Source organism: Genypterus blacodes, unplaced genomic scaffold (genome assembly GCF_046128005.1).
Source record: "Genypterus blacodes isolate CSIRO-AG114 ecotype Tasmania unplaced genomic scaffold, CSIRO-AGI_Gbla_v1 ptg000058l_1, whole genome shotgun sequence".
NCBI lineage: Eukaryota > Metazoa > Chordata > Actinopteri > Ophidiiformes > Ophidiidae > Genypterus > Genypterus blacodes.
In genome coordinates, this window is record NW_027466870.1 from 2,689,165 (window position 1) to 2,827,381 (window position 138,217).

The 138,217-nt window shown below is 44.5% G+C and overlaps 12 protein-coding genes, 2 long non-coding RNA genes and 1 pseudogene across 19 annotated transcripts in view; 13 read left to right on the plus strand and 2 right to left on the minus strand.

Annotated features, from left to right (window-relative positions):
- Positions 1–57, minus strand: part of lsm4 (LSM4 homolog, U6 small nuclear RNA and mRNA degradation associated) — a 2,176-nt gene extending 2,119 nt beyond the window's left edge. Inside the window, exon 1 of the mRNA XM_076153154.1 lies at positions 1–57. This exon is cut by the window's left edge and continues 60 nt beyond it. The gene's annotated coding sequence lies outside the window, so the exon portion shown is untranslated.
- Positions 58–228: 171 nt separating this feature from the next.
- Positions 229–1,721, plus strand: ndufa7 (NADH:ubiquinone oxidoreductase subunit A7). Its single transcript, XM_076153155.1, has 4 exons — positions 229–366; positions 553–602; positions 697–834; positions 1,520–1,721. Exons 1-4 carry the CDS (start codon positions 316–318, stop codon positions 1,608–1,610), a joined length of 330 nt encoding a protein of 109 aa, XP_076009270.1. The 5' UTR covers positions 229–315; the 3' UTR covers positions 1,611–1,721.
- Positions 1,722–2,496: 775 nt separating this feature from the next.
- Positions 2,497–9,397, plus strand: LOC143002764 (low-density lipoprotein receptor-like). The gene is made up of 13 exons (XM_076153108.1): positions 2,497–2,588; positions 3,559–3,693; positions 4,189–4,446; positions 5,013–5,132; positions 5,809–5,934; positions 6,690–6,861; positions 7,097–7,312; positions 8,125–8,243; positions 8,414–8,553; positions 8,639–8,780; positions 8,865–8,960; positions 9,071–9,228; positions 9,323–9,397. The coding sequence occupies exons 1-13, from the start codon at positions 2,528–2,530 to the stop codon at positions 9,395–9,397; spliced, it is 1,818 nt and encodes a 605-aa protein (XP_076009223.1). The 5' UTR covers positions 2,497–2,527.
- Positions 9,398–11,295: 1,898 nt separating this feature from the next.
- On the plus strand, positions 11,296–14,555 carry LOC143003061 (N-acetyllactosaminide beta-1,3-N-acetylglucosaminyltransferase 3-like). Its single transcript, XM_076153537.1, has 2 exons — positions 11,296–11,372; positions 12,177–14,555. The coding sequence occupies exon 2, from the start codon at positions 12,178–12,180 to the stop codon at positions 13,303–13,305; it is 1,128 nt and encodes a 375-aa protein (XP_076009652.1). The 5' UTR covers positions 11,296–11,372; position 12,177; the 3' UTR covers positions 13,306–14,555.
- Positions 14,556–19,498: 4,943 nt separating this feature from the next.
- LOC143002975 (N-acetyllactosaminide beta-1,3-N-acetylglucosaminyltransferase 3 pseudogene) lies at positions 19,499–24,838 on the plus strand (annotated as a pseudogene).
- A 10-nt stretch (positions 24,839–24,848) lies between these two features.
- LOC143002976 (uncharacterized) lies at positions 24,849–25,673 on the plus strand. The gene is made up of 2 exons (XR_012963827.1): positions 24,849–25,302; positions 25,596–25,673. It is a non-coding gene; the product is annotated as an uncharacterized LOC143002976 (long non-coding RNA).
- Positions 25,674–28,338: 2,665 nt separating this feature from the next.
- On the plus strand, positions 28,339–31,487 carry LOC143002617 (N-acetyllactosaminide beta-1,3-N-acetylglucosaminyltransferase 3-like). Of its 2 annotated transcripts, none has more exons than XM_076152801.1 (2): positions 28,339–28,464; positions 29,631–31,487. In XM_076152801.1, exon 2 carries the CDS (start codon positions 29,638–29,640, stop codon positions 30,781–30,783), a length of 1,146 nt encoding a protein of 381 aa, XP_076008916.1. In that variant the 5' UTR covers positions 28,339–28,464; positions 29,631–29,637; the 3' UTR covers positions 30,784–31,487. The 2 variants fall into 2 exon arrangements, with proteins under 2 accessions (XP_076008916.1, XP_076008915.1); XM_076152800.1 differs by lacking the exon at positions 28,339–28,464 and adding an exon at positions 28,471–28,979.
- Positions 31,488–32,527: 1,040 nt separating this feature from the next.
- On the minus strand, positions 32,528–40,321 carry jak3 (Janus kinase 3 (a protein tyrosine kinase, leukocyte)). The gene is made up of 24 exons (XM_076153059.1): positions 40,255–40,321; positions 39,670–39,951; positions 39,452–39,569; positions 39,165–39,282; positions 38,825–38,970; positions 38,416–38,725; positions 38,192–38,314; positions 37,942–38,099; positions 37,739–37,850; positions 37,437–37,617; positions 37,213–37,340; positions 36,906–37,037; positions 36,710–36,797; positions 36,426–36,550; positions 36,194–36,332; positions 35,857–36,008; positions 35,559–35,709; positions 35,319–35,449; positions 34,503–34,692; positions 34,194–34,318; positions 33,902–34,074; positions 33,343–33,460; positions 33,078–33,191; positions 32,528–32,987 (listed from the first exon to the last, which is right to left on the minus strand). The coding sequence occupies exons 2-24, from the start codon at positions 39,866–39,868 to the stop codon at positions 32,865–32,867; spliced, it is 3,354 nt and encodes a 1,117-aa protein (XP_076009174.1). The 5' UTR covers positions 39,869–39,951; positions 40,255–40,321; the 3' UTR covers positions 32,528–32,864.
- Positions 40,322–41,357: 1,036 nt separating this feature from the next.
- slc5a5 (solute carrier family 5 member 5) lies at positions 41,358–46,711 on the plus strand. Of its 2 annotated transcripts, XM_076153060.1 has the most exons (16): positions 41,358–41,453; positions 41,960–42,379; positions 42,912–42,977; positions 43,078–43,129; positions 43,280–43,347; positions 43,574–43,728; positions 43,961–44,101; positions 44,186–44,315; positions 44,469–44,557; positions 44,729–44,841; positions 45,011–45,081; positions 45,270–45,356; positions 45,496–45,692; positions 45,821–45,918; positions 46,077–46,162; positions 46,391–46,711. In XM_076153060.1, exons 2-16 carry the CDS (start codon positions 42,014–42,016, stop codon positions 46,496–46,498), a joined length of 1,827 nt encoding a protein of 608 aa, XP_076009175.1. In that variant the 5' UTR covers positions 41,358–41,453; positions 41,960–42,013; the 3' UTR covers positions 46,499–46,711. The 2 variants fall into 2 exon arrangements, with proteins under 2 accessions (XP_076009175.1, XP_076009178.1); XM_076153063.1 differs by lacking the exon at positions 45,270–45,356.
- A 1,556-nt stretch (positions 46,712–48,267) lies between these two features.
- cluap1 (clusterin associated protein 1) lies at positions 48,268–52,003 on the plus strand. The gene is made up of 13 exons (XM_076152814.1): positions 48,268–48,556; positions 48,843–48,897; positions 48,987–49,098; positions 49,190–49,274; positions 49,361–49,540; positions 49,678–49,773; positions 49,974–50,057; positions 50,172–50,305; positions 50,407–50,548; positions 50,722–50,794; positions 50,897–51,007; positions 51,113–51,162; positions 51,744–52,003. The coding sequence occupies exons 2-13, from the start codon at positions 48,876–48,878 to the stop codon at positions 51,921–51,923; spliced, it is 1,269 nt and encodes a 422-aa protein (XP_076008929.1). The 5' UTR covers positions 48,268–48,556; positions 48,843–48,875; the 3' UTR covers positions 51,924–52,003.
- Positions 52,004–52,475: 472 nt separating this feature from the next.
- ccdc124 (coiled-coil domain containing 124) lies at positions 52,476–54,469 on the plus strand. The gene is made up of 5 exons (XM_076153603.1): positions 52,476–52,570; positions 53,062–53,240; positions 53,321–53,534; positions 53,626–53,731; positions 53,979–54,469. Exons 2-5 carry the CDS (start codon positions 53,082–53,084, stop codon positions 54,181–54,183), a joined length of 684 nt encoding a protein of 227 aa, XP_076009718.1. The 5' UTR covers positions 52,476–52,570; positions 53,062–53,081; the 3' UTR covers positions 54,184–54,469.
- Positions 54,470–56,600: 2,131 nt separating this feature from the next.
- On the plus strand, positions 56,601–60,758 carry kcnn1b (potassium intermediate/small conductance calcium-activated channel, subfamily N, member 1b). The gene is made up of 10 exons (XM_076153110.1): positions 56,601–56,876; positions 57,405–57,722; positions 57,933–58,370; positions 58,443–58,538; positions 58,636–59,054; positions 59,218–59,359; positions 59,532–59,642; positions 59,797–59,924; positions 60,107–60,176; positions 60,305–60,758. Exons 1-10 carry the CDS (start codon positions 56,601–56,603, stop codon positions 60,581–60,583), a joined length of 2,277 nt encoding a protein of 758 aa, XP_076009225.1. The 3' UTR covers positions 60,584–60,758.
- Positions 60,759–62,791: 2,033 nt separating this feature from the next.
- LOC143002673 (uncharacterized) lies at positions 62,792–63,529 on the plus strand. The gene is made up of 3 exons (XR_012963812.1): positions 62,792–62,873; positions 62,971–63,031; positions 63,226–63,529. It is a non-coding gene; the product is annotated as an uncharacterized LOC143002673 (long non-coding RNA).
- Positions 63,530–64,921: 1,392 nt separating this feature from the next.
- uhrf1 (ubiquitin-like with PHD and ring finger domains 1) lies at positions 64,922–72,573 on the plus strand. Of its 2 annotated transcripts, none has more exons than XM_076153053.1 (17): positions 64,922–65,069; positions 66,276–66,438; positions 66,598–66,861; positions 67,021–67,175; positions 67,649–67,864; positions 67,978–68,093; positions 68,170–68,356; positions 68,746–68,869; positions 68,966–69,073; positions 69,213–69,317; positions 69,430–69,536; positions 69,730–69,892; positions 69,988–70,125; positions 70,247–70,370; positions 70,465–70,616; positions 70,883–70,981; positions 71,302–72,573. In XM_076153053.1, the coding sequence occupies exons 2-17, from the start codon at positions 66,286–66,288 to the stop codon at positions 71,446–71,448; spliced, it is 2,358 nt and encodes a 785-aa protein (XP_076009168.1). In that variant the 5' UTR covers positions 64,922–65,069; positions 66,276–66,285; the 3' UTR covers positions 71,449–72,573. The 2 variants fall into 2 exon arrangements, with proteins under 2 accessions (XP_076009168.1, XP_076009169.1); XM_076153054.1 differs by lacking the exon at positions 64,922–65,069 and adding an exon at positions 65,966–66,053.
- Positions 72,574–73,862: 1,289 nt separating this feature from the next.
- On the plus strand, positions 73,863–102,033 carry kdm4b (lysine (K)-specific demethylase 4B). Of its 3 annotated transcripts, none has more exons than XM_076153050.1 (22): positions 73,863–73,981; positions 76,433–76,861; positions 76,954–77,129; positions 77,266–77,380; positions 78,220–78,413; positions 82,032–82,081; positions 84,514–84,617; positions 85,573–85,710; positions 90,843–91,039; positions 91,258–91,496; positions 91,804–92,048; positions 92,174–92,285; positions 93,091–93,254; positions 93,402–93,606; positions 95,059–95,135; positions 95,360–95,415; positions 95,792–95,900; positions 97,517–97,705; positions 97,871–98,047; positions 98,250–98,369; positions 99,655–99,747; positions 99,986–102,033. In XM_076153050.1, exons 2-22 carry the CDS (start codon positions 76,463–76,465, stop codon positions 100,502–100,504), a joined length of 3,678 nt encoding a protein of 1,225 aa, XP_076009165.1. In that variant the 5' UTR covers positions 73,863–73,981; positions 76,433–76,462; the 3' UTR covers positions 100,505–102,033. The 3 variants fall into 3 exon arrangements, with proteins under 3 accessions (XP_076009165.1, XP_076009166.1, XP_076009167.1); XM_076153051.1 differs by having other exon boundaries at positions 93,094–93,254; XM_076153052.1 differs by having other exon boundaries at positions 91,807–92,048.
- The last annotated feature ends 36,184 nt before the right edge of the window (positions 102,034–138,217 follow it).

The following is a 138,217-nucleotide window of genomic DNA, read 5'->3' on the forward strand; positions in this document are numbered from 1 at the left end:
TACCTTCCCTGGTCAACTCACTGAACCAATCAAATGTTGCGTTTTAATGACGTTACGGTTCTGTCCAATCACCGCTCTAGTTGTTCTTTTTCGTCCCTAAATGTACGGGAGCGTTTAACATAGCGGTGCTTTACCGCCACCCGCTGGACCAGGGTTGAAATCGATTCAGGAATAGGGCAAACAAACACAGGGCAGACTTCAATTTACCGCCGCCACTTACCGACAGAGGCGCTGCTGCACATGTAACAATGGTGGCTAACCGGCATCGGAAGCTCAGAAGAAGAAGGAGCGCAGTCGTCCTTCATAATAGCAAACATGGCTACCGCTACCAAGATCATACAGAGGCTCAGGAATTATTTATCCGGGGTAAGCAACACAAATACAGACAAACTTTACACGTTGGGAGCTTGGAGAGTTGAGAACGAGTAAGAACATAGACAGTTCAGTGCGTAAATTACCCCCATTGAAGCGATTGGATAGGAGCGGGTTAGCTTGGTAGCTTCGTGTGGAGTTTGTGTTTTGACATTTGTGTTTGTGTTTGTTCTTTTCCAGCAAGACCTGCAAGCCAAACTGCAGCTACGTTATGGGGAGATCGCAAAAAGGTCAGAGGTCATCCACTGATTTCACCTCCATTAAGCCACAGCACGTCACCACGCACAGGTTCGTTCACTTTGTTCTTCGCTGTTTCTCTTTCAGAACGCAGCCGCCCGCTAAACTGCCCGTGGGGCCGAGCCACAAGTTGGCCGACAACTATTACTTCAGCAGAGATGGACGCAGGGAGTCTGTCCGAGCCACAGTCGTGATGTCCTCACAGAAGGCTCTCACCGCGGGCAGGTAAAGGCCCAAAGCTCAGTGTGTAGTTTCATATGCTGCTGTCATGGTAACACAGTCAAGAAAGAAAAGAGAGAAGAAACGTTATTGAGTCAAATCACAAGTAAACACGTCGTCATGCAAACACGACACACCTGGAGCAGTTTGGGTGGTTCGGTGCCTTGCTCAAGGGCATGTCGGCAGTTCCCTGGAGGAAAACCGACAGCTCTCCAATCCACTTTCTTAGTTGTTAACAAACAAGTAGAATACATGTAGCCTAAGCATACATCATGTGACCCTTTCACTTCATACTTACCAGAATGTTTATTTCCCTGAACCCAAGTATCTGGTGAGGTTTCCTGACTGTATGAGCGGATGAGGATCACCTGAATGCAACATTAATCCTCCGTGTTTTTGCCCCGTCAGCCTGTATGGACACATTGAGTGCAGAATTAAAAATCAGAACAAAAATCGCTTCAGGCTGAACGTTTGGCAGTCAGATGACCTTAATATCTGATGCCGTAACCAAATAAATCAGATTTCAGCTTCAATCCGTCTAAGAATGTTCTACCTCATGCTGTTGATTATGTTGCAGTCTGACCCACCAAACCTGTTTTGTCACTGAGAATTGCGATTCTGCGTAAGTGTTTTCTGCCGAGTGTGTGACTCCCTGTAAGTGTTTTTCTTATGACCCTTTGACCTCTTTCAGCCAAGCTGCTGACCTCCCGGTGAAGAGTCCCGTGACCCCCGGCGCCGTTTATAAGGATCCACTGCTGTCCACTGACCAGCCGTACCTCTGAGCGTCGGTACACACCAACATTCAAGTCTCACCTTCCCAACACAGCTGTAGAGGCCCGACCACATATATGTTGTACAATAGAAAATGTGAATAAAATGTGTTCAGTAATTTACTACTGATTCTTGTTGTGTTTTCTCATTTCTCTCTACATGATGGGGCGTGTTGGCAAGTGTAAGATTCAAAACATAGATGCCTGTTTTTATTGCTGCTCCAGAGTTGTGGATGTCTTGCAAAACGCACACACTGCAGGCTGAGGCACAACGGCTCAGGGGATAACGGTGGGTCTCTGCAAACAAACTCCGGCCTCCAGCAGCCCACCAGATCTTAAACACACATTAACCCAACTGGCTGCATGACTAATTGAAGTCCAACAGGAAACCCGAGAAGACTTTTAACTGAGCAAGGTAACTTAATGAGAAAACTAATGCAACGTGAGCTTTTTATTTTTATACTCAACTTTTACCAAATATACACACACGTTTGTTTCCACACTGGGAGACTAAGCAATTTCGAAATCAACTTTGTTTACCTTTATTACAATATAAACACACTAACGTTACGCTCCATGACTGACAGCTGTGTGTGTTTTATTTCAAGGTCACGTGACTCATAAAGCAGCCAAAGAGCCGAGTCACGTGTGTAACTCGTTTCCTGTGTTCATGTATGTAATGTATAGCAAGGTCGTTATATACGTTATAAACAAACTTAACTATTTGCTAATTTCTTCTAATACCGGGAAGAAAGCTTCACACCACAGCGGGAGCGTTATTTAAATGTAATCACATTTCAAAAGTCACAAACTCTTTATCTTCATATCTCTCGATCTTCATCCATATATCGCGCGTGCTTGTCGTGTACATGTTGCGTCATTACCCCGCGCCGATCGCTCGAGCGCCAGTAAGAGCGAGAGCACCGAGCATGGGACACCTTGGACGCCCGCTGCTGCTGACTGCGCCGCTTATCTACCACCTGATTTGGGGTAAAAACACCGGAATGAGTCGTGCGTGTGTGTGCCGCTGTGGAGCTCCACGCGTGTTTGCTCAGTAGAAAGAATGCGAGAGTATGAATGGAGGCTGTGTGTCAATGTTACTGTCTGAACCCAATGTGAGGCTGGATTATCTTTAAAGCTGTAATGTGAAAATAATGAGATGTTCCAGAATGAAGTTTCTTGGTCAATGCATCTCATCTGTTGTGAGGCAGAATCGAATATGTGGAAATGTGCATTGACATACGTATGTCACATTTATGTGTCCTCTTGCACTACATTCAAATAGTGCTATGTTCAGATTCCAAGAGCTCCAAACTGGTCATTAAACTGCAATTATTCCGTTATTAAGTATAAAAAGCTTTATAATTGGATTACGACGAATGATATCAAAGTGTCAGCATGCAGAGGACCATTGCCACAGATGGAGTTTTGCGCTCATGGTGATTAAAATAGACCCAACATGAAAAGAAATCATATATAAAATGATAAAAAAAAACTCCAGTTCCTATAAATTTTACAGAGAAGTACAACAAGCAAAGGAAAAGCTGAACCCAACTACATCACCCATCCCTGTACACTAGGTGGCGCCACTGATCAACTAGAGGTGGAAGAAATGTAAACAAAACCCGACAGAAAAGGCCAGTAACAGTAAAGTCAACTAAGTAAACAGTAAACTATGTTGACAGTTATCCATGCCACAATTCAACAGTAACTTGACGTTTTTTTAAGCACCTTCTTCTTAATTCACCTTGTTCTTGTTCGAGATTTTAACGTAACAGCTGCTTAATGACATTTTCATTCAATTCAAACCTCTGACGATCAATAAAAAGTAAACATGAGCTTTGTAGAGTTTATGTTGTCTTTCCAGAGTGATGCCTCTTTGACTAGTTCATGAGTTGACGTGCACATTTTGTTTATGTTTGTGTGTGTGCGTGTGTGTGTGTGTGTGTGTGTGTGTCAGGTGCTACGGGTCACTTCTTGTCAGTGTGTAAGCAGCAGCTGGAGTTCAGGTGCAGCGACGGCCGGTGCATCCCGACCAACAGCGTGTGTGACGGACGGGCAGACTGTAAGGACGGATCAGACGAACTCCACTGTGGTGAGTACAGCACCAACACCGCTCACACACACATACTGCACTCATGTTGTTTACTAAGAGCTGGTACAGTTGGCTTCAATGTAGAGATGAGACAGCAAAAAAACAACTGTGGAAACAGAAAAATGGATGATGGGTGGAGGGTGGAGAGGATTTGATACCTGATCACCTGCTGTTCCGCGTGTTTGGAAAGCTGAGCAGAACAAAATGAAGCAAGATCAAACCGTGATTCGAGGTTTACTCAAAGAAAAGAAGCGCAAGCATCGATGGCACTCCTGAGGTTGATTCTAGGGATCATCAGAGGACGCTTGTGGGATTTTCCTGTTTCCCACAGTATCACTGCTGTCATCAGATAGAGTCAAAGTCTAACTGTTGTCTTGCATTTCACTGCATTGCACCTCACACACTGCATGAGCCGTTGACTCTGACATCAAGCACAGCACACTTGTCTATTGTTCCCTGTCACCATTCTGCCTCTCACTCATCTGTGTTTCTCAGGCCAGGTGTGGTGTGAGAAGGATGAGTTTGCCTGCCACAGCAGACGCTGCATAGCTCACCGTTTGCGTTGCAACGGCGTGGACGACTGCGGCGACGGCAGCGATGAGGTCGCCCGCCTGTGCCGCCCGCCTCACCCTCAGACATCTCCCGAGTGCGCAGCGTCTGATTTCCGGTGTGTTGACGGGCATTGCATCCCCCAGTCCTGGAGGTGTGACCATTCACCTGACTGCTCTGATGGCAGCGATGAAGAGAACTGTGGTCAGTCTGCAGCCCTCAGTGTCCCACAATACTTTGTGTACAATCAGTCATGAAAAGGCAGTGTGTTAAAGTTCTTATTATGCATTTGTAATAGTACAACATTACAGGAAAATGGAAGGTAACTGTACTGGAGCCGTCTTGTTGTTTTTTTGCTCACCAGCCAGCAGAGGGCGGCAGAGTGATGCTTCACAGAAAGCCCCTCTGATACTGAGCGTCAGGTTACTGGATAACCTGCGACCTCTGTGGAGCTATATGAGCACAACTACAGCCACTGTTAATCATTATGTGATTTGGGGGCATTTATTTGTTTTTGACGCAGTAAGTGATGCAACCAAAGGTTTCAGCCGGTCAAGTAATGTGTAAGAAAGGAGCCATTTCATGTTTCGCAATTGAGAGATTGAGAACATGGAGGAGTTTTGTTTTGAGAAGAATGTTCTGTTTATCAATTTGCCTTGCATATTTTGCTAATTTCTTCATTTCAACTATGCACTTAATGTGATCCATCCTTGTCCTTCCTGATGTCCTCGTGTGAATCCACTGACGTGCTGCCATGTCTGTTGTCCCAGATCAAAACGAGTGTGCGGTGAATAATGGAGGCTGCTCCCATGATTGCGTGGACCATGACATGGGCTTCCACTGTGACTGCCCCAGCAACATGAGGCTGGTCGGGGACAGCCACTGTGAGGGTGAGCGGCCACCTGATGAAACCATGGCAACATCTGTTCAACAACAAAAATCCTGTTGACTGATTGATCATATCATCTACACCGTAATGCAAATACTGGATCTTACCTTCGTCACTCCAGAAGTCATCGGTGAATTGTGCCGAGACGCGCTCACGTAATGATTTTGACACTTTCAGTTGCGTCATATTCTGTAAGCCACGCCCCTTCCAGGAGCCGACACGCATTTATCCTTGAATTGACAATTGTGTAACTTATTTGATTTAGCTGTGACAAATTGCCTGCTGCACAAGAAGGAAGAAGAAGGAGTGTCAGGATCACAGTTTTCCTTTTCTCCCCACTGGCGCCTGATGACTTATCGCTCAGTTCCACTTATCTGTTGTTGTTGTTGGCGCCGTTTAGCGGTTTGGTATTTGACAAAAAAAACTCAATCATTCTAAATTAAACAACAGCTTTTTTTGCTTTGTTGTGCCTTCAGACCCAACAAATCATTAGAGGTCCAACTTACAATCGAAGCAGTGATTCCCTTTGTTGTGTGTAAATGTTGGTATTTTGGGATCTCAATGTAAAAGAAAATAACAATCAGATTGAAACGTTACCTAACCTCATTTGTAAGTCCTACTAGGCAAAATGCATGCAAATGGAACTCGTAACATCACCGTTCTTCCATCCCATCCAGAGATCGACATGTGTCTGGAGAGGGATGTGTGCGACCAGCTGTGTGTCCGCGGCAACGGCAGCTTCACCTGCGCCTGCCAGAAGGGCTACAGGAGCAGCCCGGTGAACGGGGAGTGCAAGGTCAAAGGTGAGCAAACCTGTGAAACGCCCCAGAGGCTTTCAACTATCCACACGTGTCCAACCACGCGTTTCAACAGAGAAGCGAGATGACATCTCTCCTCGGTCATCTGCCTCTGCTTCTGTCCTGTCTGTCAAACGTCAGGGAATTTGTGATGACAAACAGTTGCTACAGTCCCATTCATCCAAGACCAGTGGATTTTTCCAAGGCTTGTTATATTGGTTTTCAAACACACACACAGACACACACACCCATGCTACAGGTCACAGATTACAGGTCAAGGTGGCATTGTTTGCGTTTTTGGCACACAACCCTGATGGCTGTTAAGAAGCTTCAGATGAAAGGTCCACACGTCTCTGCCTCCTTAATAAACGTTGACACATTCATATGAATGGTATGGCTGTCCAATTAATTATTTCCTCTTACATCAGCTTAGAAAAAAAGCCTTTAAATGTTAAAGGCTTATGCCGATGTAAGAGGAAATAATTAATTGGAATCACAAGTGTGTTGAGAACAAAGATCCTTTTAAAGTGTGTGTCACCGGTGCGTCAGAAATAGGCCTGGGGATTGTTTGTTAATAAGAGCTTTGTTCCTCCTCCATGGTGATAATAAAACACTTAAGTGGCTGTCGGGTGTAATGATGATATACTACTGAAGGTTTAGACAGATAGTACTTTTGGCAAACAATTTCTTTGTAATGAGTTTGTGCGTGGTGCAGCCGTATGAAGCACCTGAACGCAGCTTCTTGCTCTTGGTCCCTCCAGGTGAGGTGGCTCAGCTGGTGTTCAGCTCTTCTGAAGGGTTGCAGCGGGTGAGCGTGGCTGGTGCAGACTCCCGGGACTTGACCCCACACTTCTCAGGCCCGGGGCCCGTGGCCACCTGGACCTCGAACCATACATCGTACTGGGCCCCTCAGGGACGAGGCTCCATATACAGGTAAACACCCGGAGTGGATCAGTGAGGCTGCAGACAGACAGACAGATGGGATGACATCACTACCAAATTTCAGAACGCAGGATTGATAAATGGGCAATGAAATCTGTACTTGTTTATCAATCCAGACAGAGAGACAGGTTTACTGCCAAAGCCAGGATTTATTTACCTGAATGGAACCGGACTCGTTTTGTTTAATGGGCTGTATCTGTCCAACTCGCCCCTGGTTGTGTCTCAGATGTTCCACGGAGGAGAAGCCCCAAGATGCTGTGTTGGTACTGAAAGTCCAAGGTCCAGTGTCGGGCCTGGCTGTGGACTGGATCCATCGGCTGCTCTACTGGACCAGTATGGAGGGCGGCTCTGTTCACGTTGGCCTGCTGGACGGCTCAGCGCAGCGTCTCCTCATCAGAGGCCTGGATAAGCCCTCTGCTGTGGCTGTGGATCCTCTGCTCAGGTCGGTGGCGTCACGCAAGAAGAGAAGTGGTTGTTTTGAACTTGAAATGGATAATCCTCAGTTTAGCACCTTTTGTGTTTCACAACTGGCACTGGTACTGGTACTTCTCACTGTATGTTAACCTAAACCCCCTAAAGAATTCAATTTACAACCACTATAAAAGCAAACTCTATGTAGTTATGTGGTCCGGACATGCATTTATGATGATAATGACTTAACAGATAAGATGAGCGGCTTGAAACTGGGGAGGAAGGTGGAAGGTTGAGGCCCGATGGTTGGCTGATGTTTACACACTCATACTCAGATCTGGGTGTGTGTTCTGAAAGCTCCCTTGTTTTTCTATCATCTGTGTCATCATGTTCCCTTTGTCTTGACAGGGCTTATCCAATATCATCTTGCAAACAAACTCCTTTATTTGTCAAGGGAAGAGTGCATAATGGATTTGTTTGTATTTCATCCCTGAATGCATCTCTTGAGTCAGTGCTGATGTAGAGAAGTGTTTTATGAACTTACTACATGGAAATATTTGCAGCCATTCCAGGAATTCCACCTTAAAACACAATGCCGCCTTTGTGTTTGTCTTGTTTTTGGATTTCCATAAATGTTACTGACGGATAGCCTGAATGTCCGACCCTGTTTTCTTAAAGTCCAGTTTTTCAAAATGAAAGTTGTTTTGGATCAGATCATAATGAACATCTGGATTTTGAACATTTGCTGCGATGGAACAAACAAGCTTTTCCTCCTCTACTCTTACGAAATCCCAAACCTTTTCTAGCTGCGTGTTTTCACTCTGTGTGCTTTTATTCTCTCAGGCTGCTCTTCTGGGCCGAGGCTGGCAGCGCCCCAAAGATTGAGAGGGCCAACTCAGACGGTCAGAGCAGGATAGCACTGGTAACATCCGCAATACGCAACCCTGTGGCCCTCTCTCTTGGTATGCACTCACACTCCTCTGTGCTCAGTTTGGGAATTCTGCTTAAAACTCCAATGCAGATTTACAAAACCAATTTAAAGTAGAGCTTCCGTACGCATAGGCCACACTGAAAGCAGCTGAGTCGCTGTTCCATTGGCTTCTCATGCACTGATGTGAATTCTGTTTTGTAGACATGCCTCGTCAGCTGCTCTACTGGGCCGACCAAGGGACGCGAACCATCTCCAGAGTGACTCTAGAGGGCCGCCACCGGAAAACAGTGGTCGAGTCCAACGGTTATCTGGACCGACCCTTTGGACTGGCCGTGTTTGAGGTACACGGTGTTGCACGGGCTTTTAGTTTGGTTTCATTTATCTTCGCAAACTCCCTTCATTCTGTCTCCTTTCATTCTGCTCCAGGGTTTTGTGTATTGGAGCGAAGGCGTCACTCGCTCCCTGTGCCGAGCCAACAAGCACAGCGGTGACCACTTCCACGTCCTGCTGAGGAACGTCACCTCACCGGGGGGCGTGGCCGTGGTTCACCAGGCTCTCCAACCCAACGGTTAGTTGTCTTAGGGGATAACTCATTTTTGGGAAGCTGCTGACCTTTGCCCTCGGAGTAACCACCATCTTTTCCGCGGAACAGGACACGACGGCGTTCCAGAAACTCCACCCATTTCACACGGAATTCCCACCTCTGTATTATCTGATTCAACCTCTGCTGGAGTCCTTTCTGTCATCGGTCAGTTTCTTTCATATTTTTATCACGGCAAACAAAACACACACATCTGGCAGGTCAAACAGAGCGTTGACATGGTGTGTGTTGTGTTGTGCGTGTGTGTGTGTCTGCAGTGGTGCTCAGTGTGCTGGTGGTGGGAATGGTGATGTGGGGGTGCAGACACGAGCTCAGGCCCTCCGGGAGTCTCACCTCGCAGCACCTCTCCCTCAAAGAGTCCCAGGACCCGCTCATCCAGGGGCCGCCCAAGGGCCCACACACACGTTCCATCACGGCAAGCCACCTTTTTAGTTTTTCTACACCTTTCTGGCACATAAATGTTTGTAATTAATGTGATTAACTAAGCCGTGTGCGCTCTCTGCCAGCAGGTGACGCTCCTGAGCACGACCTGGGCGGTGAACGACGACACGTGTCACCGGTCCGAGACATCCGCCGCCGTCTGAACCAAACAAATTCCGAGCTGAAGCATTTGGACGAGTCGGTGTCGCACAGAGACGTGTCTGTATTTAAGAAGTCATTAGTTTCATTCTCCAAACACAAAACGCCGGGGAGCGAGGAGCCTTATCAGTTTGCATCAGGCGTGGTGGTGGTGCAGCCTTTACACTTCAGAAACAATCTGTCAAAGTCTGAATTATTTATGTTTGGGATTGTATTTACTTAGAAACTTGAATCCATAATGGGGGCTGTTTGCAATACTTCTGCGGCCTTTAGTCGCTGAACTGTAATCTTTGGACATCGTCTCAGAAATGCCGGGTGTTGAATTTGAACCTGTTGAACCTTTGATTTGCCTGATAACTAATGAGAGATGCACTTCAGTAATAGCCATCCTGCAGGTTAATGTGAGGTGATGTCATCCAGCAATACAATACGTGATCAATACTTGCGAGAAATAATAAATGGCATGTTAAGAGCTGATGTGGCCGATCCTGCACAAACGGCACCGCAACGACTCGGTCATGAACGCTCACATTTGTCCTGGGGACCCACAGCACCGTCACCCAGTTAGCTGAACCAGATTTGCTGCGTCCCTGGTTTTACACAGCCTGATCTGGTGTGTGTGTGTGCACTTGTGTGTGTGTGTGGGTTTGTGACTGTGGACCTGTGGTGTAAGCTGTGCCTGTGAGAGGTTCAGTGGATTTGATTGGCTGCAGTTTGTTTCAGTGCCCTCTTGAGTTTTGGTGGGAACAACTGTGGGAAGATTTCTGTTTGTTGTTGTGTTTTGCCTTTTGTGTAGTTTTGATTGTATGTTGGGTTGATCGTCTCAAAGGTATTTAGAGATCTGCTATAATGTGAAACATCTTTAGGTGCTAACCTGCTGAGAAACGGTTTGTATTTATTTCTGAGTGAACAATGTATTTATTTTGGGTTAGGGTTATATATCAGCTTTAGTAGAGTAGACCCACAGATCAAAGATGCTGCTAGATGCTCTACATGTTACCAAGAGAAATAACGCTAATATAATGAATAAAATGCTTTTTGTTTTGCAAAAATTGACACACGTGTCCCACACATATTGTTTTCCTGTGTGTGTGTGTGTGTGTGTGTGTGTGTGTGTGTGTGTGTGTGTGTGTGTGTGTGTGTGTGTGTGTGTGTGTGTGTGTGTGTGTGTGTGTGTGTGTGTGTGTGTGTGTGTGTGTGTGTGTGTGTGTGTGTGTGTGTGTGTGTGTGTGTGTGTGTGTGTGTGTGTGTGTGTGTGTGTGTGTGTGTGGGCTTCCGTGTGGCAGATGATTGAACGTCTTTATAACCGTGGGGAATGTTCTGACAAAAGTTAATCGTGCACTTTTTTAGTCTTTCATTTGCTTTATTGTGTGTGTGTGTGAGAGAGAGAGAGATGTATAGATACTTTTTATTTGAACAGTTCTGACTCTTGTACTTTTCATTTTCATTCTCCTTTATCTGTACCTTTAATGTCTTTAAAGGTCTTTGTAAAGAACTTTGCATTTGTGTCTCGATTATATGCTTCCAACTATGTGCCAACAGTGTGTGAGCCATTGTGAGACGTCTAAATGGGAGTTTTTCCTTGCTGCTGTCACCAAGTGCTTGCTCATGGGCGCATGTTGGGTTTCTTCAGAGATGCTCAATGTGAAAATTGCCTTGAGATCACTTCTGTTGTGATTTGGTGCAATAGAAATAAAGTTTAATTGAAGGGCGGGGTCCATAATAATACATTTATATAAATGATAGCTTTATCAATGTCCCTGGTTTTGGAAAGGGATGTCCAACAAGCTCCAGTAGCAATGACGGTCAGGTGTCCACATACTTAAGTCCAGGCGTCACACAGTTTAGCCCCGCCCACAGGCAGCTCAGCCCCGCCCCCCCACCACACTGCCCTTAGTGATGCTGCTGCTCATACAAGACTTCTGTGCTTAAGGACCTCAGGCACAGACACACGACACAACCAGACACTCTTAACGGTAAGTAAATGACTATGGGGTGAAGCAAAGTAATGCACAAGTCTTTTTGTTAGCTGTCACTGGGTGTCACTTCTTTACTGGGATGTGATGAGGTCTGATTCTGTCAGCTGATGCTTTATTGCTTGCTTGGGTCTGTGGAAGTCATAGAGGTAATAACGTAGTAATAATAGTAACAGTTCCTGACTTTTGCAAAACATTGATTGAACATTAGTATATGAACACCGTCGGGAGGCAGTGGCTCAGTGGGTAGTGCTTCTGCTTGGGAACCGATGGGTCGCCGGTTCGAGCCCCTGCCGAGGTGCCCCTGAGCAAGGCACCGAACCCTCAATTGCTGTGAAGGGTGGTAAATATAATGTAAGTCGCTTTGGATAAAAGCGTCTGCCAAATGATCGTAATGTAATGTAATGTAATGAACTATCCCTGCATCGTCACTGTTCTGTAGCTGTAACAAACCTCAGTTATGTGTGTGTGTGGAGAAAAGAAGCAAACGGCATCAAAGCTTCTTCAAGGGGCAGTATTACATTTTCCAGTTTCTCTTTAAAAGCAAATAACTAGAAAAATGGGTAATTAATATGAATATTAGTATTTCTAGCACAGTGATAGAATCCCTGTCCGTGTCTTACTGCAATGCCGTCACACTCCTGAATTAAACACACATACACTCATACTAAATTATACCTTATTACATTTCATCATCTAACTCATCTTTGGCTCTTGCATTTCTTAATTTACCATTGTGCTCATCTTTGTGCCAGACTGAGACCAATTGATACTTAAGCAATGTTTTGTTTTGTCTCTGCAGACTGAGGATGAAGAAAATCGGAGCAATATGTGTCCTGCTGATCGGATCTCTTTTGCTCTTGTTCAGTTATCACGTTACAGACTTCCCTAAATTCAAAACCAAGAGTCTTCCGCCAATAGTGACAAAAGTGACCGTGGAGAGCAGTCGACCTGTCACCAGGACACCATATACATATTCCTGGCCAGTTTGTCAACAAAACAAGTCCGTTGCCAACATCGCCGACTTCAAGTCTCTTCCTCAAAGCATTCAAGACTTCCTCTACCATCGTCACTGTCGACATTTCCCCATGATACTGGATCTTCCTGACAAATGTGGAGGAGCAGACAAATCTGCAGATGTCTTCCTTTTTCTGGTTATTAAAAGTTCTCCTGAAAACTACGACCGTCGAGAGGTCCTGCGCAAAACCTGGGCTGAAGAGAGATTACACAATGGCAAGTGGATCCGAAGGGTTTTTATCTCCGGAACGACAAATACAGGACTCGAAAAGGAGAGATTGAACGATCTGCTCAAGCTGGAGCAACGTGACTACAATGACATTCTTCAGTGGGACTTCAACGACTCTTTCTTCAACCTCACCTTGAAGCAGGTTCTGTTCCTGGAATGGATGGAGAGGAACTGTCCGTACGCTGGCTTCCTGTTGAACGGTGACGACGATGTCTTTGCACACACAGACAACATGGTCGCGTATCTCCAAGGCCTCAAAGACAATAACGGAAGTAAACACCTCTTCACTGGCCACCTGATCGCGGGCGTGGGACCAATCAGACACCCAGGAAGCAAGTACTATGTCCCAGAACAGGTGTATGAGTCAGAATCATACCCGCCATACTGTGGAGGTGGAGGCTTCCTCCTGTCTGGCTATACTGCCATGGTTATATACAACATGTCTCACTCCATAACCATTGTTCCCATTGACGATGCCTACATGGGGATGTGTCTCACCAAAGCAGGACTCTCTCCTTCTTCCCATATGGGTGTGAAGACAGGAGGACTTTACATTCCCTCCGACAAAGTAGATAGATATAACCCCTGCTATTATAAAGAACTCCTGTTGGTGCACAGATTCCTGCCGCCTCAGATATATCTCACATGGCATCGAGTACACAACCCCAACCTGAAATGTGGGGCTTCATAGACTTCCTACAGTCTAAACCTGATTCTAAGTTAGTGAACTCTAACCACCCTAACAGCTTCACTTCTACAGAATATAAATCTAGGGAGGGATTTGAATCAAGCTGATGCTGCTAAGCCATTGTAGGACCCATGTGACGTTGAGCTAAACGTTCACTTGATTTTTTAATGTCACTTTCCGATGCTTACGATACGATACTTCTTTTGTTTGACAAGATCTGTCCTGACTTAGGCAACTAATTCACTGGCTTCTTAATTAACAGGTAATGATAATTTAACTAAGAAAAGCTTAATCTTGCAGAAGCCCATTTTATTTATGATTATTTTGCCACTGCAGAATTTTCACCAATTTCACAATATTTTGAGATGCTGCTGATTTGCCCCACCACCAGGAGGCGCTCCAAGCACCACTGCTGCTACATGCGCTACAGTTTGAGTACTGATACCTGGTGGTCAAAATGAGGTTTCAGATGTGATGAGCTGTGCTGTGGTCTCCACGTTCCTCAGGGTTGAATGCTCATGAACTGCTCCTGAAATCAATGTTTTTTTGTTAATTTATTTGACTTTGTTCAGTGAAAATTGTTTGCCATTTCTGTTTGTTGTATTGGGATGATGTTGTGTACAGAAAGGATTGTGTTCTTGTGCCTTACTGTCTTGGAGGCTGAATGATGTAACGGAAGGAGTTGAGATAAAAAAGACCAATCTGAGCCCATGACTGTTTTGCACTTCTGGTTGGATGCTAACTGCATTTCATTGGCTTGTACCTGTACTTTGCTCAATGACAATACAGTAGAATCTAATCTGATTTCATCTAGTGGATGAAAGATATAATTTAGGAGTTATTGGAAAAACAGCATAACAGAAAATAACAAGACAATATAAAAAAAAATATTTTGACACAGCTAGCAGGATGCCGAAATGTGTGTGAAAACAAACTCAATACCTGGTAAAGTTCTTGAAGTGTAAACAGACAGAATGCTGGTGTGCCGGGACAGAAGCTTGAACAACTTTTCTGCTAGTATTCTGCAATCTCTGTGTGAAAGCGGTGATAGAAAAACAGCAATTATGTCAAAACTCAATCATCCAACAATTCTTCACACTTCTACAATGAGAGACGTGCTACTAGTTTATTAACATGCTTATTTTCACGAGAGCCAAACTGCTTCTTTGGCCTCTGCTGTCATGATTGTATGTATGGATTGATAAGTATTTGAGGAACTGGGAATAATTAAACAAACGGAAGCTTCTCTAGTATTTGTCTCTCTTCCTTTCTCTCAGAATCAAACATATCTATGATCATTTATCTTGTCCAACAGATTTGTCAGAATGGAAAGCTGCGTGCTAAACGAGACTCCCTCTACCGTCGTCACTGTCGACATTTCCCCATCATAGTGGATCTTCCTGACAAATGTGGGGCAGCAGAAAAATCTGTAGATATCATCCATTTTCTTGTTATTAAAAGCTGACAGTGGTTTTAGCAGGTTGTGTGTATAAGTATTTATACAGATTTAGAGCACCGACCCCCTTCTATCAATAATGGATGCGATCACACCAGCAACTAATTCTTCCAACAAATGAACACAACTCTTTTCACAACTGAAAATCATTGCACCTTGAACAGTGGACCAGCAGATGGCAGCGTAGCCGATCCAGAGCCCAGCCCTGCAGGTTTCCCACACTGTGGCACCAAAGTTCCACTTATCACACTCCAGCGTCAGTCTGTCAGGGGCCCCCAGCACCTCAGGGGCCACCCAGGGGATCCTGTCTAGAACCACTGAACACACACAGACAAATGCAGGTACAACGTCTGTTTACTTCTGAGCCTGACAATGATGTTATATTTGTTATGTACTATTCACTTCATTTGCCCCCATCAGACCTTCACTTCACTTCATTTACATCTGAACTACTCGCAGCAAGAACCAGAACCGGAATTACTTGTATGTTATATTGCATTACATCATCAAAAACCACAACAATAAAGACAAACATACTAAGTGTCCTGGCTGTACAGATTTTGTCTTCCAACAAAACTCCATTGTTGTTTTTAAATGATGTGATGTAATTTGATCCAGGTGTGAAATACAACACGCAGCTACCAGCTAACCACCACAGAAACAACAAAACCAGATGAGGTGAGGCCTACGATTAATCCAGTTCCCATCCTGCCCTCTCTATTTAACCCTTTCCTCATAAATGCCAGAGAAGTATGTTCAGGTTACCATGGAGAAGGCTGGGTGAAACAGATTTGTCCAAACAAAGATGTAATTATTTTGCCATTGTTGTAGTGGTCTGTGGTTGTGGAGTTTCTGTCGGGGGAGCGGACAGCAGCAAAAGGTGTTATCGAGCTGCATCTAATTGTTAACTCAACACGAACCTGTTTTCTCTCTGTGTAAAAAGCACTGTGATCTGACAGGAAGGCAATAGGACAACAGGACCCGAGAAAGAAAACAACACAAGAAGTTTCTCTTTTGCTCTGGGAAATCTCTTCCTGCATGACTTTGAGGAACCTTTCAGATTCAGCAATAAAAAAATGACAAAAAAAATCGATTTCCTGGAGTCCTTCCTCTTTTGCAAACCTCTTTTGTTCCATGCACTTCTTGCTTTGAATAACGGTCGCAGAGAATGCCTAGCTGCACAGATGTTTGCAAAAGTGTTGCTCTGCTTTTAACTGTCGGGCCGCCAGCTCATCACGAGCACATCACCGTGCGCAGGATAACGGAATGTTCCCATTGTCCCAAAAGGGCAAGCTGTGCAAAAGTACTTTTTTATCTCCATTCAGTCAGCCATTATGTATCCTTGCTCTGATTGGCTCCCTGGTCTCGTGCAGGGAGTCGAGCAAAACTTCTCACATTGTGCAATGACTTTGATTGAAACATTCGTCTTTGAGAGGTGATGGAATGAAACAATAAGAGACTAGTTTATCAACATGAAAACTTGTTTCCATGAATGCTAAACTTCTTCCCAGCACCTGTGCTGTCATTAATGCTATGAGGAAGTATTTGGGGCGAAAAACACATCAAAGCTTCTTAAGTAACATTTCTATCATCATAGCTATGTCCTGTTGAACAGCTTTGCTCAGAATGGAGATGTGTGTGATAAACTGCCACTCCTCTCCCTCATGACCGGCGAAGCATGTTCGCAATGTTAGACTCCACATAGAGACGAGGATAACAAAAATGAGAGTGCTTGCATTAGAAAAGGATGGAAAGAAGTAAAACTAACCAAGTGAGAAGAATTGAAGAGAGGATGTGGCTGTCAGAGAGCAGGAAAGGGGGGGGGGGGGGGGGGGGGGGTGTTCCTGCTTCCTGTCAGATGGAAACAGCGTCATCAGTGCAGCACAGCCAGGCAGCGTGGCTTCAGTCAGTCTTGTGAGGCTTTTTACACAGCAGATGCTTCAGCCAGTGACTAAGCTAGATTTTTTTTATTTGCACATTCTTCTTTCACTTACTGTAAACGGCCAGAAGTCCGTCTGAGACATGAGACATAACTAAGACATGTCCATATCAAATATCAGATCATATCAGATACAGGATGTCCATATTTAATGTGTCCATGGCCAGTGTGTGTAAGCAAACGACTTTTATTGGAAATGAATTCTTCTCTTTCATTAGATTGTATACATATCATTTCAGAAATGAACTCTTAAATTGTTCACCCTGAACATTGTGACAGAGAGGTTCTTCTGTGAATGTATTCTGGTGGCGGTTAGCGAGCGTTTCCCCTCAGAATCGAGAAAAGCATTTCCTGACAGACACACACACACACACACACACACTGAGTTCTTGCCTCTGTTTAAGCTGCTTTGAATTACAAGGAAACACAAGACCAGAAGATGTCGTGTATGCACGTGAGAGGCTGAACTGGGCCAGCCTGCTGATCCGCTTCATTTGCTCATTTATTATTGAAATCCCCAGTTACAAGAAATGAAGTCCAACAGGTCGTCTGTCTCTGTCAGTTCCAATTGTTTATCAGTGTTTACCTAATGCCGTGCCGCCCAACCCTGTGTTGACTTTGAACCAGGCTCCTTTACAATTACTAATATAATTAGGCAACGCAGTGCAAATATAAGGCAAATAGAGAGATTAAGACTGGCATTTGTTTGTACATTCTAACTGGCAGGATGACATTTATTACTGTGTGAGTGTGTGTGAGCTAGGCAGAGAGGGGTGAAATCAGCTGTGCAACATAAAGTGCTACATTTTCCCATGTTGACGCTTGTTTTGGAGCTTTTTCTCCACCCAAACAAACCCCTCTCCTGCTCACGTTCGGCTGAGATTTCTTCTAATGCTTTGAAACTGCCACATCGCCGCTCAGCTACGCCCTGTAGACTCCAACACAGCTCATCGCTTTTTCCTGTAGATTTGTTTCCATTACTGGAAAGCTGTGAGATGATGTCACCCACTCTCAGCTCTCGTGAGAATTGTGGCTTCAAACAGCTGGATGCCTTCTCACCGCTTGGCTCCTTCAACAGCTTCACTTCATTTCTGTTTCCATTGGATTTGAGCTGATCATTCAGCCACACATTTCTGAATTGACACAGAATTTATTGAAACAAACAGATACACAACTAACTCACAGCTTTGCTTTTGACCCCCAATTTATAAAACAGCCGCCTAACAACACACCGATTCATTTTGGTCTGTAGATGATTATTTATTCCTGCTTGTTTTTTAGCTAACAATTAACTTATTCATTACCCTGAATTCCCATCATCTGCGTGTGTGTGCGTGTGTGTATCTGTGGCTGTGTGAGACTGTGACTGTGATCAAGTTCAAAAAGCTGTTTGTGTTGTTTTTCTTTTCTTTGTGCCACTACTGTATGTGTGGGCAGGTAGCAGAGAGTACTTTGCTCAAGGGCAACTCAGGGGTGGTAACCAAGGAATGCTGGTTACTCACAACCCTTGCCCAGGGTCATTCTGCTCGTCTGGGCAGCCGGGCTGGAGAGAGAGTTTGTCAAACAATGACATCACCGCACTGTGACTGCTGCAGTGGAATCATGGGACTTGTTGTTTGCCAGCCTGCTGTTATTACTCTATCATACTGCTGATATTACTCTATCCTACTGCTGTTATTACTCTATTATACTGCTGTTATTAATCTATCATACTGCTGATATTACTCTATCCTACTGCTGTTATTACTCTATTATACTGCTGTTATTACTCTATCATACTGCTGTAAGATGTCAGCTGCAAGAAGGAAAAATGCAAAACTATGGGTATTCCGTCTCAGGGCAAACTTTCATATTTTTGTGTGCCAGAATAAACTTATTTACAATTTCATAATCTGAGTAAGCACAATTTGGTTCATGCTAATTTCTCTCACTGACATTAGCGTATGTCATTACAAACAGTAACAAACAGTGGTGGATAAAGATCATCAAAGTTGGCCTTCATTACATTCAAATAGAAAAAGTAGTCGCGTAAGAGTAATTAAGCTCTTAAAACCTGCATTGTTCTCAATATCATCCATGAAAGAAAGTGACGAGGGCAAACACAAGATGACAACGAGAACAAGAGTGGGGTTGCAACATCGAGTCTCCTCTGGTGTTCCCTTTTACAGAGAACATTAAGACTCGTGTACAGTGTAGTGTAAGATATAAACACCGGGGTTCAGAGCAGCAGGAGTCTTGTTCCAGCGTTCCAGCATCCGTTCCAAAATGTGTTTTGAACAAATCAGTGCTGGATGGATGTGCCTGAACAGCTGTAATGACACAAAGATAAAGCAGAAATTAGTGTTTGCAGCCCAAAAGAAAAAAAAACTAAACCTCAGGGCTCATCTTTTGTATCCACGCCTGAACTCTTTCATCTGTACCTTAAATGCTTTTTAAAGGTCTTTGTAAAGCACCTTGAATTCCATTTGTGTCTGAATTCTGTGCGTCCAACTATGCCATTACCAGTTTGTTGTCCCAGCATGAGCCTGAGCACAAAGCCGGGCGATTGTGAGCCAGGACTTCTCATCCAACATCAGAGTGGAGGCGGGTATAGCCACAAGTGCTGCTTGGAACTCCTATTAAAGCCATTAGTCATACCTCTATAACTATCAAATAAACTCTCTCTCTCTCTCTTTCTCTCTCTCTCTCTCTCTCTCTCTCTCTCTCTCTCTCTCTCTCTCTCTCATAAACTGGTTCCGCTTCTGCTTGAGTGTCCTCATACCTTCACGATCCATCCCGTGAGGCGTTTGGGTGCCGTTGACGCCACACTCACACTAGCCCCGCCCACCCGCCCACCCGCCAACCCGCCGCACTCCCCTCCGTCACGCCGCTGCTCATATCTGACTGCTCGGCTTGGGACCACAGACCTCAACGGTAAGTTCAGCCGCTTCTCTCTCACTGCTGTTGCTGTTGTTGTTGTTGTTGTTGTTTGTATTGAGTGTACAGAAACTTTTTCTTTTTTTTTCGTTTTTGTGATTGAAGATAGAGGATTGCAATGAATTTCCGCTTTTTAAGTATCGACAATACTGCGCATCCTAGGACATCTTCCATTTGTGTCTCTGTTTTCAAGGATGAATAGATAAACAGGATGTGAACTCACCGGATTGTGGAAGTGAGATACTGCGTGGATGAATCATAGTTTATTAATGTTGATTCACTGGATTTTACTAACACCGCGTCAGAAATAAATAAATGCGCTTTGCTTCGTTTTATAATAGCGGTTATTTTCCCTTTCCTCTCCTTGCCTGCTGTAGTTGATACATTTTTTATGAATATTATTATTGAAGAAAGAATCTGACACAACAACGAGCATCCAGTTATGGGACTATGTTGGAGATGTTGTTTTCTTTCTTTTTTATATGATATGACAATGGTGGAGATAAGAAGAGGGGAATCCCCCCCAAAGACCCAACACACCCCAACAGTCTCACAAAACCACCCTGGCCCGCCTGCATTAAAGAAGCTGTTTGGTGTTCAGGAGTTCAATGTTCAGGTCTTGCTGAATATTTTTTATTTGAAGAGCATCTAGCTTTATAGCTTCCAGCTATGGGACAATTTATGACATCCTTTTGTACCTTTGTACATACAGAAGGGAATAAAGAGCAAGAGACAAAAGAAAAAGGAGAGAACTAAAACAATGTAGAGAGCAGGCATGTGTGATGGACATGTACAATGGACAATGAAGGCGAAGGGATGAAGCAACACAGCCAGCACAGATATGTTCAAATGACAAGACAAGGTATCCGTTGTGACTCATCACATAGAACGAGGTAGTACAGAAAGGAAACACGCGGTTCAATGTCTCCCACCGCTTACAGGAAGTCATGATGATGCTGTTCAGCTATAAGCTCCTTTCAAAAGCAGAAATAATGGAAAACTTTAGAGTGGTATTTACATTATGGGGGTGAAGCAAAGGATCAAGAACAGTATACATGAGTCTCTTTGTTAGCTGCCATACATGTACAGAACTGAAGTAAATATGTGAAAGCTTGGATATTTGCAGTAGGCTTCCCTTCTTCACTGTGATGTGACTTATCAATCAACTAATGCAAACATAAAGGGAAAGCGATTGATCTTATAAGTTATAATCGGATTGACCACCGTCATTTTAGCTGTAAGGTAAAGAGGTTTGATTCCACACATGGTTACTTCTTAATAACTTTGATGAAATCATAAAAATTTAAATGAATGTCCAATATTCTATTTAGCATCTTAAGGTGACTGCTGAGGCTCTGTACTTGCTGCATCATCGTTTTTCAGCCATAATCCTACACCATATCTTGAGGTTTCCCTGTGTCGGACATTCCAACAAGTAAGGGAGCAGCCGGGCCTCAACAGGTCCAATAAAAATTGTCATTGGATTTAAACAAACAACATAAAGAGCAGAGAGGAGGGAGGGACAGGTGAGTGGAAACAGCACGTATGCACCAGGGAGCGTTACTCAACGGCTTAATGAGGCTGCCAGGGAGAGAGGAGAGAGACAAATAGACCAACTGGACTCCTGAACCTCCTCCACAACCCGCCTGTGTCCCTGCAAAGACGGACGGGCCTCTGTTAAAGCTCACACGTACTGACTAATGAGTGCGCTTGCTTTTGTCCTTTTTATAGTAGTTTGCTGTGTGTGTGTTAGGTGACAATGCATACAGAACAAGAGCAGCGGCGGCTACAAAGACGCAGTATGGAATATTTGTATTGGTACAAAAAAGAAAAAAGGAACATACCCGTATTTGCCGGAGTTGCTTTATGTGTGTTTTCTAACAGGGTGAGACTCTAGGCTGGGTCTTTAGGTGTCAGTGAGTGTTTGTCTGTTCTGGGTTTGGTAATGTGTGTGTGACGTCTTGTCCACCCATGTTGAGAAGACGTAACACCATGTCTAACTCTTGCCTGTTTAGTGTTTGATGAAGTCACCTCATGTCTGCTCACTGGTTTTTTGGCTTGTTGTTTTTCAGAGTAGTAATGCCACGGTGTGTGTGTGTGTGTGTTGCTCCCTGTGAGAATGTATAATAAAGTTGTTGACTACATTGCAAGTTGCTGTGGAAAAGAAGCACACTGCACCAAAACTACTTCAAGGGACAATATGACATCTTTTTACGGTTTTACTTTCAAGGCTAGTAACTACAAAAATGTGGAAATACACCTTTTATACACCTACACCTTTTTATATACCTGTTATACCTCATTGGCTTGCGCAATACTTATCATCTACACTCTAAAAACAAAAGCATTGGCTCAACAAAAAAAATTAACGCAACAGTTTGCATCAATCTTTTTGAGTTACTACAACTTCTAATGAAATTATGTTTAACCAACAAACTACATTGAGTTAGGGGAATTAGCATTTCCGCTACAATCAAACGTATTTTAATTACCGCTTACTTAATAATTGGTAGCATTAACACAAGTTTTAAAGTTGATTACTCAAAAAATGTAGTTGCATCAACTAGTTTTTCCAAACTGTAAGTTGTATCACAATAGTAACCAAAGTCCAATTTACAATACAAATATCTCACCTAACATAGACATAAAAGCAACATTGGATGAAATGAGCAAATGAATTTGGATTACACAATGTAGTTGACAGTTACACAAATAAGCAATTAATCATGATTTTCCTCCCCACAGCACAAATGAAAAGCCCTCTCTAGCTGAGCAGATTTGTCAAATGAAACTTTATCATTCTTCACTGTTATGCTAAAATAAAGGGTTGGATGGCCAAATTACACTGCTAAATATGACTAGCGTTAGCTACATATAGTAGTACAACATATTCAATCAACTGTATTAGCAGGTGTAGCCTAACGTCTGTGCATGGGTCCACTATTGTTCATATTACAATTGAGAATATGCCCAAATACATTGCTTTAGTAGAATTTATTTGTAGGTTGAAATTATAGTCACCTTGAAAATTTCCTTTGTTACTTATTTCTTTAGCTACAGGTCCTCTAACACACAGTCTTAACTGTCTGAATCTCCAGGCATGTTACGTGGGGGGGAGGGGACTTGAACTCAAGGTGGAGAAAAATTAAGTTACCAAGCCAATTTCATTAAGTTACTACAACTTCAATTTTGTTTTGAATCAATTAACGCAGAAATTTGAGTCTAAATTACACACAATATTAAGTTGATGTAATTACCAACATTATTATGTAAACACAACTCATCAAAATAATGTTTACAACTTAAAAAATTGATCTAAATCAATAAATTAGAATTTTTATCTTGCAACCATGCATCTAATTAATTGGTGGTAAAAGGTCCCCTGAATTACTTTTTAGAGTTATAACTCTTGCATTGAATGATTTATTTGCAATTTGTTTTTATTGAAGCAGATATTGTACATGACAATAATCGCATCATAGGTTGTGATAGAGAGCATTGAATGATTTGTGATTGTGCTCGTCTTTGTGCCAGACTGATGCATTGATACTAAAGCATTGTTTTGTTTCGTCTCTGCAGAGTGAGGATGAAGAAAATCAGAACGATGTGTGTCCTGCTGATGGCATCTCTTTGTCTGTTGGTCCTTCATCTTTGCAAAGATTTGATTGACAACCAAACCAAAAGTCCTCAAGTAATTCTGAGAAAAGTGACCATGAGTAACAGTCGACCTCTCAGCAGGACACCATATACATATTCCTGGCCAGTTTGTCAACAAAACAAGTCCGTTGCCAACATCGCCGACTTCAAGTCTCTTCCTCAAAGCATTCAAGACTTCCTCTACCATCGTCACTGTCGACATTTCCCCATGATACTGGATCTTCCAGACAAATGTGGAGGAGCAGACAAATCTGCAGATGTCTTCCTTTTTCTGGTTATTAAAAGTTCTCCTGAAAACTACGACCGTCGAGAGGTCCTGCGCAAAACCTGGGCTGAAGAGAGATTACACAATGGCAAGTGGATCCGAAGGGTTTTTATCTCCGGAACGACAAATACAGGACTCGAAAAGGAGAGATTGAACGATCTGCTCAAGCTGGAGCAACGTGACTACAATGACATTCTTCAGTGGGACTTCAACGACTCTTTCTTCAACCTCACCTTGAAGCAGGTTCTGTTCCTGGAATGGATGGAGAGGAACTGTCCGCACGCTGGCTTCCTGTTGAACGGTGACGACGATGTCTTTGCACACACAGACAACATGGTCGCGTATCTCCAAGGCCTCAAAGACAATAACGGAAGTAAACACCTCTTCACTGGCCACCTGATCGCGGGCGTGGGACCAATCAGACACCCAGGAAGCAAGTACTATGTCCCAGTACAGGTGTATGAGTCAGAATCATACCCGCCATACTGTGGAGGTGGAGGTTTCCTCCTGTCGGGCTATACTGCCATGGTTATATATAACATGTCTCACTCCATTACTATTCTTCCCATTGACGATGTCTACATGGGGATGTGTCTCGCCAAAGCAGGACTCTCTCCTTCTCCCCATATAGGTGTGAAGACAGCAGGGCTATCCATTCCCTCCAAAAAATATGAGGGATATCACCCCTGCTATTACAAAGAGATGTTGTTGGTGCACAGATTCCTGCCGGCTCAGATTTATCTCACATGGCACCAAGTGCTTAACCCCAACCTGAAATGTGGGCATTCTTAACCTGATTGCAGATAGTGACCTGCACAACTTCACTTAAATGTTGACAGAATATAAATCTAAGGACATATATGAATCAAGACGCTGCTACTAAGCCATTTGACGTTGAGCAAAACTTTCCTTTGATTCTTTGCCATCACTTTTCAGTTTTCGACCTAATACACTGAAACTTGGGAGGCAGATTGGATGCGATCCATGAAGAACTCATTCATTGTTGGTTCTAGTCAGCCTGATGGTGGTGCTGTAATAACCATGTTATTCATTTACATTTTGGCCTATAACTTTTGAACTGTGAGTCAAAGGACCACATTATCCCTCGGGAGCCCTTGGGTGTGTCTGCATCCATCCATATAGGCCACGCCCCTTTTGTGCTTCATTAGATTTTGCACCATTTTGCACCAGTTTCCCCAAAAAAGTGTTTTTGTCCTGATGGTGGCACTACATCAGCAACATATACACGTTAGTAACTTTCTAGCAGGACATGGTACAATCAAAACTTTGTTTGTCAATAGGGCTGGGGGGTGGGGGGGGAGAGAGATGAATGGAGGATGACTCAGCCTTGACAGAGGTATGAGCTCTCTGTGCCTTCTAGAAGATCTCTATGTGAGATCGCCTTACAGGTTGTTTTTTTAATGGTCAATATTGGTTGATGATTCATCGCCACTGTGCCTTTATGGATTACCTCAGTCCTTTGTCCCTGTTTGTGGAGGGTGGTGATGGCAGCTGAGAGTTCTGTCAGTCTGGTACTGTGTTTTTATTCGAGTCAGAGGAATAAGAGATCATTTTAACTATACAAAATGCGTTCGGCGACTCCCTATGTGGTGAATGAGAGCGCGAATCGTTTTTATTAAGAGAGAGAAACTCCTCAATAGAGAGATAGAGATCTTGTTGGAGAATGTTTTAACTGCCAGCAATAATGAGCTACATCTCCAGAGAGGAGGAGAAGATGTGTGTGTGTGTGTGTGTGCGTGCGTGCGTGTGTGTGTGTGGATAGTTGTCCATGTCAGCATTCACACACACTTCTCACAGATCTCTCTCTCCATTATGACTTCCCATATTGATTGTATTTTTCTGATGAAGTCATTTGAGAAAAAGGTCATTTTATTCAGGATTAAATGGTTTTCTTATTGGGTTCGTGTACAATGTTCCCTCTAATTTTTCATGTGTCTGGGCATACACACAAGCTCCTTGAGCACACTGAGGACCACTGTGAGCAACATCTGGGGGGGGGGGGGGGGTACAGAACAGTACAAAATGGTACAGAAAAAAAGGTTATTGTTCTAATTAATTTACAGTTTATGTTGAATTTTATTTTATTCGCAGCATAGATTTTCTTGTGCGCTGAGAATGTGCGAGATTGCACAGCTTAGAGGGAACATTCTTCGTGTATTGAATATATTACATTACAAGCGTTTGGCAGACTCTTTTATCCAAAGCGACTTACATTACCACCCTTCGCAGAGGGGGGAGCAATTGAGGGTTCAGTGCCTTGCTCAGGGGCACCTCGGCAGAGACTCGAACTGGCGACCCTCCGTTTCCCAAGCGGAAGCTCCACCCACTGAGCTACTGCCTCCCTTAATAGCTGAACAGCTCTGACACTTTGACGTAAACTTTGGAACAACCGCTGTCATATCACATGCCAGGGGAGACAACACCCTGCCGAATGTTAAAGAATTATCGATTGTTTCCGGGTCTGTACTTTGCATCACGTTGTTGCTGGAACATATTTAATAATGTTGGTACGTGGGAGAGTGTGTTTAGTTTTTTTCTTTCTGAGTATTTAACCCTATGCATCTTTATTTGATAAGATATGTCCTGGCATGTACCAGCAAAGGGTTGCCATAGTGATGTTCCCACTGAGAGTTATCACTTAACCCAGCACTGCTTTAATCTCATTAGACTTCAGTCTTCAGTACTCATCTGTCTCTGATATGAAAGCACAAGCAACCATTACCTCCAAACTAAATCAACGTCAGAAGAAAGGTTATCAGACATCTAGCAAGCAACAGAGCTGAGAGATTCCTCAGGAGTTGGTGGAGAACTGAAAGGAGAGTGAATACTTGGGTTAACAATTTAGGATTTAAATGCAGGATTATAGGTATTAGTACACAAACAATAAAAGATCGGCTGCTTCGAAATCTAATTCTTAATTAAAAGTCAATGATAATTCAACTTTGAAAGCTAAATCTTTCAGAAACCCACAACAGAGTTTTAATTTTTTTTGAGTTGCTGCACAAGGAGTAATTTGCCCCACCACCAGGAGGCGCTCCAAGTACCCCTGCTGCTACATGCGCCACAGTTTGAGCACTGATACCTGGTGGTCAGAGTTCTTGTTTTACATTAAAGTGAGGTTTCAGAAGTTTGGCCTACAGGGTGACGAGCTGTGCTGTTTCCTCCACTGCCTTCACGTTTCTCAGGGTTGAATGTAGTAATGTTATAAAATATATGTATATATTGTTTTTTATTCACTCTTTGGATTTGTTGAGTGAAAATTGTTGTCTGTTTTTGTTTGATGTATTGGGATGAGGTCGTGCACAGACGGGATCGGGTTCTTGTGCCTTACAAAAGTGCTGGAATCCCTGCTGGGCCACGGGAAAAGATGCTTATGATACAAAACGTTTTTCAACATTTGAAACTTCTTGACAATCACAGAAGCTGATGGTGGAGGTGATTGATGATAACATAGCAGGATTTCCTCAGCTTGTTAATTACTGACTCTGCAGAACTATAGAAACAATCAAACATGGTCAGATGTTCATGTCATCACTCATTGTTGAATAAAAAGGCTTCAGAGATGACTTGTAATCGTGTCCTGATGTATCTGAGCCAGCTGCTTGTTAGTCATGTCAGATAGCTCACTAGATTAGATCACATGTTAATATGTTTAGCATACCTGTGTTACATTACATTACGATCATTTGGCAGACGCTTTTATCCAAAGCGACTTACAATACATTACCACCCTTCGCAGAGGGGGGAGCAATTGAGTTCGGGTTCGGTGTCTTGCTCAGGGGCACCTCGGCAGGGGCTCGAACCAGAGACCCTCCGGTTCCAAAGCGGAAGCACTACCCACTGAGCCACTGCCTCCCTAGTGTCAATACTCACACTCATTTACAATTTCATAATCTGAGTAAGCACAATGTGGTTCATGCTAATTTCTCTCACTGACATTACCCTATGTCATTACAAATAAACAGTGGTGGATAAAGATCATCAAAGCTGGCCCTCATTACATTCAAATAGAAAAAATAATCGCGCAAAAGTAATTTAGCTCTTCAAACCTGTATGGTTCTCAATATCATCCGTGAAAGAAAGTGAAGAGGGCAAACACAAGATGAAAATGAGAACAAGAGTGGGGTTGCAACATCAAGTCTCCTCTAGTGTTCCCTTTACACATTTACACAGAACAGAACATTTAGACTCGTGTACAGTTTAGTGTAAGATATAAAGACGGCGGTTCAGAGCAGCAGGAGTCTTGTTCCAGCGTTCCAACACCAGCATCCGTTCCAAAATGTAAGTGTTTTGAACAAATCAGTGCTGGATGGATGTGCGATGGAGCGTTTGTAGCCGAAAGAACAGAAAAAAAGACTAAACCTGAGGGCTCATCTTGAATACCACGCCTGAACTCTTTGATCTGTGCCTTTAATGCCTTTTAAAGGTCTTTGTAAAGCACCTTGAATTCCATTTGTGTCTGAATTCTGTGCTTCCAACTATGTGGCAGCAGTTTGTTGTCCCAGCATGAGCCTGAGCACAAAGCCGGGCGATTGTGAGCCAGGACTTCTCATCCAACATCAGAGTGGAGGCCGGTATAGCCACAAGTGCTGCTTGGAACTCCTATTAATGCCATTAGTCATACCTCAATTACTTTAATGGGTGTGGTTGCTCTCTCTCTCGCGCTCTCTCTCTCTCTCTCTCTCTCTCTCTCTCTCTCTCTCATTCTCAAACTGGTTCTGCTTCTGTTTTTAGTGTCAACATACCATGGAAATTTTGAGGTGTTTCGGTGAAGTTGACGCAACACTTCCACTTCCACTAGCCCCGCCCACCCGCCCACCTGCAGCACTCACCTGCTGCTCATATCTGACTGCCCGGCTTCAGGTCCACAGACACACACCACTACCACTAACAATTCTACACTCAGCGGTAAGTTCAGCCGTTTTTCTTCTCTGCGTTTTTGTGATTGAAGATAGAGGATTGCAATGAATTTCCGCTTTTTAAGTATCGACAATACTGCGCATCCCAGGACATCTTCCGGTTGTATCTCTGTCTTCAAGGATGAATAGATAAAGAGGATGTGAACTCACCGGATTGTGGATGACGTGAAATACTGCTTGACTCACCGGATTTTACTAAAGCGCGTCATAAATAAATAAATGCGCTTTGCTTCGTTTTATAATAGCGGTTATTTTCCTTTTACTCTCCTTGCCTGCTGTAGTTGATACATTTTTTATGAATATTATTATTGAAGAAAGAATCTGACATAACAACGAGCATCCAGTTATGGGACTATGTTGGAGATGTTGTTTTCTTTCTTTTTTATATGATATGACAATGGTGGAGGAAAGAAGAGGGGAATCCCCCCCAAAGACCCAACACACCCCAACAGTCTCACAAAACCACCCTGGCCCGCCTTTGGTGTTCAAGATTTCAAAGTTCAGGTCTTGCTGAATATTTTTTATTGAAGAGCATCTAGCTTTACAATGAGCTTCCAGTCATTGGACAATTTACGAGATCCCTTTGTACATACAGGAGAGAATAAATGAGAGCAAGAGACAAAAGAAAAAGGAGAGAACTAAAACAATGTAGAGAGCAGTGATGTGTTAGGCAAATGTGAATGAAGGCGAAGGGACAAAGCAACACAGCCAGCACAGATATATTTAAATGACAAGACAATGGAACCGTTGTGACTCAAATGGCAAAACAGGTAGTGTAGAAAGATGACACGAGGTTCAACGTCGCCTACAGCTTACAGGAAGGGTGTGTGTGGGTCCCTGTGAGAATGTATAATAAAGTTGTTGACTACATTGCAAGTTGCTGTGGAAAAGAAGCAAACTGCATCAAAACTACTTCAAGGGACAATATTACATCTTTTTACAGTTTTACTTTCAAGGCTAGTAACTACAAAAATGTGGAAATACACCTTTTATACACCTACACCTTTTTATATACCTGTTATACCACATTGGCTTGCGCAATACTTATCATCTGACTCATCTTTGGTTCTTGCATTGAATGATTTGTGATTGTGCTCGTCTTTGTGCCAGACTGATGCATTGATACTGAAGCATTGTTTTGTTTTGTCTCTGCAGAGTGAGGATGAAGAAAATCAGAACGATGTGTGTCCTGCTGATGGCATCACTTTGTCTGTTGGTCCTTCATCTCTGCAAAGATTTGTTTGACAGCAAAACCAAAAGTCCTCAAGTAATTCTGAGAAAAGTGACCATGAGTAACAGTCGACCTCTCAGCAGGACACCATATACATATTCCTGGCCAGTTTGTAAACAAAACAAGTCCGTTGCCAACATCGCCGACTTCAAGTCTCTTTCTGAAATAGTTCAAGATTTCCTCTACCATCGTCACTGTCGACATTTCCCCATGATACTGGATCTTCCAGACAAATGTGGAGGAGCAGACAAATCTGCAGATGTCTTCCTTTTTCTGGTTATTAAAAGTTCTCCTGAAAACTACGACCGTCGAGAGGTCCTGCGCAAAACCTGGGCTGAAGAGAGATTACACAATGGCAAGTGGCTCCGAAGGGTTTTTATCTCCGGAACGACAAATACAGGACTCGAAAAGGAGAGATTGAACGATCTGCTCAAGCTGGAGCAACGTGACTACAATGACATTCTTCAGTGGGACTTCAACGACTCTTTCTTCAACCTCACCTTGAAGCAGGTTCTGTTCCTGGAATGGATGGAAAGGAACTGTCCGCACGCTCGCTTCCTGTTGAACGGTGACGACGATGTCTTTGCACACACAGACAACATGGTCACGTATCTCCAAGGCCTCAAAGACAATGACGGAAGTAAACACCTCTTCACTGGCCAATTGTTCGCGGGCACGGGGCCAGTCAGATACAAGCCAAGCAAGTACTATGTCCCAGAACAGGTGTATGAGTCAGAATCATACCCGCCATACTGTGGAGGTGGAGGCTTCCTCCTGTCTGGCTATACTGCCATGGTTATATACAACATGTCTCACTCCATAACCATTGTTCCCATTGACGATGCCTACATGGGGATGTGTCTCACCAAAGCAGGACTCTCTCCTTCTTCCCATATAGGTGTGAAGACAGGAGGACTATCCATTCCCTCCAAAAAAAACGAGGGATATCACCCCTGCTATTATAAAGAGATGTTGTTGGTGCACGGATTCGTGCCGGTTCAGATTTATCTCACATGGCACCAAGTGCACGACCCCAACCTGAAATGTGGGCATTCTAAACCTGATTGCAGATGTTGACTCAGCCTTGACAGAGGTATGAGCTCTCTGTGCCTTCTCGAACAGTGTTTTTAAACCTTTTTTCAGCCCAAGGCACCTTTTTTATTCTCATTATTCTTCAGTCTTCAGTACTCATCTGTCTCTGATATGAAAGCACAAGCAACCATTACCTCCAAACTAAATCGACATCAGAAGAAAAGTTATCTGACCTCTGGCAAGCAACAGAGCTGAGAGATTCCTCAGGTGGTCAAAGTTCTTTTTTTTACATTAAAGTGAGTTTTCAGAAGTGTGGCCTACAGGGTGACGAGCTGTGCTGTTGCATGCCGTGCCTTAACATTTCTCAGGGTTGAATGTGGTAATGTCATGGAATATATGTATATATTGTTTTAAATCACTCTTTGGATTTGTTGAGTGAAAATTGTTGTCTGTTTTTGTTTGATGTATTGGGATGAGGTCGTGCACAGACCGGATCGGGTTCTTGTGCCGTATAGAAGTGTTGGAATCCCTGCTGGGCCACGGGAAAAGATGCTTATGATACAAAACGTTTTTCAACATTTGCAACTTCTTGACAATCACAGAAGCTGATGGTGGAGGTGATGGAACATAACATAGCAGGATGTCCTCAGCTTGTTAATTACTGACTCTGCAGCACTATAGAAACATTCAAACATGGTCAGATGTTCATGTCATCACTCATTGTTGAATAAAAATAGCTTCAGAGATGACTTGTAATCGTGTCCTGATGTATCTGACAGAACTTTTATCTGAGCCAGCTGCTTGTTAGTCATGTCAGATAGCTCACTAGATTAGATCACATGTTCATGTGATTAACGCACAACCCTCGACTTCTTCTTCTTCTCTGTTTCATCCGTTCATGCTGGCAATCCCCTGCTTTGTGTTTTCATTGTCAGCTGACCCACATTCATGTGATTTTGATAGTGTGAGAACAATACACTAACCCATATCAGAAAACAAATCTCTCTCTCTCTGTCTGCCTCGCTCAGGGCAGCGAGCAGGCTTTTAGCCATTGTGAGATAATTGTACTAAGTATGAACAGACGCACCAACAGGCTGTGGTAGCCAAGCCTCCTTTGCCAACCAGACATTTGATCTGGTTTGACAACAAGCATGGTGGAGACATCATGTGTCAGTCAGCTAATGAGTTCTTCCATGCAGACCTTAAGCGTCTTTTCAGTTGGTTAAAATGTCAAACTTTTACCCATTAGTTTGAGGAAATGGAGATATTAGGTTTCAAATCAAACCTAATGTATAACCTGGCCATCGCTCTGGGGATGCTGGACGTTAAGCTTCAGATGCTCTGTAAAAGGTCAGAGGGAAAGTCAACGCTGATCGCTTTCTCCTATATGATGAATTATTGAACAAACTGAAGAATTGCCAGTTGTGGACACTTTGACCTACAAGTTAACAAATACAGAAACACTCTCTATACTACTACAGTAGAAGGAGAAGTGGACAGATGCAGAAGTGAAACTTGACAAAGCTCTCACTCGACTCACTAAATAGAAGGCTTAAGAACGCTTTACAAAGTTAGAAAAGAGAAATGAGAGCACATTTTAAATAATGACACCAGCATTTTCAAAATATGAGAGGTTTCAACCACAGTGCAGCTCAAAGAGGAAGTGGAGTCGTCGGTCACAGGCGCAGCCGGACTCACAACTCACTGACAGGAGGAATATAACACAGGACGTGCAAAAGTGTGTGAAGCCTTTGTGTTAATCCTGAAATGAAGACAAATCATTTCTGACTTTGTTTTTATACCTTTATTGTAACTTACAAAACTATGAAAACATGATTAAAAAAACGGGCAAATTGCAATCAGCTGCCATCAATGAAAGAAATCATGATTAACCACATGTTAATCAGCTGTTATACACACAACATCCACACTGAGCACACAAAGTGGAGCTGCCTGTCATTGTGTGTGCAAAAATGTGGGCTGGAGGAAGGAAAAGAAGCCGAGAAGTGTAACATCATCGCCTTTACCTCCTCTTACACACGTTCTAAGGACTCATTGGTGATCTGCTTGACCGAGTGCCAAACTCTCAGATTTGAAGCAAGCTCATCACCGCTGTGAGTTCAGATTCAGTTGTTCTCGCCTCTCTTTCTTTCCTCTTGGATCATCTTCTCTATTTCATCCCTGAGACTTGAGAAACTAGGCCGCTCCTCGTAGCCGTAGGCCCAGCACTGCCTCATCACATCGTATACCTGGGAAGGACACACAGACTTGTTGAGAGGAGAGCGGCACCCTTCTTTTATCAGAGATTCAAGCTGTTAAAATAATGGGAGTGGACATACCTGGGGGGGACAATTTGGGGGAGCAGGCAGCCTCCAGTTGTCCTTCAGGACAGTTGCCAGATGCATTGAAATGGAAGGACCCTGGATGTTGTTTCCAATCTCCTGCATGTAGAGCTTCAACAATGAAACGCAAATGAAAAATGTTAACGGAAAAAAATCAGAAACTTCAACACTAATGCATTTTGTTGATCACTGTCAAGGCGTGTGTGTGTGTGTGTGTGTGTGTGTGTGTGTGTGTGTGTGTGTGGACAGAACAACGTCTCACTCGTTTTGGGTTGCAGTTCATCTCACAGTAGGAGAAGAGTTCGTGAAGAACAATACCGAAACTCCAGACGTCGGATTTGTGGGAGAACCTGGACTCATTGATGGATTCTGGAGCATACCTGGATGTGACAATGAGACCAGACAGGAATGAATGGGAAATGTGTGTTTGGCACCAATGCAAAACCTGGCAACATGGCAACCTGCCAACTGGATTGAGAGACATGCAGTCTGTAGAGCATCTTTACATATCTGATTTCAGTGTAGTCAATAGTTGAATGAGTACATATTAGCTTTAAAGCTGAACCTGACAGGACTCCAGACAGAACCACATATTACTGAGGTTGTAGTTTGGGTTAAGACAGGAGCACGAGTATCCAACAGGAGTAAGGCGGTGACAGACTTTAACTGTCTTGGATGCTGAATGATGCAACTGAAGGAGGTCTTGAATGAGTTGAGATAAGACAAATCTGAACACATGACAAGTGGATGAAAGATATAACTTCTGCTCTGAGTTATAGGAATAGTTATAGGAATATAACAAAAGGGGGAGTGAGTTGTACCAGAAGATTGGACTCTCTCCAGGCTGAGTGACTCTGTAATACTCTTTGTCAATTGGAATTATCTTGGTCAGACCAAAATCAGCAATCTTCACCAGGGATTCGCTGGCCACTAAGATATTTCTGGCTGCGAGGTCTCGATGGACGTAATGCATGCTCTGCAGGTACTCCATCCCCTGGGGAAAGACACAAGCAGAAACACAATACCTGGTAAAGTTCTGTCAGTGTTGATAGACAAAATGCTGTTCTGCTGGGACAGAAACCCTCACAACTTTTCTGCCAGTATGACTCCTACCCTACAGATCTGAGAGGCAAAAAGCAGCATCCATCTGGCGTTGACTTTATGTCTGTTACTCTCCAGGTAGCCAATGAGGCTTCCGTAGGGCAGGTACTCCATCACCAAGCTCATACTGAGGCGACCTGCAGGAAGGACCAGCTTTAAGGTCAGAGGAGGAAAACTCACATCTGATCCTCTGTCATACTTCATATGTGGCTCAGTGGCAGCAAAAACTATCAATTTCATGCACATTTTGGAATACAAGTGGTCCAAAAGCGGGCCCTTGTGGAACACTGCATGCTTCAAATGGGTGTATGAATTGGTTACCGGTGCTGTAGCAGATTCCTCTGTATTTAACAATGTAGTCGTTGTGCAAAATGCTGAGTGTTTGGATCTCCTTCTGGAAGTCGTTCAGCGATGACTGCTTGTTGGGCTGCAGCTTCTTGACGGCGATCAGCTCACCCGTGTGGTCGCCCAGCGGGTCGTAGCGACAAAGCTCAACACTGCCAAAGTTTCCCTTGGGGAAAAAAAAGAAGCCTAATTAAAAGCAGCACTGATTTGTTTATTTAAAGTGCAATTGACATGGATGGCTCAATATGATTTACATAGGAGCATGACAAATAGGACAATACACACACACTCGCTCCCTCTGATGCAAAGTGTGATGGTGGCCTTATTGGGTACTCTGATTGTGTCCTTGTTGCCCTTTGTGTCCTGACTTGTTTCCTGTTCAGTTTTCCTGTCTTCTTGTTCATCTTGTCAGTTAGTTTCCTGTTGTGTGTGTGTGTGTGTGTGTGTGTGTGTGTGTGTGTTTGTGTATCCTGCTCTTTTCTGGACTTGGGGGGCTTTTTCTGTTCGCTGTTTTGAACAATGAGGTGCTGCGTTCAGGCGGTATGGGAAATCGGTAAACTCTAAATGTAGAAAAAGTCGTAAACTTTGAATTGTAGATGCAACACCAGTTAAACAGTGAAGTAGAAACCTTGTACATCCTTGAAATGCATAATCTGAACCACAGGGGGGCAGCATTGAGTGTAGTTTGGGCATTCGGTTTGAATGGGTGAATCTGCTCTGCTCCCAAAAATGTCATGATTATTTTGATTTGAACCTAAGACACAGAGACCTTCCTCTTCTCTGCTCTCTCACTTTTCCCAATGGGCAGATGTAGCGTAAGTGTCTCTCCTCGAACACCGTCTGCTCCTGTTGCGCAGGGCCGATGCTGCTCCATAGGCCGTCCCTTCGTGCGACAGGCTCAGCAGCATGCAGGATCACATAGTCTGCATGAGAACAGAGATAAAGGTGTGTCCACCTACATTAAGTACATCACAGGGATCATAAAAGCTTCACTTGGGCTGGAGTTCTGGTTTTAACTGGCCACGTTCTAACCTGAAGTGATGAGACTGTTGAGCTGACGGATGATACTGCGACAGGACGGTCTGTAGGCCGCCTGGTAGTCCATACACTGACCGATCAGATCAGCCAGCTCTGTCCACTGGGAAGATGGAAGCTGCTGGAAGCTTTTGTAAAACTGTCGCTTCTGCACAAAACAAATCAGAGGCAACACATCAGTAAGGGCAAGAAAGCTGAATGTGAAATGCAACTGACTAAAGCTGAAATTCACAACTTTTCTGTGCGATACATTGATAATGTAATAAGCCTTAAAAGCCAGCAGGTAGCAGCGTACCCGGTCCAGAGCCCAGCCCTGCAGAGGAACACACTCATCGTTGAATATTTCCCACACTGTGGCACCAAAGCTCCACTTATCACACTCCAGCGTCAGTCTGTCAGGAGCCGCCAGCACCTCAGGGGCCACCCAGGGGATCCTGTCTAGAACCACTGAACACACACACACACACACGCACACGCACGCGCACACACAGGTACAAAGTCTAGATTAGTTCTGAGTCTGACATACATTAAAAGGACTGTTGCCTCAGAAAGTGACATGTTATTTGGAGATACATGCAGTAGGTTAGTGGACTGTGCAGTAGAATGTTATGTAACTGTTATCTTTGCTTTACCATCCTTGCCCAGCATGGCCACATTGATGCCCGGGTCACTCAGCTTGATAAACGGAGAGCAGCCCTTGGATGGGTCGCCCTCTCTGGCCAGCAGCAGGTTTTTGGCACAGATGTTTCCATGGACAATGTTCTTCTCTTCCTGCAGCAAGAATGTCACATGGAGAAAGGAAATCATTGACATTGTTTAGGTTGGTTAATTAACCTCAGGTCATTTTTGAAGCGTTCATCCTACCAGAAAGTTGAGGGCCAAGGCGAGCTGCTTGGCTACGTCAAGTTTCCAGCTCACTGACACGGATCTGCCTCTCTTCAAGTAAAGGTCGAGGGCCCCGAACTTGACATACTCCTGCACCATGATGTCTGCACAGAACACAGAGGCTCTTCTTGAAACTAAACTGTGAGAAAACAAAGACTGACAGAATAGACTCATCTCTCAGAGGAGGCCCCCATGTTGCCAGCATCTGAGGATGACCTGAGATCAGAGCAGCGTCTCTACACGTCAACACATGTTCATCTTACTTTTCGCTCCGTGGATGCTCACGCCATAGACCAGGAGCAGGTGTTTGTGGGAAATCTGACTCATTAAGCTGGCAGCTTCAAAGAATAACTGAGGGAGAGAAATCATGCATTACTCCTCTCTCCACTTTCTTGCCTTTCAATATACCAGGAAACAAATCTTTCCATTTATTAAACAAGGGACGAATCTTGCACCAACCTCCCAGCAGTTCTTGTGAAGGGCGTCCAGCTCTTTCAGCAGGACTTCTGTCACCTGTCTCTCGCCATCACGATAGTCTGTCTTGTAGCCTTTGAAAATTCGTGTGAAGGATCCCTGTCCGAGGCATTCGTCCTTCAATGAAAACCAGACAAACCAATTCCATCTTTAAAGACAATGTCCAGACGTAATTATGAACACGAGTAGAAATAAAAGTTTACGTAGAGAGGAGAGATAATAATACTTGTGATATTAGTTCTACCAGCAGGAGTATAGATATTAATAGTGGGAGTCACATGTTTACACTCACCCACTTCAGGTCCTCATATTTGATCATCTGGAAATGAATATTACAGAATTTGTTCCTTTCAGTTGAGGGCGACCCCTGATCCTCCACCGAGCTGCTGCTGCCACGAATGATGATCAGGTTTGTGAGCTCTGCAGAAAGAGCAACAAGGCATTTACTGTACCAACTCATGAATACGTTCTCTAGAAACAATGCGAAGGCTCAGTTCAGCAGTGTAACTAACAGACCTTTGGGTCGGGGCGGACAGCAGATTCCCAGTTGGACAGGAATTTCAGCGAGGAGCACTTTGTTGTGCTGGTAAAAGCTGCTGAGCTCTCTCAAGCTAAGGAATGACTTCTGAACACCGGGTAGACTGTAGTGTTCAGTCTTTATGATGAGACAGTCTTTGTAATCGAGTCCAAGAGGCGTCTGTAGGTGGAGAAGATGAAGAACAACGCTCAGGAGTAAACATATCAAACTGGCAAAAGAAAAGAGATAAGATGACATCATAAGACAGCATTCATGTCTCCTGAAGTGGTTCATTCTTTACCTGAACGCAGACGGTGAGATAGAAGTTGTCATAGTTCTTTGGACTCTGCCGTAGAAGGAATGAACTCTCTTTCAATCGTGACCTTTTCAGCTTGTGGACCGCAAACTCTGATCTGATCCAACAAGAATGAACAGATTCTGGATGTAACACAGACTCATATGAACGATGAGGACATATTGGGATTCACCGTCAAATGAGCTCACGTGATCGGGCCGTGACAGTGGTTCTTGATGCCCTGGAGAAGACTGGGCGGGGCGATGTCCTGACAGAAGTAGTGGCTGGAGTCTGTGGTGAGTCTGAAGTAACCATCAACAAGCGACACAAAGGAAAGAGCTTCTTTAAGACTCTGGAACTTGAATTCCTGTCGTGCGGAAAAACATAAATAAATGTTTGCCTGCCCCTGAATGAAGCAGTGCATTATGGGGGGTGAATGTGCTTTGAATGTTGCTTCACCTGGCATCTGTCGTCTTTGCGGCATACTGTCACCATCCTGCTGTCCTGAGGAACCTGCTCATGGCTCAACCTCTTTATGCTGATGTCAATGATTTCTTGAAAATCACAGAAAGTCTGCCACTCCTACAAAAGAACAGTTAGTCAATCACCTGTCAGTAGTAAAATCTTTCTCTCTCTCTCTCTCTCTCTCTCTCTCTCTCTCTCTCTCTCTCCCTCTCTCTCACCAGTGCACCATCGGAATGAGACCCTCCACTGGTCTGGATTCCCGTCTCCCCGGAGACTCTCACAGCACTCAAAGTGGACTTCTTGGGTGACTGGGGAGGGAAATCGTTCACTTGGAAAGTTTCCCTTCCCAGTGAAGGCTCAATGGCTGCCAGTTCAATCAGGTACTTGAGTCTCAGGCTGCACTCGTCCACTGAGCAGGAACCAAGCTTCTTCAAAAAACACTTCAGGGTGTTTCTGATTCGATATCGGTCCAGGCGGTTTCGCTTCTGGATGTCATGACGATGTGACTTAGGAAGGCAGGACTTGTAGCTGTGAGCAAGAGAAGGAGATGATTTGGACTGCAAAGTGGAACAAATGTACTTGGGTGCAAAAAGCTTTATAGAAATTTGGAATACAATGTCTGAATACCTGACAGTCTTGCAGAGCTCTCTCACATTCTGCTGACGTTCTTTAGCCATTCTCCACAAATCCAGCACAGCCAGGCCCAGACAGTCCCCCTGAGCACTCAAGGGTGGAGACACTCCGGCCTCGCTGGCCACAAAGTCATTACGCAACTATGGAAGGAAAAGGATGGAAAAGTGAAGATCAGGGTGGGTTTCTTATTGCTGATGTCTCTGATTGGGAAAATATGTATAAATATTGTTTAATCGAATTTCGGTGAAGTTCTTTATGTCACCATGTTTGTATCTCTACATGTGTATACATTATACCTTCATTGATCAAATGTTGCATGATATTTGTACATTACCTGCGCAAAGAGATAATCAATCACGCAGTAGTCGAGCACTGGACTGATGATGTCCCTGGTCAGACTGTAGCGGTACGATGTTCTGGATCCTTGTCCAAACCAGTTTCCAAAGAAAAACCTTCACACAACAACAAATCCACTATGTAAAGCGATATGCGTTTATGTTTACATTTACAGCTCAAATTATCCAGCTGACTCCCTGTTTAAAGCCTGATTAAGGTCTTGCACGCAATCATATGATCATATCTTGGCCCTAAATATGGGTTGAGTGCTGTGATGTCACTGACCGGACCCTGAAGTGGACTTGAACGTTCTCCTCAGTGTTGAACATGTGAGATGGAGGATACCAAAATGAGAGATCGTCAGATGCCAAAGCAAAGAGGCTTTGGTACACTGGCATGATTTCTGAGGAAACAAATAGTCAAATCATCATCAATCATTATAGATATAGATATTATCAGCTTTATTCAAGGCTTTTACATTGTGGTGAAAAGTGAAAACTTACCACATTTCTTGGCTGCTTGGATGCAAACACTTTCAGCAGAAATGTATCCAGACGTCATGTTTATTGTTATTGCCTCCTTTGTGGCAGGAAAGAAGTAGAGGTGCACTTGTAAACATGACCCAGCACTAGAGCTGGACCTCTGGCTTCCTTCCCGGGCCCTGTCCACCAGAGGGGCCGACTCCTCCTCACTGACATCCATGCTGAGGACAAGAACCGCAGACACGGGGTTCCAATGCAGATGAATTCAGATCAACCAGCCAATCAAATCCCAGTATTCTGATTCTGTCACATTTAATGAAAACAAACATGGCAACTATGTCAAGCAGGAGATGACATTTTCTATATTCTCATGTTTTGATATTAAATTACATTACAATTAAATCACAATGATCAGCAGTATAATCTACAGTATCGTCAATAACAACTCAGCTTGTTATTGTGAATCAGATGTTGAACATAAATGAAAACAAACAAGTCTTCTTAAACTTAATATAGTAGTAAATCCTGAAATATTCATATACTCCACAATTTATTGCGTATTTTAACGTAGAAAAAAGCCAAATAAAAACGCTGTTTAGATGTTACCTTTACATTTGTCTGCCAGCCGTCATCTTGTTCTAGTTCCTGTAAACGAGCTCTTTGAATGGCCAGGAAGTGATGGTGGTGATTTCCTGTTTCAGTCGAGCAGAGCGACACTTTCAGCACTTCCCTCAAAAAATGATCTTCCTCTACAAAAGTTTTGTTTGTGATACGTATATAAGTATTTGGAAAACAGTTCTCTTTGTGTTTTCATGCTCCCCAGAGGATGATTCTAATGTTTTTAATGAGTCCCCCCAATTAGAAAATGGAATTTTTCGCAGGAAATTGACACATTAAACATTTGAATTTGCCAGATTTTCCAGCAGTTACATGATGTCATCCATCCAACACAGTGTGCAGAAACATTACAGCCTCTAGGCCTGCGTCACACTTTTTTACTGAAACTGATATAATTTCAGTCACTTGGTGAAAGCAGTGAAGCTATTTGTGTGTCATGTGACTTTACACGGAAAGAGAAACAGCTGACACTGTGGTTTCCCGTATTCAGGAGTGAGGTTTCCTGTTCTAACTGTGTAAAACTACGCTGATAAATGTGTAATATTTTGATTGAATTTTTCTTATGTTGTCACTTGTGGCATCTGTATTTTGTTTAGTTAGAAAAGTATAAAGTTTTTTATATTTTATTTATTTATTTTTTTTTTTACATCATATTGACATTAAAGGATACATGTCATGATCCACTGTGTGTGTGTGTGTGTGTGTGTGTGTGTGTGTGTGTATGAAAGAGGCAACAACGTTTGGTTTAATGCTTTGATGAGTGTTTGTGCATTAAACTGAGTGCTGTGTTTCATGGACAGTGACTTGAGCTTAAAAGACTTCTTATCTTTCATGCTGTTTAAGATAGCAGCTACTCATCCAATGAGCGCTGCGTTCGCCCTACCTGTGCGCTTCCACTTGTGTGTGTGTGGGTGTGTGTGAGCGCTCTTACCAGTATGTGTGTGCGCAATTTCACCAGGTTTCTCAGGTGTGCGCGTGTGTTCATATGTGCATGTGTGTGGTTTCACCGGTGTGCGTGTGTGTTAGTGTGACATGGATTTTGTCCTGCAGGGCCTCTGGCGATCACCTGTGTCACATGATGCAGAGGAGCAGGTGTATGGCTCCAGAGCAGCTGCAGAGGACTGGAGACTGTCAGCACATTCCTCCCTCTGTGCTGAAGGACTTGACTGAAGGCAGCAGCGTCAGTGGTGAGTCCACTTTGAAATATTGATTTGAACATTTTTTAGGGGGCCAAGGGATGAAGAAATGAAATGAAAAAAATTATTTTTGTTATTTTACATTTGACATTTGAAGTTCAGCTTTCTGGACCACTAGTTAAGTCTCTTAGATTCTTAACTGTTTTTTGTGCAAATGACTAACTGACCCTCAACCAACACAGGGACATACTTAACCTCTTTTTAAGCATTTCATTATTAACATATTTACTTTTACCTACTTACCTTTAAAGCAATATTTTAAAAAACAATATTTAAATGTATCTTCAGTAGTTTATCGGATCTAATGTCTACGCCTGAGGGACTATCTTCTCACCAAACTTAAGTCAGGTTATCTTCTTACTTTTACCCTTTCCAGCATTTCAGACCGTGTTCAATTCAGCTGCTACTTAGTAACAACACAATCAGCTTTTTAATTATCCTACAGATACTGAAAGAAATGTCAAATATCTCCATCTGACATCGGTCTCCTCTGACAGATTCACCACCCACCCAGATTCACTGGGCTTGCTGAGCTTCACCACAATTCAAGAATGGATCAGGGGTCTGCCAGTGAAGTATCGGCTCCGGTCTTTTCCGCGGCCGACTACATAGTCTTTGCTGCAATGTTGTTGATCTCCATGGTCATCGGACTCTTTCAGGCCCTGAAGAAGACGAAGAAAGAAGCCAGCACTGATGATTTCTTCACCGGGGGTCGGAACATGCCGGCTGTGCCCGTCGGCCTGTCCCTCTGTGCCAGTTTTATGTCAGCCGTCCAGGTTCTGGGTGTTCCTTCTGAAGCATTCCGACATGGGTTTAAATTCCTCTATATGTGCCTCGGACAGAGCGTGAACTGCGTGCTTACATCGTTCCTGTTCCTGCCAGTGTTTTATCGACTTGGCATCACCAGCACCAATCAGGTCTGCAGACACACAATTATCTAATCAAGGACATACTACCAGTTGTTCCAGTTTTGTGAGTCATTCTCAGCCGTCTGTGTTGGTTTTGTGAGTTTTCACCTCCAGGTGGTTTTTGTAGACGTTCTGCAGATTGGTGGCACTTGCAAATAGACAAACTTTATAAGATGTGGATTCCGGTCTAAATCCAGGAATGGCTTTTCTTGACATTATTACTTTGTAGATTGAGGTCCTTTTGTCAACATTTTTGCCTGTGTCTGCAAACTGTGACCAATCTTAATTACAAAGCACTCGGAGAGGGCACACCTCCGCCAATCCTCCATCCAGGTTCTTCACTGCCACCTATTAAGTTGTGTCAATATTTCTGTCGTTAAAGGATTATGAAAATGTAGAAATGGGACCAAGACATACAGGATACGGACAAAGCCCTGAGGTGCACCTGTGGATGATCAAAGGGATGCATAAAGGAGGTGATGAGGGATGTGTGGAGGAATATTCTGCTGTGTTATAACTCCGGCTGTCTTGTCTGTCGCAGTATCTGAGGATGAGGTTTGGCAGAGGCATGCAGCTGCTGGGAAGTTTGCAGTTTCTCATCGCCACGGTAAGACAGAGGCAGACATCTTTGCATTCTCTGGGAGGATCGGAATCTCTTCATTTTGAAAAGTGATGATGTGTTTGGTGGCATCTCGTTTCCCCCCCAGCTGCTCTACACAGGGATTGTCATCTATGCTCCGGCTTTGATTCTCAATCAAGGTAGGAAAATCTCCTCATCTCTTCTTTTCAAACGGGAGAAAGGCTTAGAACTTATCAGTGAAGTCTAGGTGATGTAGTTAGGGAGCTCGTTTCAGGGTAACTAACTAACTAACTAACTAACTAACTAACTGTGTTGTGTTTGTGATTCAGCTACTGGACTCAACATGTGGCTCTCTTTGTTTTCAACTGGGATCATCTGTACGCTCTACACCACACTGGTGAGATGATGCTACTCAATCTGATCAAACAAGCACCAACAGCTCTACTGGATGTTTACTACCTTAATAGTGGACTCAACTATCCTTCTCGTAGAATGACACCTTGTGATTAGGATAGGCAAGATGGCAGCAGCAAGGAGCTTCAAATCTCTAACCTTTAACTTGACTCATGTGGCAGCTGTGCTTGCTCGGTAACAGGTGTGTGGTGTGTCTGGCTCTCTTGCAGGGCGGCATGAAGGCAGTGATCTGGACTGATGTGTTCCAAATCTTTGTTATGCTGGCGGGCTTTCTGGCCATCTTCATCCATGGCACAGTTCTTGTCGGTGGACCTGCAGTGGTACTGGAGAGGGCCAACAACGGATCACGCATGAATTTTGATGAGTAAAGTTGCATTCTCATTTCACCCACTAGGAGTTTAATATAATGGATATTTGGCTCTTGTGTTTTGATTGATTATTGATTGATGGACTTAAATAGTCCCTTTGTCTTAAGACTGGAACTTTGGTACTGACCCGCCCATGAAAACCCATATTCATGCTCTAATCATCTTATTTGAATGAGGTGATTGTAAAGATTTCTAAAGCGTCACTGATTTCTTGGACGATGTTCACAGTTTTGACATGGACCCACGGAAGCGTTATACCTTCTGGTCCCTGCTCGTCGGCGGCACTATGGTTTGGCTGTCCATGTATGGAGTCAATCAAGCTCAAGTTCAGCGCTATGTCTCCTGCAGAACTGAGAGACAGGCCCAATGGTGAGCGGAGAGCTGTTTGTGTGTGACGTGTCATGAGTGCATACAGAATACATTTAAGGAGGATTCGTCTTCCTCTTATTGCAGGGCGATGTTTGTGAACCAAGTGGGTCTGTGTCTCGTTGTTGGGAGTGCAGTGATCTGCGGCATCGTCATGTTTTCTTACTACTACAACCGGGATCCACTGGCCTGTGGAAAGATTTCAACCCCTGATCAGGTACTCAATAATAATAACAACAATAAATAAAAAATAATGACAAATAGGACTGAAACATGTAACAAATAACATCTGGCTCAGATGATGTTGTTGTGTTTATCGAATGTGTTGCTTTTTCTAATGTTGCCTTCTCTGCTGTCTTACCTGATGAAGTACATGGCCTACTTTGTGTTGGACATATTCAATAACTACCCCGGCTTTCCAGGACTTTTCCTCACCAGTGCATACAGCGGGACCTTAAGGTATTTCAATCTCCCTTTTCCCCTAAATCACATGTTTACACTGAAGTAAACACCAAATAACAAGAATAATACCTTGGCAGCACGGAACATTCTGGAACTTCTTAGCATGTATGCTCACATCAAGACCTTTCTTGCCAATAACCGCGTTACTTCATCCATTTTTTCTCACAGCACCGTCTCTACAAGTATCAATGCCATGGCAGCAGTAACCATGGAGGATCTGCTGAAGCCTCGTCTGCGTCACATGAGCCAGAAGAAGCTGATCCTCATTTCCAAAGGACTCTGTATGCGTCAAAATGTTATTACTGTTGCTTGATCCAAGTGATTTCATTATCGTCTCATAAATCACATGGACAGCCATAGTAATGGCACTTTGAATAAATCAGTATAATGTGTCGAGCATATTGATCTTACTACACTTATTACTCATTACATTATTGTCTTTTTTCCAAGCTTTCCTCTATGGAGTTGCTTGTATGATCATAGCTGCTCTCTCCTCACTCCTGGACTGGGGAGTACTTCAGGTACAGTACATATTTGCACATTATATGATATGTAATGAAATGCTGCAGCCTGTAAGTATGTGAAAATTTCATCAATTTCATGATACCAGTGCTTTTTAAAACTATCTGTTGAATTATTAGTAAAATATGATAAATGTGTCTCTTTGCTGCTCCTAATCTTCTAGTTTTGCTTCATCATCTCTCCTCAGGGATCGTTCACAATCATGGGTGTGGTTAGTGGGCCTCTACTGGGAGTGTTTATACTTGGGATGTTCTTCCCTACAACAAACACGGTGGTGTGCGGCTTTATTTGTTTCCATTTCAAGTAGCTTCAGGACTTCATTTTATTGCTGTTTCAGTTAGTGTTACAGAATCACTCCTTTCATTCTACTGCCAACTTTTTGTCGTCTAACTCTTGTCTTGCTGATGTTTCAGGGGGCGTTTTTCGGAGTGATAACAGGCGTCTGTGTCTCGATGTGGCTGGCTGTGGGTTCGACCATGTTCCCACCCAGTGATGAGATGATGGGGGTCCTGCCCAGCTTTGCAGATCAGTGTGAAACCAGCAACACCACCCTCAGCAGCGTCCTCATGCAGAACCAGCACGCGCCAGGGCTTCACCCCAACAGCCAAGGGTTAGCAGCCGATGCACATAGTCCCTTTTCATTATCCGATGAGGTCCAGTTCCATGTTCTGACATAGAATTAGAAAGATAGAGATACCGAATCATGTTTTTCATGTACCCTTCCTTTCCCAAAAATAGGTTCCTGATACATTTCTACAGCCTCAGCTACCTCTACTTCGGTGTAGTGGCGACTTGTGTTGTTGTTTTAATTGGTCTGATAGTGAGCCACGCTACAGGTGAGACGATGAAGACCAACGGGAAATGATGATACACAACACACCAGTTGAATATCACAGCTAAAATCCATCTTTTTCAAATTCTCACTCATTTTCTTCTCTGCCTTTTTACCTCGATTTATGTGAATTTACCCATTGTGTTGTCTTTCCACACACAGGACCAACTAAGAGAGAAGACATTAAAGCTGGCTTGATATGGTGGGACCTGGATAAACAGAAAGTGCTCGTCCCATCAGAGTGCCAAGTAAGTAAGAAAACTCCTATACAGATGATTTGTTGAAATGCCTTTGATTTGGAGTTTCGTTTGGTTTTCTACCAGGTACCATTGTTTTACCATTTTGTACTCTTTGTCCTACTTCACTTACATTTCCTTTTAATTGTTTAAACATATCTTGGAAAAGGACTCATACACCCACAGTTATCACTTAATTCAGTCTGTTCTAACCAGTATTTTGCCTTCTTTTCATTTAAGGATGACAAGATGAAAGATAATCCTCAACTTGTGCCTTTGACGGAGCTGCACAAACAGGACACTAATGGATTATCAGAACCTGAAAATGTTGAGAATATGACAATATAGAGTATAGATGTTTATTCCAAGCAGTAATGTTCATTTTAAGTTCGGTATTTAATGTAGAAGTCAGATTTCTTTAAAGGCAGACATTACTGTATTACTATTTATAACTTAGGGCTGTGATAAAGTTGAAGCTCATTCTGTAGCAATTTTTTTTATATATTGCTTAATTTGAAGAGGAATTTAGGCATATATACAAAGATTTGCAATTATAACTACATCCTCAAAATTGCTCATCCTTATTTGTTGATTTTTGCAACTTATTTGGGATAAATTGTGAAATTTCATTAAAAGGTAGATCTCTTCTATTTCCATTCTTAACGTAATTATTGTTGTCCACCGGAAATAGTTAAGTTTTAAAAATCACACTTTTGCATTACAAATCAACAGATGAGTTACAGTGAGGTGTAGCGACACCTGCTGGCGGTTGGACATCATTTCAAGACACATCGCTGAGATTTCTCCCAATGTTACATGAAAACAATAAGAATTAAACAATCAGCAGGTGACGTAATGCTCATTTATTGCATTTTCTGTCCGTCACGCATTCTCACTGAACATAAATGGACATTACAACATTTCCAGAGCTTCCATGTTGCAGAATGTGAAGACAAAGTAAACATGTCAAAGCGGGTCTATATGCAGCGTTGTGCTTCCATGCACACTGGTCCTGAACCCCCTCCACCTCCCTCCCTCCCGCCATGTTGCCGCGGCTCGTCTCGGGTCTCCTCTCCTCCGCTCCATCACCACTCGTCAGCGGCCCTGTTCGAGTCCTCGTCGGCCACAGCACAATCCAGCCTCCGCACACCCGGAAGTGCCAGGTCCCTTTCGTTAAGCTTCTCCAGAAACGAGGAGAGCAGTCTTTTGTTCAGGTGGTCCGTCAGGGTTCTCTCCTCCTCGACGCGCTCCTTGTTCACGTCCGTCCCCGGTTCCGCTTCCTCCGCCCCGGTGTCCGCGCTGGGCTCTCGGGCGACCGGTGTGTGGTTGAAGGACAAGCCGTTCGAGCGTTCACCCTCTGCGGTGTGCTGCTCCGTCCAGCTCCCGCCGTCCGCCTCGGTTTCCGTCTCCATCCGGGATATTAAGGTGTTCTGTAGAGCTGCATTCTCCAGCTCCTTCAGTCGTTTGCTGTGCGAGCCGCCGGCGGTGCTCAGGCCGCAAGAAGAAGAGTCATTCCCCGCCGGGCTGCTGCTGTTGCTGTGGGGTGGATCATTAGCTTCCTCCATCATGCTATGCGCAGATAGAAAATCCTGTGCTTCTATGGTGCAGAGCGACAGGTGGCGCCCCCCTGAGACCACCTCTAGAACTGCAGAATCACAATTACAATAGTCACGCCAAGACAAAAACTCAAGTTCTTAAAAGGGAATACAAAAAAACAACAATAAATGCAAGTTGTGCAATGTACACAATAAACGATAGGAAAGAACAATAAAATAAGCAATATACTTAATTTGAATGACATTGTGGAAACTAGAAGAAGTTATTGAAATGTGCTGAGGGTGTATTTTTAGACTTAGTTTATTTAGGCAGAAGTTTATCCAGTGAATCCTACATAAACACCAGAACTTATTACAATGTGTTATTCAGAACTTTCAGAGTACACTTTCACATGTACATCATATTGCATATTTAGGTCTTTGACTGTACATGTTTCATATATTCTGCACATATGAGAAGGTGAATGCGTCTTGAGTTTAAATGTGTAATTTCTACTGGGTACTCCAGGTGGCAACATGCTCGCGTCGCTGACCTCTATTAAAAACAAAGAAGAAGAAGGTTTCTATAGAGACGGTCCGCCGTAGGGAGAGGAAGCCTGAGATACCGCACAAACAACAAACAGGGGAAGTAAACCGTCTCTGTCCTCTTAGATAACAAACCACTGAGCCTTATTTAGTAACCTGATAGTTATCTCTCTGTTGGGTTTGGTTTGGTATTTGTTCTTCGTGCTTATTGCCAGCCTAGCCTCGAGCTAACTCCGCTATGCTAATCTCAGCGCAGACACTTGATTGATTGACAGCAAAGAAACAGATGATCCACCACTACGTCATCATCTCGGCATCTCTCCAGGTAAACTCCTCATTGTTCCCTCATCATTTAAATTGATGTTACTGCTGATGGTTGATCTGTGATGCTGACGCCTGTCAGGAGCAGCCCGCCTTACACACACACACACACACACACACACACACACACACACACACACACACACACACACACACACACACACACCTGTTTATGTTTATAACAATGTACATGTTTTGCTGGGAATGATGTCCAAGATACTTCGGTCTATCCTACGTGTGTGTGTCTTCCATACTAACCTGTGCTTCTTTTGGTTTGTGTTCTACCCCAGTGTGCTCAGCAGTGCAAGTGACTGCAGACCAAAATGTCCTACAGAGACTTAAGAAGTAAGTGACTGTCTGCTCTTTATTCTATGTCATACATTTAGTTCAGCACTGTGTGTGTGTGTGTGTGTCTAAATGTTTCTCTGATGCAGATTTCACAGAGATGATGAGGGCTCTGGGCTATCCGAGGTTAATATCTGTGGAGAACTTCAAAACTCCAAACTTCACTCTTGTGGCAGAAATCCTAATCTGGCTTGTGAAGAAGTAAGCTGTTGTGTTGTTTTTGTGTATATGAAAGGTTAAAGTTGTGTTTTAAAGTATCCTAGAGTCTGACATTCCTCGTTCTTCTCTGTAGATATGAGCCTCACACTGATATTCCAGGTGATGTGGAAACCGAATCAGACCGAGTGTTCTTCATCAAAGCTGCGACCCAATTCATGGTGACGTCTCCTGCTTCCTCACAGTTCTTCCTCTTCGATAATGTACAGTGTGAATGTTTCTTAACCGTCCTCTCTCCGTCCCTCAGGCGTCGAAGGCTCACATCAAGCTGAACACCAAGCGTCTGTACCAGGCCGATGGCTATGCCGTGAAGGAGATGCTGAAGATCACCTCTGTGCTGTACGGCGCCATGAAGACCAAGCAGATGGCCCAAGACGACAATGGGGAGGACGACAAGAGCAAGTTCAGATTTGATCTCGGCTCACGGGTAAGATGGAACTCTAATACTCCATAATGTTACTTTTATGTCAATGCATTCACTCTTCATCCTCTCAGAGTTTCAATACGGAGCTTTGACGTTTGAAAGAGAGAACTGTGTCAGAAGTCTCTCTGTCTTTATTTCAGGTTTCAGACATTAAAATGGCTCGGCAGCTGGCGTCAGAGATCACATCTAAGGGAGCGTCTCTATATGACTTACTGGGAAAGGAGGTGGACCTCAGGGTGAGACAAAACAAACAAACACACACACACACACACACACACACACACAGAGACACAGACACAGACACACGCACACACACACACACACACTCGGAACAGTTAATTCATTTATCACGCCTTGAGACAAATGTCATTAGGTGTTAACGTCATCATTTCCATTGGATCGTAGAGATAACACAGATTTTTGTGTTTGCCCTCAGGAAAGGAGAACTGCAGCCATCGCTCGACCTCTGGAGATCAACGAGACAGAAAAGGCCCTGAGAGCGGCCATCAAGGATGTTTTGGTTTGTATTTCACCCGTCAGGTTTCACCTCCATAGCCCGATTCTTCTCTTAGACCCTGATGCGTCCATAAAATGACACTGAAGCTGCCACGACTCCTCTGTGTTCATTATGAAGGAGAGCGTCGAGGTTACCAAAGACATGCTGAGTAACGTCTTATCTGACGAGACCAGTCTAGACGCCAAAATAGAGAAGAAGAAGCAGGAGTTGGAGAGGAATCGGAAGAGGCTTCAGACGCTGCAGAGTGTCAGGTGAGTGTCACGCCTGAAACAGGAAGGAAGAGGGCGGTGACATCGCTGGTGCCGAGGCAAAACAATTACAGCTTTTTCTTCTCCGTCTGCTAATCCGATAGGCCGGCGTTCATGGATGAATATGAGAAGATTGAGGAAGATCTTCAGAAGCACTATGACATCTATGTGGAGAAGTTCCGGATCCTCTCGTTTCAGGAGTCCCAGCTGGAGGAGTATCACAGGCTAGAGCAAGAGAGGTTTGAGGTCAGTGAGGCCGCTTGTACACAACTAATATGTTTGGGCCAACATCTCCTCTTCATGTCAGTCGCTGCGTCTCTACTTTGCTTTTGTGTTTGATATGAGTACAAAGGCTGGTGTGCAAATGCTGTCTTCTCTTCTCTCAGCTGGGCTCTTTGTGTGTGTGTCCTTTTGTGCAGGAGGCTGAAAACGCACTGAGGATGACTCAGAACAAACAGAGGGAAGAGGAGAAGGACCTGATGAAGGATTCACGTAAGACAAACACACAAAGAACGCATAGAAAGGATTATATCACGCCGACCCTTTTGTTACGGCGTCACACTCGCCGTCTCTAAAAACACACGTTTTCTGCAGTGAAAGACGAGGACTCGGACATGGACGTCCCAGAGGACGAAGGCTCAGACAGCGACATGGAAGAACTGCAGCCTTCTAAACCTCGGTCCACACGGAACGGCATCATGGCAGGTACGCCGACCTGGAATAGGGAACTACTTCCTGTGTCTGAGTGTTATCAGTTTGGTCTTCCCATGATTCCACAGCTTGACCTTTCACTTTCTGCTCTCACTGTAGGAAGAGGAGGTCGATTCATCGGGAGCATGCAGGGAGGCGACAGCGATGAGGTTGGTGGTGCTAATCTGAAACCTTGCTTGTAGGGTCGGAGTCTTCTCTCATTTTCGGCTCTTTTATTTTCCCGCCTTGCACTCAGTTCTTTGTTTACCTTTGTTACCTTTTTTTACCGGCCTTTCACTCTAAAGCGCTCTGTAGCCGCACCCAGAGGCTTGAACCCTGCTGCCAGAGAGCGAGGAAGGCCACAGGTTTGTGCAGGACCAGGATCTACGTCACTCCTCCTCCTCCTCCCTATGTGGTTCAAAGGACAAATCCATCCTCACACACATTTGCATTGTGGAGCGCTGCTGATTATGTTGCAGGAATTAATTTGTAGGACATGATGACAAGGATACCAGGAAGTAAATTTACGTTCTCTTAGATGCGCTGAAGTGACGGGGGTGGATTTTTCCTTTTTAAATGAAGTAAAATATCGTAGAACCTGCAGGTTTCTCTCTCTCTGTGTTTAGATCCTCTCGTCTGGTTTCCGTTCTGCTGAGGAGTGAATCAGCTGTTTGTGTGCTTAGTGAGAACATTTCCTGTAGCTCCACTCGCTGCCTAAAAGCTCTGTTTGATACCTGCTGCTTCCTTGCAGACGGAAGGCAGCGATATCGACGTGGACGAGGATGACGACGAGGACGAAGATGAGGAGGGCGAGGAGGACGACAGCAAAGACGGGGAGGACGACAGTCTGGAGGGACTGGTGCCCAGGTCGACCCGGCCCTCCAGGAGAGCCATAAGACCCCCGCTACTAGAGGAGACTGATGACTTCTGAACACACACATATTATTATTATTATAGTATTTTTACATATTTATCAAAACCAAATCAATAAATAAATTACGTCTTTCTATCTGTCTTTTGAGTTCTTAATGTTATTAAATAGAACGGCCTAAATGCTGTATAAACAATAGATACCTAGTTTAATTGTTCACTCTTTTAATTGATGATAATGACAACAGAGCAAATTAAATATTGAAAAAAGATTTCCTGTGTTCAGTATACAACCAAAGTTTATCAAGCTCAATCAAGTCTGGACTTTATTATTGTATTTATGTAGATATTTAAATAGATTCCCATCCTTACACACAGCGAGAGCCGAGGATGAAGGGATGGACCACATCCTGTCCAATGAATAAAAGATGAATAAAATTAGATTTATGTATTATTTGGCAGTAATAACAAATAAGAATTAATGCAGTATTTCAAGTTTATCAATTTTATGTATTGTATCAGCTTATTATTCATTAATTTACGTTGGCTTTTTATACGTAAAAATGATTTGGGTCTTTGTTCCTCATTCCCCGATTGGTCCGGCAGAGTGACGCCATCGGACCGCGCCTCAGTGTCGCAGAGGAGGTGGCTGATGCCTCTTTTCAACATCTCTCATCTGTCATCTTACGGCTCTTTCTCCATATATCGGTATGAATCTGTGTTTCTAAGTCTGATATGCAGACATTTATCATCTTAACTATCTACATCGCGGCAGAGTTTAAACAGGAAGTGGCTGCTTGGTTGCTGATTGATGAGGCTCGCGTCAGTTAGCTGCAGCTAGCAGCACACTGACACAGAGACGTTCTGTCCAAAGCTAAATAAACATTGTAGAGATTTAATAAGCTTTTCATTCATTCCTGCTAAGTGTTAAATGACTCAGCAGGTTGTTTTCTTCTTTACATTATGTCATGTATTTCAATTTAAGATCGTCTTCACGTTAGCCGTATAGTTAGCGTCAGGACTGAACGTTACACAATCATAATTCAGGATTAGACAAAGAGACAAACACGATAAACGAGTTTATACCACCACAACATTACTGATATCGAGTTTTTCTGCACCTTTATCGATGAAATCCCTTCATGAAGTGTTTGTGACTCCATTAACTTGACTCCCACCTGACTGCTGTCTCCTCTCAGCTGAAGAGTAAAACGCAACGATGCCGAAGAAGTTTGTGGGCGAGAACTCCAAGGCGGAAATGGCCAGAATCCGCAAGGCGGAGGCCAAGGCAGAGGCCGATGCCCAAAGGAAGAAGGCGGAGGAGGACGCTATGTGGGAGGAGAAGGACAAACACGTGCTGAAAAAAGGCCAGAGGAAGGTGAGTGTCCCCTCTGCTGCCCGCTCCACTGTAGAGCAACACGCCAAAGTACAGAGCATCTCCATCTTTAATAATTGCAGGATGACAAGGAGAAGAAGAGAACGGAGCTCCTGGAGAGGAAAAAGGAGAACCAGCGACTTCTGGATGAGGAGAACGCCAGGCTGAGGGGCAAAGCCACCAAGGAGGCAGCAGCAGCAGCAGCAGCAGCAGCAGCAGGAGGGAAGCTGACCCGGGCCCAGATAGAGGAGGGTCTACTCAACGAGCAACTGCAGGAGGAGGAGGGACAGATCAAAGGTAAAGTTCACCACCATCAAAGTGTTCGGAGATTAGCGCCGATCCTGCATTTGGAATCTTGTGTTCACCCTCATCTCTCTTCTCCCCACAGAGAAGAGTCACCTGGAGACTCCGCTAGAGGAGAACGTGAACCGGATCGACCCAGAGGAAGACGTCGAGGAGGCCAAAACGATAGAAGATGCCATCTCCTTGCTCAGGTAGTCATCCGATTCGTGATATAAGCAGCGTTATGTTACAAATAGAAGAGTTTTCAGTGATTAATTCTGCCTAATCTGGGTTTCTGGCGTTGCTTTGTAGTCAGTTGGAGCAATTTTGGTTGTATTTTGCGCTCGATCAGCTCGAAATCTGCAGTCGTCCCGTAGTCTATAGAACAAATATGGTTCCCGCACTGCTTCTCGGCTCCTCATTGCCTTCCCTTCCCTTCCCCCTTTTCCCGTCTCCCAGCACTCAGCCCGAAGAGGTGGAGCGTCACCCAGAGCGGCGGATGAAGGCGGCGTACAATGCCTACGAGGAAGCCTCCATGCCCCGTCTAAAAATGGAGAATCCCAACATGAGGCTGTCGCAGCTGAAGCAGATGCTGAAGAAGGAGTGGGTGAAGTCGCCGGAGAACCCTCTGAACCAACGCTTTGCCAGCTACAACACAAAGTGACGCACTCTCTCTCCCCTCGTCCCGCCCCCTTTAAACTATCTGCCTATGCATATCGGGAAAAAAATTCACCCCAAACGCTAGAGAGCTGCTGATGAGAGAGGACGCAGCTTTGTTGTTCCATTTAAATCGAGCGGGGACACATTTGAGTTTGACTTAATTTCCCCATGTGACGTCCCGTCTGTGAACGTCTCCTTATCCTAAATGTTTTATTTACATCCACATTTTCTAACAATTATGAGGAGGCCTGATGTTCTGAGTAACTTATTAAAGCTCACAACTTCATCAATCACATGTGGTGGTCTGGCTTTCTCCTGCGTCCGTCTGCTTAATGCTACTAAACTCCCTCATGTGATTCAATACAAAGATGATTACATTCTTTATTTCTAATGTCCTCAGGCTGAACCTTCCTTCCCTTATCCTCTCCAGCAGAGCCTCTTCTCCTATCGGTAACATGAAAGGTTGACGATAAACTCCAAAATAAACATTGAATCCTACAAAACTCACTGTATGAGGCAATGTTTACTGTTTTTCATGTCAAAATAAAAGGATTTTGGTCATGTAGGCTTTAAACTCAGTAATGATTAAAGTATGGTTACTTATATATATATTTAATTTGAAGTATCTTGGTCGTCAGCATCACAGAAGCCAAAACATCCTCATCAAGAGTTGAACTATAAATTAACCTGATCCGTTCTTGCTACTGAGAGAAAACGTTTGATTATATTGTTGCTGATTACATTCATATTCCTGCGATCAAGTTCTTAGAAACAAACTAACATCTACACTGTTTGACCTGACTAACTTTAGGATATATTTCCTCTCCCTGGATGTTGAGCACATACAGTCGATCACTATGGACACATTTGATGAGACAACACTTGATTTATCCCCGATGTATAAATGGCCTCTTTTGTGCGCTCTGCTCTTGTGGCGGTGCAGATAAGAGCCTCTGTGAAGGCCTTTGAACCGCAGAGCTTCAATGACAATTTCACCTGACCTTTTATTTTCCACTTTGCATTGAAAGTGACCAGTTCCCTTTTTCCTTCTCCCCAGCAACCAATCAGTCCACTCTCTATTTATAGTGATTTCTTTCAGCCGGTTTTGTCTGATGTTCCTTCCTAACACTCTGGTCTGATGTTCCTGGGTTTTTGTTTCTCCGGATCCTGACCTATTGCTGCGCCCTCCCACCCCGTTTCCCATTTGCATGTCTTTTTACCAGGCAGCTGCCCCGTTTTCTTTCTTCACGCTGAATTCTAATTACTTTCAAAGGAAAGCATCTCCAAAAGCTCCTCTCATCAAGTGTACGTACTGGGAGGAGGAGGAGGAGGAGGAGGAGAAGAGCCCCCGTCCACCACGCCACTCCCACTGCTCTTCTTCACGCTTTTGTTCCACCAGATGAGAGTGTTTCACATTAGTGCTCACACTCCTTCAAGTTTAGAGAAAATAGCAGTTGGAAGAGAAAGGTAAGGATGACCTGTGCTGAACGGGATTTCTTCATGTTTAGTTTCATTTATTAAGAGGAAAATAAGAATGTTTATTCATGCTGGATTGAAGGCTGAACTGTTTTTACCTTTCAGGAGTTCAGGAGCAAAATAAAATAGCTACATTTGGAACGTTAATAGGGATTTGTGGAGATCAGGAATGTGTTTGTGTTGCCGTTTCATTAGTTGTAGACGAGTTGATTCACCTTTTGTGCCGCACTTTAGGATTGAGGTTGTATTTGCATATCTGTCATTTTAATTAGACCAATTTAATGAACCTTCACAGACAAGTAATATAATTATTAAGTGGAAAAGGAGCAGTTATGGAACCTAATTCATAAAGTATTTTTTTAAGTTTCAAACTGATTTCTTTCCTGAAATGTGATTAAACAACTACAATTACAAAATGATGAAATTACAACAAACCGCAGTTATTTCCTTGACCTTTTGTTGTCCTAACTATTAAATAATTGAGACTAATATTTCCCTCCAACACTGAAGTGAAACAGCGTATGGAATTGTTCAGTCTTCTAATTTTTTCAGTCTTTCTGATATCCATGTTCAGAAGAATAACATCAGCGGGGGGTCACATCTGCTCTGGACACCATGTTTTGTGAATAACCTCAGCGGGGGAAGAAGATGTTTATACTGTATGTTGTTCATAGATACAGCTGCTTTCACTTTAAAGACAAACAATTTCTGAATGTACCAATTTTTGACTTTAACATACAATATTATTATTCAATGAAGGAAATGCCATAAGAGAAAGGGACACGTCTAAGCTTTCCTTCTGTTCATTCTGGGCTTGTGTACTGTGAGATTGTTTGCTCCTTTTCTTTTTTCACTTTCACCATCAAATAAAGTAGATCCGTATGAGACAAAAGCTTTTGTTTGTGTCTGATGTGTGTGTTATAGGTGTATCTGTGCAGCGGCGCTATGAGGCTGATTTTTGTTAAACCCACCAATGCAACTCGACACCTTGACTCGACAGGGGAAGTCTTCCATGACGGCGACCAATGCACCTTAGGAGGTCCTTCACCTCCGACGAGAAACACCGAGGTGACACACAGTCGATACCCAGGCACCTCTGTAGAAGCTTCATCATCTCCACTGGAGGCGAGTACGTGTGGTGTTTCTACACCTCATGGGAAACCCAATGGGAAAAGTCCTCCCATAGTTTCACCTCAGATGTCTCCGATGCAAACCCGCAGAGTGACCTTATCCCAGCTGAACGATCAAGACTGGCTGCTATTTTGTGACCAGTTAGGTAATGTTGGTGATATCGCTCCATCGGCAGAGAGACCAGGGCCCAGTATGGGACATCCGAACCCCAACAACAGATGTGGTTGTTCCTGTCTTGAAGCTTGCAAAGATTCAGCCGCTTCCAGTTTTCAGCGGGGTCCAGTCCAAGATTGCCTTTCCAGTGGATCAAACAAGAGAACCCTGTCTTCTTCACCACAGAATCAGCTGTTCTCTCAAAGCTCCCAAAGTTCAACCACAAGTCAGGTTCTACCACAGCACATAAACCAAGGGGATCTTCTAAAACCTGCATTTAACCATCTACAGGATAACTGCATGCCTCACTGCAGTGATGATGGTCGAAAAGTACTCTTCCATCAACAGCACTGCAATCACTTTAAACTGCAGAACACCAGTCAAGCCACTTTTGCAAATGTATTCAATATTCCCCTGAACACTGTTGAGTGTTCTAAAACAAATCAAACTGTGTCCAAACTTCAGGATCAGGCTCTGCCTCCTATTGACGCAAACGACCACTGGAGACTTTTTGGTGAAGGACCTCTTTTAGTTAAGGAGCATGAAAAGCAAGACGCCCACCTGTTGCCAAGCAGTGATCAAACCTGCAAGTCTTATGGAGATCCTTCAATCATCCTCAAGTGCCGCCATCTCACTTACAACCCTTTGATCAGTGCTTCGCAAGGGAAGAGGTCATCTACCCCAGCTAGTAACAGGAGCGTCCACTCCTTCTCTACCAGCCATTACAGTTCTCTTGAGAACCAGGATTTAGACGAGGAAAGAGCAAGACAGCGACAAAGTCAGGTAAATGGTTTGTTTCTTTGATTGCTGGCCAATTGCAGGAAGTTGTTTATTCTCTTTCACAATGTCACTTTCAATTTTAAGACTGCACGAGTCAACTTCACAAAATGTCTTAGCAACCCTGTCAATCTGTTCCTTGTTACGATTAAATGTTTAATCTTCACATAGTGTAAAAGTGATCAGTGTCTTTGCTCTCTTATCTTCTTTGTCCAGGCAAATGCTCAGAACCGCAGTGGATCAAAAATCTCCCTCCCCAAGCAGACTCTTCCACCATCAGACACCATAGAATCCACCGGCGTTGTAAATGGCGATGCAGTGCGACCGCTGACCAGCCGTGGTACTTTAACATCCAGCCTGACAGATCTGGACTCAGGACAGCATCCCCTCCAGCTCCTCCACAGTGCTATCCTCGACGATACCTTCTCCAAATCAATCAGAGAAGATTCCAGTAAAGCCAACAGCGACAACCTGACCAGGGATGAAGGTAGCGTACCACAGAAGAAGACCAAAGACATCAGCTACAGGTTGGGTTTACGAAGAGCTCTTTTTGGGAAGCGCAAACAGTTGAGCGACTACGCCTTGGTCTGCGGTATGTTCGGGATTATCATTATGGTGATCGAGACAGAGCTGTCCAGGGGATTCTACACCAAGGTAAATCTCTACACACTCACTTTAACCATAGAATGCAAACATTATTGATGTTTATGTCTCCATCATCTACAGGAATCTAATTATTCATATGTACTGAAAGGCCTCATCAGCCTTTCCACTGTTATTCTGCTGGGACTCATTGTCATGTACCATGCAAGGGAAATCCAGGTATGTGAAAGAACTGAGTCAGAGAACCACTGAACTCTTATTCAAATCATTAGCACTCCCTCTGAACACCTTGGCCACATTCTTCTCCTCTGTTTAGCTCTTTATGGTGGACAACGGGGCAGACGATTGGAGGATAGCCATGACCTTTGAGCGGATCCTCTTCGTCATGTTTGAGCTCCTCGTCTGCGCCATCCATCCGATCCCGGGCCAGTATGTGTTCACCTGGACGGCTCGACTTGCCTTCAGCTACACAGCATCAGTAGCAGACGCCGATGTTGACATCATTCTCTCCATACCGATGTTCCTGCGACTCTACTTGATCGGCCGGGTCATGCTGCTCCATAGCAAACTGTTTACGGACGCTTCGTCACGCAGCATCGGGGCGCTCAACAAGATCAGCTTTGACACTCGCTTTGTCATGAAGACTCTGATGACCATCTGTCCTGGCACAGTCCTGTTAGTCTTCAGCGTGTCCTGTTGGATCATTGCTGCGTGGACTGTGCGTGTATGTGAGAGGTATGAACAGCAGCAGGTCCTTAGTGTGAACAGAGTTGAAGATTCTTATTCCATCTGTATTCCAGACCACATCAAAGGAGTTCAAATCAATGACCAGATCAGCTTTTACATCAGACAGCTTTTGATGGACCTCCTATTACAACCATACATCCTGTCTCATCAGGTATCACGATGCACAGGAGGTGACCAGTACCTTCCTTGGAGCGATGTGGTTGATCTCCATCACCTTCCTCTCCATTGGCTATGGTGACATGGTTCCTCACACCTACTGTGGAAAAGGGGTTTGCCTCTTAACAGGAATCATGGTGAGATTTGAAGTGATCCAGTAAATCAAGATGTAGGCCTTAAATTAGTCCTAAAATTAGATTAGATTGATCCTAAATTCAAATAGAGACTCAGTTATTATTTTTACAACTTCATCAAAAGATGCTTGTTACACTTTATTACAATGTCAGCGACCTCTGCTCTTTGTCTCAGGGAGCTGGCTGCACTGCTTTAGTCGTTGCTGTTGTTGCCCGAAAGTCTGAACTCACCAGAGCCGAGAAACATGTTCACAACTTCATGATGGATACTCAGCTCTACAAAAAGGTCACTTTCACTCAGACACACACATTTTTGTTGGGGGTTATTATGTTGGGATACATTGTCTTTAATTTACCAACCGATAATTACTTCAACCGTGGATGAAAGGTTCTCTTACATCACTAACTGTGGTTGTGTCTGTATGAAATTGTGTCCACAGATAAAGAACACAGCAGCCAACGTGTTGAGGGAAACGTGGCTCATTTACAAAAACACCAAACTGGTCAAGAAGGTCGATCGTGCCAGAGTGCGTCACCATCAGCGTAAATTCCTGCAAGCCATCCACCAGTAAGTGCAAGAGTGTTGGGGAGTTTAAGGTCATGACACGCAGATGTTTCACATTATTCATCACAGAACATAGGTACACAGTTCAATACATGATAAATGCTGGTGATATACTATGTTTTTATTAACTGTTGTTGGTTGTTATGCAAACTGTGCTAAAGTGGATCTGATTTATACATTGTTAGACTACGAAGAGTCAAAATGGAGCAAAGGAAACTGACCGACCAGGCAAATACAGTCGCAGATCTTGCAAAGGTTTGTATACAACCTTCTTTATTTCACTTTGAACGTACACTTAAGGGAAAAAGCCCATTTGACTGTAGTTACGTTACTGCTGTTGTGACTCCAGTTCTGTGTAAACGTTCCTCTGTGTCCCTCTCCAGACGCAGAACATGATGTATGATCTGGTGTATGAGCTACAGCATCGAAGCGAGGAGCTGGACAAGAGAATAGTTTGTCTGGAGGAGAAACTGGACTCCATCCTTCTGAGTATGCAGTCGCTTCCTGCTGTGCTTTCTCAAGCCATAACAAAGCTGCAAAACGATTTCCTGGACGACTTCGCCTGTCGTGTCCATGTCTTGTCATCCTCTCTGGGCTCAGGGTGCTGTGCAGCTGCCACCAAGCCGCTCTGTCCAGGCCCAACCACAACAGAGACTTCCTGAAGCTGACAAGCATCACGCAGTGGTTTTCTGCTGATTTCTTAACATTTGTTCATGCTAAAGACTGAAAAGCCTAGTTAAAGGGAGAGAGAGTCAGTGGGAGGGTCCTGCATGGTCAAAGGCATTGCCCTCTCACTGATTTTCTCCCATCGTCTTTGTCTCCCTCCCTCCACTGTCTCTCTATTATCACCTCCTCCTTTGTACTGTCTCTATTTATTTTACCACTTCTTTTATGTGAACTATTTTAATTATCTTAACTGCTCATATAGCTTTTCAGCTGTTTAGGTTTTAAACTTTTTAAACTGCTGGTAGGTGGACTGATCCCATTCTGGCTTCCAAGAGAAAAACATTTGTAATTTACAGTTCAACATCATAATTGATCTGACTACATATATAAAAGGGTTAAATTGCGATCAAATAGATTTTATCGTCTGAACTTGGTTTGGGTCAATTATTAAAGTTGTTTGAATGAGAATTTGTATTCTCTGTTCAGTTACTGGGAACACAGACTTAATTTAATTTAGACAGAAAAGAAAGAACCTTTAAGAATCAGATCACCAGACACCAGTGGAGATATTTACCAGTCACACAAATGGTGAAGTGTTATCAGCTCCCTGGCCTCTGGTGAATCAGGGGGGTTGCAAAACAAAAGGAACCGAATTACATTGAATAGTCACAACAACCAGGGTTTTTAAATGCAAAACTAAATTCGAACCTGCAATCTCCATCACAATTACAACGCCCCCTTTCTTCACCTCTCACAGGATGAACACGTTCATGGAAGCACAACACTTTTCTTTCCATTTCAACCAGGTAACTTTGGCAGCCAGTTACAAAATAGTCAGACACAAAAACAAAATAGAAAATTCGAAACAAGTTATGAAGTGAAGCACATTCGCATTTGTCGTCCAGATAAAATAAACAGCGACGCTTATTTACAATTGTGTTCTCACGATACTTGCTCACACACGGGACTCTGGGTTCCCGGGCAGAGAGTAAACTCCGGTTACAATATTGATTGATAAGCAGCCTATAGAAACTCAGACTTTTCTTTAAAGGTAGGAGGAAGATTTACAGTTGGTCGCGCTGTTTGAGGAGAAATCAACGCGAAACAGCTCCAACATCAACTCCGTGTTTACATTCTGAGGACTTAACAGGTACAGTACTCTTTGCTTTTTATTCTAAGATATTACAGATAAATCTATTGTTTTAATCAACTGAGCTGTTTCGTTTGTTGGTAATGCACTTTGTTCTTTTGTTTCTTATTTGCAGCCGGGAGTCTGTAACGTGTTTCACTATGAGCGTTCCGAATGATATAAAGTTGCTGATGACCGTCTGTCCTGTCCCAGTCCTGCTCACCTTCATTGTGTCCATTTGGACCAGTGTTGCCATGGCGCTGCAAATACGTGGCCGGTACAATTTCAAACTCATTCTTCCATATGAAAACAGTGTTTACATCAGCAGTTTCTGCTGTGAACACATTTGAATATTTTTATCCTACCATGTCACTACACTGTCTTATTTGCCAATGAGCACATCTGTATTCAGGGCCAGGCTGTGCTCCAGCTTGTACATGGAGCCCACAGCTGGACCTGCTGTTACAGCCATACATCCTGTCTCCTCAGGTATCAAGGTCTGACCAGGGTCGTGGTCGGAGCCGTGTGGCTGATCTCCATTATCTGCCTGGCTGTTGGCTTTGGTGTCTTTGTTTGTTACGCCGAGTTTGGAACGGGGGTTTTCTTGTTAACAGCACTAATGGTAAGATTTGATACAGTTGAACAAGTGAACAAAGTCGTTTTTTTGTTTTACATAACATGAAGTAATAACCTGATCTTGCTTGTTACACTATATGACAGTGGCACTAAGCTCTGCTCTTTGTTTCAGATAGTTGGTAGCATCACTGCAGTCTATGTGGTTGTCGATCAAACAGTACTCAGCGCAGCAGAGGAAGAAGACTACAACTTCACAGTGAATACTCGGCCCAACCAAGAGGTCGCATTTCACTCAGACACACACATTTGCTCTTCATTTTGTTGTGATAATTAAAGAAGTAAACATTAATCATAACCATGAGATTTACCCAATTGCCTATATGTGTGGATACATTGTTTTTAATCCAGCAACCAATAATTGCTTTGACCGCGGCCGAAAGAATCTATGACATCACTAACTGGAGTTTTGTCCGAAACTTTGTCTCCCATATAAAAATAAAGGAAGCCAACCTGTTGAGGGAGACGTTAATTAACAGAAACACAGAACTGGTCAAGAAATTTGCCATAGTGTGTCACCATCAGTAAGTACAAATATGTCCTCTTCAGGCATTCGATGATAAGTTGGCTTCAATTGTTACCCAAACTGTGCTAAAGTGTTTCTGAATTACCCATTTTTAGACAACAAAGGAAGCAAAGGAAACCAACCGACCAGGCAAATACAGTTGCAGATTTTGCAAAGGTTTGTAAACAGTATGACCGTCTTTATTTTACTTTGTTAGTCTTTTTTCCTGGTACTTCTTTGTGTCTTACCACCTGAAAGAATGAGCTCCATCTCCCAAACAACTAAAGCAATGTGTCAGGCAAAACAAAACCGTTCATCTGACTGCTTGTTACCGCTGTTATGTGTAAATGGTCCTCTGTGTCCCTCTCCAGACTCGGGACATACTGTTTGATCTGGTGTTCGACATACAGCATGGACATGAGATGCTGGATGGGAGATTTGCTTCTATGGAGGGGAAACTGGACGCTTTGCTTTTGTCTATGCTAAAGTTGATTGCTGTGCTTTCTAAAGCCAAACGTGAGCTGCGAAGCGATCCCCAGGATGCCTTCACCTGTCGTGTTCTTATCTCGCCATCTGCTCTGGACTCAGCCACACCAGAGTCTTTGTGAAGCTGACAAGAATCCCTCATTGGTTTTTTACTGATTTCTTAACATTTGTTCATGCTGGAACGATGCAATGGCCTCATACAAGGGAGAGTGAATGGGAGGGCCGAGCATGGTCAAGGGCATTTCCCTGTCACTGTGTGTGTCTCCCTCCTTCCACTGTCTCTTTAATATCTCATCCTCCTTTCTACTGTCTGTATTTATCCTCCATGTTTACCTCTACTAACTATTTTAATTATTTTAACTCTTCGTATTGCTTTTCAGTTGTATACATGTTATACTGTTGATAAGTTGTTAACTTGGATCGGTCAATTTAAGCAGAACACTCAATTTTGTAATCCAGCTATAACCATGTGGTTGTTCTCAAATGTTTTACGCAAACAATGTGTCGTCATTAAATAGATGGTTATGATGAACTGAAAACTTGTTTTTGACCATTATATCCTGAGTTGGAGGGTTGTTGGTACAGCTGGGTGTCCAATCAAATCACAACTCCTATAGAAATACACCTAAAACACCAAGTTAGTACATCTTCAGTAGATGGATACTACACTAACTTTCTACTGTAAGAGATTGATGGTGTCATGAAATTTATGAATTAACACGTCTGATATACAGTATGTGGATCTAGCAAACTATAAACAAGGCTGTTTCACTTAACTCTCTGAATAAGTACATGCATGTGTGGCAAAAAAAGTAAGACTACACACTCCAACTAACGGTTGTGATCAGCATGGACTAGATAGCTTTAATAAGAAGACTTTTGATACCTTGGCATTTAAGAACGTCAGGTAGCCCTTCCAAGTATATCTTAAAGGAAGGGGTATCCATTTAAAAAGCTGTATTAATGTGTGTATAAACCAGAGCGGACAGAGAAATGCCTCCTCCAGTGTGTGTGTTTGGAGGAGGCCGACAAACAATTATTAATATGGAAAGAATCTTCGTAATTATTGTAGTCAACCAAGCTGACAGGAAACAATGGCAAGAGAAGGTGCCGTTGTACTAGTTTTGCAACACATACACACGCACGCACGCACACATACACACACACACACACACACACACACACACGATATCTTGTGCAGATCTCCTTCCTACAGACAAACTGTTTGAGGTAATCAAATTGTTATTCAAGTCAGCCAGACCAGATGCCACCATAACTTCTCTAGATGAGTATTTACTGTAGTAAACTGTAAACGACCGTCATCACTCAGGTACAATAGCGCTACTAGCAGCTACTACTAATGAGCTTGTTTACCAAGCTCACCACACCATCAGTTTAGCGGTTTACGGGGCCCCAGTGCATCATCTCGCGATGCTTGCCCACACGCGAGAATGTCGTTTCGCGCGCTGAAAGTAAGCTCCGGTCACATTAGTGATTGGCAGCAGTCCTGACCAATGAGCGGTCTCTATTGATTGCAACGTAGCCAATAAGCAAACTGGATCTTTTTTAGGCAGGCGGGGAATCAAAGTCTTGAAGAATAACTCATTGATCTAGTGTCCAACAAGGCATAGAGTTGGTCGCGCAAACCCCCAGAAGAAGTTGTTTGGACGAAATCAGCTCGCAACTGCTCCAACGTCAATTCCTTGTTTGCATTTTGAAGACTAAACAGGTACAGCGCAAGTTCCTTTTGTTCTATTTACTTTTACAAATAGACTCATTGATATCTCTACTCCTGCGGCTAGCTTACCAGCTAACTTGACCAAGCCCTATAGCCTCCTTTGTAGCTGCTTTACTACACCAGATTAACAAGATAGTGAAGACGAATCTATTGTTTTATTTAACTGAACTGTTTCCCGGTTGATTGTGGACTTTGGTTTCCTGCTCCTTATTTGCAACTGGGACAATAAAGTGCCTCTGCAGTCTGTAACGTGGTTTACTGTCAGCGTTAATACGGGTGGATAATGAACTTGGTCCAAGCTGTCAGCCTGTGGTGTTTTTCTCTCTAACACATATTTTAAGCGACGCGCGACAGAATTTGAACCGCCGTCGATACTTTTGTGCTTCTCAGCGCCACCTTAAAGTAAATATGCTAACACTAACAGACGCACTGTTTTGATGTTTCCGCGTCGTCTTGTAGCCCACGTTGGCCACTTCAACGCGATCGGATAGATAAGTGCACTCGCTCAACTCAGGCATCCTTAACGGGGAAATAATAATTTAATATTAGTAGCGGTACTTTGGTGGACGGTCTCCGGCGTGTTTGGAGCAGCTGAGCCTGACTCGACCTCAGCTGAGAGCGTAAAGTGCAGCGAACCAGTCACTCGAAAGCGAATATCACCCGAACTCACGACGGACTGGCGTTTTTGTGTCGTGTTTCACGTTGATAAATTACATTTAAGGTGGTATTGCGGTGTGTTTTATTGTCGGCAGAGCGGAGCCACATTGTTTGATAGCAGCGCACCCTCGCGCCCGGACGTTGTTGCTTTTAAAAGAACTGGGCGTGGCCTCCTGTGCCGTTTCCCGCACTGTATTTAAATCTGCCCGTTCCCTCCTCCTCCTCTTCTTGTGCCAGAGATGACAGCAGCTCAGCACAACACACGCGTCTACACACTGCAATAACATGCTGTGCAATAGGTCATCTTTGCTTGAACAGGTCGATATTGGTCCAGGTTTTTTGTCCAATTTATTTATCTTTTTTATGCCACAATGCTTGCAGGGCACCAGTTATGATTTTTAATACCAGCTATTCGTTGGATCATCATTATTATCAGTTAAGCTGCTTACAAAGACGAATGCCTGCGATAACATAACAAACTTTGCAGTGGTACGATGTGAATTGTGACCATCATGGGTTGTGATCTGAATGTTGGCACAGGGCGGCTGCAATGTGGATTCAGGTGCGGACGATGGATGGGAAGGACACCCACCGGGTGGATTCCCTGTCCAAACTCACCAAGGTGGACGAGCTGCGTCTCAAAATCGTTGAACTCTTCAAAGTCGAGCCTGAAAGACAAAGGCTGTTCTACCGTGGAAAGCAGGTGAGACATTTAAGTCAAAAAGTGGAAGTGTGCTACATGTTGGGCAGCCTATTGCTTTAAAAATCTGTAATCACAAAGCAATATCACTGCTGCATTTTTAAACAATTATTAGTGGAAACATTTCACTGTTTGCTCATTTTTTTCTCCTCGTCTTTTCAGATGGAGGATGGCCACACCCTATTCGACTACAGCGTCGGCCTGAACGACATTGTTCAGCTGCTTGTTCGGCAGCCCTTGCCAGCTGAGGTCGCCAAAAGCAAAGACAAAGAGGCTGAGCTCTCAGACTCTGACTCAGGCTGTGGCTCAGCCCAGAGCGAATCTGACAAGAACTCCACTCATGGGGAGGTAGAGGGTCAGACTGCTGGCACCTCTGCCCAGACTAACGGCCCAGAGCTCATAGATGTGGGATTTGGATTTTACAAGGTAAGCGGCCTTGTGCTTAAAGAATTGAAATTGGTGTTGAAATGCGCCTCGTGCTTATTGGTCATTAGTTATGGGGTTTGATTGTCTTACCTGTAGCCTAAAGCAGAAACATACTCCACTGATTGTAGAATTAAAGCCCTTTGTCTTTCTTTTATGAAGATCAATGAGTTTGTGGATGCCAGAGACTTGAACATGGGAGCGTGGTTTGAAGCCCAGATTGTGAACGTTACCAAGACAACAAAGACATCGACAGAAGAGGATGCTGCCGAGACAAAGCCAACAGAGGAGATTCACTATCATGTCAAATATGAAGAGTAAGAACCGTTTTTTTGTTAATAGGTGGTACTGGAATAATCTGCATGATTTGTCATCAACAATCAATCGGATACTGAAATTAGTTTTCGACCTTCCAGATTTAGTGTCCAACTGTGGCTCTATTGAACTTTTTCCTTAAAATTCTTTTATTATGGATTGTAAATAGATTACTTGGCGTAGTTGACAGACTGTTCCATCAGTTAACGGCAGGCAGCTATTTCAGGTCAATTGCCTAGCTGCACACAACCTAGTCTGTTGCGAAATGTTGCACATCAAGGTTCATGTCTGCCCTGGCTGAAAGGCGCTCTTGAGCATCCACATGAATAGTGTAGCATAAATGTGCTGCACCAATAGTGAGCCCTCCCTATTCAAACATGTTAAACTGTTGGCACAGTTGTAGGAAGCACCTGTGGTGGTATGTGGCTTCTCTCTGCGCTGCATACTGATGAGGTGTAACGTTTAACCATCACAGCTACCCAGAGAACGGGGTGGTGCAGCTGCTGGTGAAAGATGTTCGTCCCCGGGCCCGGACGGTGTACCAGTGGCACCAGCTGGAGCCGGGAATGATCGTCATGGTCAACTTCAGTCCTGATGAGCCCAAGGAGCGCGGCTACTGGTATGATGCTGAGATCCAGAAGAAGAGGGAGACGCGTACCGTGCGGGAGATCTACGCCAAGATTCTCCTTGGGTGAGTGGTTCTATACTACTCGTGTGAAGATGTATCGCACAGGATACGCATGTTGACACAGGTCTTTGTTTGAAGGGTGATTTATAGTAGCCATTTGTTTTGTTTGTCTGCAGCGATGCCGGTGACTCTCTGAACGACTGCCGGATCACATTCCTGACAGAAATCTACAAAATTGAGGAGGCTGGCTCTCTGGACGACTCTGCAGTCGGATCCGACAGTCCGCTTAAAAGTAGGCTAACTCGACGACAATGTTTTCACATTTCCTCCCGATGAGTGCTTTGCTCTTAAGAAATGTCTTCATCCAGGATCAAACGGACCCGAGTGCAAACGCTGCAAAGACGACCCAGATAAAAACTGCCGCTTGTGTAACTGCTACACCTGCGGCATCAAGCAAGATCCTGACAAGCAGCTGCTGTGTGACGAGTGTGACATGGCCTATCACATGTACTGCCTGGACCCCCCACTCACCGCCATCCCAGAAGATGAGGACTGGTCAGTAGAGAAGCATACAGACGGCATTGGCCATTAAATCTATTCTGCTGGCCTGATGGCATGGCATATAAAGTTGATATATTAATACAAGTCTGACTTTGTTGATGACTTAAGAGTCATTTTGTATGATATCAGTTATCATGGAGTTTCACTAGATTCACAAAGGCCTTTCCATATTCCTCTGTCAACATTATGTAATACAATTGTTTAGAGAGTAGAGTTTTCAGCTGTTACCCAGAGGTCATTGCTGTGCCACATTCTTATCTGTGGAGTATTACAAACAAGTGATACAAGTTATATACTAGTTACTTTGCTAGCAATAACCAACTTTAAAGTCCAGAACAGACACTGTTCCTGACTGGTGACCTCTCTGTGATGTGCTGTCTCAGGTATTGTCCAGGTTGCCGTAATGATGCCAGTGAGGTGGTGCTGGCTGGAGAAAAGTTGAAGGAAAGCAAGAAGAAGGCAAAGATGGCATCTGCCAGTTCCTCCAGCCAGAGGGACTGGGGCAAGGTGAGCGGAACTGCAGCGTTATGAGTGATTTTGTTTCTGTGGTGTCTTTTTGTAAAACACAACATAATATTCAAGACAAATTCTTTACTTTTCCAGGGAATGGCCTGTGTGGGTCGCACGAAACAGTGCACCATCGTCCCATCTAACCATCACGGCCCCATCCCCGGTGTCCCGGTCGGCTCCCTGTGGAAATACAGAGTACAGGTCAGTCACTTTGATCATGAGGTCACTGAAACTTTATGATGCGTTTTTGCAGGTTGAATACATCGCAAGCATTTTACCCACCATTATACAATTATACTTATCAATGGTGTCCGATATGTGTGCTTTGTGTTGTGAATAGGTCAGTGAGTCTGGGGTCCACAGACCACACGTAGCTGGGATTCATGGCCGGAGCAATGATGGTGCCTACTCTCTGGTCCTAGCAGGAGGATATGAGGATGATGTGGTATGTTCTTCTTTTAGTAGCAATATCGACTGTGAAAATCTTTTCTGTCTATGTGGTCTTTCTCATTGATGTAATGCATTGTGGTTGTGCTGGTGCTCTGTAACAACTTTAGGATGATGGCAACGAGTTCACCTACACTGGCTCTGGAGGGCGAGATCTGTCTGGGAACAAGAGGACTGCTGAGCAGTCATGTGATCAGAAACTTACCAATATGAACAGGTGTGACGTTAATATGATAGAACATTAGAGCTGTCTTCCACGTAAATCAACATGTCAGTATTGGAGCTGAGCTTGTGGATCTCAGTTCTACTCTTTATATGTGATTACTCATTGAGCTTTCATAATTGGCTGTTTGGTCCTTTTCTGGTTTGGTTATTTGCATGTTTTTTAAATTTTGCTCTGGTCACCACAGGGCACTGGCTCTCAACTGCAACGCCCCCGTCAATGAAAAAAACGGAGCCGACGCCAAGAGCTGGAAGGCAGGAAAACCAGTGAGAGTGATTCGTAGCTGCAAGGGCCGCAAGCACAGTAAATACTGCCCAGAGGATGGCAACAGATATGATGGGATCTATAAGGTATGAAGGACTTGATCTACTCGTCAAACAAACTGGTGAAATCTGCTAGCTTCTGTCTTAAGGTTGAATGAATTTGACGTCGTGTTACTTTCCAGGTGGCAAAGTACTGGCCAGAGAAGGGCAAGTCAGGTTTCTTGGTCTGGCGCTATATGCTAAAGCGCGATGACGATGAGCCGGCCCCATGGACCAGAGATGGCAAGGAACGCGTGAAGAAGTTTGGCCTCACCATGCAGGTAGAGTCACGCTTTGGCCAACTGATCATACTTGGCAGCTTTTCAGTTCACTAAGCGAGTATTGCTGTACAACATTGGAGTGGGTGTTCGGCTTATAGACGTTTCTATCTTGTCATTCCAGTATCCTGAAGGCTATTTGGAAGCTCAGGCAGCCAAGGAGAAGGAGAAAGAGAACAAAAGTGAAGAGGAGGAGGTGGAGGGGACCCCCACTAAGGGAAAGCGAAAGAGGAAATCTCAGGGCAAGGGTAAGTTCCCCAGTTTGTTTTGTTGTTTTTTTTCCCCCATTTGATCCTGTTGCATCCGGGGCAGTCGATGACAGCGTTTGTCTTTATCGTCCAGAATCAGCCAAGTCCTCACCAGCCAGAGGTACTCCGAAAAAGATGAAGGTGGAGGTTTACAAGCTTACCAAGGAGCAGAAATCCCTCATCAAGAGTGATGAGCCAAACAGGAAGCTGTGGGATGAAGTCTCCGAGTCGCTGTCACTCGGACCGGTGAGTACAGAGATGCTTTGGTCTCCATGTACACTACTTGGTGTCACATGGCCTGTTGTGTATTTGACAAATATTGGCGCTGGAAACATATAGGGAGGCAGTAGCTCAGTGGGTAGAGCTTCCGCTTGGGAACCGAAGGTTTGCCAGTTTGAGCCCCTGCCGAGGTGCCCCTGAGCAAGGCACCGAACCCTAAATTGCTCCCCCCTCTGCGAAGGGTGGTAATGTAAGTCTTGTCAAAGGTTTAAATCCTGCTCTTGTTTCTGCAGAAATTCTTGAACAAAGTTGAGGAGGTGTTTCTCTGCATTTGCTGCCAAGAGGTGGTCTTTCAGCCAATCACCACAGAGTGCCAACACAACGTCTGCAGGGTAAGAAGCTACCATACTACATTTAGGTGTCCCAGCATACGCCTGGACACTATGGAAAGGGTTTTGCTAATTGTAAATTTGTTGTGGATCTGTATTGAACGTTTACCAACGCAGTCATCAATGACCTGGCTTGAAATGTGTCGACAAGCTCATGACCTGCAGGAATGAAAGGAAAATCAAAGCTCTCTGGCAGAAGTTAAGCTCATGAAGGCTTTTGTGTGGTCTCCTAAAGCTGTGACGGCTTCAGAAGTACAATAAACTGCATCTGCTGGAGCTGCAGTGGACTAACATGCAGTTTTTCATGTTTGTGTTTTGCTCAGGAATGCCTTCAGCGGTCCTTTAAAGCAGAGGTGTACACCTGCCCGGCCTGCAGGCACGACCTTGGCAAAAACTACTCTATGAACATCAACAAATCCCTGCAGGTCATCTTAACTCAGTTTTTCCCAGGATACAGCAGTGGGCGATGATCATTGGTTCAGCCCGTTCAACCCTGGGGAGGAAACGTCATGAACTGTAAGGGGAATTTTCACTAGAGGCAATAAAAAATCAATTTCTCTTAATATATTTTTATGATTTTTGAATACAATTTGTTTTTCTTTTGTGGAGTTAAATGTCACCCGTTACTCAATGAGCTGCCATGTTGCATACTGAGTGCATTGAAAATTCCTTTAAGGGCCTGTACCTGTACCATTACTCCGTTAACACCTTCAAGCCTTACCGCTTTCCTCCAGTTTATTCTGTTCCATTAACAAATGCACTGCTAATATGGTCCATAATGTAAACATAGTTGCTACTTTTAACCGAGTCCCTCCGTGTTGCAACCTGGCAATCCCCAATAACTGACACGGTCAAAATCAGTCAAGTCTGTCGCTAAACGTTTTTGAAATTCTGATGTCCTGCACCTGATAATGGAGATTCATACATTTAGAAATTATTTTCCTTTGCATCCATATGTGACCTGAAATTATTTGTTATTTTTTCTTTAACCACCCACTCAAATCTCTGTTTCCTTTGTGCTTTATAAACTCAGATTAGAATATTATTCCAGTTAACACTTCCAATGTTTGTTTGTCCGTTTGACATGATCAGATGACTGGAACTGCACTGAAGTGACTAAATCTGTCATTTGTGAATTCATAAATTGTATTTTCGACCAAACATACAGCAGGGACTGTGGAGGGACTGAAGCAGCTCCCTGAGCTTGTATTCTACTCTTCAGCACACCTAGAGGAAGTGTCTAGTCGGGGAATAGTGTCATCACACTAAAGGGGTTTTCTGTAATGCATCTATTCTCTTAAAATATTTGATTCAGTAATTCTAGAAGTTTATAAACGCCTTGTTTAGAATTTTGCTATGTTTTTATAGCATCTAAAATTTTCTTTTCGTTTTAAAATTAAGGCCAATTATTCTAGTTCGGTCTTGGATTATCGATTTTTCATATATCTGCCTTAACCCTGTTTTTATAAGAAAAGGGCTTGAAATCTGTTAATGTCCAAAGAAATTTTTCTAACAAAGAGTAATGTAGACCTCCTGTCTATCAGCTCTGTAGAGCGTGTCCCTGATCCCCAAACATATTTGATCCTAGAAACTTTGTACTTTTTGCTAAAATTAAAAATGTTCTGTTCTTGTTTCATAATCCTTTATTGCCTTTTTTTTTATTGGGTTTCTTTTTAGTCTAAGTCTCGTCTCCTCCAGCCACTTGGACCATAACAACCAGAAAATAACTGTTCAGAAAGTGTTAGAATATTAAGACTTGTGTTATGAACTATATTTGGTGTTAATTTCAGCAACATCCTTGAGTGTCCATCCTCATGCAGCAGTTGGATTTTGATGGACAAACATTGTGCAAGCGAGGAGCCCAGGGTCTGAAAGCCCCTCTGCGCTAAACGAATGCCAGTGGCTGCAGATACTAGTGATACCTCAAATATTTACAAAGATTTGCATAGACTGGAAAATGTATATTTTTTTTTAATTGTATATTTCTTAGCCCATTGTAGTTTGACATGTAGTTTTAGTATTATTTGCACATTTTGTGCAAAAGTTGTCAATACATTTTCACTTTTATACAATAAAAAGAGAAAATGAGCCATGTCTTCATTCATTTATTTATAAGTTGAGTTGTGCACTTTTGATCATTTAAAATTTGACACAGGGGAAGATTTACTAGATTTGTAGTCATTTAGTTAAACAACTTGATATTGGTACCAATGATTTCATTAAGTTCGTATTGGGCCAACATGCAGTTATGTAATGACAGTGTTATAACTGTCAGTTTTGGTGACGTCACTGTTTACATCAGGAGTGGGACACTACTGACGCTTTCGGAACATAGTTTCTCGAATGTACACTTGCCATTTTAAGTGTGTTTCCATTTAGGGTGAAGCAGACAATCTCGACTGTACACTTGCCATTTTAAGTGTGTTTCCATTTACGGTGAAGCAGACAAACAAAATGCCTTTACTGCAGCAGCGTTGTGTATTAAAATGTGGTGTTTTGGGTTTCAACACAGTCCTTCACAGCAGCGGGTAACCGAGCTCTTATCTACATACAACCGGCTTTTCAGGACGAAAGGCGAAATTAACCGGTGAGGAGACAATGATGACTGTTTGTCTACTAGCTGATGTGTCGAAGCCTTCTCTGTCTCCGGTGTTAATTGAGCAGCAGCGTTCGTTTATCGCGATGTGTACGTGCCTGTGGCGGTGTGCAGTGCAATCCGAACGGCAAGAGCGTAAGGAACGGAGGAGTTTATCTGGGATATTTCTTATTGGCTGTCGCTGGTGTCAATCAAAAAATAAGCCAATTGTGTTGCACGATTTACGAACGAACCGACAACCACGTCAGTCAACGAATCACGACACGTTTCTGCTCAAGTGGGCGTGAGGCCGAGGGATCCTAGTTAGCTAATGCTAGAAGGTAACCGACCTAGGGACTGTTTTCTAACAAAACGAAGCCCGGTGCAATAAAGGAAAGCAGGGAGCAAACTGGATTCTGCTGCAGGAGGTAATGCGACATCAAACACGATTGATTGTCTGAACGTTTTTGAGCGTTTTCTACTCTGCGTCGGTGTGCGCTGTGTCGACGCGGTGTTTTGTTTTTTTGATGCAGATATGGAAGTAGCTAGCTTGCAGGCTAGGTTACAAGTGTTGGCTCAGGGTCTATTATGACGCGCTGAATGGCCGCTTTGTTTAAATACTAGTTATTGCTTTCGCTTATGTTTGACAATTAAAGGTAGCAATTTCGGAGGTTGTACGGTTTCCTCATTTCAGCTCTCGCCATTCGCTATCTTGCCTGTTGTATTGAATGCGGACGCGTCGGTCCCCTGCAGTGTCCCGACGGAGCTCTGAATCGGCGTCTGCCTCCTCAAACTACACGCGTGAATGAAACATTTAGCGCTTAATTTACCATTTAAACATCTCAGTAGTTCATAAGTTGACTAACGCGTTCACCCAGTGGAGTCGGTGTGTGGCCCGGGGTCGAGTTAAAGGGTCTGTGTAGGCCCAGCTGGGGGGGTCATGTGGCCCTGCATCAGCTCAGTCAGCTGTGGGGAGACGCGACTCCCATACACAGGGGGAGATTTAGTCTGAAAAGAGATGACGTAATCTTATTCAGCATTTGAGGGAACTGTCACTGTCTAATGTTAAAGCAAAAGTGTTATATGTGTGTGTCCCAAGTCTTTTCCATCGCCAAGCAATAGACGCTGTTATTGCTAAATTGTTCACATCTAATGTTGTCCTCTGTTGCTCCATAGATGTTTGTTATCAGTATTGTCTCTCTCTGTCTGTGGTCACTTGTGTCTGACACTGCAGGCTACTTGTCATGGATACGAGTCACTTGTTGAATGGTTTTTCAAGTGTGCCTCAAACAAACATAAAAAAAGTCAGACCTCCTCTATCTGATACTCCACCTATGTTTACTGGTTTATGAATGCCGGCTCAACCCCACCCCTAACTACTGACCTGGATCAGGACTCTACAGAAAACACACACACACACACACACACACACACACTGGAGACACTACAATCTGAGCAGCATTTTGCCTTATGAGTCCATTACTTTGTCTTACTGCATCTCAGTAAGAGTAGTGATGGGCCATTACATTGTGTTTGTGTGCGTTTGTGCCTGTGGGTGGATCATAACACAGTTTAGCTTGGAGCCTTTTGCAATGCAAAACATCCATCCAACCAGTATGTTGTGTTGTATGTTGTGTTGTGTGTGGGAGGTTTGCAGGGTGCAGGAGGGAGAGCGCCTGTGAAGGACATAATGTGAGGTCAGAGGGAGACAGGTGGTGGCTTTATAGGTGGCGAGGAGAAGTTTGAGGACGGTTCTTTGTCGGACAGGGAACCAGTGGAGGTTTAGAGGGGTGCTGTGGTCTCTGGTCTGGGTGAGCAGACAGGCGGTGGAGTTCTCAATGTATCATGACTGTTGGGGGGGATGTGACTGTTGCATTTGTGGCGTCTTTATTTATTTAATTTGAGGTGATGAATGTGTGGATGAGAGTGTCAGCGGCTGATAAGGAAAGGGAGGAAGTATAGATGGAGACAGAGAGACAGACATGAGATGTGAAGGTGTTCACCCTAGAGTTGGATGGAATGGAGTTGGTCATAACTCATTCCAGGGCAGGGCAGAGTGAGCGTGAGGAAGCGTAAATGAATTATAATTATTCAAAGCAGCACTTCAAGGAAACTCAGTCAAACCAGCCTTCCACCTCACCGGGTAACATGAGCTGGTTTAGGGAAGTTTAAGACAGATAGAAGCAGAAAGGAAGATACAGCAGAAACGTAACTTGTCTTTATTATTGCCGTTGATCAACTCGTTCCTGAGAACAATGGATGGCGAATGATAAAGACAAAGAAAGTTCTTCACAACCAAAAAGTGGTAGAAACAAAGTTAAACCAGCTGTAAGTGTTGAGTGATTGAGTTATCCAGCAATCCTGAAATGAAAATCAGACTTGCTAGACATTACAGTTGGCGCCGATGAAGCTCCCGGTGTGATGATATCCTTGGAGGAAGACGCAGCAGTAACTGTGGAGTCGGTTGTGAGGAAGCGGTTCCTTAAGCAATCCTGGTGGCGTCACATCAAACACACATACAGCACGAGCAAGACACACACACACGAGCAACGCATCTCCCTGGACGAGTTTCTGGGGCAATACGGACTGCTGTTGCCTAGACACAGACCTGAGATGTTTTTCATTAAGGCTGTTATTGCGCACACTGCAAGTGTGTTGTAGATGGTGGAGCCTGACATTCCTCCCATGTGAACTGTCTGTCAACCAATCAAGGAACAACTTCCATTGACCTTTCTGCATTATCTATACTGCTGCCTCTTTGCATTGATTTGCATGTAATCTTGGTTGGTTGCACTCCATGCCTCCAACAGTGCAGCACCTTTTCTGACGTGTTTCCAAAGCTGCAGTATTTTGACTACGCCTCTCTACTCCCCATTCAGGTTTACCTGCTACCCTAGAAGGACTCCCTCATGGCCACAGACATGCCCATGGACACTGTGCCGGCCCCTGCGCCGGCCTTCTCTACAGACTCTGCTCCTGCTTCATCTCTTGCTCCCAGCCCCAGTGTTTCCCAAGATCAGGTAGACGCACAGGAGCCGTCAATAGCTGAGACCCCGTATACAGCAGCGAGCTCAGAGCCTGATGGTGCTCCAGATCTCATCCCTGCGCAGCCCGGAGGGCAAGAGGCATCTCCTGGACTCGTCGCAGACTCCAAGCTGCCCCCGGCAGCTCAGCTGCCGCCAGCCAGTGCCAAGAACCCCAGCTGCAAGATCATGACCTTCAGGCCCACCGTGGAGGAGTTCAAAGACTTTGCCAAATACGTCGTCTACATGGAAACTCAAGGGGCTCACCGCGCCGGCCTCGCAAAGGTGGGCACAGCATTCACATACATCTGATTCTACCATTGTCATATGCTCGGTCACTGTCCATACCAACCTAAATCTTATCATTTCTTGATCAGGTGATTCCCCCAGAGGGCTGGAAGCCACGGCGGTCCTATGACTCCATCGAGGACATGGTGATCCCAGCTCCTATTATGCAGGTGGTCACTGGCCAGTCTGGTTTGTTCACCCAGTACAACATTCAGAAGAAATCCATGACAGTGGGCGAGTACCGCAAGGTGGCCAACAGCAAAAAGTAAGTTGTGGCTTCTGTTTTGGGAGGGCACAGGTCATTTATTGTCTCAGTCCAGGATTCTTTAAGAGGCCAGGGTTCTCTTGTCCGTCTCCTTACTGCCCCACTTACCAAACGACTGATTGTGTTCTCCACTCAGGTACTGCACCCCTCGCCACAAAGACTTTGATGACCTCGAGAGGAAGTACTGGAAAAACCTGACGTTCGTGTCACCTATTTATGGTGCCGACGTCAGCGGCTCCATCTACGATGAGGTTTGTGCCCACAGACTACCTCAGTAGAAGAGCTCAGTCATTAAGCTTCATCAACTGTGACAATGATTCAATACTTCACATCATTTTTGTTATAATAGTTGTTGTTTATACATTTTGGTAATCTGCGATCTTTGAGTAATTAAATGTTATTGCATGTAACAAAGTAGGATCAATCAAGCTGTGTGTTCCAGTACCTCAGCACTGGTATCAGTCACTCCCTTTAACAACCCTGCACTTTCACTTTCAGTCTCAGGTAAACTAATAATACACCAACACAGCCCTTACCTATTGTTCCCTTTCTAAATCTTGGCACTGATGTTGCATACCGAGGCCACACTCATCATGCAAAGTTAGACAAAGATATGTACATAAATGAAGCTGAGTTTAACCTGCAGCACCAGTCTGTGTGTCAGACTCAGTTTAGTTTAGAATTTATACTTTTGAGTTCCAGTCTTTGTTGAATAAAATGTATTTCACAATGCAGCAGAGATGAATGTGTTTAAACCAAGCAAGTATTGGAGGATTGTACTTGCAGAGGCCTTAAGTAGATTCCAATCGTGTTTTTGTTACTTTTTTCTAAACAACAAAAGTGATAACAGCCACAGTGACCTGCTGCAGGCCCAGTGTACGATCAGCCTACACATCCAGAACATATGGATGACCTGAGAGCTGGTAGATGTGTTCTGTTGTACTTACAGCACCACCTGGTGGTAAAAGCAGCAAACGTACACCACATACAACAAACAGGCTTGTTCAGTTGCGTGTGACTCACAAGAAGAAGTAGTTATTTTGTTCTGTTTAGTGTTTATTGACTAAAAATCCATGTCGTCCCCCTGCAGAACATTCCCGAGTGGAACATTGGCCACCTCAACACCCTGCTGGATATGGTGGAGCAGGAGTGTGGCATCGTCATCGAGGGTGTAAACACTCCCTACCTGTACTTCGGCATGTGGAAGACCACCTTTGCCTGGCACACGGAGGACATGGACCTCTACAGCATCAACTACCTGCACTTTGGACAGTCCAAGTCCTGGTCAGTCACTCTTTGTTTTGTCATCTTTCCGTGCGACCCGAGTCCTGTCCTAACTTTAAAGCTAGGTTCTTGGTGTCTTAAGTATCGTTTAATTGACTGCAGTGTTTTGGAGATAGAGATGGACTTTGACTCTTGATAGAATGGAATGTAGGAGAAAGGTAACGTAATTAAAACACTTGTTACGTCTGTCACCCACGCCATTCACCCTTGGAGCTCCCTGGTTCTTGTCTGGCGGAAAATTACTATTTTATAGTTTTCTCTCTCTCTCTCTGCTCAGTCAGTTTCTCTCTTTTCCCTGTGCCTTGTTTTCTGTTGCTGGCACTGCGGGTGGTGAGCAGAGAACGCGTGTGTGTGTGTGTGTGTGTGTGTGTGTGTGTGTGTGTGTGTGTGTGTGTGTGTGTGTGTGTGTGTGTGTGTGTGTGTGTGTGTGTGTGTGTGTGTGTGTGTGTGTGTGTGTGTGTGTGTGTGTGTGTGTGTGTGTGTGTGTGTGTGTGTGCTTTCCCCACTTGATATGAAATTAATTAAGATGAATTAAAATTGCCTGTCCTTTCCACGCCTCTTAAGAGACAGCTGGGTTGTGTTGTGACAGCTCCATCGAAGTGTGCGTTTGTCTTTCTATGTGTGTGTTTTTCTGGAGATGAAAATGACGTTTGTGAAGGATTTTCTTCAGTCTGGCTTTTAGGCTACAGTGCCGCCTAATGGACAAACGCGGTACAGCTGTAGGTCTGCGTTCCTTTCCTCTTGGATATCCACAGTGGGGATGTTTGTTTGGGCGTGACGGCCAAGGACTCGTTAGAAGGACATGTTTCTTGCGGTAATTGAATCGGTGGCTTTTAGTTACAGGAGCGGCCGAATGAGAAGTGGAAGATAGATTCAGGAGGCAGGTCTACAGAGTGCACTTGACTGGTAGAGAATGGAGGCCTCCTCACACTCCCAGATTCAATTCTAAAGACTGTCTGTGATGAAAAGCTCAATTAAAGCTGAGGAGTTGTGCAGAAGCCTTTCTCTTTCTTAACAAGCTCACAGTCTGATGCCTCCAGCACCGACTCCTCCACTGAACACACCTCCCACCCTCCTACCTTCCTTCCTTCCCCTTTTATCTCTTTAACACAAGCTCATATCCCTGTCATTCCTTTAATTTGACGATCTGTTTAAGTCACTCTAGGATGAAGAACGTAAACACTTTGTTAAGACTTCACTAAACCAAATGATTTATGTTTCACCTTTCATCCTTTTTGTTTTGTTTTCAGTTGTTCTCTCCCTCTGTCTGCCTCTCACTCGTTTGAGGCTAATTTACCGACGGCTGAATGCGTCCCATATACGGTTGATCTTTATTTTTCCACCTCCCTGCTTTGTTGTTGTTTCTCCCTCCGTCTTTGTATTCCTCGTTTCTCTGGAATCGGATCATTTTTCCTTTTATGTGCGTGTAGTGGGGTAATTACAGGCTCTCGTGTGTGCGTGTAAGTGTGTGTATGCCCTGTAGAACACACACACACTCTCCCTCTCCACTCATAGTGCAGCCTTTTGTGAAATGAACTCCGCTCCCATCGCAACTTTTCTCCCATCAAAGTCGAACCCCGACCACAAGCAGCGCTCCTGCCGCCAGCAGCCTCAGCATGCTGTCACTTCCCCCTCGTCTTCATCCCTCCATCATTTGTTCTCATTGCTGAAACCTTCTCTCTCTCTCTCTCTCTCTACACACACACACGTATTGCTCTCAGATGAAAGATCATTTTCAGAAGACGTAAGCGGTAGGTAGGAAAGGGCTGACAAAAGTAAATGAAAGGTATATTTTGAAGCCTCACTGCACTTTCCCACAAAGAAACAAATTCATAATGGATCCATCCCTCCTCCTCTGTAGTCAAACTGACACCTCTCACAATGAGGCTTCTTTTCCCGATAATGCGAGAAATTATGACACACGCTTAATAGAAACCACACACTTGTTGAATTAATGTTGATTGGTCAGGGACAGCAGCTCTGTGCTGTGAGGAGGAACGCAGCAGCAGCTCACACACTCTGCTGCCTCTCATGCTGTCAGAGCTCTTACACTCTTACATTCTGCCCGTCAGGCGGAGAAATGTCACTCTTTGTCATGAAAGTTCAAACATTAATTTGGAGCGTTGCTGTGTCCTTTCTTTCTCCCGTTCCTGCAAATGTGTCGCTGCCATGGCAGTGGGTGTGTGTGCGTGTGCGTGTGTGTGTGTAAGCAGGAGCAAGAGGCAACACACTTCTCATCGTCTCAGTCTCATTCGTTTAGTTAAAGGCAGGGATCAGGAACAGTACACACAGCCGGGCTGACTGATGTGTGTGTGTGCATGTAGACACAAACCCAGAAGACAAACTGCCTCACTAGACGAGACGTGTGTGTGTGATATCAGGCTTTTACAAACACACCTGACTGGACTAGCTGAACTCGTTCCATAACGCCTACCTGGTGTCGTCCACCACTGATCACACACACACAGCGTGGCAGCGGTTTAGTTTATTGGACATGTTGTAAAATGTGTCTTAAGCACTCCCGCCGTAAAGCTGTGTAAAAGTCAGCTGTGCCCCGTTTGATTCTGAGTCTGCAACCGTTCAGCCAAACGTGTTTACTGATCTGAACAGCCGCAGTACATCTGGGCCAGGAGTACAGTCCCGTGTTTAGTATTGCTCGTGTTGCCTATGGCGATGATGCAGGAGAGTAATGCCTCTTGCTGCACCAGTTAGTACTGAGATGTTCCAGTCTCTTTCCTCCTGTTAATGCTGCTCCATACAGGCTCTTAGTAACGGTCGACTGTAAGCTGCGATTGTCCATGCCCTGAAGAAAATCAAATGGTGTTTAGCTGTTATTGTCTTAACATGGCCTTAAATCACTTTGAAAACAGGGGAGAGAAAATATGACACGTTATCTAAATTACACCATTTTGGCCGGTTGTGTAAATCCAGACGAGGTGTGTTCAGGTTTCAGTCTACAGATGGCAGTGTGGCACCATGCACCTCTGACTGACACGGCCTTTCCCTACCTTGTGTGTGTGTGTGTGTGTGTGTGTGTTAGTTCTCGCTTTCTCTCTCATTCTCTTTTATTCCGTCTTGTGTTCAGAGTGTTTATTGTTGTCTCTCGCTCCCGCCCGCTCCGTTTTTATTCTCTCTTTACCGTTATCATTTCGTCTGAAACCTTTCTCCCACTCACGACATCCAGGAAGACATCCAGGCCCGTTGCCACGCAGACTGGATCGCCCTGCTCTCTGGAGGTCTTGAGTCAATCCAGCAGGATGTAATACAGAGGGTTGTAGTCTTAACTTGACACATAAACAAATCAGAACTGAACTCAACTTGAGATGGATTTTGTGCTCAAACTAAACCAAGTTACTGTAAATCTCTGGATTGTTATAGTTAGGTTGGCTGAGCATGTAAACGCTGGCCCAATACTTAAAGGTATTCTACCTGGTTGATGCACTTCCACTACGCTGGGTATCTGTTCGCCTCAAACCTCCCAACTTCTTGGATAAGAGCCTTAAAAATGGATGAACTTGCTGAAATGAAGTTATTGTCACAGAAGCTGTAGTCTTCTCTTTACAGGACATTCTGTTCTAAAATTACCTTTCACCAATTTGATCTTTCCTTAATTTTCAGGTACGCTGTTCCACCTGAGCACGGCAAGCGGCTGGAGAGGCTGGCACAAGGTAAGACTCTCAAATCCAAAGTGTGTACTGTGTGACGGCGGATTGAGACGTTTATCTTTAAATATGACAGAGAGGCTTTGTCTCAAATCTGTAAGAGAACTTTCCTGCGACTGGAAGTAGAGTTTCTTCAACCCCCCCTCCTCCTTTCTGATGTGGAATGTCACCTCATCTCCTCTCAGTTGAACTCTTGTGTCCTCCTCCTACCCGAGTCCTGATCAATTCAGATTACCTTGATCATTGTCAGTCGCCCAGGTCGTTGGACGAGCTGGGGAACGAGGCGAGCGTGCTGCCAGATGAAAAATACATAACGCCCAATTTGTCCTTGTTGATTTTGTTAAGAACTGAGAAACAAATCGATCGTCACTCCTCTGATAGTCTCTCTGCTATTCTTGGGTTTTGTAGCAGAGTGGTTGGCACATAAATGATACTTTCAATGTCCTTTACTGAAGTAGAAGCAACACTAACCCGCTTTTGGCTCTAAAAGGAAAAGATTAGTGAGCTTTTGTTTATTTAATTTGTGCCTCTCCATGGTTTAGTTGCTTGCAATACTGGAAACTGTTGCGTTGTTTTTGGTGGAGCACAATTAGGTGTTTCTGCCAATGGATCACCGAGAACTCGACGGTTCACAATAAAGCAACCAGGACAGGAGAACTAGACGAGCGGATCAATCGCAGTTGTAGTTTGTGGAAACCCAGACATATTGTAAAATGCGTACAGTAACTGTTGTTGCTCGTCAATCGCTCGCAGTCGGACCGCGGCCTTCATCCCTTCTCTTCTCATCTAAGCAGCTGGCGACGGGAGCGAAGCGACGGCGAGGCTATTTAACAAGCACCTGCTGACCTATCAAAGCCATCGACGGCAAAGGCAGCCAACTGTTCGCGAGCTACTAAAAAGACGGTTACGAGCATAGTAGGAGCGGCTAATAGGGCCGGGACGATTATGTTGTTACTCCAAAACTCCACTCCCATCGTTTGACACAGCAGCAGGCGCGGCTCCTATCGCGGCTCATCTCTGCCTTACTTCTGTCACGGCCTCAGGTTTGGTCCTCTTTTTTTTTTGCGGTAGGCGGGGCGGGCGCAGGGTCGGAGACGAGAACTTCATTTCCAAACTAGAAAGGACAGAATGAAGCCTTTAAGTTAATATTACCCTGCGGAGAGCTCAGGGAGCCAGCTGCATTTTAATGGGGATTAATACCCAGGCTCCGTCTGCACATTATTCACCTTTATCAGCTTCAACAAGCAGGCAGGCGGTGAGAGAATAGAGTCTCTCTCTCGCTCTCTCTCGCTCTCCATCTCCCTCTCTTACTTTATAGGGCGGAACAGAGGCTGAAACAATGCGGCGAAAACGGAGGCTGAAACGGTGCCGATCATACTGACGGTTACATTAAAGCTTAACCGGGTAGAGAGACCCCGCCCCCTTATTTTAGAGAGTGGTGGGCACAGAGTGTAAACACACATTTCTACTTTGCATTATGTAAAGGCCCTCTGACTCTCTCTGTCTCTAAGAGGAAACGTGAAGGAGAGCACGGAAGCACTCAAATGTCAAACCTGAGTGGATGAATGATTGACAGGACAGTCGTCATGGTAGAGAGAGAGAGACCCTATATTGATGCAGCTGTGTTAGCGGGTTCGTTCTGAATATAGAGACATGTTGCAGTGTACTGATCGTGTCCTTTCTCCTACATTTACAAGCTCTCCATTCTTGATGATCATACATCAGGCCCACATCTCTAACCGCCTCGCTGGCAGCCCATCCCGTAGTTCTTGACACAGAAATTGCACGTTGTGTCCCTTTCCCGAAATGACACTACAGAACGGGGTGGAATCTCGATATGCCCGCAGAATACAGCAGCTGGCATTGTTAATCCAACCCGTCACACACATCCAGTCACTATTTCACGACCATTCATCTGCCATGTCATCAGAAGTTTGATTTTCAGCTAATTCTCCCTCTGCTGCTCGACAGGCAGAGACCCCAGGGCTGTTGCCGCCAACGCATCAGGGGATTGCGGGAGCAGAATGTGATTATAATAATTAAAGGCTTTCTGGAACCGGCGCTGCGTCGGCTCCAGCTCTTAACTGATAACCTTGCAACTTGCAATTAGGTCTGCCATTTTTCTGCAGGCTGCTCCACAGCTGCATGGCCTGTAGCTAGAGACGAGCTCACCAAGACTGTTTTCCCTCTACCACGTCATATGACAGGCCTCTCTGTGACACACTAGGTCAGGTGGTAAAGAATATTTGCCGACGGTTTGGTGATCAAGCTCAACTATGAAGTATTGGCATTGTCTGGGACCCATTTCAGTCTTCTGTTCAAAAATCTGGAGCTATTCAAGATCAACAAGCCGGATTATCTGCTTATAGAAATCAAATGTACACAAGAATGTATGATTGTTCCCTAACTCCTCTGTCTCCGCCCTCTCCCCCCTGCAGGCTTCTTCCCCGGCAGTTCGCAGGGCTGCGATGCCTTCCTCCGCCACAAGATGACGCTCATCTCTCCATCCATCTTGAAGAAATACGGCATTCCATTTGACAGGGTGAGTGGCGACTGGTCAATGCTACACGAGAGGAGACGGGATGTTATCGATCCCCGTAAGGGAAAGAGCGTGCGGCGGTCGCATCCATTTTTGAGCGGGCGCAGGGCTTTAATGCCGTGATTCATCTGACAGAAGACTGACGAGGGTGAATTAGAGCAGGATCCTCCCCCTCCTCCTCCCACCCTGGTTCTCTCTGCACACCTCCAGGACATTATTATCACAGTTATCACACGGTTCTTGTTAGACATATACAGTACCTCTCCTGATATAAAAATAAAAACTTCTCCCTTTCTTGCCAGACGTTTGATAGCGGAACCTATTACTTTTTGTAGTTTAGAAAGTTTACCCTCCCGTCGTTAACCTCCACTCCCGTCTACTCCTCCACTTTGTCTTCACGTGCGTCTTTTGATTTTGATAATAAAGTAGGAGATCCACAGCCGCCGACTGTACCGGGCTTCAGTTTTGGGGGTGGGCGACACACAGTCAAAAGAAAAAGAATGTGCTTAACTTGTACTCATACTTTTACACCTTCTCAGAATAACACTGAGCTCTCAAGAACACATCCAGGAACAGATATGTGGAGATGAAAACATTCGGCTCGTTACGCCAGAGAAAGTTTAGAAAGAACTTTTTTTTGTGCCACAGAGCAGAAGTTGTGTTTATCTCCAGAACTTTAGCGGTAATTGCCGTGTTGGTGCAGGGCGTCAGAGAACTCGCACAGAAGACTGGCATCACGTAAGATTTTAATGATCCCGGTAGGAAGATTGCTTTGTTATTGCAGGAAGTAATAATACAAACAATTACCAAACTAGAGAAGAGCAAAGGACTGTCAGGCAAACAGGTAGCTGACAATTGTAACGTGCAGAAATAAATGAAAGAGGACAGGATACAGAGCTTTTTTCCCCTACGTTGCACATGTTTCATTCCGTTCCTCTCTCTCTCCCTCCGTCTGCAGATAACGCAGAATGAAGGGGAGTTCATGATCACCTTTCCCTACGGCTACCACGCCGGCTTCAACCACGGCTTCAACTGCGCCGAGTCCACCAACTTCGCCACGCTGCGCTGGGTCGACTACGGCAAGATGGCCACCCAGGTGAGACGGCGCAGACTGGAGACATTTACAGACGGGTGCAGCAGCAGCGGTAGAGATCGCTGTCTTACATGTCACACCAAAGTTGGGTGGAGATCTGGTGATTTTGAAGGCCGTAACATGATTTTCACACTTGTCCAACACAACAGACAGATTGGCTGTAGTGCAGAGTGGTGTTGAGCACAGTGTGATGTAGATGAAAACATACATCATGCTGGAATTTCATACCCAAGAAGCAGACGGGGGGGGGGGGGGGGGGGGGGCAGGGGGGGCTTGTAGTCACTCTTCAAACGAAAGGGGTTTTGGGCCAGCGCCTGATTGAGCGCGAGCAGGGTAACTTCACAGCGCTCCCATGTTCTGGCTGTTTGCCCCTCTAAAGAGATGAAGTGAAAGATCATCTCAAAGTATTAAAGAAGCATCTGGCTGCGGTTCTGCTACACGCCATCTGTTACCGACGCTAACCAGACCCTCACATCCAAATTGCCTCTTTTGCTCGCGGGCCGTTGAGCATGAAATTGACAGGGTGTGGATCGGTCCTGGCCCAGAGCTCAGGGACAAATATCCGCGTCTTTGTTTCTTTGATTTTTTTCCCTCCTCGGTCTTCCCCTATAAATTCCTCTTCCATCCCTCTTTCACTTTCCTCTGTGTGGGTGTTAAACACACACACACACACACACACACACACACAGTCCCTTCTCCCGTCTCTCTCCTCACTTGGCCGCGTGTCAGATTTATGAGCTGCCAGTTTACAGAAGTACGTCTGTTCCTCCCCTCCCTCCCTCTCTTCCTCACACTCAGTCCTCCTTGCTTTACCCATGAGGCTTCTTGTAATTGACGAACCGATTGTCGGGGCTCTAGTTCTCTTTTCCCCCTTCCTCCATCCTAACCCAGTGCCCAGGGGAACATCTCCACTACACTTGTCCTGGCCTGATGTAGAAGATCGGTTCACTCTGCACCACTAATCCGGGTCAACACACTGACAACAACACAGCACAACAACAAGTCAGTGGAACGTGAAAGGGAACAGCGTGGCCTCAGAGAGCGGCGCCTCTGTCAGTCTCCTGCTTCTGTCTTCCTCAGAGCCGCCGCTGCCTCATGCCCTTTCAATTAATACTTTAACGTATGTCAACCTTACTCGTAAAACATTTATTTTTACAAATTCACGGCCCTGGAATCCTGCAGCGGATCTCCTGGTTTTTTCACCATCGGTTTTAAAATCATGGCGCCTTAATCCCAGTGTGATGGAGGTGAGTTACTTTATTTCTTAATGCTGTCAGTGGTTCATCTTAATTCAATTTGCAGGCTCAGTGAAATTGAAACTGCCTTGGATTATTCTAACTAAGCCACGGTGTGAAATGTAATGTAACATCTTAAGAACTCTTCCAACACGAGACACAAACTGCTGCTCGGGTCGTTTACAACATTACATCTTCCGCCCTTCAGCTCACCCGTGTCAGCGCCGCCAGCAGCTCTTTGCCCGTCGCCGTTCTTGGCTGGAGCAGTCATCTGTTAAGTCATTTGGCCGCCCCTCCTCCCTCCTCCCTCCTCCCCCCTCCCGCCTCAGAGAGCCGTCCTCTGTCAGCACCAAACGGGACATTGAACGATGTGCCTCCGTATTGAATCCGTCACCGTTTGGGCGCCGCCAGCACCCGGGCAGCGAGGGAGAGGAAAACGGGCCGGGCATGCGGCGCGTCACCGTCTCCTTAAATTACAACTTCTCCCAACTGCTGACCCATCTGTCTGACTCGCTAAGCGAACACGCACCTGAAGTAACAGCAAGCTTACTGTCAGCACTCCGTGGGTGCTTAAATACAGGGGCCATCCATTTTTTTTTTCCTCAGACATCTACAGTCCTAATTAAGTTTCTCATCGCCCTCGCCTGGGCGTGCATTAAGTCAGACGCTCTAACGCACGGGGAGAAGAAGGAGAAACTGTTGATTCAGAATGTCTCTCACCAGCTTTTTGGCTAATCGTGGTGACTGCTGACGCTCGCTCTCTGTTGTAGGGATCAAATATTAGCTTATCCAAATCAAACACACGCCCAATGCCATTTCATTATCTGTCTACATAACGTTCCCGCCGCAGTGTAAGTAGACGGAGGAGACGTTTGCCCTTCGTTTGACTTTTCCATGCCTTACTCTGTATTGCCGGTTGTTATAACACACCAGCAACCCAACCAATTTCAATCTTTTGCGTTTGCTCTTCTTGTCAGGCGGTGATAAACAGTCTGCTGCTTGAAGTAAACAGGAAAGTAAAAAGCGCAGCTCTAATGGCCACGCTGATTGACATGTGATTTCTCAGCGTTTGGTGGAGCACAGCACAGTAATGAGAGCTTAGAGGGAAACAGAGGCAGATTACTTCTTTAAATATTCATGTCTGCGGCGCCATCATGTTGCTGGCTGTTAACAATGTCTCACTTTTAGTTTCCCCTGTATTCTGGATGAAACCCCTCCCCTCACCGGCTCGGTGCCCAGTCACACTTTGCCGCTCTTTCCCCGAGGCTTCCGGGGTGATTTTTGTTGTCTGTGGAGCAGAAATCTGTTCCGAGACTTAATCACAGCACTTTTTCATTTTTCGAAGAGAAGAGGAGACGACTCCCTCTGTGTTTGCTGGCTGATTTTGTTTTTCTTTGAGCCCAGACATGCCGGCATTGGACCTGCTAGATTATCTGTAGACTCTATTCATGCGCTCCCTCTGCCTATGATAACTATAAGTAAATATAAATAAGATACATAGTTTTGCCTTAGTGGTGAGGTAGTGTTGTTGCTTTTAACTCCAGCACACTATGTTTATTTGGGATAATACAACAGAACTTTGAAAAGATGGAGACCTGCTATCATGGCGCCGACACTTCATGTGTTGTCAGCGAATAGAATGAACACAAAGTGTAGATTTCTCCATTTTTTTAAGTCTTAGATGTATTTTTACATGATATGCTTTAGCCAAGGACACTTTATTCACTTTGTGATTATAACTGGAATCCTGTGGCGTCATCTTTCCTACATTCCGTGTGGAAAAGGTCACGTGTGACGAGTGCAATAACTGCATCTAACTCCGTCCAGTTCATTTACATTTTATGCCGTTGACTGCTGGTCTTTTGAGGGATCGGTTCAAGGACACTTTGTGGGCAGGCGCCTATTGATGGACACTCATTAAGTCAACGACTCTCTCCAGCACCCAAACGCAACCTGCCGCACTGTGCTGAACGAGCAGGCGGCTGTATTCTGGTGTGGTAACAGCAGAGAGAGAGAGGGGAAGGGGCTGTCTTTAGTTCTGGCCGTGGTAATGTTTCATTTCATCACAACTGGGGAAAATTAGATATTTACCAAACATCAACAATACAACCGAATTATTCATCATTCTTCATCCTTATTTCAGCACATTTCACTGAATAATGTCTGAGGAGGGAGACCAAGTCGAGGAAATTAAGGCGGCCAAGCCAGGAAGAGGAAATATAGCAATTTATCATTATTTCAACAATATTCTGGAACAGAAACACAGAAAAATGAACTGCTGAGTTGGACTTTGTCTGAGATTGGAGCTTGGCAGCGTCAGGTTTGGGCTCGGACATCAGAATGGGTCCTGAGCAGAGGACAAGCAGGGGAGACATTAGCACCCACTAAAGCAGGCAGCACAGGTTACACACTCTGTTCTATTTATAAAAACAAATTGGCTACTAAAGCAGTGAGAATGGTTGAGGGCGGCTGGTATGGACACAATTATTTTCACGCAACTTAGCACAACAGTCTTTCTATCAATAAGTGGTGACATTTAGTAGTAAATCCCACAGTAAGAAGGCTCACATTCACTATCAGTGCATCAATATTCTGCAATTAAAAATGTTTTCACGCTGTTTTAGGCAAGCGTAACTGATTTAAATGCAAAACATGAATTATTGTGGGAAGAAAAACTTTGAAGCCTTGTTTTGTTATACGGGATTTATTCTTGAAAGCATTTGTGTTGAGATGATTATGATTTTGTATGTGTGTATGATCACCTGGAGCCACCGTGGGCCCGGTCAGACCAGACTAAAGCCTTCGGACTAGAATCACACAGGGCATTTCTTGGTGTATTGATCCTCGGAGCCTCCCCGGCCCTTTAGCGTCTGCGGCGCTCATAATTAAGCTTCATTAGGACCCTAAGTGCACTTCAGGGCTCATTGACTGCCCGCCTCAGATTGAGTCTTTGTTTTCACAGGTTTTGTACATCTCCGAATGTGTTCCCTGCCACTAATTAACTTTTTATATGATAATAAAGTGGAACTCATCCCGGGCCCTAGAGGACGGCAAGAATCTTCATAACCCCTTAATGCTTTCATAAAAGTAAAATGGCCCACATAATCCTATTACAAATGGAAATGGTGAATTTGAGCAGGTACAGTCTATGAAACAGAAGCGTAGGTCTAATGTTCTCCTGTGTTGTTACCTTCCCCCGCCATGTTGCTCTGCTTTCACTGAATGTTTCATGATGGCAACAATCAGCCGTACCCATGCTCTTCTGCCCCCAACGCCCGCCCCCCTCCCTGCTCCCACAACCGCCACCAACATATTCTAATGTTTCCGTCTGTCAAGTGGTGTCTAGATGAGATGTAGGTTGGATATTGTTTTGCTGGCGAGGGTGAGCCGCTGTGTTTTCCAGTAATTGAACATAAGGCTGTCGGCTCAGCCCGGGCTGTAATAGGGCCACAATGTAATACACCAAGCGAGGCGCTAAGGAAAATGTTTCATTTTCATCTCTCTCTCCTCCCCCATCTTTGATCTTCCTGTGGTCACATCCCCCTCATTCATCTCCAGCCTCTCCTTTCTCTGATTTATTTTTCTTTCTGCCATAGCTGCCTCTTTCTGTGCCTATATAATTAATTTCTATACCAATGTGGCTCCATTAGCAGCCCTATCACCATAGTGACAAAGCCTGGTTCATTGGTTTTTAAAATGTGAACGTATGGGGGGATTAATTGTATAATTATAATTGAATACAATCGGAACATGCAGAAAGGATGTGTCTGTATGTTTCCCTCTGTATCTGTGTCGGTGCATTCACTTCCTCTATGTTTCTATGCTGAAAGCTGCTGTCCTTGCTGTTGTAAAACATATATATTATAAAACATATCTTTTTCTGTTGTTTTTTGTCTCCAGTGTTCCTGTCGTAAGGACATGGTGAAGATTTCCATGGATGTGTTTGTGCGCTGCCTGCAGCCGGGCCGCTACGACCTGTGGAAGCAGGGCAAGGACAGCACACTGTTGGACCACCTCAAAGCCACGCAACTCAGCAGCCCTGAACTGGAGGGTTGGCGGCAGCATCGCGTCGCCCAAAGGGCCAACCTCCTGCGAAGGTGAGAGGTCAAACATGACATGGGTACTAATGGACAGGTGTGTTGTTTTCTGTGGCTAGCTGACCTCCACGCTGGCACACATCCAATATGTGCTTCCTGCTCTGCACACACTGCTGATATCACAGTGTGTGTTTGTGATGGATTGGGCCACGGCATAAAATCCATCTGTTATTACATTAATGTAATTATTATGCACCCGTCTCGCTGTTCCACCCCAGGGCCATGCAGAAGATGAAGCAGTTCCGTCGTCTGAAGCTGGAGGAGGTGAAGGTGTTGGCAGAGGACGGTATCTCTCTGGATGCTGCAGATTACCAGCGGCAGGTGGAGGAGCGCGAGGCCCAGCGGAGGCAGGAGAAGGACGAGCGGCTTGCCAGAGAGGCCATGATGACCCTAGAGGCCATGGAGCGTGAGGAGCAGGAAGCTGCGGCTAAAGCAGCAGAGACTCCAGCCGCCGAAGGTGAGGAGGATGTGAAGTGTTTTTGTTGATGCAGTACGTTTGTGTGTGGTTTTTCAGTTATGTAGTTTCCAAAGTAACCCTCAAATAATACTCCAATTCCTTTCAAATTCAAGCTCTGCACAACCATATAGTAACTTAACATAACTCAAACATTATTACTTATATGTAGATGAGGAAAGGAACCTTAAAATGCCATCACATTGCCTCTGGTACCTTTCGGCCGAGCCTCCACCCCACAATCATGTCCCATCACCTTTTCACTCGCATCAAGACATATTTTTAATCAGTTTCTTCCATACTTTACCAGCAGAAGAAAAACCACCGAGCATTACGGAGGATGTCGAGAAAAAGAAGCAGAAAAAGCAGAAGAGGACGGCAAACTTCCAGCAGGCCATGACCGGGTTTGAGGAAGCCTTTGCACGGTTCGCTACGTCGGGCAACACGTTGGACAACACAATGGACAACACAAAAGCCGACGATGCAACTGTGGCAAGCCTCCCGATGAAAAAAGAGAACGACGAGGCAACAATCAACACGCTGGAGGCCTCAGAGGTAAGATTAGTTTGTTTGGATGAATCCGGTCCTACTAAACAAACAGAGAAATGCTCAAACAAGCTTATTTCCCCTCTCATGGCTTTAATTATGGAATATAAACGTGAGGAATGTGTTTGTATCAGGCATCCTACAACAAGGTGAAGATGGAGGTCAAGAAGAGTCGCCGTCACCCCCTAAGCAAGCCTCCGATGAGATCTCCTCTATCCATTGTCAAGCAAGAACCCACCGACAAAGGTATGCAAGTGTGTGTGTGTGTGTGTGTGGCTGTATCTATTACTTGATTGTATGGAAAAATGACTCAACAGCTTCATTACATTACATTACTTAATTTTTCCTGCTCTGTTTCCGTCTTCATGGCTCGCTCAGTCACGTTACCTGAAATGAAGAGGACACCATTTTTGTTTTGATTATCGGTCCGGCCAAAGAAAAACCAAATGGGACTGCAGCTCCCCGTGGGGATAATGACACCAGGCATGAAAGGGTTCGCTTCAATCCCCTCCCCTCCGTCTTTCTCTTTTCATTTTCTGACTGACACTTATCGATCCGGGGATCATGACTCCCAATGACCTGCTTTCAAAGTCACTTTAAGTCGTAAGAGACCACTCACGGTGCCTGTCCTTCAGCTGGTTGGACGGGGGGGAGGGGAGGTGGGGAGGGGCTGAGAGGCGAGTGGGGTGGCGGGAGAAAATGGTGGGTTCGATGGCCAACTTGTAAACAGATCTCCTGCCTTCTGTCCAGCAATAACAAATGTTCAAGATCTCTACCTTCAGGGGCTTGGGTTGTTAAAATTGATCACAGGCGCAGAACAGCCAGTTGTTGATTCCCTCTGTTATTTGTGTTCACCAGCCAATTATATCAGGAGTATTGTTGTCTGGAACACAATGTGCTGCTTTCTGGTCCCTCAGACAGTAATCCTTTGTTTGAGAAGATCCATGATCTTTCTCTAAGATGCCTTACCCGCACTTTTGGAGAAAATGTCATTACCTGGAAACAAATCTGTGAGCAGCATATTTCTTATACTCTTCTTCTTCTTTCCCAGTAGATCTGTCTCCGCCCATGCCACTGGACAGCGACATCAAGAAAGAAGAGCACTTGTGGCAGAATCGCTCGCCCAACTTCCTGGCGGAGAAAGGCTTCAACGCTGCCGTGGCGGCGCTGGAACCCTACTGTGCTGTGTGCTCGCTCTTCTGTCCCTTCACTAAGGTGGGCACATGGTGCTGCAGGGCTGTGAGGGTGCTTGGAGTATGAAAATGTATTAAATGCCCAGCCTGAGGTCAGAGACGTAACCGAAAACCAATCAACTTCCATCTAATAATTACCCTGTCGTCTTCTCTCCTCTGCTCTCGTCAGCCCCATAAAGATATCTTCTTCATTAACGAATCCCAGAGTGGCAACATTCCCCATCATGGCAGCTTCACCCGTCCCCTCATCCCAGAAATGTGCTTTAGCGTTGGCTCGGGAAACACGGAGCCTCTGCCCTCCAACTGTCACATTGGAGAGGATGGAACCAGCCTCCTGCTGCGCTGCTCATCCTGCTACATGCAAGTTCATGCCAGTAAGTATAAAAGGCCTGCATGTTGTGATCAGCTACATCAAAATGGGAAAAGGCGCTCAGAGGGTTAAGGCCAGATTTTCATGGATAGTTGAATGTGAGATCCACAGCCTGAAGTTTTGGCCAACAGATATAGAAAAGTACTTCCTGAAGTCTGAAAAAAACACACAAGCAAGAAGGCACATTTTTTTTATGTCGACACACTGCCACATTTGATTTGTAACACAAAATCCCGGTCTCAAACAGCAGCAGGCACAAACACACTCCTCTCTGCCTCACTCTCCTCTTTGCTATTCACATTTTTTACCTCTGCACCCCCTGAGAATACTGCTGAAAAATAAGAGGCGCAGAAGAAGACTCTCCACCACGGCAGCGCAACAAACTGTCTGCTCAATCCCCCGGCTGCACCGCTCATCATTAACTCTCCTTGACTTGGTTAAACTGAAAGGCTGCTCGCGTGATGGAGAGGCCTCTCTGAAGGCAGCACAGCTCTTATTTACCTGGCTTCCATGGCTTACAATTCTTCCTGAGGAAAGTTGACATTTGAGGGCATGGAGCATCTGTCAAAGCGGTGTGTGTGTGTGTGAAAGGACAGGCAGCTTGTTTGGCAGTGTGTGTGTGTGTGTTTAAGGAATCTCTCTGTGCTTGGCTCTGGTGGTCCCTGTAGTGAGATCAGTTATCTTGTAGTAGTGAGTGAGAAACCAGAGCTGCAGTGAGCCTGGAGAGGACTGAGGCACTTCTGTCTCTTGTGTGGGATGGAACCAACCTGGACTTCTTCTTGTGATCAGTTTATACTACACATGTTTCTGTCTCTTGCAGGTGAATGAAACATGTGGTAATGGAGGGGTCATGTTCATTGGTCCTGTATATTGAGAGATATCTGCAGTTTTTTGTAATATCCGGCAGCAAAATCAACCATCTGAACTAACGCACACACACACACACACACTCTAACCCCCATGGGTTCTTATTACCCTTAAAGCTGGACTGTAACTTCCTAAAGGCCAGTTCATTAGTCCTCCAGTGATGAGCCGGGCTCAGCCAGGGAAGCAACAGCAGCAGTGCTATGGATAAGAGTCCATGAAGCAGAAAGAACTGTGTCAAGAAACAAAGCTGCTCATTGTTTTGTGCTCGACGACCAACTAAAATCATTGAGACTCGTCCGTGTTGCAATGCAGAGCTTTTGGTTTTAAGAGCTCATATAGTTATTTTGGTTGTGACTGTTTAAACTCCGATTTGGATCACAAGATAACTTTATGAGCTCACGTCTTACTCACTTCAGAGGAGAAGACCGAACCTAGATGGGGTTTTAAATTCTTTAAATCCAAACTTAATTGAATCAGTACGTTCCCACTAATCACCAGTTAAAGTTAGGGCTTGATTTAAAATCTCCTTTTTGAAACTTGCTTTAAAACAATAGTTAGAGCTGTGCGGTCATGAACTTCTCTGCTCCAGGTTGTTACGGTGTGAAGCCAGACTCAGCCGGTGGTTCCTGGACGTGCTCCAGGTGTGCAGCAGCGGCCTGGACTGTGGTGAGGCCTCACATTACGTCATGCTTTTATCAAATGTTAAGATCCCAGGTTTGATTTAATTACAATCATTTAATAATGAATAAGAACACATGAGTCTTAGATGGAGCTGAAATGATGACAGATCAGCCTTTTCTATGGGTTTGTTTAGATTGAATAGTTGATATTTGTCTCTGCTAATGCTTCACAGCTTAAACATAATTCCCATTTTCTGATCTGTTTTGCAGGAGTGTTGTCTCTGCAACCTGCGAGGAGGCGCTTTGAAGACGACTACAGACCACCGGTGAGATATACAGTCCTGTATCTAAACTGCAATGACAGCAAGAACTTGGTGTTAGAGGTTATAGACCTGCAGAGAAGATGAGAAGCAGTGTTTGTCCTTATATTTAAAACATTTTGGGTCACAGATCTGACAAGTCTTCAGAATTTAGAAGCAGTTTATGTCTGATAAACTGAGGCATCAACCAATCCATCAGATATGCCCAAAATGTATTTCTGTTTTAATCTCATCCTAATGTAATGATTCTCGAGGTCACCAACAAGATGACTTGATGAAAAGAAACCATGGCGATGCTCACTTCCTGTTGATCTCACAGCTGTCAGTGTTAAGCAAACGTTACAGGAAGTGCTGTTGTAAAGATGGTGTTGTCTATCACCAGGTGGGTCCATGTCATCTGCGCCATCGCCGTGGCCGAGGCGCGCTTCGTCAGTCCCATTGACAGGGAGCCGGTGGACGTCAGTGGCGTTCCAGAAACACGCAAGAATCTGGTAAGCGAAGGTGTTGACTGAGAGAAGAGAAGATGATGTCAGCCTTCAATACAGTAGAGCAACGTTAGGCCGAAGGAATCAGGACTAAAGTGTGGTCACGCTCATTTGACACTCTCTCTGTCAGTGAACTCTTCTGTCGTTACTCGTAGCATTATTCAAGTTCACTCTTTTCTCTGATGCCATTTCTCGCCATCCCCCGACCTCTCACTTTTCTGGTGTTTGGTACGTTTTGTTTCACCCTCTTGCTCGTCGCCCCCGTCTCTCTCTTCCTCACGGAACACTCTGTGTTCCTGCGAGCGGCGGAGGATCTGCAGGGTAAAATAGATGTGCTGAGGGGGAACGTCTGAATAATCAGCCGTCATTTCTCACCGCTCCAAGTGAATTGCATCGATCCCACGGACAGCAGGCAATTTCCCCATGGCTGCCGCGTCTTTTAATACACCTCACCCCCCGTCCCCCATACACACACCCACTATCCCCCCCTCACCATCGCTCCATCCCACTCTGTGCTCCCTCTCCCTCTCCCCCGCCGTTCAGCCGACCTCACTTCACAGGCAGCGGCTTGTTGCTGCATTATCACAAATCTCCCTCCTCCTCCTCCTCCTCCTCCTTCTCCCCCCAGGATAATCTGTCAAAACAAGCTGGCGGACGTTTGCATCCGAACGCCGTTAATGTTACGTTTCCTCCATCAGTTCTTAAATGACCATGTAAAGCAACTCCGCTCTAATGATTCGGATGACCGAGCTGATCAAACATGAACATGCAGCCTCGCAGCCAATTTATATTACATGTTCAGCACCCTGTGTGTGTGTGTGTGTGTGTGTGTGTGTGTGTGTGTGTGTGTGTGTGTGTGTGTGTGTGTGTGTGTGTGTGTGTGTGTGTGTGTGTGTGTGGGTGTGTGGGTGTGTGGGTGTGTGGGTGTGTGGGTGTGTGGGTGTGGTGTATTTGTGTTTCCCCACCGTCTGTCACAGTGGTGTAATTTCACACAGGTTTGTTTCTTTCCTCTTTTTTCCCCCAACCTGGTGAAAATCAACCGGGGTTTGTTTGGCTTCTCTCCAAAGGTAATTGTTTTTTGCAATGCTGATTCAACGTAAAAACACTAAGAGTAAAAGAGGGATAAGCAGGCGAGGGAACAGACAGTGACCCTCTTCAGATGCCACTAAGTGTCCTCCACGCTCCTCTGGTGTCATGCCAGTGCCTGCCTGTGAATTGACCAGCAGGAAACTATAAATAGGTCGGAGTCCAGCCGCTGAAATACGGCCTAGCACCGCCCTGTTGAGAGCTGTTGTACGTTTTCCAGCGCGAGCACCAAAATGGAGTATTGGCAGTTTAATAAAGAATTTTTATTTCGTATTGATCATCCCGGTGCTGCACTACAACCACTCCCTGTGTGTGTGTGTGTGTGTGTGTGTGTGATTTGTCAGAATGAGGAGGTGGGAAAGAAGGAGGGAGGATGAGAGAGATAGAGAGACGTCTGTGTGATGATAGCTTCAGTTAACCCAATAAACAGAAAGGATAGCAGCCAGATAACATTAGAGCTGTACGTTTCATAGCATTGGACTTTTGTTTGTCTACAACCTAAAGAACTGACCGTGCTCTTTGTTTTTGTCTTGCAGAAATGTGTGTACTGCTACGGCAAGAGCGCCAATCAGAACCGGGGCGCCTGCATCCAGTGCTCATACGAGAACTGCGCCACCTCCTTCCACGTCACCTGCGCCCACATTGCCGGCGTCGTCATGAAGCCAGCCGACTGGCCGTATGTGGTGTCTGTCACCTGCCACAAACACAAACGGGTCACTGCCAAGGTGAGCAACGGCCCAGACACAGACGGCGTTAGTGTGTCGGCTGTCGGAGTCGAGTAACACGTTTTCAGAAAGTAGATGTTTATGTGGGTTGGTTGGTTGTTTTAGGGACGGTTGCTCCGTTTGACCTCAGCTCTCCTCTCTGTCTGCTTTTCTCTCTCCCTTCAGTCTCGGACAGCAGTCAAAAGCTCCCAAGGTCCAATTCTGGGCCAGAGGGTGATTGGCAGAAACAGCGACGGATGGTATTACCACTCCACCATCATCGGCATAGCAACACAGACGTTCTACGAAGTCAACTATGAAGACGGCGCGTACTGCGACAATCTGCACCCAGAAAACATATTAGTGAGTCTGTGTGTGTGGTGTGTGTGTGTGTGTGTGTGTGTGTATGTGGAGCCCAAAAACACAATTTTCAACTTAAAGATCTTGTAAAATGAAAATACAATGATGAAAACATAAATGTAAACAATCCTTCATTAAGATATTACTGTAGCTTAATGCCTGTGAGGTAGAAGTTCAACCAAGAATCTGGTCTCCCCTCTTTCAGAGTCATGACTGTCTGCGTAACGGCCCTCCTGATGATGGGGAGGTGATAGTCATTGGTACCTCTGACGGTAAAGTGGTCAATGCTTCCTTCGTCAGGGAACACATCCACAAGCTCTACCAGGTGAGCAAGAACACTTCTCTGCAGCTCTTCATCTGTCTGACTGACTGTCTGACTGTCTGCGTCCTTACTACTGATTATTAATGTACTTCTTATTTTCTTCATTGTTTCTTATTTGCTTGCTGTCTTTCTTACCCTCAATTCACTTTATTTCTTCATGTAATCAGATTTTTGAGCATCTGGAAAAGCTCTATACAAATGAAATGTATTTTAATTTAGACACTCTAGTAATTAATCCTCAGCTCTTTTAGAGTGATAATGTCTCTCTCTCTCTCTCTCTCTCTCTCTCTCTCTCTCTCTCTCTCTCTCTCTCATATTTAGATATATATATTCATGGCTTTCTCCATCATTTTTAGTTTGTGAGTTTGGTATTTATCCACATGTGTTAAGCTTGGTTGACCTTCTAGCTCATGACCAAACGTCCTGCTGCAGTCTGCCACGATGACATAAAGCAGGGAGATTTAGCGTCGCCGGTGCATTCAGGGGCAAAGTTACAGGGGCGAACGAGTGCTTACAGGCTGGAATGTGCAGGAGTGAAGATGATGGTGGAATCAGTCACTTAAACGCACACAAACACAGGAATACACCAGCCAACAAAGTTAAAGTGAGGCTGTGACCACACACACACACACACACACACACACACACACACACACACACACACACACACACACAGTGAGCTGTTATTCCCCTCTGGATGTGAACATCAGCCTAATGTCAGTAATAAGTACAATACTGAGCCGGCCTTCCAGATTGTTGTTTGCGTTTACTATGCAGTTATGCTTCCCGACATATTAGTTTGTGTGTCTGGCTCGCTCTTCAGAGAGGTGTTACAAACAACACGCCTCCAGCTGCTCGCCATCGTCCACACGCATTACTTTTGTGTGTTTGTTCATTTTATAAACCACATTAAAAGTTGAATCATTTAGCTCGTGTTCTGATCCCGTGGCTAAGCAGATTACAGGGTCAGTGCTGCGGTCAAGGACACTTTGGGGGAGGACACATGGTTGTTGATACAGTAGGACCATTTGCTGTGGCTGGGAATCAGACACGGCTTTCTGAGGACACGTTTTTATGTTTTCGCTCACCCTTCTTTCTCTTCACCCGCTCATCTTTCCTCTGCAACTTGTGCCTTTCATCCTCGTCCATCTGTGCCCAGTCGCACTCTCATCTAATCATGACCTAATCGTGTATTGGAAGTAAAGGGAATATGTCCAGCCCCTTTGAGTTGGTATGAAACAAATGGTTACTTGATGTGTTAACCTGACTTTGATTTGTCTCTTCCTAGGTTGAGTTTCAGGACCAGAGTCAGCTGATACTGAAACACTCAGAGATCCACCTGCTGGAACAGGAACTGCCCAAGAGGGTCCGGGCCCGTCTCGTGAGTCATTTAATGGACCCAGTATCAAGGGAAAAATGTGTAGCAATGTCATGAATGTGTATGTGTAGACTACAGTTAAATAAGGCTAAGCCAGGTGAAGAGAGATGCATGCTGGGATATGTTAGGCTTGTATGGGAGTGCAATGTGGTTTAAATACTATTTGACAGCAGTTATTAGTCCTTGTCGGTGACCCAAAATATATAATTTCATGGATTTATCTTCCTCTGTCTGTCCTCAGGCTATACCTGTGCTCCAGGACACTTTCTCAGCAGATGAAGCCCAGGCAGCCAAGCGACCCCGCCTGCCCTCCAGCTCAGCCCCGGCCCCCGAAACCCCCATGGAGACGTCGGGTCCCCCCGCCTTCCCCACCGCCGCGGCCCCGGCAGCGTCGCCAGCAGCGTCGCATCACAGTATTACCTCCCCGAGCCCTCAGCTTCTGTCCCAGCCCGGCGCAGCCTTGCAGGTCGCCCCAGGCAACGGCATTCAGATGGAACCCGAGGCCCAAATGGACACAAGCGCCGCCTTGGCCAACGTTTTACCGGAGTCCGGCCTGGGCTCAGACCCCACACTGACGCCCAGGTCGACGCTTTTCCGATCGGCCTTGAACTCTGACCCCCTCCTATCGGCCGTCTCCCCTCCCCCGCCCGCCCAGCACATGTCCGACAGCTACACTCCCAACAGCGGGTACGTTTCCTACATGGAGTCCCTCCTCAGTTCGCATTTCCCTCAGGATGACGGGCCTGGACCTCTGTATTAAAAAAACACTCTGTTATTACTCGGCCCACCCAGGCTGAGCCAATAGGAAGTAAGCTAATGGAGGTGGATCCTATCGAGTGCTAATGGACGAGCAGCCGCGCACTCTTTTAATGCATGAGTTACTTTTGTATTTTTTTCAGTTAATGTATTTGCAGTGGTGCTTTAGCTCCGATGCTACAGCTAAAGGGGACGCGTTTTCTTTAATATTATTATATTATTATTTTTGTTATCGTTGTTTTTCCAAGTCCTTTTGGCTTCTTTTTTTCACCAGCTGCTGCACTTTTCTCCTCCATCTGACCGAAGAGTCTCTGAACGACCTCTCCATACCTCGACGCATTCATTCAACGACGGCGCTCTCACGTTTTCTTTGCACAGGAAGCTAATTACTATAACAACCTCCAAGCACGGAGGCCTCGGTGGACTTTTGCTTTTTTTTTTTTTTTTAAGAAATCAAAAACCTTCAAATAACCAGCAAAGAAAATCTCTATTTTTCAATCCAGCCACTCACGGCTTTCCAACTGTTGAACCGTTTGGAGGAACAAAGTGTAACATTTTCAAAAAGGTGTTTCATGTTTGGTTTGCAAGGGGTTAATAGGTTAACGCCGTTAAAAAAAATGTATTGTAGAGGGAAGTCAGTATTTAAATGTCTTAGTCAAATATTGAATATTGATAAAAAAAGAATTATTTGTAATAAAGGTATCATATGAATGCATACTCTAGTAGATCTGTCTGCAGGAAGCATTGAATCTAGCACACGCGTGAACTACTGTGACATATCTGTAACGCAAAGTTGTCGACTCCACTTTTGACGCCTAAACCTCTTTTAGAGGTCCCGCAGCTGGAAATGAATGAATTTTTTTCATTGACGTTTTGGCTCACATGTGATGATGATGATTGCTTAAGAATTTGACTCGGTCCTAATCGGCACATGTGTCTCCACTGTGCTAAAGCTGTATACTTTTGATTTACTCTCACTTTTCAGCTGTGAAACATCAGTTTGTAAAAAATGATATTTGGAAAAACTGCAGGAAGCCCATAATCTGGAACCCTTTTGTACTATACTTGGTTGAGATAATGCAGAAATCAATATTGTATAGACTATTATTAATGTTGTATGTTTTTCTGAAATTGTACCCTTTATATGTTTGTTTTTCTGGAAATGACTTCACAAAAGTGGCCAAGAAGTTGTCCCACTTTAACGGTAATGCATTTATTTTTTACAGCTTTTCACAGCCACATTGCTCCGTTTGTACTGACAAACGCTACGTGTTTTGTAGTTTCTCCTCTTATGGCAGATGAGCCGTAGCTGATGCGTCATATTTGGGGGGAAACTCTGGCACTGCAGAGGTGCTGCAGACATGTTCAACTACTGAAGGACTGAATTTCCAACACTGTCGACTTGTACCTACCACAGGCCTTGTGTAATCGTGTATCAGATTTGTAAATGTCATGCATATACTTTTCTTTATCTAATGTTCCTGTATCCAAATGATATCGGCGGAAAGGATATCACAGGGATTAAATTGGGTTGCTATTCGCCCTGTTGTGTTTTTCTTTTGCGTTCTATTACAGAGAGAGATTCGCCGAGCAAACAAGATGCTTGGAACCCCTGTAAACATTTATGGTTTGTTTATTCACAGATGCAATATCGTTACAGATGAGAACGTGGAGAAATTCATAAACACTGCTTGGGGCCTTCATTAAGCTTAATATTGCGTAAAGATGAAAAATACATTTAAACAGCAAATGTTATAGAATGGAATGCCTGGGTGGGTTAAATGCAGTGGTCAAATTTAGTCCTTGTACATTGGCACTGTCATAGTATTTGCGAGTAGTAACTTTTTACCGAAATGTTTATAACAAATAGTCTATTTAGATGAAGTAGTAAGTATTTAAATATGCAGGTCAATACACACAGGCGTGGAAACTGGTGCATGGTAAACATCATTCGCTCATCTTCAAAGCCAGGGTGGACCAATACCATCTAAACTAATTATATGCAAAGTAGACAGGAAGTGGAATAAGTGGTACATATGCAGAAACTTAAATACAGTGTCCCAGGACATTTTATTTTATTTTATGTAGTTTAATAAGTGCAAACAGCAGCACCATCGTTACACTATGGCGCCTCGATTGGAGGAAGTTTTGGCTTTGCATGTGAAGCACACAGCAGGGAAATATATTTTCTCTTCTGCCTTGCTGGTTTTGTCATAAAAAAAAAGCTATTTGTATAGCTTATGTTGTTTGTGTTTTTTTTATATTTGAATTTTTTTTCTCTTTATTTTATTTTATTTTCAAGCTCTACTATTGGATGAAACCGGCGTTGATCAAATCAGAGTAGGTGGGACAAAGAAGTATTCACTTGAGGTAATCTTCCTTGTGTCTACTGTATCCGGGCTGAATGATGTTTCTTCTGGTTTAGATTACCTGACAGCTCCCCCAGCTTGGTGGGGATCGTTTCAGGATATATCAACCTCCTGAATGCCGGTAAGCTTGCAAATGTATTCAATATTTTGGTGGAGTTATGGTTGAGAGAATGATATTATAGCATGTGAAAATGGAAACGCTGGACAGAAAGCTGATTTCCGGGCTCTGGCCAGCTGCTCTGTGGTTGAGTGAAACTATACATTAGTTAGCTTTCTGGGCTAGACTGCTAGCCATATTGCTGTTGTGAAATATCATGTTCAAACACTAATATGGCTGTTTTATTTGAAATTAATATTGGGACATCCATGTCCCACTTTGGATGCTGCCAAATGGGTCCTATGGGATTTTAACTATTTTCATTTATAATGATTTTTCTTTCATTGAATCTCATATTGAAGTTGTCTAGAGCAATTATGAGCTTTGCTGTGTGTCTGTGATGTGTTTATAGAGGGCATAAGCATAAATAATACAGGTGAGCTTGTAGCACTGATTGAAGGGAGGGAGGTTACCATTTCTAGTTTTAAATGTCAGTATTCACGATCACCACCATGTGAATCTGCTGAAAGTCCCTCCAAATCATCTCTGCAGCCGACCGAATAAATTCAGAGGAAACTTCACTCAGTGTTATGGGAATTTGGATGAGCAGTGAAGTTATTCCATCAGTTGGTTATCATTTGATTTTAAAAGCTCATCTGCACGTTTCTCTACACAAAACTCTTATGATTAATACACAGCAACACTCTTGTCGTTAAATGGATTTCCTGCTTCATTCCGCAGCGGTGCAACATATGGGAAGATCAAAGGTCAAAGCTCTGACAGGCATGTGAAGCTCAGATGCAGTAAAAGTTCCAAGTTAATTTTTGTATTTCCAGGATTCAAAAAGTTATGGAAATGCGGGAAGGGAGCATGAATAATGAGGTGACACAGTGTCCTTGAGGAAGATGGAACATTTTAACTCTCTCTTTCTCACTCACACGCACACACACGCACACGCACACGCACACACAGAGGGAGGCTAAGGCTTGCACACGTAGTTAACCGTCCATTTAACTGCACTGATAGTGTATCTAGCTTAGCACTGTGTTTGCCATACAATATTTACAGCGTATCCATAACGAAGTGATGACGTTTTTACTTTCCAATACCTCGAGATGAACACTGCAGCAACAACAGGAGCGTGCTGCAAAGATTACAAAATTGAATATATGTGTTCATAAATGTCCTGACAGATGTTGTAAAGTCTCTGCCCCTTGTTTAAAGCTCAATTTGTGTTGTGGCCGCAAAGCATTCTGGTCCATTTCCTCACCTTGTCTGCGTAGGAACTGGACTCTGCTCTTAACATTTAGCTACAGCAGGTTTTTGCAAGATTCATGTCATTGTATTTTTAAATCTAATCATCAAAATTGGCATTAATGGACTTTGTTTTTCCAATTTAGGATAGTTAGATGGATGTAGATGTTGTGTCCTGGTACACAAAGCGGACGCAGCTGGTCTCCGATCAAAGAACCAGTCACATAAGCAGTGATGTCAGTGATGTTAAGTGGTTTCGACTTGTGATGGTTTCGAAATTGAGGTGAAAGTAAAAATAGAAACACGGGGCCAAGTTGTGATGAAGATTCATTCTTTGGCACAACAAAAAGATAGTAGAAGTAGACAAGGATAAGGACACCAGGAGAGCAAGAAACCTTCTTAAGGACAAGTCAATCACACACACACACACACACACACACACACACACACACACACACTACTACTTCTACAACTGGCCGTGTGTGTGCCAAGCTTGCATTGCCCTCGCTGGATCAGGGTGGCTATTAACATTCTGAAGTGGCGGTCGTTCCCCTGTATAGAAACTGGTGACGTGCCAGCTTAGCCATTACTTTAACAACCCCAGAGTTTGATTTCTTCATTCAGTTGAACCCAGTTGGAGGTAAAAGTACGGAGAAGCACGAGGTAGGTGGACTTGCAGAGGACAAAAGTTTATGTTGAACTGACCGGAGGGCAGCAGATTCGGTGGAGGACAGTAAATACAGGAGACTTGCAGTGTCTTAAAGAAGAGAAAAGAACCTGGATGCTTAGCAGCTACAAACACATCTGAGACATTGTGAGGAGCTTAACGCCCGTATGTGGAAGCCACTGATGTCGTCTTTGAAAGTGTTTTCACCTTCAAATCTATTTGGTAAAGAGTTTTGAACTGAGGGAATTTGCTGGAATGTTCTCAATCCATCAACCTGAAAAGGACAGTTGGACTTCGAGTTAGACTTCCTTTAAAACGGCACAAACCAGATCTGTTACTTTGATTCCGCACATTTTCATTCATTTCCTTATTCGCAGTATGACTGAAGCTTTAACACGCAGGTAAAGGTTCGTATGTTTCAACCCTGACGCAAAAATGTCCTTGAAGGAGAGTGGAGTCCTTTATGTGTTCGCTGATTATCTGTCAGCTGAATGGCGAACATGGAAATGGAAATTAGTGAATGCCTCTAATCAAATTGCAGTCGGAAGTAGTAATTATGTTGACAAGCTGGTTGATATGACAGGCTCCATTATAGCCTTAAGCCTTTATTACATTCCTGCCGAGTAAATCACATCACGGAAGTGGTATTACCATAATGACTTAGTGGAGCACAATCTGTCAACACTGTCCTTTGTTTGAAGGAGATCAGAGTGTGTCGTGTGTCGGGCGGTTCAGCGTGAGGAGGAAGAGGAGTCGGCATGAAACAAGCGGCGCCTGAGCTTTATGAACCCGTCAGTTTCGCTGAGTCTGTTTCTAAATCAGATTGTTTGCTGGCACACATCTTGGCCTAGGAAAGAGATGACAAGTTAACAATCCATCCACAACATTCTCGTGACGCTAGCATATATTGGTGTGAGTTTGGAGTAAATTTGACAATCACATGACCTTTAACCTTGACCCTAAAAATGTATTCATTTTTTTCGGAACTGGATAAAAGATTCTTCCATGTCTGTTCCCCCCTACACCCAGCAGCTCCTGATCCATCACAGGGGGAAGGAGCCACCCTGGAATGGCGCCTCCTTCCCGATTCCTCGTTCCTTCCTGTGAAACAAAGAAAAGTTCCAGAGGAAAGTTCCGGTGGTGCAAAAAAGCGTCGGCGTGACGCTTTTACAAGCAGCTTGTTTTGCAGCCCCAAAGTGATGATTTGCATCTGCTCTCTGTGTTTTATGTTGTGTTATCTGTGTTTGCGCTCGGGCATGTTTTATTACAGTGGAAGTAAAGCAACAATAACAGCAGAGAAATGATAATGGCACTAAAAGGGCTGTAAAGTGAAGATGGTTATGGATGGTTATGCGTTCTACAGACAGCGTGCCGTAAAACGTCCCTAACTGAGGATGACTGGGAAAACGTATCGATTCGTCTCCAGTCAGCCGCTCATGTTCACGTATCTCACACTCATTCATCAGTAAATCTCAGAGATCCCTCATTAGTCAGTCATTAACGCTCCCAAATCCTGGATATTTCACCATGTTAAAACATTTGATTTTGTGGCTTTAACTCAAACCTCCGTCTGTCTCCCGTTCATTCAGACACAATGAACCGAAGTGGAGAAGCTCGTCGGGCGAAGAAGAGGAAAGAACAACAATGTTTGTAAGCGCCGGGCCTTATTAATGAAGTGAATCTTCATCCAGTCACACGCGACATATAAATGGTCGCCCCCTTGAAGCTCTTAATCGGTCCATTAGTCTTAGCGGGACCACGGGCTCCTTTTTCTCTCTGGCTCGTTCCCTTTAGACCAGACCAGACCAGATACATCCATCACTGGATTTGCATGCCGACCACACACACACACACACACACAGCTGGAGACGCTGCATCATATTTACACTCGTCTGTGTATGGAGCACATCTTGTTTTCTCTCTCCATCATTGAAACGCTCGCATTATTTTCCCGAGGTAACCGGTTCTCCTCGCAAAATAAATATCAACGTTCTCCCGGTTTGTAATTTTCCTTTGTACCTTTTCTTCCTCTCTCAGTTTGGTTTCATTAATTGTCAGGGTTTTCTCTGCGATCTATGAATTTAGCCCGATTCTCCGCTTTATCGTGAATCCGCTCGGGGAGAAGACTTTCTAATCGGCTAAAATGAAAGAATAGATGAATGCGGTGAGTAATGGCGACATTTGCTCGGTTACGTCAGCTTAATTAATCACGGCGCCGAGGCCTGCGTGCTTGAAAGAGCCGCACAAACACCGAGTGTAACTCTCGGGGAGTCGTCGCCGCTTATCTGTGCGTGATCCCGGCTTATTTTTCCCTCCATTTTTCCTCCGTTTCTCAGCGCCGTCTGCTAATTCAGCCGCTTAAAATCTCATTTCAGACACAATTAGCCTTTAGCCCATCTGAGCGCCGTCGCCTGTGGTGGGGTTTTTTCCTCCTTTCATCCTTTGTGAACATTTTCCCTTTCACCGCCCGATAAAGATCATTATTGAGGTGACTGAAAAGGAGGTTTGATCATTTACAGGAGAAAACATATTAAAGGGCCTTTTAGCAGGCCCATTAGGAAACTGTTAAAGTCCTCGCTTGTTGCCACGCCAGGGTCGTCCATACCACTGGGAGCCTTTCATTCATTCCTTTGCTTTTTTTAATTACATTTGAAGGGAAATTGCAATGAGAATGCACAATCGCTGAGCCCGGCCTGTTGGTTTTTTGTTATTTACCTTTGTGAGAGTCTCGGCTGTAGAGTTTGCGAATCCAGGACGCTCATCCTTTTTTTCACTTTGCAGGCGAGTCACAACATCATTTTAAAGCAAATCTTCTGCTGCCGCGACGTCTAAAAGGCTTTAGTTTTCAATTGCACTTTTGGGTCATTTTTGTTTGGCTAAGTGCACCGGGTGTGTGTGTGTGTGTGTGTGTCTGCCGTTCTAAGAGGAATGTGAGTTCCATTTTGTTCTGTGGTTAAATATTCTCTTGGTTATGTTCATCATCCAACCCGACTCTGTTAGACTTGTGGTAAAGTCTCGTTCATGTCAAATGTGTCACTTCAGTCTCAGTTTTGCACAGATTTGGCCTCATAGTTCAGGTCTTAATAATTCATAGTTCAACCCTAAAAATGTAGTAAGTTTCAGTATTTATAAGATTTTGTGCCGATCGCCCCGTGAATATTCATGAGGTTGCCCCTGTCTCACCTATGAAAAGAAAGTACGGCCTCCTCCACATTCTCCACCCACGTGATGGGAGGCAGTGGCTCAGTGGGTAGTGCTTCCGCTTGGGAACCGGAGGGTCGCCGGTTCGAGCCCCTGCCAAGGAGCCCCTGAGCAAGGCACCAAACCCTCAATTGCTCCCCCCTCTGCGAAGGGTGGTAATGTAATGTAAGTCGCTTTGGATAAAAGCGTCTGCCAAATGATCGTAATGTAATGTGATGACTGCTACTTCCTGTTGCAATCTGCGGCGCGAGGTGTTAAACGAGACAGGAGCGGTGCGGCGTGTGCGCAGGGAGGAGGTCAGGAGGCGCAAGGCTCCTGCGACGCTGAGGGTTATTATTATGCACTGACAACTTGAGGCGAGAGGGAGGTAGAGAGATAGAGAGGAGGTAGAGGGGCATGGGGGAGAGAAAGAGGGAGAGAGAGAGAGAGGCAGAGTGAGAGGAGTAATGAGAGATGTTAATGAAGTGAGAGACAGAGAAGTCACAGAAGGCAGCACGAGAACACACACACACACACACCAGCTCACATCATGATGACACGTGGATGCACTGCAGTCACACAAACAAGCCCGATGTGACGAAAAGCTGATCCCAATGCATTGTGTGTGTGTGCGTGTGTGCGCGTGTGTGTGTGCATGTGTGTGTTTTCTGAGTTCCTTGTATTTACCTTGAGGGTAAAACAGCAAAAACATTGCCGGTTGCCCCTCGGAGCAGCTTCAGTGTAGTAAGCTACTTTTCCTCAGAGCCTCCATTGTAGCTTTTAAGACATTAGCTTGGCAGTAGCTTGGTTTGACTACTTTAAATCACAGATAGCTTGTGGCGGTGCGATATGTTCTTCAACGGTGCGTGGAGCTGCTGCTGCTGCTACACGCCGCCGCCACCGCTGATGCAACAGACGATCTGGCAGCACGTTAGCAGCGGATGGAGACGTCAGGTTGAACCGTGTTTGATTGTTTTTCCCGCCTCTAACATCTGACAGCAATGGCCCCTGGGAAAGTAACACCGTTTGCTGCTCTGACACTTCCTAATCAACCCCCCCGCCCTCCGCCCTCCGTCCTCCGCCCTTGATGATTATCACATCCAGCACCGTAACCGCCGCCTCCTCCTGTGGGAAGCGGCTTATTTTTACTCGCTAATTGAAAGAAACACTTTCGCTCCTACGACAAACCCACTTCAAACTCTGAGAGGTCAGAGTTCAGCTCAGAGGCTTCTTCTACCATCAAGCGGCACTAATTCATGACTTCAAATTTCGTTTGCAACACCTCGATTGATGCCATAACTAGTCTTAGTCTCCAGTCTTAACCCTCACCCACAACCACCACTATAGAAAGTGGGAAAAAATCTCCAGTCTCCATAGAAAGGAATAAAACCCAGAAGAGTTCTAACTTTTTGTCAGGGTGGCATTCAGGATTGGAACCTGTGACTCCCTCACCCTTGGCCAGTTAGCTAACCACTGGATCATTGGGAAATACGCTTCACGTGTCTCCATAAAAACTAACTAATCTAAAGAAGGAACAATGGAAGGAGAAGAACAAAACATTTTAAAAAGAGAAAGAAAGAAGGACCCAACGAGTAAATGAGAAAAAAGTGTTTTCAAGATAAATCACTTACTGGCAATTTGAAGCAGTGACCGCTGGCCCTTTAAATCTCAGACAGGAAGCATGAGGTCGTACCTGGAGGCTCTCTCAAACAACATTCGATCAGGCAGTGCGAGCCAGTGTTGGACAGCGTAGAAGCTCTCCTACTGATAGGTCCAAACGGAGCAGGCGGGACAGAGTTATGCCAACGAGACGTGATTGGTCTGTTTTCACTCAGTCACATCAGCAAGTGTTCCATATGAGATCGTTAAGCCGGCGTAGCTCAGATGTGCGTGTGGTTTGGATTACACCTGAAGGACTAATCAAGCTTCAAAAAGGTGTGTGTGCAAACTTATTCCATATGCAGTGTTATGGTTGAGAGAATGTTATGAGTCCATGTCAAAGTTTAAAGGTCAGTTTTGTTTGTTGTTTGTTTGTCAGATGGCTCTCCGGCATTTGTGTGTGTGTGTGTGTGTGTGTGTGTGTGTGTGTGTGTGTGTGTGGTGCTGAGCTAAGTGCTACTTGGTGTGCTTGGGGAGGTTGCTAACTAGTTTGTTGTGGGGAAATCAGTTGTGCAAAAGCTTTTATAAAGCATTTAATGGCTGTTGTTTGGAAGTTGGTGTGTTTGTTGTGTGCATGTACAAAGAGGAGGTATAGACCCCAAGAGAACCTCAGCAGGTACAAAAGTGTACTTTGTCATGTTTGTTCTAGGTTCTACACAGGTTATTTTGAGACACAGCATTAGTGTGTTGTTTGGGTGTGTTTTAATATATTGATTAGTGTTTCACCCCAGGACTCAGAGCCAAAGGTGGCACTGAAGACGCATCAGGTTAAAATACCTTAAAGTTCTCTCCATATGAGCCGCTGCTGTCTGCTGCTGTGTCCACACAATGCAATACAGTTTATCTGACGAGGTGCCACTGCAGGAATAAAGTAAAGCCGGAGGACTCGGGAGAGCTACAGCTTCTTCACAACCAAGATGTAGAATCTTAATCAAGTTCCTTCTGAACAATGGCTCATTTTTCTTCTTGGTCGACACAACAAACGCATCGATATGAGGAAGAGGAGGAGGAGGAGGAGGAGAAGCAAATGGTAGCATAATCTCTGCAACAGTACCACGGCTGTTAACGTGACTGAATGAAACTCTTTCTCGTGAGTTCCTCAGCTTTAGCCTCGCAAAAGTAATGCGTCAGATACTTAAACGCCTCCGTTCGACTGTTTAATTTTCTTTTTGCGTATCAACGTTGCTTCTTTCAAATGAGCCTCTGTCGCCTCAAAGCTCTGCCCTCCACTCCGTCATCATTAAAGCTAAATTCATTACTTCAGCAAAAGGCCACAGCCCGTTTCTCCCCTCATCGTCCTTCCCCACAATGGCCGCCGCCGCCGCGTGTCACTGCTCAGTTACTTTACAAATGGAGCCGGGCATTCACATAATTAAAACCAAGATGCTAGGACATAATTCTTAATTAAGCACTAATGTGATAAAGTGTGATAGCAGGACCGAACTCTGCTTTAAGGCAAGAGAGGCCTTTGTAATGAGGTGATTAATGGACTTACAGGGGGAAAAGATGTAATTGGCTGGACGTCCCTCCCAGCCGCAGAGCAGGACAGTCGTTTGCCACAGAGGGCTGAACCCGAAGAAGAGGCTCGTCTTCATCGCAAACGCTTTTTAATGGAGACGAGATTTTCTTCCACTTCGCTTTTATGGATATTTTTTAAATGTCCGACGGGAGATTACAGCTCCTAATTTCCCCCATTTCGCCGACTGTCCCATCAGATTCCTAATGTGAGGCTCTGTCTCACTGGAGGACACACTGAGCGACGACAGTGAGAGGAAGGCAAAATGTTTCAAAGTCACAATTAGACAAAAGTCCTTGAGAAAGATACAAACACCTTAAAAGTGAGTACAACTTGATTTGGTTGAGGGTTTATGCTGCTTTGTTTAAGTTTAGCTTAACATGCACGCATCAAATATTGGCAATAAAGTCAAAAGTTTCTATCTCAGACTTGATTTGTTTTGATGGAACATTTGCAGTTATACTTTGAAACTTTTATAAAACTCTTAATTGGAAGAAAAATGTATCTTTATTTGCACGTTTTTGATCTCATGTTGCATTTGGTTGCAATGTTTGCCAATTTCCCATAGCACCTGAACGCAGCATCACACAGCTCACATTTGATCCAGGAGTTTATCAGGTGGTAAAGTTTTATTCTGCCTGTCTTTCTTTCCGTCTAATCTTTGGATTTAATACATTCTGACTTGTAAGATCATCTTTCTCATCTTAAGTGACCTTTGAACCCCTGCTTATCATTTCAAACAGCTTAAAAACGCCACTTTTTGTCTTATGTGCATACTTAACAGCCTGTCAGTGAGAAACTTAGAGCTTTCATGGGAAATCCATCCCAAACCCTCCCAAATCCTGCCTTTTGAAAGAACAAAGCAGCTTACTGGTGCCGGCGTTTATAATTGTGTGTATTCTGGTGTTTCAAACTAAGAGTCACGCTTTAGAAACAGTACCGCTGGTAAGCCGCCGGATTTGCTGAATTCTGCTCACCGCCGTAATTGCTTTGATAGAGATAAACCCAGAGGGGCTTGTTAACCAGCGTGTCTTTAAAGTTGACCAGCAACGCTTAGAGTGCAGGAGAAGCTCTGAAGATGAAGATAAAGATGAGTGTGTCCAGTTTGAGACGTAGAGATGAATGACGCGGCGGATTTCTCCACTGTATTTGTGTTTACGCTCCTGTATTCACCCCCTTGTGTGAGGTAGGGACAGGGGCCTTTACATTTGTCCCCCTGTCCCTACCTCTGAGACAAACACAGACATCTAGACAGACGTGTCAGCAAACAGCCAGAGCCCCAGACAGGCCGCCAGCGTGGCCACTCTGAAGCAGCGGCTGCTCCTTGGCTCGGCGAGCAGCGCTTGTTGTCTGGCTTCGCTCTCTCTCTCCGCTCCGTACTTCACAGCTCATCTTGGCAGCCTCGGCGCCTAATCCAGCCACGTCCTCGCTCGCTGCCAGCCTCGCCCAGCTGTCTCCGCCGGGGGACAGCGAGGGAACGAGCTGACAAGGAAGCCATGGCAGGAAGCCACAGAGGACGGCGCTTCAGCCTCCATCACTACAGCTGCCAATACTATTCCCCACTATATGCGCCACAGTTTGACCTCCGACCCTTGAAAATGTGCTTCAAAAGCTCATTACCGGAACGTTGAAGTTATTTGTTCTTGGTGTGGAGCTGATTAAACATGATGAGCTACAAGTCAGATTACCTGCTGTAGGTTAAGTGTGCTATACCGTCAACGTTTAGCTCAGGTAAACATCCTGTGCTGCTTTAGGTGCATCGGTCCAGTTTTCCTGCGTGTTTCCGTCCTTTTGTTTTGAGTTTTTGGACAAACTTGACACGATGCAGACACCGGTTTAAGTTTTCTTCACACACATCAAACTCTCCACTGGGTGCCTTAAACCTGATGCACTTTTTAATTTGCATAAAGATGAGTTCAGCTCCTCTCTCTCTCGCCACTGCACTCATCATTTTTTTGGACGCTCACTCCTTCTTCCCATAATCCTCCATAAAGTGTCTACTAATCGTTTCAAGAACGCCTGACAACATTGCTGCCGCGTAGACTATTTGACTCCAGACCCCTACAGCTCCACAAACATAACCAGGTAGAGAGGTGTGTGTGTGTGTGTGTGTGTGTGTGTGTGTGTGTGTGTGTGTGTGTGTGTGTGTGTGTGTGTGTGTGTGTGTGTGTGTGTGTGTGTGTGTGTGTGTGTGTGTGTGTGTGTGTGTGTGTGTGTGTGTGTGTGTGTGTGTGTGTTTCAAAGGGTCATCATTTTAATCCCTTAAATGGAAAATCTCTAAAAATTATTTAATTTTCCATCTTCTTTCTCTCCCCTCCACACACACACACACACACACACACAGTATATTGTGTGTATTGTTTAGATATAACTTTCAGCCCTTGTCATATTTATGTCTCGCTTCATCTCCATCCGTCTGAATGTTTGTTTATCCTCTCCTGCCTCTGCCATATCTTTTACACACACACGCGCAAACACACACATTTTACTTCCACCTTTGTATGTCACCACAAGGGGGCAGACATGTTCCATATCAACACACATAAGCGTTGCTGTGCCCACACCCATGTGTCCCTTCTCTCTCCTATCTACAGATTATGCACCACAGATGAGTAAAATGTAAGAATGCAGAAAATTCACATTTGCTAGCAAACTGATTGTATTTGCAAAGCAATTGAAATAGAATAAAGTGGAATAGTTTGATTTCACTTGATGTGGCCTATTTCAGGAAAGTCTGTCTCCGTTTTCAATCAAATCTAACTTTGTTTTGCAGGTGTCACCACTGATTTGATAGCAATGAATTAGCGAAGGACATTTTAGAGACATCAGAGGACAAAACTGCTGCTTAAATGTCCAGCACACTGTGACCAACCATCAAACTGTGACCCTATCACGCGTGAGGCTACAGGAAGTGATGAAACTGACGAGGCGACTGATTGTTAAACCGCCAAACTGTATTGGTGCGTGATGGTCAAACAAAGACTGATCAATTTGGTGAATTTGGCGAGTGGATTTGAGGCCAATAGGGGGCAGAAGAAGCCAGTGAACATGAGCACAAACATGAACTCTGACAGAGACAATTGCAATACAGTTTTGTTTAGTTTTCTTTAATTTGCACTTTTTAAAACTCATTTCAGGGATCAATCTATCCTCATAGAAAGAAATTAGGTTGAACTTTGATTAATTATCAAGTCTGGATTAAATGTGAGATTCCTTGTAAACCATTATTTCGTAATGATTTTCTCTTATGTCCATTTGTTTTCTCTAACACACACATACACACAGATATAGAGTACAGTGAGCTCTGTGTGTGTGTGTGTGTGTGTGTGTGTGTGTGTGTGTGTGTGTGTGTGTGTGTGTGTGTGTGTGTGTGTGTGTGTGTGTGTGTGTGTGTGTGTGTGTGAGAGAGAACAGCCTTCTCTTTGGCTACGGTGTGGATCTCATTTCAGGAGGCGGAATTAAAGCCGGCTGAGTCCTAATCCTGGCGTAATGCCTCCTCTCTCTCCATGCCTCGTTTTATGATGCAGGGAAGAGGAGGATCAGGGGGGCAGATAGATGAGGTGAAGACCAGGGGTGAGAAAGGTGAGACGAAGAGGAAAGGTCGGTGGGGTTGTGATGCGGCGGTGGTGTAATCCGCCTGCTGGAGTGAACACACACACACGTATGGAAAGTGTCTTTGTAATCCCTTCAGTTAGAGGAATAAACATGATCCGAACCTCTTCTGATGTCAGACGTCTGTGTTTGATGCAGATGAGCTCCAAACTATTAACGCCTTCATTCAGACAGTTTGAGACACCGCCCTCACATTTAAGATCCAGCTTGCATGCGGCTTTGAATTGTAAACAACATTCTTGGCTTGCACAATATGCTGGATGATAGATGACCACCACGAGGGCTTGCAGAGCTGAAGATTACAAAAACAGGTACAGTGAGTCATTTTGAAAGGTCATGTTTTGAGTTTTGGGGCAGAAACGGTCAAATTGAGAGGAAATGTGATGCAAAATCAAGTCGTTTTCTGTCGTCCACAGGAAGAGAAGGTGGAAGCGACTGGGACACTGGAAAGCTCAAAATAACTGCAGGGTTGATGCATGTACGCCTCCCATTGTATTTAATGGTGCAATTTCAGTTTGGAAATGCATGGAATTTGTCATTCATGCTCAAAGTGTTTCCATAGAGCAAGACTGCAGGTGGGTGCGCTTCATTTGGCTGTGCCTGTGTTTACATAGCAGGGGTCACTGAACCAATCACCTGCTCTCCTTCAACCACTGACTGCTGGAGGCTTCAGTGTTTCTCTTTAACCTCCGGACACCAGGACATTTATTTTGTATGCATTTTTAATTTCTCCTTGCTATTTGAGATGAGTTGGACCTGTGGGTACGACATGTGAACACAAAGAGTAGAACACATTTCTTCCCGTCTGCTATGTAGTCCAGTCCCCCAAACACCACTAGGAGGCTAAGAAAAAAATGTCCAGATATGAGGACAACAGGTTTAAGTTGAGCACAATGATCAATATGTTTAAGGGAAGGAAAAACCTAATGTCCCCATATGAGGACACCGTCTCGGGAGGTTAATGGTTATATTTGAGCAGACCCTACCGAAAGCCTTAGCCAGCATTAGCTACATGAACAAACCAAATGGAAACTACACTGACGTGGCACACATCTCGCACATCCGGGGGCTGATTTGCATAAATTGCGGGATAGTGACAGCCAAAGCATAAAAGTGATTGGTTATCGTATGAATGGGTGATGATCAGCCACAGAGTGAAGAGGACGGGCGCATGTAGGGTGACGGACGCATGTTGATGCATGGTGTGTTGCCTTAATTGCAGTTTTAACATCCTGTCCCTGGCCGTGTCGTGGTCGTGTTTTTTGTGAAGGGCGCTGATGTTGTCCATCATTTAGGCTTTCAGGGAAATGATCCAATCAGGTGCCGCTAAAGCCGTTTACCCCCAAATCCTCATCACATCGTGTTGCAGCAGGAGCTGTGTTGAATCAGCGGCTACCAGCCTGCCTGTAATCAGCTTATCCCCACTGTAAATATGCAAATAATATTTAATGATTAATTGACCCCCGTTCAGTGGAGCGGGCGAGAGAGAGGGAGAGAGAGAGAGAGGGAAGTGTGTGTGAGAGGGATAATTATGAATGCATACGTATGTGTGAGAGTGGGGGCGAAAGACATATGTAGGGCAGAAATAAGAATGAGGTGTGTGTGTGTGTGTGTGTGTGTGTGTTAGACAGTGTGAGTGCGCCGTTTAGTCGGTAAGGAAGAGAGATGCATCTCAGAGAAGGAGTGTATAAAAAAAGATGGAAAGTGAGGGAGATGTGGATTTGAAAGAGGCCACACTCCCAACAATGCAACCACACACACACACACACGCACCCACACAGACACGCACGCACGCACGCACGCATGCACACACACAGTGCCCCACCCCGACGGCTCAAATGTCAACAAGGAAAATTGGAAATGAGTAATTCTTTCAGAGTGTGAAATAGATTGCCTCTCATATGCGTCCCGCTGAATGTGACAAATTGATTCTTGGGGAGACGCGAGCGGCAAAATCCAGACAATTTTTATTTCCTTTTGTATTCTGATTCTGATTATTTATTTATTTCATTGCTGCCAAACACGGGGCTCCATTGTAATTGAAGTCCCTACGTCCGCAGGGGAAGTGCTCCTTCTGCAGCCCTCTAATTTGTTCCTTTAGCGGCTTTGATTTTTATTCCGTCAATAAAAATCGGAGAGGGAGAGAGAGAGGGAAGGGGAGAGAGATAGAAGGAGAGAGGGAAGGAGAGGGAGAGGGAGGGAGGAAATGAGAGAATGATTATTCAATATTAACGTACTGAAGCCATTGGAGATGTTTCCTTCGATTATAGGATTCATAATACACCCAGCTGTCACTCCCTCTGAGTATGTGTGTGCGTGTGCGTGTGTGTGTGTGTGTGTGTGTGTGCTGCTGCCTGGGCTGAGAGAGAAGAGAATCTAATCGATTAGACTTCTGTGCAGCCCTCTCAAATTGTCTGCGTTGTGTTTGTGTGTGTGTGTGTGCGTTTGATTGTCCAATGCTCCATGTTTCTGTTGTGTTTCCATATATCTATTCCCCCGACTCCTCCTCAACACTTGATCAATCCTCTGTTATTCCGCCGCTGCTCACTTTCCCTCCCTCCCATTTCTTGTTGTCTCTCTCTCTTTCTCTCTCTCTCTCTCTCTCTCTCTCTCTGTCTCTCTCTCTCTCTGTGTCTCTGGAGGATCAGTGTTTTATGAAGTTTGAAGCTTGTTTCTCTGTGGATAGTTAAAATTGGTTGGCAAAAATAACTTTAAATTGCTGGTTCTCTGGCAGACTTTTGCTATTACCTGCACACACAGACACACACGGTAGCAGGTACCATATAGGGAAGATCTGGGAAGGAGCAAGGAAAGGAAACAAAAGGAAGGACTCTTAACCGCTCCAACTTCGAGCGTAGATCTGCCTCTAAATGAACTTTGCTTAGCCTCCATGGTTGTGCGATGGTTGCTTGACCAGAAGTGAACTCAGATTTGAGCCTGAACCCATTATATGCAGGTATTTGAGAAGGTTTTGCCTCAGGTCAGAAATGTGTCAAATGTGTGGAAATGTAATTTAATAAGCGGCAGTAAATGTAATAATTTTGGCTGCCAGTTCCGATTGACAGGTGAGCTGTGTGTGGGTAAGGATGACATCACTCTCTGCCTCCATTTTCACTGTTCGAGTGATTTTAAACTGGAGCTGCTAGGCAAGTTTATTCCCATGCAGATCTGTCTGGATAGTTTGAGGAACTTGTGGCTGCGATGTTTTAGCAAAGAGAGAGAGGGAGAGAAAAGGAGGAATGTTAAGGAGGAATGTTCATCTGCTCAGTGTCCACGTCGGGAGAGAAGTGTCAGTCATACACGGTTCAATCTACTTGAAATTACATCTGTGGTTTCAGGTCCCAGATGAGAAACCAAAAGTGTGAAGGCCACCTCAACTCTCACACCAGCTCCGTCACAGCCGTTCAGCCGAGCCAACGGGAAAAAAAGTCATTTAATATCGAAGCAGAAACCAATTTAACAGGGGAAGAGGAGGGTGCGGAGAGTTCGGATGCAAATTGAACCGCGTGAAGACAAACGGGCCGGCTAGACAAACGATCCAACTTACCGAGCTAAAACCCAGCAAAGAGACGCAGAACATCACAGTGAAATCCAGGCCGCTCTCTTCCTCCCGCGGGCCGACTCGGTCTCGTTCCGCCTGGCTTGAGCAATCGACCCATTAGCCGATTGAGTAACCTGCGAAGGCGAGACAACGACGAGGGAGCGGAGGCGGCGAGTAAGGGAGCGTCTGCAAAGCTGGAGGAAAATGGGTTAGATGGCTGCTGTGGGTAAACACATGTCTCTACCACACCCTGCTGCTAAATTGTATCTGATTCAAGACCCCGATCTGTCAGTCAGGGTGGAAGTGAGGGAGGAAAATGAGGTTCAAGAGGAAATGTGAGTCTTAATAACCCTGTTGATGATGTGTGAATTTCTAAATAAGGCGGTTTAATCACCTTACAGCGTTTCCCTGTGAGAGCTGACAGTCGTGTGTCGATGCCTGAACGTGTCGCTCTGCCATTGCGCGCCACACGAGAAAGTGAGAGTTTGGCAGGCATTGAGGACATACCAAGTACGTCCTTGGATGCGTGCAGCATATGTGTGTGTGTGTGTGTGTGTGTGTGTGTCTGTGTGTGAGAGAATTTAATTTCAGATGTAAACCAGGTCATTGTGATGGGAACACCTGTTGGATTACGCCGGAGGGTGTGCACCACATTTTTATTGGACTATTATGTCTATTATTGTATGTATTGACTGGATACTTTATATATCGCATGTCCTTCTGTTCTCCGTCCTTGACCAGACTTTGAGATGAACACCAGCTTTGCTTACAGCACATCAGGTTATCAGACAGAACCAGCATGATTCCAGTCTAACAGTACAAGAGAGACAGATACTTACTCTATTTATTTGGTGGTTTGCCTTCATTCTAACTCTTTCATCTGTGAACAATCTGTCCATGTTTAATAGTAGAATTTTCCAAAAAGTTGAATTTGAACTTAAAATAAATGTGCATACCTTCACTAAGCTACACACATACGCACACGCACACAGACACACACACCCTAGCCTCCATCCACTCTGCTGCCAGGGCTCCGGCTCTTGACAGGGTTGTATTTGGAGCTAAAACATTATCTTTCTGCTCATTAACCTTCGACAGGATTTCCATTCCGCTCTGCTAACCCCCCCAAACCCCCCCGCTCCCCCATCCTCTTCCACCTCACTCTTCACCTCCATCTCTTTCTGCTGTCGTCCCTCTCCTCCCCATTTGTCGAGGCACTCACCCGCACGAGACGGGAGCCTTTTAAAATGTCTGCTGATGCTTCACGGAGTCGCTCCTCAGCATCGAGGAATCGACTTATCTGGACAATTTGTCCCACAAGTTCCCTTGGCACTAATGAGCTCATCCACAGAAAAGTTTGCACCGTCGAGGTTAGAGCTGCAGCGCTTTCTCACCATCCTACTGTCTTAGTTCAGGCACCAAATACATTGAGGAGATGACAACATACATGGACAGTTTGAGTTCCACATGCACCTGCTTTTTAATATTCAAAAGAAATCACCACTTTTTAAGTCTTGTGCCGCTCATGTCGATGCTTTGAAGAGCGTTGTTTGTGCTCCAGTGGTTTGAGCTTGTGCAGGTGCTGAAAAACGGTTTCTTTAGATATAACTTAGAATAAAATCGGTTTGTTAAAGGAACCTGGACCTGCCAAAGCTGATACTTGTAATATTAACGCGTCATTAAATGTGTAATGTTAAAGGGTTTCTCACGCAGAGGACACACTGTGAATAATCAGCAAACACTGCTGAGAGTCGACAATCACATAAATTAGCTCTGTCACTTACGTTTCAATGTAACCTGCTGTTAGAATCCATTTGTTGGCTTAATTGCAGTCTAATCATGCTGGTAGCCACACTAAGGCTGCGATTGCCTTTCGCTCATCACCAACCCCTGACTTCAAACGGTAAATGTGAGCAGTCCACTTCCTCACGCAACGACAAAGTAAACGGGTGACTGGTAAAGAGGAGAGAAAAGAGAGTGTGTAGGAATTTGTTGAATTTCATATTCGCCGTCATTTGAAACGCTTATCTAAATGTTAATCTCTGAATGTGCCGTCGAGTCCATTAGTGACATTACATCCAGTGGAAGCCTGTAAATGGTTTCACGTCTACGATCACACAGGATCACCTGGATGATTATGGCCCGAGATATTCTGATGATGAGGCATACGCTAAATATATATATGCAGTATGTAAATGTGTCATTATCACTATGAGCGACCCTTTCATAGAACACGGAGCCATTTGAGGAGTAAGTACACATTAAAGGCACTCTCACACCTACCTATGTACCTTTGGTTTGGTACGGTCTGCTGGTAGTATAGACTGCACGTTAAGAACAAACACACAAAAACATAGACATAAAAACATTCAGTCTTACCTTGAGCAGTGTGACCGTTAGAAATCCTCCACAAAGTGACATTCAGTTCTCCAATTCCCTCCAAACACTATAACATCTGCACGGACTCTCGTACTCTCGGAAGAGGTTGCTTATGTCTGAAGTCTAAGTCTAATCTGGCTCACTGGGATGCTTTTGCTCCACGATTGTTTGTGTGCGATACCTGAGTGTGGGAAGCACTGAGTCATACTGCTGGGAAGCGTCGCGATTGATAGACAACAAGACGCACCGCTCATCCTCTTTCATGTACTCACTAAGACACACACACACACACACACACACACACACACACACACACACACACACACACACACACACACACACACACTGATCCCCTCGGTCATCCTCAACTGATCTCTCCCCGACTTTGTTTACGTTGAATGCATTCCTCAATTTGCACTACGGCGTTAATCTTCTCGTTTCCTCCGCCTATCAACTCTGGGCACATTCAGGAAATTGCTTGATAATAGCAGATATTTCCAACCTAATTCTTCTTCTTCATTTCCGCCATTGCGTCGTTTCAGCTGACGGCCTCCATCTTCAGCCTCCAGTAAATGATGGCATCTTGTCTAACTCAAATATCGATGCTGTTGGCTAAACAGCCAGAGCGCCCCTGGCACGGTTTTTCGACATAATTCATACTTGCGTCACTCCTGTAGCGAGGTGAGTGCTTTCATGTGTTGGAGAGAGAGAGTTGGATTGGCTCGTACTGTACGTGTGTGTGTGTGTGTGTGTGTGTGAGAGTAGTCATTCCTCTCTCAGTGGGGATCTCTCCTCACCGTTTAGATCATTATTTTTTGTCTTAAGTGTCCCCTGCTCTTATCGTACTCAATTTCAGACGTCAAGTGAAACTTTCCAGTCACAGAGCGATGACGGTGTGTGTTTTCATAAAGGTATCGCAACACGACGCTCAAGTGCCCGCATTCCTCAGGGCAGGATTAAGTATTTGTGTCTGTCAAGGACGCAGGAATTATTCTTTTAATTTTGGTCCCAGCTTGACGTTCACACAGTAATGGCTGCACGATGTAACCACAGTCGAGACGGGTGAGAGTTAAAGTATCTCTCTCTCTCACACACACACACACACACACACACACACACACACACACACACACACACACACACACACACACACACACACACACACACACACACACACACACACACACACAGTTGACGATTGATGGAGTTACAGCTCATCAGACACGGTGCCAGGGAGAAAATACAGCCAAAAAAAATCCAACACAGAGCGAGAGAACGCGAGCAGATTCTCCCTCAAGCGTCGGATGATACGGACGCGATGTGCAGACACACGGCTAGCGTGAAATTCGTGCACATCATGCAGACTTTGTTCAACATGCGAGGACAGAAAAACATTTTGTAGAGCGCCGAGCCGATCGGATTCACGGCATCAAAGCGTGAAGACAAAAGGCGGGAAAAGTGAACTTCTGTTTGCGCCTCTCACACATCCATTAGTGATGTGATCTGTGTGAATTAATTGGATTTACTTTGGATAAATAAGTGTTTTTGTTTTGTATCAGTTGGTCTTTTTTTATTATTTCTGTCTTCTAATTAATTAATTTGGTCGACCGCTCTTTACTGTGATTTCCAGCAGGACACAAGAACTGTAATTGAAGTATCTTTTATTGTTGACTGCTGTTATTAAAGGACAGAATTGAAAAGGAAAACAAACACATTATGCAAAGATTAAAACATTTTTGCTGAACCGTTTATTTGACTTTTCTTCTTTTCTTTGCTGATGTTTATAAATTATTTTGTAGCGTACTTGTTTGTTTTGGGGCTTGTTTTCATAGACGTGGTTGCTTGTTTGCCCTCAGATCTGCCAACGCTGGCATCTGCGGCAGTTTCCATAGAGTAGCAATGACCAGAAGGTAAAAGAAAACACCATTAAGCTAAAGTGGAGATATTAAAGAGTTCCTGCTGAAAGGTAGAGAACACTACAGAATGTTCCCTCGGCTTTTGTAGACATTATCATAAGTGGCACCTCCTATGACTCATTTGTCTGCTTAAAAGGCTACGGCTCTCTGGCAGTGCAAAAAATTACACCGGCTATAAAAGTCAGCGGCTCTGCATATGCAGGGAAACGGAGGGCAGCAGTCCGGGAGTTAAGAGTAGCAGAGGGAAGACATAAACTTCTCAAAGGACTGATTTCTCCTTTCTCTTTTTGCCCTCCCCCCGTTCTCCATCTAGTGCCGCTTAGAGAAGTAACCAGTCAGCAGAAAGCGAGCCGGGGGGGGATTGCTTTGTGGCTGCACGAGGTGATGTGAACGAAACGGGGAGGATGTGGAGCATTGAGTCAGAAATAAGTTCCTGTTCCTTCATTCTGATGACACATACAAGCTAGACAGGGAATGAACGAGCCCTTTATCTGTACACGGGCTACACTCCACTGGGTAGACACACACACACACACACACACACACACACACACACACACACACACACACACACACACACACACACACACACACACACACACACACACACACACACACAGGCGCACACGAGTAACATCCATATGTGTGTGACATACAGGAAGCACAAGCAATAAATATCTAGGTGCAGAGAGGAGTAAGTGTGCATATGTGTGTGTGTGTGTGTGTGTGTGTGTGTGTGGGGGTGAGTAATGAGCAGTTGGATAGTGTGCACTTGTACACGTACTCACACATGTGCCTGCAGGCATCCACGTGTCCCGGCGCACACACACACACACACACACACTTCTGACTCCCAGTAAGTGGAAGGCGATTGATTTTATCCCCGAGTCATTTCAGAAGGATTTCAGGAGTTGCTGTTTTTTTTTTCCCGTGAATTCACTCGCAGCCAAACCAGAAGAGAACGGCGGGAAAAACGCAATTAAAGCGGGTTTTGATGGAGGCTGTGGCCTTGCATTATTCAAGGCTCAGCCACCGGCTTTAAGGATGCTGTCCGTGTTTTACCGGCAAGCTTCTCGTTCAGACTTTCCGGGGCATTAATTGCTGTGGCGGATTCTCTTGAAGTCGTGCACATCAGCTGACAAGTCACAGATTTATTTTCAACACATTGCACTCTTCCAATGCACAAGGTCCTGCGTTGTCTTCCTCCCCAGTTAGACCCCCACTTCACCCGGCTCCAAAACTACGGACCAATGCCCACATCACTGTATCCTGGAGATCAAAGCGTGTGTTCATAGAAAACATGTTGGAGGTGCATTCCAGGTGAATGATTGCGTGTGTGTGTGTGTGTTGCAGCAGAGCTACTTATTGAGATCCTGTGTCTCTCAGCCAAACACACCCTCCCATAAGCACACTAGACACGACACCAGCACACCGGCACTGATCAGACCTCCACCATCCAAGCACCGAACTCACTAATAGCAGTTATGCTGAGCTAAACGTTCCAGCCAACATTACGCTTGTCTTGTTTGCAAAATTTATAAAAGCCAGCAATTTGCAGTGGTTGTAAAAAGCCATTCTCTCCACTGATGAGGTTTTTGTTTGCGAGTCGAGTCACTGAAATTGATTTCCCCACCGTCTCTGTTCCTGTGGTATACAGTATGTAGACTAATCTGCCACCTCAGCAACTGTTAGAAAACATTGTTCGAATGGGGAAGTGTGTGTGTGTTGTAAACTCTGAGACACTATACAAAAGAAAACATATAAACCACCATATAAACCCTAGTGTTTGGGTTTCAGTGGCACCATTTCTTAGGTTTAAAAATCCTTATTGAAACGAGAGACCAATGGAGACCAATGGAGACCAAGTCCAAATATTTAGTCCCCATCTCTTCTGTTCATGCATCGTTCAGACTCAACTGATCTATCACAAATGAACAAAACAAATGGTCAAAGACACTTGTGTATATATTCCCTTTTATAAGTCTTCATAAAAAGTGGATACTGCTGTTGCCTGCCATGCAGATCTGTTGCATCACTCGGATGTTCAGCCAAGGCCTCAGAAAAGGAAACGTCTCAGAAGTGAGCCTGTACAATGAGACCTGTGATGTCCACTGCACCAAATATCTACAATTTAACATCTTTATTTTAGTATACTGGGTCTTTGAATTGGATATGTCTTGAAACAAGGCAGGAAAAGTCTTCTAATAGAACGTCTTGGTTCTTGATAGCACCAGAATCCCCAGAGGTTGTTCAGACTGCTGAGGCAGATGTTGAGGCATTTATCAGCCCTATGGAAGCAGATTGTTTATCCCACACCCACATCATAAACATTGTTCCCAACGGTCCTAATGGGGCATTTTGTGAAAGCATTAGTGGGTTGATTGTTGATTGTACAGGTTCACTGCTGTCATACGAGAGGCCGTCGTCTGAACAAATGACTTCTGTCCGTTCCTTTGGTGTGCATTCTGTCTCCGAGTCGTTCTGGATGGACACCTTCCCCTGGCCTCTATTAAATTATAGTGATGTGTTTATTGATCATTGTGTCGCTGTGAAATGTATCTTTTTTTTTCTATTTTCCCTCCAGGAAGGTTGAAGGTCAGGGTCAGCTACCGAACTGCATCACTGAGCAGGGTGAAATTAATTACCTATTGAACAAAATCCAATATGTGTCTATTCCAATGATCTCTCTAGAGGAAATGTGTCTCAGGACGAAACAGATCTGATGTCATGAGGAAAAGGGTTAAAGTGTGCTCGTATAACTGTGATGCATTTTGGATTAAACACAACAACAACCCTTAGCTTCAACCACCAAACACAGTGACAGTATGAATTTAATGCTAGAGAATAACTTAGAATCTTCAGAGGAATAACTATAATTATAACTAAACATCATTACAGGAGTATGCAACAATGTCAGAGTGCTTTATCCACTCCGAAGTCGATCCCTGATTTCCACCCTCAGCTGAGCCGTGTGCTCCATCTAAACTGAACTCAACATGTGTCGCCCTGCAGGTATCTAGCGAGAAAGTGCCAGAGGGTTCTGGCTCCTGCAGAGGCACGAGGGTCCTGAAAGCTTTGTCATCTGATCCAGGATTTGGCATCCATGTGGATCTAACCACACTGAGCTTATTGCTGTTTGAGTAATCATGTCACCAAACACCTTTTGCAATGCAATTCTTGTTTTGGATCAGATCGCAGCCCAGCGTTTTTATTTCATTCTACTGTTATAGCTTTTGATTGTTTTCCATTATGACCAAAATAACACCACGCATTTCTGGACTCGAAGTGTTGTTCATAACTGGTATCACATCATGCTTAAGGACAAACAAGTGAGGCTGCATCTATATTTTTCTGCATATATTAGTGTTCTGGGATTGCCTATTCCTATTAGTTCCATTCATTACCCACTGGAGGGAAGCCTAATGTATCTTCTCCCCTGCCGCCGTCATAAGCCTCAGATTGGTTCTGGGTGGCCGGTGGACTGCAGCCCGCTGCAGAGGAAACATATTGCGCTTCTCTGGAACTTTACTTGGGGTCATTTCATCAAGGGAGGGGCCTTCTGATTAACTTTTTCTCAGCCTCATTGCTTTGAGCACCCAACAGATAGTTTTCAGGCGGCTGTACTGCGGCCAGATTCTGTACATTAACACTCCGCCGCTTGATGAGATGCTCACAGAAAAAATACCATTACGGCAATTACGGTAGCAGTCACCTCAAATGTACCGTCTTAGATTCTGATCCCAGCTAAGACGTATCATAAGTATAATCACACGTTTGCAAAGGCATGATACGTGTTTTAACTCGTGATCTATAAATATGTTCTGGATGCAACTTGGTGTCTGGGCCGCTGGCACATTTTGTTTGTGTCTCCAGCCAAAGGAGGAGGCAGCCGATTAACTTCCACTCAGCCTCATTGCTTTGAGAGCCAAACAGATACTTCTTGCCTGCTCGGCTGTTCCATGCTTTCACATTAATGTTCCCACGCATGATGGGGGGGGGAAAGTTGAATAAGTGAGAAAAATGGAATGATGAATTTCCTCTGTCTAGTAATTCAGGCTGTAAATAAATTGCACTCATCCCTATTGAAACAGAGGATGTGTTAATGATCCAGTCCCACTAAACCTCGTAGAAAATCCTGTTTATTTGACAATTACAGCCAAATGTGTCAGAGCTCCATGACTTGAGGCGATGGTGATGTCAACTTCCTGAAATGTCTCGTTATAAGTGTAAAAAGTCAAGATGTAGATGTTCTGAAATTGCGAAAGAGTTGGTTACTAGTGACTGCAATCCTCCATACAGTGAGGACCGTCTACCCTGCCATCACCGTTCATCAAGCCCCTTCATAGTCCTCCTCTTACCATCACTGTGTCATTTTGGACCAAAGTTGTTCATTACAGGTGTACATTTTGGAGTAACTTTGCAGGATTAGGTCGATGGTATCCGCCTGTCCAGAGCCATCATAAGCACTATAGGTCTTCTTGTCGAAACATAAAATACATCTAGAAAGAGTGAAACCTCCTGGGCAGCGGGTGTAGCAGGGGTGGGTTACCTTTCTGCAGGGTATCGCCGTGCTCCTGACAGCAAATGGTGTCAGCTTTAATTGGAACAAGCACAACGTAATGGAGCGTGGCAGATGGCTTCCACTGTGCCTGAGAGGAGGTATGGCTTCCAGGTTTCTCTATGGATGGAAGGTCAGAGAGGGAGGAAGAGGAGGAGGAGGAGGAGGGGGGGGGACGCAAAAGTACGATGCAGGCTCAGAGGAATGAGAAGAAAAAAACGGAAGATGAATTCCTTCCATCTCTGCTTGAAAGTCAGAACGCACAAACGAGTCTTACGTTATGTTGTGGATATTCATTTTCGGTCGCATGTTTGAAGGCATCTAGCTGATTTCACCTCTATGGGACAAATGCTTGATCTCCTGTCACTAAGGGAACGTGTCAAAATACCGTCTGTACTAAATGTAGCAAAAATACAAAATACTGCATCCAAAGTGCAGTAACATAAAAAAAAACGTTTTGGTCTTTGAAAATGAAAACTACTTTTGATACGACCCTAAAATCTAAACCTTAAAATATTTTAATACACTTCTTCATTTCTTACTCAGGCTCTTTTTAAATCACAATTCAACGTGTGTGTGTGTGTGTGTGTATAGAATAAATAAATCATTTTTGGCTAAAATACAAATTTTTTATTTTTGGTGAAATGGCTTCAGTCTCAAAGAACCAAGCAGACTTTTGGTTGCACCGTGCAGCTTCAGGGTGAATCCAACCTTGTACAACCTGCATCTTTTCAAGCTTGTACCTATTGTTTTTGTTTTGAGGCATTAATTTTACAATCCCTTCTCGTTCCCGTATCAACCATCAGAGACGAGAGCAGCTTAACAGGGAAGCACATCAAGCTTACACACCCCTGCTCACCTTGATGATTAATTTAGTGTTTTTGTTAGCCTCGATTCTGTCGGCGTAATGATTCCATGTAACCGCACAAACACACACACACACACACACACACACACACACACAGGTGTTTGAATATGAAGGTTTCACAGTCCAACACAATCCCAAGCCTTTGAACCAAACCAGAATCAGAAACCAGGAGGACTGGAATTGTGTTTTGGTGAAAATCAGGACAAACTGCACAGCATGAAAACTGGAATACATAAAAGATCAAATTCATTCCCTGCATGAGCCGACGAGGAAAACAACTAGTAGAGTATCTGTATGTGCAGATATATGGCACCGTATATTATATGTCTCACCATAAAACATCTTTTCACAGCAGCACTACAGACGAACAGATAAAAACGTGTGATTTGAGATAGATAGATAGATAGATAGATAGATAGATAGATAGAGATAGATGGAGAGATAGATGGAGAGATAGATACATGTTCTTTACACCAAATAAGGTTTGACTCTCCTCACATGCTTCATGCATAATTCATCTTCAATAATGTGAACTCATCTTAACATTACAAATAATACATCAAAGTGCAGAGCCGCATTGATTTTGATTCATGTCTTCTGACGGTAATAACTGACGAGATAGAGGCCGCACTGTTGCGTCACATGACAGTGATGAAAATAGTTGGCAAAAGGAGGAATGAGCCTAGGAGTGGTCCAGGAGCTGATTAAACCATGAACACGTGAGGGCCTGAGCAGAGCAGGGACCATCACACCCTGGAGGTTAGCTCTCTTTTACTCTAATGCATCTTTTAGCAGTGGAGCTGCTGTGACAGACGGGATTGTTCGCTGTGAACGAGCCGTCAAGTAAACGCTTGTCAAACTTCAGATCCGATTTCCTAACCTGTGCTGGGATGGAGATTCAAGCGCTGCCACCAGGTGTCGCTCTTCAGGGAAAGATTTGGCCAAACTGGATTTAAACATAGAGGGTTTACACGTAAACCAGCAGCAGTGTGAGTATAGCATCTGCCATACAGCGCTGTGATGCTGTGACAGGAGCTTCCAAAGTGTGTGTGATGAAGGAGCAGCAGCAGCAGTCGTCCGCACACAACTGTGACACACTCTGAAATGTGTCACGTCACCATTTTCTTGCCGATATCCGTCTCACTTTTATTCCAAACTGAAATATAGAATCAGCCGTCTGTCATGCAGGGATTGGCAGTGCCGGTATTTTTACACTATGGTGATTTCTAACATTCGTGACCACATTTGATCAAGCATACATGCGTGATTGATCGGAAAACTGTAACATTCCAATGCGTATACAGGCACATTGTTGCATGAATGAATGGCTGGTGCAGCTTTAAAGCGAGGGCGCATTAAAAATCCGTCTTTCCTCAGGTAGTGAAACAGGGTGAGCATACTGCCGTGTTGCTCCCACATTCCATTTCTCTCCCCTGCGTTCTCGTTCCCTTGGCAGGAACAAGCGTTTAGCCTCCGTGCCTCCTGTTTGCTGAGCCAGTGACAGCTTGTTCTGCAGAGCTGCAGTGGGAATAACTCCCCGGGTGGACCTTAACACTCTGGAGACCCTCTTTGTGGGGCAAAGCCAGGTAAGGCAGGTTGGAGGAGGAGGAGGAGGAGGAGGAGGTGAAGCACTGTGTGTGAGGGAGATACCTTCTGCAGACAAATACACACAGACGATTGCAACTTTTTTTATTTTGTTTTTTATTTGCGACAGTATCTTGCTCCTGCAGGGGTTTGGGTGTGTGTGTGTGAGGTGGAGGTGTGAGCTGAGGGTGAGGAGTGAGGAGATAAAGGGCGTGGGGGGTGAATTTCATCATGTGGTGCTGTAAAGAGGGTTTTCATCCACTTGGTATTCAGGGTGATAATCAAGATGCAGCAGCAAATCAAAGAGCCTCTGCTGTTCATTTGCTCCACATGTCTGTCACATACGTGTCGCTCTGACACATAAAGGCAGCGGATGACGGAGATGTCGGGCTCAACTTGTGTTCTATCCTTTATTTACCTCTGAACCGCAGCTGTGTTGCCTTATTTTCTTTAAGTACACACAAAGGCATTGAGGTTGATGAAGGTTGTTGGGTCCAAACTAAACTAAACATTGTTGATGACTTGAATGTGGGCACTTGAGGCTAAAGAGGCTCATGCATGGCTGCCTTGAGACTTAGCAAAAGACTGGCTTTGGATTTGTCTGAGTAGGTGTTCGGAGGAGAGTGTGTGTGTGTGTGGTTCTGTGTGTTTGTCCTTTTTAATGATTATTAAGCAGACACGTTGTTGAACTAAACCGTTATTCAGGTCGAAATCCCGGAGCAGAAAGTCAGTCAGTCTGGAGGTGCTAATGAGTCGACTGACTGTTGATCAATCCAGACACAGGTTGTGTATAGATACACACACACATAGTTACACACACACATTATATATTTTTCAATTTTCCTGTCTGTTCCAGCAACATTATTGTGTTCATTAATTCTAATCAAGGCTTCTAAACGTCATTATGTTCCATACCAACACATCTCTATCACACAGCCAAGATATTATGATGATAGATTTTCACTTATTCTAAGAAACGTTATTGTAGATTGGCAACTTACCAAAACGTATTCCTATTTACACACACACACACACACACACACACACACACACACACATACATACATATATACACACACACACACACACACACACACACACACACACACACACACACACACACACACACACACACACACACACACACAGAGTTTTGTTTGAAAAATAACGAGCCAGACGCTGTTTGTTTAAACTGAGAGAGGATTTAATGTTTGTTTATCAGGAGATCGTCTTTGCTTGTGGTTCTGTTCATCGTTTCATCGCTGCAAATACTTCCAAACCTGCTAAATATTCAAAAGCTAAATGCATTCCAAAGGTGTTGATATATGATAAAGATGTATGTGTGTTAAGGTGTTTGCCTTAAAGATCTCTCTCCATTATTTCACGACAAACACATTCATTTAATTGCGTGTTAATACTTTAAATATTGTGAAAACTTTCATTATTAAGGTGAGTAATAAACCTGTATGGTGTGATTCTTCAGGCGTGTAAATGACGTCGCCTCACGTTTCCTCAACAGGAGCTCAGGCGGCGTAGGTGTCATGAATAATCAGCAAATGGCAAAATCTTATTTAATCCAATGATGTCATCTTGCAACAAACAACAGATTCAGTGTTTCCACGAATCATTTCAATTAGCAAACATGCTGCTTCTACCCAGGCGTCTGCTGAGGATTTGAACTGGCAACCCTCTGGTCATAGGCCTGTTGTTTTAATAGCAACCAGAGCTCTGTGTGTGTGTGTGTGTGTGTGTCAGACTGGAGCTCCTATCACCATGTGCTCCATGTGATTTGAGTGGGAGCTGTCAGGAATGAACTCATACTGTTCTAATGCCGTGGGATTCTCTCTCTTCCTCCTTCATCCTCTTCATCCTCTCATTCTTTGTCCATGAGGGCGTTATGTTTGTCGTCTTCTTCTTCTTCTCCCTCTTTCTAGTATCTCTCACCCTCCCTCTCTCACTCCCTCACTCCATCTGCCATTGCCGGCTCCTTCTCTGTTGCTAAGTCCCTGTTTGTGTCCTCCTCTCTCTCTCTCTCTCTCTCTCTCTCTCTCCGTCTCTTCACCTCTTTTCCTCTCAAAGTATTCAGTCTCACAGTCCTCATTATCAGAAAGCACTTTTTTCCTCCCTGTTAGCAGCCGATGGGCCATTAGTTTGTTGTGCAGAGGGCAATAAATCGCATCGGGCAGGACCCCAACGACACCGACTTTGTCTCCGTGTCGGCCAATCAGGACAATTTTCCACGGTTTGGTGAGCAGCGGGGGTTTGGGAACAGTAAACACGGTGTTCAGGGTAAATAGCAGCAGCAGCAGCAAAGCAGTAATGGAAGAGCCTTCATACTTCCGATACAGAAACCATTCAAACATTCTTCAGGTTTTAGTCTTTCAGGCTCTCGCTCAGCATTCGGCAAAATCTTCAGCATTCGCACCACAGTCATAGTTTAGTCCTATTATAATATGTTATGTGGAGAATTATGAGATCTGTAATATAAAACAGCACAAACACCAAGCTAGAGAACTAACTACCCCACTTAGTTATGTGATTTATACACCACCTTAATGTTTAATTCAGCCATTTAACTCAGTACACCCCTGCAGAAACAGACCTTTGATATCTGCACTAGCACAAGATGGGTCATAGTGTATTTATAAGATCTACAATTCTAAATTCTATTATCAGCAACCCAGATTAATGCACGTTCTGCACGTTCTGACACATTAAAGAGGCATTATTACTGCAATTTATTCTATATCTGTAGTGCGTCTCCAGCCTGAGCCGTTTGTGTGTTAGAGCATCATGGTAATGTTGCACAATGACCCGGGCGGTAATGGCATCTATCAGCAGAGGACATGTGTGGAATACCTGGCAGCCATTTTCCTTGATCAAGACAAACGTGTGTTTTGTACCTCTGCAAAGGACTGAGCTGACCTTTCAGTGGCTGAGTAAGATGCAGTGTGTGAAGGATGGAAGTGATGAATACATGTGTGTGGGAGCAATATGTGCATGAAATCAAAGCTGTTTGAGCACAAAACTTTATTTTCCAGTGTTTTCATGCACATAATTGATTGTGTGTGTGTGTGTGTGTGTGTGTTTATTGGAGAATTGTATGCATGCAGCTGTGCAGTTGTTACAAATGAAACATGCAGCAAAGGCTCATCTCCTTTTTTACTTCCTGTTTAGACAGGATGTTGAGGCTGGAATCGATTGATCAATTGATATACTCACCCGTTATCCTGCGTCAATATCGAGAAGAAGAGGGCCGATTTCCCCGTGTAGCTGTTTGTGATGTTGATGATACGATGTTGTCGTTCTCTGGCTGCACAAATCTGCAGAAAGTTGGATTCTAATCTTTTTTTTTTTCCATTGAGACAAACTTTCAACGTTTTCAGCCTCACAGTGAATGTGTGCGGAGGCAGCAAGAACTAAAGGACGAGAGATATCCGAGGTCTTGCTTCGTGAGCCTTGTGAAAGGTTATTCACCCATTGTCACAAAAAAAATAAAATAAAAAACCCGAGCTTTTGTGTAAAGCCATCACACTGTTTACAAGTAGGTGTATGTTCAAAGAATGGAGAGGGAAGAATGGAAATGTCAGGAAAAATGTCAAATGCCTGCTGGCTCTGTCTGCTGTATCGCGGCGGCTGAAATGTTCTCTCCGGGGCAGAGGGGTCCGAGGCAGGGTGGCCACGGTGGGCAAGGTCACACCTGCTGGTGACTTTGAGCAAAAGCAGCGTCGGTATGTGAGAGTGGAAGGATGAAGGGCAAGATGGTGAGAGTATGAATAAGTGATAGATGAATGGACAGAGATGGGGATGATCATTGGGCAGATTATTGATAGATTCATGCGTGGAATGAAGGACGGGATGTTTGATGGATGGATGAAAGGATGAGTCAGTGGATGAAGTGATGAATGGGCAGATGGAAGGTGTTTTTACAGTGGAGGGATGGATGACTAAAAGTAGATGTCAAATTAATGAACAAACGATAATTATGCGTTGATGATGGACACCACCATGATTTATTGACGCAAACGCACGGACAGAAGTGAATGACAGACGAGGGGAGATGACACAGCTGATGACTGAGTGGGCTGATGACGCTCGATGTGGGCGTGGCCAACTGAGCCGACGTTTTTGTTGGGACGGATGGACGATGACAATGAGGAGGAGTGATGGCTCAGTAAAATGACAGACCTGGTACAATCTCCCCATTCCTCCTCTTCCTCTGGCTCTTCCTCTCCCTCCTCTTCATCCTCCTCTTCCTCCATTGGCAACACCCCGTGCTGGTGAGAAATTGCCGGTCTTCACCCTTTTGATTTACTTGTTTGCGGGGTGCTAATTCATGACTTAATCAATTATCCATTAAAGTCTCTCTGGCATAAAGACTAGTGATGGTAGTTGCCAGCAGTGCTGTTGTGTTCATATGCATTAGGGTGCCATCATCCCCGACTTCCCCCCTTTATCGTTAATGGGCCACAGCGCCGTTCCAGCTTTGGTATGTGTCGTGCCTCTGTACATTTCTCTCCCCCTTGATCCTGCGTTAACAGTACAGCACTAGATGATGTGTGTGTGAGACCTTCATTAAGGTTAACGTTATTCTCTAAACTCCGGCTGGATAATCTACCAGGCGGCTCATCCATGAAGCTGATGCTCCTACGCCCTGTTTTCTGTCTTGATCAAGGACACTGGGACCATAAATATGCCTTTTAATGGACAGTTTCTTTATGTCCGGGCTGGCCTGATAGATGCATTATGCAGAGGCACACCCCTATGCTGCATTCATGTCACGGACACTATATTTACCAGTTTCTGACTTTTAAACATCCTCCTGGTAATTATAGTTGGTAAACTCATATTTTTCCGAATGTTCTAATAAATCTGACATGACATTTAATAATGCCAAAGTGTGTAAGAATCAAACAAACAACAATGCCTCCCATCGGCTTAAGTCCATCATTCATACTAATGACACCTTCATTTAGTGTTTATTTGGTGGATTCACACTATTTTCACCCACAGTCAGCAGCATTGTTGAAATGTACCTGAGCTGCTTAATCTTCAGAGAGTAAAGGTCGGGTTATTGACGGCTCTCCGTCACTCATACTGGAGGTATTCCACACACGGCGTCGTAGGCGGGTTCAGTTTATTGTGTTGTTTCCAAAATTCCCCTCGGCCATGTAAAAGCGCTACAGGCAGAGGTTTATTTCTGTAGGGTGGTAAAATGCTTAAATTACGACTGCACTGCCCTTTATAGGAGTTTCCCCCGGCCAGTAAAGGATCTACTCTCAGCTTTAAGATCCACAATTTATTATGTTGTAATTTGTGATACATGATCACATACATGATTTCGATAGCAGGAATGGTCAAATATATCACATGAGTTATTTTCTCGTTACATTCTAATGTGATTCTGTTCGTGGATTCATGCATACTGAGGAGTCTAAAGAGTCTAGAGGCTTTAACAACCAACTCCAAACGGCCTGAAACACACTCCTAAACACTTCATGGAGATACTTCTATTTTTCTGGGTCAGACACTTGGGTCTACGGGGGTCTCCTTAACGAAGTGAGATACAGTCCCCAAACCTACTCCGGAAGGTTTCTGAGGACCTCTAGCTTAACCGTGAACACAAACCCCTAACCCAAACTCTAACCCTGAACTCCAGGCTTAATCCTCAACCAGCACTATATAATGGGGAAAATGTTCCCAGAGAAGCTGCACCAATCAACGGCAAATGGCCTGAAACACTGTTTTTGTCACTTTCTGTTTTGGTTGTGATTATTTCTTCATTCTTACCCACATCTCACAGAAAACCCTTCAGTGTTAAATTATCTCTGCTGGCGTGGATGTTTTGAAGATTTTTGCTATGGCTAAAAACTGAAAGCGGTACAGACTTCAGAGCTTTAGGCAGATACTTAAAATGAGAGCGGGTGAGAGAGAGAGAGAGAGTAGCAGAGCGAAAGACAGCAGCTGAACATGAGACGTTAGTAAAGGAATCCTCTCCGGGCTTATCAGGCTCACTGCCACAAAGCCTGCCTACCTGCAGCACACAGATTTGTGTCTCTAATTCTCTGTAACAGTTTCCCCAAATCCATACTACACAAATATATACGTACAAACACATACAGATGGAGAAGTGATGGCGTACAGGCAGGAGAAAGAGAGGCTAGTTCAGAATGAGCTACATGATGGCGGCAGTTGCAAAGTTTCCTGTGACCCCTGTCTGACCCTGTAGTTGAATTTGCCTGATGTGGATCAACATCTGGATGTGGGCTGAATTGCATCCATTAGCATCCCATTGGACACATATACATTAGAGTTGTTGGTGCCCTATAGAAATTGGCAAACCTGACCTACAGTGCAATGTTAGGTGGAGAGAAGAATCCCGGATCTGGATGGAGAACTAGACTCTGGACCCAGCAGAGATCCTGTCTCTCCCCTAATTTCCCCCGTCTCTCCATGCTGTCTTGTCAAGAGGATTTACAGCAATTGCTAAAACGTTGCAGAAGGAAACAGTGTCTTTGGTAATGGGGTCATACAATGCTTGATGTGTAAAACAAGGCCTGGGGGATCTATTTAAGCCGGAACAGTAAAGAATGTGAAGGGAGACCAAATGGTGAGCAACACCCAGAGGAGTAAAATATGTAACTACTTCTGTTCCTAAGATAGAGATGCTTAGGAACAGCAGTGGGGTGTGTACGGAGTGCTGTGTGTGAAGTGTAAACACTCCATTACAGTACTGGAAGGCGTGTGTGTGTGTGTGTGTGTGTGTGTGTGTGTAGTATCACACTGAACACGCAGTTACCTCGAACTCTGGAGACAACAAGGCAACTTCAAAGGATGAGACACCACCAGGCCTGAATGTTGCAGTGCCTCATGTTTTCTGCAGTTGTAGTTCAGCGAGAACAAATTCAAATTTTGTTACCGCTTGACCAGATGGTGGCGCTGTAATAACCACTTTTGAGCTTCATAGAATCAAAACAATTTCTTCCTTGGATTCCTTGCATCTTGTTTATCCACACCCACACTCATTTGCACCTAATTAGTCTACATTTCCTCCTCTGCTTTTATGTCAATTGTTGCAAAATTTCACATGCAGAATGTTTGGACCAAGCTTGACAAAAGTTGAATCTATTTTTTCGGATTCATTACTGTTTTGCTGGCAAATTCTTCAAAATGTGCTGCATCTCATGAATGAATTAGTCTGTTCTCAACAAACTTTGTGGAAATGTGCACGGACTATTTTACCACTACATAAAAAAGTGATTCTAAGAGTTGGATCATATTTAAACTGTTGTCAGCTGTGTGTTCATCATTTTTTTGTCAGTTGATGAACTTGTGGACTACTCAAGGAGCACATGGCGTACACATATAAACAAGTTTTCAGTGAAATGTCGTTGTTTACAGAACATCCAGCTGAATTTTCAATGCCGAGAGAAGAATTGTGAACACTTTGAAATGTAGTTTAATCATCGCCTGTTGTTGCGGAAAAGTATGTCAGCCAAAATGAATAACCAGACTTTAATCTGCCCAAATCATGTTTGTAGTGTGAGAGCAGAGAGAACGCAGTGGCTCATGCACAGCTGCATGTCAATGTGTTGTTATCCAAAGCTCGTGTGTCCTTGTGTGTATGTGTCATGCCTGCAGCTTGCGTGTGTGTTAAACAGTGTGAAAGAATGCTGCTGAGGCCTTCACACAACGGGGCAAAATAGCTCCTATTATCCTCTCTGTGACTGGCCGTGAGAGTGTGTGTGTTCCTATCGCTGCGTGATACATTCCTTCAAGAAATCCTCCCCATGTTGGAGACAAAGAACCCCACCATGCCACGGAAAGGTTCAATGATCACCTTGAATGATACAGGAGCAATTCTTCCTCTTGATTTAAAGGCACAAACCAGAATAACATGTCCATTTCCAAGATATGGTTCATTTGTCTTGCCTTGTAACTCCCAGAAGAAGCACCATAATTACAGACAGATAGGGAAGCCATTATGCCAACAGCTGTGCTGTAGTGTTTCCTCATGTCCCTGCTCTTAATTTGGGTTCGGCATTGTCTCATTGTGTCTAATGAGGATGTAAGGGAAAGCGGGGGAGACACAGTAACTCCTGCCCTCAGGGTCACAGAAGTACTCCACTTTCACAAGTGCCCCACCATGCACACAATCCCACATACGGCTGATGTCACAAATGAACTAATGGAACTGAGACCAGTGAAGGAAAAAACAGGTTGAGGGAATGTGAGAGTACTGTGCATCTGTAGGCACAGTGCTACGCTAAAACAAAGCAAGGACTAATTAAGGCCCAGTGATCGCAGGAACAAGTCCCTAGAAACTACGGAAGAAACGCTCAAAGAACATTGAAAGATCACATAATTAGAATATGTCTAACCATTCCACCATACCTGCTTTAACAGTTACCATTGTGACTCTGAGGCTATGTTACCCAAATGGCTTGGAACACAGTCTAACGAACACAGATCTCATAGTAAAATGGTTTGTGTTAAACATCTGGGATCCTTGGGCGA

What these genes read in the sequence shown, in the direction of transcription:
- ndufa7 (XM_076153155.1), top strand. Translation starts at nt 316, where the DNA reads ATGGCTACCGCTACCAAGATCATACAGAGGCTCAGGAATTATTTATCC. An exon ending in TATGGGGAGATCGCAAAAAG is followed by an intron (nt 603 to 696) that starts GTCAGAGGTCAT and finishes TTTCTCTTTCAG; the next exon opens with AACGCAGCCGCCCGCTAAAC. An exon ending in AAGGCTCTCACCGCGGGCAG is followed by an intron (nt 835 to 1,519) that starts GTAAAGGCCCAA and finishes GACCTCTTTCAG; the next exon opens with CCAAGCTGCTGACCTCCCGG.
- LOC143002764 (XM_076153108.1), top strand. Translation starts at nt 2,528, where the DNA reads ATGGGACACCTTGGACGCCCGCTGCTGCTGACTGCGCCGCTTATCTAC. An exon ending in ATCAGACGAACTCCACTGTG is followed by an intron (nt 3,694 to 4,188) that starts GTGAGTACAGCA and finishes TGTGTTTCTCAG; the next exon opens with GCCAGGTGTGGTGTGAGAAG. An exon ending in TGGAGTCCTTTCTGTCATCG is followed by an intron (nt 8,961 to 9,070) that starts GTCAGTTTCTTT and finishes GTGTGTCTGCAG; the next exon opens with TGGTGCTCAGTGTGCTGGTG.
- LOC143003061 (XM_076153537.1), top strand. Translation starts at nt 12,178, where the DNA reads ATGAAGAAAATCGGAGCAATATGTGTCCTGCTGATCGGATCTCTTTTG.
- LOC143002617 (XM_076152800.1), top strand. Translation starts at nt 28,822, where the DNA reads ATGGGACTATGTTGGAGATGTTGTTTTCTTTCTTTTTTATATGATATG. An exon ending in TTCAAGATTTCAAAGTTCAG is followed by an intron (nt 28,980 to 29,630) that starts GTCTTGCTGAAT and finishes TTGTCTCTGCAG; the next exon opens with AGTGAGGATGAAGAAAATCA.
- jak3 (XM_076153059.1), bottom strand. Translation starts at nt 39,868, where the DNA reads ATGGATGTCAGTGAGGAGGAGTCGGCCCCTCTGGTGGACAGGGCCCGG. An exon ending in AGGGCTGGGCTCTGGACCGG is followed by an intron (nt 35,710 to 35,856) that starts GTACGCTGCTAC and finishes TGTTTTGTGCAG; the next exon opens with AAGCGACAGTTTTACAAAAG. An exon ending in ACATCTGCCCATTGGGAAAA is followed by an intron (nt 34,693 to 35,318) that starts GTGAGAGAGCAG and finishes TTTTTCCCCAAG; the next exon opens with GGAAACTTTGGCAGTGTTGA.
- slc5a5 (XM_076153060.1), top strand. Translation starts at nt 42,014, where the DNA reads ATGGATCAGGGGTCTGCCAGTGAAGTATCGGCTCCGGTCTTTTCCGCG. An exon ending in ACTGAGAGACAGGCCCAATG is followed by an intron (nt 44,102 to 44,185) that starts GTGAGCGGAGAG and finishes CTCTTATTGCAG; the next exon opens with GGCGATGTTTGTGAACCAAG. An exon ending in GATAGTGAGCCACGCTACAG is followed by an intron (nt 45,919 to 46,076) that starts GTGAGACGATGA and finishes TTCCACACACAG; the next exon opens with GACCAACTAAGAGAGAAGAC.
- cluap1 (XM_076152814.1), top strand. Translation starts at nt 48,876, where the DNA reads ATGTCCTACAGAGACTTAAGAA. An exon ending in GATTTGATCTCGGCTCACGG is followed by an intron (nt 49,541 to 49,677) that starts GTAAGATGGAAC and finishes TCTTTATTTCAG; the next exon opens with GTTTCAGACATTAAAATGGC. An exon ending in TAGAGCAAGAGAGGTTTGAG is followed by an intron (nt 50,549 to 50,721) that starts GTCAGTGAGGCC and finishes CCTTTTGTGCAG; the next exon opens with GAGGCTGAAAACGCACTGAG.
- ccdc124 (XM_076153603.1), top strand. Translation starts at nt 53,082, where the DNA reads ATGCCGAAGAAGTTTGTGGGCGAGAACTCCAAGGCGGAAATGGCCAGA. An exon ending in TGAAAAAAGGCCAGAGGAAG is followed by an intron (nt 53,241 to 53,320) that starts GTGAGTGTCCCC and finishes TAATAATTGCAG; the next exon opens with GATGACAAGGAGAAGAAGAG. An exon ending in GGAGGAGGGACAGATCAAAG is followed by an intron (nt 53,535 to 53,625) that starts GTAAAGTTCACC and finishes TTCTCCCCACAG; the next exon opens with AGAAGAGTCACCTGGAGACT.
- kcnn1b (XM_076153110.1), top strand. Translation starts at nt 56,601, where the DNA reads ATGAGGCTGATTTTTGTTAAACCCACCAATGCAACTCGACACCTTGAC. An exon ending in CCAGGGGATTCTACACCAAG is followed by an intron (nt 58,371 to 58,442) that starts GTAAATCTCTAC and finishes CATCATCTACAG; the next exon opens with GAATCTAATTATTCATATGT. An exon ending in GCCTCTTAACAGGAATCATG is followed by an intron (nt 59,360 to 59,531) that starts GTGAGATTTGAA and finishes TCTTTGTCTCAG; the next exon opens with GGAGCTGGCTGCACTGCTTT.
- uhrf1 (XM_076153053.1), top strand. Translation starts at nt 66,286, where the DNA reads ATGTGGATTCAGGTGCGGACGATGGATGGGAAGGACACCCACCGGGTG. An exon ending in ATCCGACAGTCCGCTTAAAA is followed by an intron (nt 68,094 to 68,169) that starts GTAGGCTAACTC and finishes GTCTTCATCCAG; the next exon opens with GATCAAACGGACCCGAGTGC. An exon ending in AGTTTGGCCTCACCATGCAG is followed by an intron (nt 70,126 to 70,246) that starts GTAGAGTCACGC and finishes TTGTCATTCCAG; the next exon opens with TATCCTGAAGGCTATTTGGA.
- kdm4b (XM_076153050.1), top strand. Translation starts at nt 76,463, where the DNA reads ATGGCCACAGACATGCCCATGGACACTGTGCCGGCCCCTGCGCCGGCC. An exon ending in AGGGCCAACCTCCTGCGAAG is followed by an intron (nt 91,040 to 91,257) that starts GTGAGAGGTCAA and finishes GTTCCACCCCAG; the next exon opens with GGCCATGCAGAAGATGAAGC. An exon ending in AAGACGACTACAGACCACCG is followed by an intron (nt 95,416 to 95,791) that starts GTGAGATATACA and finishes GTCTATCACCAG; the next exon opens with GTGGGTCCATGTCATCTGCG.